Source organism: Equus quagga, chromosome 2, assembly GCF_021613505.1.
Source record: "Equus quagga isolate Etosha38 chromosome 2, UCLA_HA_Equagga_1.0, whole genome shotgun sequence".
Lineage (NCBI taxonomy): Eukaryota > Metazoa > Chordata > Mammalia > Perissodactyla > Equidae > Equus > Equus quagga.
Window position 1 is genome coordinate 69,238,435 of NC_060268.1, and position 144,179 is coordinate 69,382,613.

The window sequence follows — 144,179 nt, forward strand, 5'->3', positions numbered from 1 at the left end:
TGTCCATCAGCTGATGAGTGGACAGATAAAATGTGGTATAGCCACAGAATAGAATGTTATTCGACCATTAAAAGGAATGAAGTACTGACACAACGTGAATGAACTTTGAAAACATTATGCTAAGTGAAAGAAGTCAGTCACAAAAGACCACAAATTACATGATTTCATTTATATGAAATGTGCAGAATAGGCAAATCTATAGACAGAAAGTAGATTAGTAGTTGCCTAGGGCTGGGGAGATGGCTGATAGGGGTGTGATAGCTAAAGAGTATGAGTTTCTTTTTGAGGTGATAAAAATATTCTAAAATTGACTATAGTGATGGTTGTACAACTCTGTGAAATACTAAAAATAATTTATTTGAATTATATGGTACATAAATTATATCTCAATAAAGCTGTTGTTAAAAACAAAACGTAAACAGCAAAGGCTGAACAGAAGAGAGAGTCCAGAATTAAATCCTGGCAAATACCATCAACTAGTATTCAACGAGGAAGCCAAAAACACCCAATGGGGAAGAGATAGTCTCTTCAACAAATGGTGCTGAGAAGACTAGAGAAATACATGCACAACAATGAAATTGGACCCCTATCTCACACGATTCACAAAAATTAACTCAGAATGGATCAAAGACTTAAATGTAAAACCTAACAAAACTAGAAGAAAACATAGGGAAGAAACTCCTCAGCATTGACCTTGGCAATGATTTTTTGGACTCAAAATCTAATAGTAGTAAATAAGTTAACTTTCTTTGGACACATTTTGTCAGCAGCTGCTGCAATCGAGCCCAATTTAATTAACTCACCATCAGTAAATGGCTTTCCTTGTTTGGCTAACAAATGAGCCACTCAGAAACTTACTTCAGTTGCAGCTTCATTTTAATTCTTTACATTCGTGAAGAAATTCTGATGTAATGAGACATTGAGATATTCTGTTTTAAATATCTCAGATAGGTGATACATTCTGTTTTAAATTTTCTACTTTTTCTGATGGTTGCTCTTCTGTGAGTTGAGAATATTATGGTGAATGTTTAGTCTGTTGATGTCGATATATACTGTATTCTTTTAGTATGGTTATAGTGTTATTGCATAATAAAAACATAATAAAAGCCAGCCCTGTGGCATAGTGGATGACTTTGGCATGCTCTGTTTTGGTGGCCCAGGTTTGCAGTTCATATTTCAGGTGTGGACCTACACCCCACCTTGTCAGCCATGCTGTGGTGGCGACCCACATATAAAGTGGAGGAAGACTGGCACAGATATTAGCTCAGGGCTAATCTTCCTCAGCAAACAAACAAACAAACAAAACACTGCTTTGTCATCTGATCCAATAACAGAATAATTCACATTCCAGTGGATATCCTGCGTATGGTCAGGGCTGCATATCCACCTGGCTTCTCCTTCTGCCAAATTCTGCTTTGTCTCATCTTTTACACCAGTGTGGATCCTAAGGGCACCCTCTAATAATCATCATGTACTTTAAACGTCTCAGTGCCTGCTTCCAATAAAAGCAGGAACGATCTGAGACAGCAGGTGGTAAGATGGAGTTTGGGAGCTATAATACTCTTTGCTAGACTAGCACTGAGGACCACATCACTGCTGGTAGCTGGAACACAGATAGCCCTTAGCATAAAGTGGTGGTCCAATTGTTAAAACTTTCACTGGTGGTGAATTGAGATGGTACACTTGTGGAAGGGAATGTGCTGGGCAGTTGAGAAACATGGGGAAATAGTAACTACAAGATAATGGCATTGGATGGCAGTTGCTAAGCTCCATTGATATCTTAGAAAAAAAAATTATGAAAGACTAGGAGTGATTAACAGGCAACTGAAAATCATGTACAAAAGCTAGAGGGCCTGTTTGTCAACATACAATGAAGCAACCTTCAAGGATCTAAAGGATCACCATCATTTTCTCATTTAATTCACAAGTATTGTCCCTGCAGAAACCAGACCAAACCTAAGGATGACAGTAGACTGCTACAAACTCACCTAAGTAGTAGCCCTATTGCTGTCACCACACCAGTTTTGATATCTTTGCTGGAGCAAATTAACAGCACCAAGTACATTTTGTGTGGACATTGATTTGGTGAATGGGTTCTTTTTTATTTCTATGAGAAAAGTAGATCAGAAACAGTATGCATTCACATGGAACAGACAACAGTACGTATCTACAGTTTTGCCCCAGAGCTATGTTAACTTTTAGCTTCTGTCATAATATAGCCTGAAGAGATCAGGACCATTTGGACATCCTGCAGAAAATCACACTGATCTGTTACATCAGTGACATAATATGGATTCAGTCGGATGGACAAAAAGTGACTAGCATAATAGAGGACTTGGTCTGACTCATGTACTCCCAAGGGTAGGAGATAAATTCTATAAAGATGCAGGGGCCTCTTGCATCACTAAGATGTTTAGGGGTCCAGAGTCAGGGGAATGCCACACACCCCATCCAAAGAAAAAGATACATTATTGCACCTCCCACAGTGAAGAAGGAAGCATAATGTCTGGTAGGCCTCTTTGGGTTCTGGACATAGTATATTTCCCACCTGGGAGTATTGCTCTGGCCCATATACCAGGTGACACAAAAGGCTTCCAGCTTTAAGTGGAGTTCAGGGCAGAAAAAAGTTATACAGCAGGTTAAGGCTGTAGTGCAAGCAGTCCTGCTACTTGGCCATGATCACAAGATTAGATCACACGACAGGAACACATGGATCCAGCAATCAGGGGTGGAAGGAGGAGAGACCTACTTTACCATTTTTCTCAGTGAGCACTTAGGGAATTTGGGCTTCCAGACCTCATAACTCTGAGCTCTGCAGGGTTAAAGGTCTTTGACCTCAAGGGGGAATCTTCCACCAGAGGACACGGCAAGAGTCCCATTGAACTATTAGCAACAGATGCTACCTGGACACTTTGGGCACCTGGTATGTAGGGACCAGCAGGCAAGAAGAGGAGTCATCATCTTGGCCAAGAGTGATCCACTTGGGTGCTTCAGTACTCTCTGGCCCTATTGTGATGATAAACGGACAAGCGCAGCAACCCTAGCCTAAGAAGGGCATGGTGGTCAAGGGCTCAGATCCTCAGATAAGCCACTGAGACCAGAGAAGATGCTAGCTGAGGGTGAGGGGAAGTTAGAGTGGGTAATGAAGAAGGAGACAATGAGTATCAAGTGTGGTCCCCAGAAAGTTGCAGCAGCTGGGGCTGCAGTTCATCCCATTAGCCTTCCTCTTTTAAGTTTCCACTAGGAATCCTGGAGGAGCTGTTCCTGAAACTGGCCAGTGAAGAGGAAAGAGGACAGTGAGGTGCTTTTCCAAATAGACTGGAGTAAGTCTTCAAGAGTTGGCTGTGGCAACTCCTCCCTCCATCCCCCCAACCATCTCTTCCTTCCTTTTCTCTTTGGACAAACATTTCTACACTCACTCACTAAATATCCATAAACATGAAGCAGATAATAAACACCATGGGTCTCCACCAAAGCAGCTCATAACTTGGGTGGGAAAAACAGACACCCAAGTATCTGTAGGGAAAAATCCTCGAATACAAAGGTTTTAGTACACATATTTCCGTGGTACTTGACCCCCACATAAATAAAGAACTCCCCACCACTCCCTCACAAAGTCCCTAAGGGGTGCCTCAGGTGTGCTCGTGAGCAGGTCTGGTCAGTTATCACATACTTTTCCATTTTCTGCCTCTTTCTCAGCTCTGGTTCTGCTCTGCCAGGAACCACCCTGTCCCAGGGGCATCATGCTTCTGCGGGGCACAGCTGCTGCTGATTCACTAGAGCCTGGGAGGTGCCAAAGCTCTCCCAGAGTTGGGGGTAGGGGAAGCTTCTCTCTCCTTTGTGTTTTGCTTTGTCATGGGAGGGAAGGCAAGGAAGGAGGATAGTGTGTGTACCAATTTTTTACATGGTTTTTAGTAAAGTATTCCTTTCAGTTTTTACTGAAAGAACCCTTCCCTCTTCCTTCCACTTCTATAGTACTCAAAAATGAGTCCAGTGTGGGACTGGGTTGGGAGGCAAAGGCAGTGATAAACAGAACACTAAGTTGCCCTTCCCACACACAGCTTCGCCGAGGGGCATCCATAGCTCTGGTCTACCACACGGGCACAGACATGTTCTAAGTGGATGCAACTTATGTTCAAGTTGGGTCCTATCTTCTGTGTTCACAGAACTAGTAGAAGGAAGAAGAGGAAAGCATTCATTCATCCTGGAGGATCAGGGAAGACCTTACAGTAGAAATGTCACTCGAGCTGAGTGTTAAAGGTGGAACAGAGGTCTCTCAGGTGAGGAAGGGAATTTCAGACAGAGGGAAGAGCAAAAGCTGAGCATAAGGCCCTTAGAATGTGTTTTTATTTTTTTAATTAATTTATGTTTTAAAGATTGGCACCTGAGCTAACATCTGTTGCCAATCTTCTTTTTTTCCTTCTTCTCCCTAAAGCACCGCCCCCGACTCCTGTACGTAGTTGTATATTCTAGTTGCAGGGCCTTCTGGTTGTGCTATGTGGGACACCACCACAGCATGGCTTGATGAGTGGTGCCATGTCTGTGCCGAGGATCTGAACCAGCAAAACCCTGGGCCCACTGAAGGTGAGTGCGCAGACTTAACTACTCAGCCACAGGGTGGCCCCCCGCAGAATGTTTGTTGGCTCAAAGTTCTTGCTCCAGGGAACTTACATCCTCATGCAGGTAGAATAGCAATAAAGAAATGAACAAAAACGTGCACAGATGGTCCCTGATTTACAATTTTTCGACTTTACGATAGTAAGAAACCAATATGCATTCAGTAGAAACTGTACTTCGAATTTTGACCATTTCCCAGGCTAGCAATACGCAGTATGATACTCTCTTGTGATGCTGGGCAGGAGCAGCAGCCACGGCTCCCAATCAGCCATGTGATCACAAGGGTGAACAACTGATACACTTGCAACCATTCTGTACCCACACAACCGTTGTTTCACACTTTCAGTCCAGCAGGCAATAAATTAATGAGATATTCATGAGATATTCAACACTTTATAAAATATGTTTTGTGTTAGATGATTTTGCCCAACTGAAGGCTAATGTGAGTGTTCTGAGCTCATTTCAGGTAGGCTAGGCTAAGCTATGACGTTCAGTAGGTTAGGTGTCTTAAATGCGTTTTTGACAATGATATTTTCAACTTACAATGAATTTATCTGGATGTAACCCTATCTATGGTGAGGAAGAGCTGTATCTTCTTATATGGTGATAAATGCCAAGAAGAAAAATCAAACAAGATGATACAGAGTGCAGAGGGAGGGAGGGTGTTTTATGTAGGGTGGCCAAGGTCAGCCTTTCTGAAAATGTGGCTTATGAGAAGAGTGAGGAAAAGAGTGTGGATCCCCAAGAAAGAACATTTCAGGCAGAGGGAACAAGTGGAGTGCAAAGCCCTGAGATGGGAGCAGCTTGGCATGTTCAAGGAGCAGCCAGAAGGCCTGTGTCTGGGGCAGTAATAGAGGGGGACAGTGGTAGAAGAAGGCTTTGAGCAGAGGACACGATCAGTCTGCTGTTTGGAGAAGAGACTTCAGGAGGCACGTGTATAAACAGAAAGACCAGTTAGGAGGCTCTTGCAGTGATCCAGGAGAGAGACGATAGGGGCCTGTGGGCAGGTGGTAGTGGTGGAGGAATAAAGAAGTGTTGGTGGAAGTTGTTGGATTCTGGATATCTTTTGAAGGTAGAGCCAATGGGATTTGTTGGTGGACTTCATTGACAAGGTTGGAAAGATAGGTTGTTGCTAAATTGGGAATTGTGATAATTTCCAAACATACCACTCTCCTGCTTAAAAATTTCATGGTAAAGTCCAGGCTATTTAGCAAGTCATTTATTAACTTGGTGATTCATCCAACAAATAACATCATGTTAAGGGGTTTGCATTTCATCCTAAAAGCAATGGGGAGCCATTGAAGTGTATTCATCAGGAGAGTAACCTCACCAGTTTACCCTTTTCAAAGAGCCCTTTGGTTGCAGTGGGAGATGGATTGGAGGGTGGAGAAGACTGGAACAGTAAAACTGCAGCAATCTAAACACAGAGCGGGGTAGAAGAGAGTCCTAGGTGGATTTAGGAGCTGTTTCAGGAGCGGAATGGCTAAAACTTAGTGACAGGCAATAAAGGAGAGAAAGGAGTCAAGTATGACCTCAGGTTTCTGGCTTGAGCAGCTGCCTGGAGATGGAAAGTGTTCCCTGAGAAAGGCAAAACAGGAGGAGAATTAAATCTAGAAGAGAATGCTGTCAGTTGTGCACATATGGGTTTGAGGTATTGAGGGACATCCTGAGGAGATACCCAGCAGGCAGGTGGATATGTGGATCCAAAAGTCAGGAGAGATTTGTTAGTCAATGAGATTGAAGACAGGGTGTTAGTGGGACTGTGTGGGGATAGGTAGAATGGGGATTCCCAATAAGCTGTTGCAGCTGCAACTCCAGCCATTCTGCCTCCTTCTGCAGGCAGCACACAGGGTCCTACCCCTTGTCCTTGAACCTTCCTGTCATGTTCCTTACCTGTTGGTGCCCATGTGGTTCCTTCTACCGGAACCCAGCTCAAATATCACCAATTCAGTGAATCCCTCCATATCATAGCAATGATATGTTTACTTGTATGTTTCCTCCAGTCTCGTGAAGTCAACATCTTATACATCCTTTTATTATATTTCCTTGATCTGGAAAACGTGTTTAGCACATTGCAGATGTAGCGTTGAGGTCTGTGAATAAAAGAGTGAGCAAAAGAACAACTGGAGTGAGAGGGGTGGACTTCATCCAAAGAGCTGGCAATAGCGACGTTAGCAGCTCAGTGGGAACGTTCACTCTAACAACGTTGCCCACTGTGGGGCTGGGAGGCGGCCTAGGGCACTGTCACCAGCAGCTCGCCTGCTTTGCCCCAGCATTCCTGCACCTCGCTTCCCCGGAGACCTCCTAGAGAACAGCCTCACCTTGGCCCCACTCCCCAGTCCAGCCCTTAACTTTCCGCTGTCCTCATTGGCTGCGCGACCATCCAATGGCCAGGCAGGAACCGTGAGCTCGCTCTCCTCGCCTGGGGCGTCAGCTCTCGTTCTCGTGTCTCGCGAGCGTTACTGTGACTGGCGGAGGCGGCGCAGCTTGGTCCGGCTCAGGGGTGTTGTGAAGCCGAAGGTGCCGCGAGGCGGGAGGGAGCAGAGACCATGTTCCGAGTGGCGGCTCCTGGGCAGCTCCGGCTGGCGGTGAGTAGAGGCGGGGAGGGCCGAACTCGGCGACGGTCCAGCCTCAACCTGTCGTCCCTGTGAGTGTCTTCGCGAAGGTCACCGGCTCCCACAGACCTGACTGGCCCTCGCGAAGGCAGACTCCGGCTGGCCTCGGGCCCGGGCCAAAGTTCTGGGGCCTGCCCTTGACTCCTTCCAGGCCGCCAGCTGGGGAGCGAGGTCAGAGGTCGGGGGTCAGGGTGACCCAGAGTAAGGACCCTGCGCTTCCACTGCCTGTCCTCCTCTCCGCCGTCTCCCCAGCTCCTCTCCAACCCTCCAGGTTTACTCTTCGCGCTTGGCAGGGAGCGAGCAGCTACGCCCCAGGGAAATCTTTACCTGAGGGAGGAAAATGTCGCTTCTGGAATACCCTCTTGGAACGAGTTTTAAACCTGAATTCAGCGTGGAAGCCGACTTTTCTGGAAGAGTTAAACATTTTCACTGGGGGCGTTGTGGCTGCTCGAATGCTCTCAGTCATGGGCTGGGTGTAAAGGGCGGTGTGGCTATGGAAACTTGCTCTGTTCTGGCTAATGGGGCAGTGCTCAGTTAGGTGATTGTATGAAGTGTGTCATCCAGTTTGACAGCTTTAGCCAATTTTGAAAGGCAGCCGTCTTTTTGTACTGCATGCTGACTTGCTTTTAAATCAGCAGATTGTTGGTTAAATAGCCAGGGATGTGTTGGTAGTAGTAAGTTTTTGATGCTTTCGTTAGTGATAAATCATAAGTTTACCACGTTTCTCTCTTCTATTGTGAGAAAGACTGGTAGAAAATATATTTTTGTCTTAATACTATGGGACAACGATATTTGGAGGTTGACCGATTACAAGTCAATAACAGTTTATATTGTGGATTTTGTAGATTTTCTAATTTACAGTTAGGTTAAGTGAGAAGACTGCTTGCTAAACTTGGGTGAGAAACTTTCCTAGTGGTTTGTAATGTTTTTGCAATTTTTTTGTGCGTGCATGTTTTCCCATCCACCACTGGGATTTTCGCCCTGAGATATAGGTGGCAATCTTTCTAGATGCCTGTAGGATGTTTTCTTCTGTGTTCCTTGTTCCATTAAAAAATCCTGCCCCCCAAAAAAGTTCACACTCACATCTTTCAGGTCAGTGTTTATTCTTTCCCCATGAGATTATTTTCCTCAGAAGATCTAGACAGAAACAAGTTAAAGTCATGTATTTGGAAAAATTCTAGGTATCAAAGCCAGACTAGCAGAAAAATACTTCTCTGTGCAGTAATTGGAAGGAAGTTTTGTGGACAGGTTAGAAGTATGGCGTAAGTGAAATAATTGGGGTGGGGAGAATTTAGGACTCAGTTATTTTGTAGAGCTAACAGAAAAAAGTGGAATGATTAGCTTAAATAATTATTATGAACACAGTTTGCCAATATACATAGACAGTATTTCCAAATCTTTACTGTGGTTTGCCAAAGACTTTGACCTCGATTTATTTATAAAATTTGAAGTCAAGCTAAGTAGAGTGGCTGCTCTAAAGTCATTAAGAACGTTTGAGAGATTTGAATTTCAAGTGTATAAGAAAATGGCAGGAACGCTTCTAAAATGGATACATAAATACACATACCTATTTAACTTTTTTAAGTTTTGAAATTTCAAACTTACAGAAAAGTTTCAAGAATAATATGAAGAAATCTCACAACCCTTTGCTGAATTTCACCAGCTGTTAACAGTTTGGGACATTTGCTTTATGTCTCTTCCTATATACGTATTATTTTTTTTTTAACCATTTGAGAATATGTTGCAGACATGATGTTTACTCCTAAATAATTCATTGTATTTTCTAAGAACAAGGAGGTTTACCTTTCATAACCGCGATATAATTGGCAAAATCAGCAAGTTTAACAATGATATAATACTATTATCTAATCTACAGACATTATTCAAATATTGCCAATTGTCTTATTAATATCATAGCAGTTTTTCTTGTTGTGGCCTAGGATAGTCCAGGATCATGCCTTGTATTTAGTTTTCATGTCTATTTAGTCTTGGTTCAAAAAGTTCCTCAGCCTTTCTTTGGCTTTGATGGCATTGACATTTTTGAAGAGTACAGGCCTTCTATTTTGTTGACTGTCCCCCAATTTAGGTTTGTCTGCTGTTTTTCCTCATAATTAGATTCAGGTTATGTATTTTTGGCAGGAGTATCACAGGAGTGATACTGTGTTCTCAGCGCATCATATAAGGAGGCTCATAGTGTTGGTTTATCCCATTGTTGGTAGTGGTAACTTTAATTACTTGGCTGAAGTGTTGTTCACCTGGTTTCTCCACTATCAAGTTACTACTCCTCCCTTTGTGATTTTTAACTAATTTGTGGGGAGATACCTTGAGACTATGTAACTCTCCTGTTTCTCATCAAATTTTCACCCACTAGTCTTAACATCTGTTGATGATTCTTGCCTGAGTAATGGTTAGTGTGATGTAAAATAGTGATTTTTCTAATTCTATCATCCATTCTGCTTTTATTAGCATTCTGTTTCTGTTATAAGGAAGAACATTATCTTCTTGCTTATTTATGTTTTTATTTATGGAGTCATGGATCCTTATTTTATTTAGTGGGTTATAATCCATTACTACTCTTAAATTTTTTGATGCTCAAGTTGTCCCATATTTCTAAAGTGGGAGTCCCTTCAGTCTGGCTCCTGTTTACTTATATTTGTGATCTCATAAAGTCAGAATAGCTTATCTAAAATCTCCACTCTTGAAATTTTAAAAAATTGTTCTGTAGCTAACCATGAGTAAATTTAGGAAGATAGATTTTCACAAAACCATATTTTTAATAATGGATTAATCTATTAAAAGATTTAAAAGATTACCTTAAACTGTTAACACAACACTGAATATAGCTAACACTACTAAACTGTACACTTAAAAATGGTTAAGATGGTAAATTTTATGATATGTCTTTTACTGCAATTAATGAGAAAAAAAAGAGATACCTTAAACTGTTAGAATGTTAGTTAAATGACTTGCATTTGGTATCTTAAGTTCCGTTTCCAGTTTTGATTGATTTATGCCCTTGAGCAAAATCCTTCATCTTTGGGGCCTTCTCAATGCCGTCTGTTAATGAAGTGGTATTTTACATCTACAATAAAGAGCTAGAGAACACGCTAAGAGGACAATAGGTAGTCATTTGCAGTTGGTTAGCATTCTTGTGGGGATATTAATCTGATTTATTAGCATTTTATTCATTTGCATTTGAAATTGATTTGTTGACTAATAAGATACCAAAGAAATATTTTATATGGAGAGTAAAGCAATACTTTTCAAGATTGCTCAAGTGTTCCTGTTACTGTGTTCATTGCCAGACAGGAAGGCATATCCATCATGATTCAGAAGCTGTGAAACTGGTATGAAAGAACACGACATTTTTCAGAGTCCATAGTCTAGCATTGATGAATGAGACTGAACTCTGTAATTTGCATGTAAATTTTAATTTCTTTTGAAAGAAGACAGCCAATTTCCATCTGGTTCTAAAAGATTTATTGCATAAGGTGAATTCCATAAAATTGTGCTGCCTACCGATGTGTCTGCTAAGGGTCTTCTCTGTTTTTAAAGTGAAGTAGATCGACTGTTTTTAATATTGTAATCAATGTTATATGACATTTCCAGACATGATTAAAAGCTACCATATTGCTAAAGAGGTTAAAGTCGGTTATTTAAGTACAGAAATGTAATACACATTTTATTATTGCAAAATGTATGTTAAAATAGGGATAGGTGACTTTGTATGTTATTTATCTGTTTCAGTAGAACTTGGAAAGATTTTATAGCTTATTCCTGCTTTTTTATTTTGGAGTTAAGAAGCAAAGACCCTCAAAAGAAAGGGTTAGAGACCCTCACACTTCCCCTCCCTTACACTTACCCCACTTAGCTTTCAAAGATGGTTGGGAGAAGTAGGTGAAAATTATTCTTACTACTTTAGGTTTTAAACTGGTTTGTAAGGGTAAAGTAGGGAGTTGGAGTCCAGCTGTTTTTTTCCCCCCTAACATCTGTGGTAGTTTACTATATGGACATAGAGTTAAAGTCACAGCAGGAACTCCTTAGTTCAAAATCAGTGTCAAAACTGTTAAGGTTGAATAAGAGAAGGACCAAAGCATGTTCATTGGACTTAGCTGTAACAAGGTTATTGGTGACTTTGACGAGATTGGGTTCAGTGTTGTAGTGGAAGTGAAAGCCGTTTTGCTGTGAGTAAGGGAGAAAGAGAGAGGTGAGGCAATAAAGTGGAGTGTACAGGCATTATTTTCAAGAAATTTGGCTCTGAAAGGGTGGAGAGAAGATGATAACCCCTTTCAACTCGGCCCTCAAGAAGTACACCATCTCATAAAGGTCAATCAACTTAATAAGCGTATGTGGCTGGTAGGTGAAAGAAAACTTCACATTTTACTATTTGGACATAAGTCTAGTCAGTAGTCTAGATAAGTTCCCTAAAAGCATGATGAGGTATCTGTCTTAGTAATTTAACAAGTTTTTGTACTGTTCTTGGGGGGTACACGTGTAAGTGCTTAGATAATTATCAATGAGATAGAAACAGTTGCTTTTTAGTTTTTGATCCTTTGAGGGAAGCTTTTCATTTATGTGCTAAACATTCATTGAATGCCAGCTATGTGCCAGGCACAAATGTAGGTGCTGAGCTCACAGTGGAGAACAAGACACACCTAATCCCTTCCCACGTGGTAAGAATAGACTGGGGAAGACAGACATTGAACATGTTATTTTAAGTGTAATCATTGTAACAGAAAAGTGTATAGACTTTTTGGGGAAATGTAATGAGGGAGAGGATTAATCTAGTTAGGGGCCTAGAAAAACTCTGAAAAGATAGGTGTGAAATTACTTTGTAAACTAAGGTGCTCTGCAACTATTGTTATTGGGTGATGAAGTAATAGTAAGGGTGAAGGATTTTCTTTAGATGAAAATGTCACTTTGTTTTTGAGTTTTGTGTGTCTTAAATCATCTGTTTATCATTGTTTTAATTCTGTTCATATTGTATGTGTTATTAGATACATATCTTTTTTAATGTGGCATTATTTCTAGAGTTGAATTAGAAACAAGAGAAAGCATCAGTCGCATTTGATTATTAAAAAAAAACAAAACTAAAAGTCCATGTGAATCTGTCTAAGGTAAGGTGGATCAAGCTGAAAGGACCCTGGAAATTAAGAAAAGATAGTCCTGGAGTAATGACACAGTGTGAAAAGCAAGATTTACATCCCCCTTGCTTCAGTTCTGCACCACTCTGAAGGGCCATCCTAGCTCCAGGGCTCCTTGTGGGATCAGCTGAGATCTTTGTTGTGACTGCATTGCAGTTTTGCAGTTCAACTTCTTCCACTGCCCAGTCCTGTTTCCTTGATGCCTCATGGATGTTGTTCCCAAGAGTACTTCCCAATAAACATATTGCACACCCACACACACCAAAGGAAGAGGCAAGTGTAAGGTGGAAACAAGCTTTTATAATCTTAAAGCATCCACTGAATGTAATGAATTAACTTCTCACCTGTGTGTCTAGAATGGTCCTAGCTGTGTTCATTCTTGGGAGAATTAAGAAAATAGTCATTTACATCATTTTCTGTGCCTCAGATGAGCAACATTGGAGAATGGCTGATCTAGAGTCTTAAAATAGCTTTTTATAGTTCAATGTATAAAGTAGAAGTACTAAAAGGATGTTTTTAAAGCAACAAGATTAAAAAAAAGGTAGACTTTATTTTCTGGAGCAGTTTTAGATTCACAGCAAAATTGAGCAGAAAGTGCAGAGTGTTCCCATATCCTCCTTGCCTCCTACCCACGCAGCCTCCTTCACTATCAATAGCTTCCACTAGAGTGGTACATTTGTTACAATTGATGAACCTACCTTGACACATCATTAGCACCCAAGATTCATAGTTTACATTAGGGTTCACTCTTGGTGTTACACATTCTGTGGATTTTGACAAATGTACAGTGACGTGTATCCACTGTTGTAGTATCATACTGCCCTAAAATCCTCTGTGTTCTGTCTATTCATCCCTGCCCTCCCCCCCAACCCTGGCCGGCAACTACTGATCTTTTTATTGTCTGCATAGCTTTGCCTTTCCAGCATGTCATTTGGGGGAACCATACAGTATGTAGCCTTTTCAGACTATCTTTTCACTTAGTAATATGCATTTAAGTTTCCTCCATGCCTTTTCATGGCCTGATAGCTCTTTTTTTAATTTTTTTTAGCACTGAATTATATTCCATTTGCTGAAAGTACCACAGTTTATTCATTCATCTGCTGAAGGACACTTTGGTTGCTACTAAGTTTTGGCAATTATGAATAAAGGTGCTGTAGACATCTGTGGGCAGGTTTTTGTGTGGACATAAACTCATAAAATGAGTTTTCAGCTTATTTGGGTAAATGTTAAGGAGCACGACTGCTGGATCGTATGGCAAGAGATATTTAATTTTGTGAGAAAGTGCCAAACTGTCTTCCAAAGTGGCTATATCATTTTGAATTTCCACCAGAGTTTCTATTGCTCCACATCCTCACCAACATTTGGTGTTGTCAGTGTTTTGGATTTTCACCATTCTAATAGGTGTGTAGTGGTATCTCATTCTTGTTTTAATTTGCAGTTCCCTAATGACATATGATATTTAGCATCTTTACATGTGTTTATTTACCATCTATATATCTTCTTTAGTGAGGTATCTGTTCAGATCTTTAGCCCATTTCTAAATCAATTTGTTCATTTCTTTTTGTTTTTGTTTTTTTTTGTTTTTTTTGAGGAAGACCAGCCCTGAGCTGACATTTGCCACCAATCCTCCTCTTTTTGCTGAGGAAGGCTGGCCCAGAGCTAACATCCATGCCCATCCTCTTCCACTTTATATGTGGGTCGCCTGCCACAGCATGGCTTGCCAAGCAATGCCATGTCCACACCCGGGATCTGAACCAGCGATCCCCGTGCTGCCAAAGCAGAACGTGCACACTTAACTGCTGTGCCACCGGGCCGGGCCCAATTTGTTCACTTCTTGTTGTTGAGTTTTAAGAGTTCTTTGCATATTTCAGGTAACAGTCCTTTATCAGAAAGATGTTTTTTGCAAATATTTTCTCCCAGTCTGTTGCTTGTCATCTCATTCTTTTGATGAAGAGGTTTTTAAAGAGAATGCTCAGTTTATTTACTGGATGTATACTCTGTGCTAGACACTGAAGTAGAGGCTAGGGTTATAGTGGTAAGAAAATCAGATATGGCCCCTGTAATCAAAATCAAGTGGGGAAGACAAGTTAATCAGGTGAATATAGTCAAGTGTGGATAAGTGCTATAATAAAGGCAAGGTAAAGCCTGAAAAGTATCTCTTGGTAATTTTGGTGAGAGCAGAAGCCAGAATGCAAGTAGTTGAGGCATGAGTGGGAGATGAGGAATTAGAAAGCTGGAGTGGAAGGTGGAGTAGTGGGTTTTTAATTTTGGGGTCCTTTAAAGTTGGGAGAGCCTCATACTTGTGAAAATGTTGATGGGAGGAAGCCTGGGAAAAGGGAGGGGTTGGAGACATTACTTAGAGGAGATTACAGAAAGAAGTCTGACTAGATTTGAAAGGATGAAGGAGGGGCGCCAGCTTGGTGACACAGCAGTTAACTGGGCACATTCCGCGTCGGCAGCCCGGGGTTCGCCGGTTTGGATCCCGGGTGAGGACATGGCACCGCTTGGCACGCCATGCTGTGGTAGTCGTCCCATGTATAACGTAGAGTAAGATGGGCATGGATGCGAGCTCAGGGCCAGTCTTCCTCAGCAAAAAGAGGAGGATTGGCAGCAGATGTTAGCGCAGGGCTAATCTTCCTCAGAAAAAGAAAAAGAGAGGATGAAGGGATCAGATCCAGGAGGAAGGACCTGCAGCAGCTTCCACTGTGATAGGCAGGGGCAGAAATTTCTGTGTTGGATATCAGGAAGGGGAAGGAGGTTCATTCTGATGGCTTCAGTTTTCATTTTGAAGTAGGAAGTAAGGCTCTCTTCTGAGAGCAGGGAGCAGATTGTGTTCGCAGTTTGAGAAACATCAGAAGGAGATAATTGAAATAGTTGCTATGGAGAGTAAGTGAGTGCCAACAAGGATATCGTAGTAACATTGCCAGGGAGTTTTGAGGGTCCAGATAAAGGTGATGACCAAGAGTTATGGTGGCAGCAGTCTGCGTTAATTAATTTTAATTTAAGTAGCGTTGTTTTGAAGAGACTGAGATTTCTTTCTGGGCAGTTACCTTATTATTTCAATAGTTATTTTTAAATGTTTAAGAATTGGGCTCCTTTTTTCCCCATAAAAAAGAGGGCCCTAAAGTATACCAATGCAGTGGGTCATAAGATAATAAAATGACTTTTGTTTAAAAACCTTTTCAGTAATGGACCTGTACTTTTTGAATCTTTAATGATATTCTATGCCTCTCTGTTACTTAAGATAGGATTTTAGTGTTATAGAATTTTTAGAGCTGGAAGAGGCCTTTGATGTCACCTTTTTTTGTTTCTTTTTGACCAGGGCTGTTTTTTAAAAAATCAGGAGAATATTTGCTAGGTGAAATCTTATACGAATGACCCATATATACAACAGCTAAAAATGATGGTGCTTTGATGTGAGCTGGTAATTAAAAAACCCAATTTCTGAAGTCTGACTACTTGGACTTTTAACATGGCTCTACTTCCTAGCTATGTAGCTTCTAAGCTCCAGTGTCCTCATCTGTAAAGTCAGGGTAATAATAGTACCTACATCATAGAAGTTTTATGAGTTTTAAATAAGGTGTTTTTTCTATATATGCTTAGTACAGTGCTCTGTAAATGTTAGTTTGGTTAATTTGGTTAAAGCAAAGCTATGGGCCGTTCTGGCAGCCCTACCTGCCTGGTTCCTACTTTATCCTTTGTGGTGGTTCATTCCTTAGCTGCCTCCCTGAAAACCTTAGCTGCCTCCCTGAAAACCTTAGCTTTTTGTGGAGTGTAGTTTGAAAACATCTGATCTAGTTTGTTTCCCTCAATTCACAGATGAAGAAACTGGGCTGTAGGTTGAGGAGTAACATCTTGAAGGTCACAGACCAATTTCTCCTGCTCTAGGCTACACACAGCTATTATTGCTGAATTAAGCCCCATAACTGTTTAGATGATGGAGCTTCTCTTTAGGTAGTGTCTAAGAAATAGAAGGTAGAACGTTGAGTTAGAAGGAAACTTAGTATTAAAAAATGCTTTTATGCTTAGTAAAGATTGATCAGACAGATGGACTGAGTGTGTTCTTATATATTTTCTTTTGTTTACCCTCATAAATCTAACTTTGAACAGTGAACTGTCTTTTGAAAAGAATATACAGTGTCCCTCTGGAAGTTCTAGAAAACTTGATGATTCCTTAGGAGAACTACCTAAATTATCTTATGATAGAACTATAATTTACAGCAAATATGGGCTTTCTGCCACCAAATCTTGGATTTATTCTTCAAATGGTGATGGAAATCTCCTAATTTTTATGGTAAACGATGTGTGAAACATCAGAAATATGATGTCTGATATTTATTGGTAATAAATAGTTTGTTACTGGCAATTCTTGTGAAATGTGATTTAAATCATAAATTGTTCCATTGAGTCCTAATTACAAAGTTCTTTACGAGATATTATGCTCTTCTGGTTAAAAAAGAAAAAGTACCATGTAATTCTTTTTTTTCCTTTTTTTTTTTTTGAGGAAGATTAGCCCTGAGCTAACTACTGCCAATCCTCCTGTTTTTGCTGAGGAAGACTGGTCCTGAGCTAACATCCATGCCCATCTTCCTCCACTTTTTTTTATACGTGGGACGCCTGCCACAGCATGGCTTGCCAAGTGGTTCCATGTCCGCACCTGGGATCCGAACTGGTGAACCCTGGGCCGCTGAGAAGGGCACTTGACTGCTGCATCACCAGGCCGGCCCCCACCATGTAATTCTACAGATATATATTTGTGTTAGACTCTGGGGATAAAAAAATGAACAGGTACGGGGCCGGCCTGGTGGCGCAGCGGTTAAGTTCACACATTCTGCTTTGGCGGCCAGGGTTCGCCGGTTTAGATCCCAGGTGTGGACCTATGCATGGCTTGTCAAGCCACGCTGTGGTAGGCGTCCCACATATAAAGTAGAGGAAGATGGGCACAGATGTTAGCTTATGGCCAGTCTTCCTCAACAAAAAGAGAATTGGCAGCAGATGTTAGCTCGGGGCTAATCTTCCTCAAAAAAAAAAAAAAGAACAGGTATGGTATTTGTCTTCTAAAAACTTTCATTCCCTCCCAAGGATTGTGAATTGTTGTGAATTGCTATAACTTTTATGGAGAATGGTTTGTGTCAGTCAGTGTTAAAAAGCCTTAAAAGTGTGCCTACCTCTTGATCTAACACTTCTAGGAATTTTTCATTAGAAAAGCATCTTAAGATACGCATTAAGATTTCTAATGTTAATTTAAACCAGCTTGTGTAAGAAGGTAATTTTTTATTGTAAAAAAGAAAAAGATATACAGACAGGTACTTGATTTGACAACAACAAAAGTCTCATTTTCTCCCCTTTCCTTGCTTCAACTAAACAAAAAGGGAGGAAAAAGACAAAAAATGTCACCTATTGATACACAGTGCAGTGATTCCTTCCTCTGGCATGTCCTGCTGTGCTCATCTCTTCCTCTTCCCACCCTCAGGTTGGTGTGGCTCAGGAAGCATTTCTACTCCAGGGATGCTTACGCTAGAGTCTCTGGTCCCCAGCTCTGTGATTGAGTTCATCAAGGATAGAGGACGTTTAGAGGGCTGAGGAGAAGGTTAGGGATGAACTGGTAGTGTAGGAGGTAGGTAGGTGTGTAGGTATGTAGAGTAGAGGGGTAGGAGGGTTCCTATCTTCTTGAAGGTTGCACAGAATCTGGCTTAGTCTTCTGTGGAAGCAGAATAGCTAGAGTAGAGTCTGGCCGGCTTCCAGACAGAAAACTCTTTCTAGGAAAATAAGGGAACTGTCATCTGTTGAGCATCAGTGCAAAGATTTAGCTCTGAGGATGGTCTTCTCTGCATTGTTTATAATAATAAAAAATTACTGATAACCCAGATGGCTGCAGAGACTGGTTAACTGGTATGCTTATATACTATATTAATGAAAAGGTGAAAAATATTAAAATGTAACCATTGATATTTACAATATATAAATGAAAACAGGTATTTTGTAAATTTAGTTGTGTAACCAGCATTATGGTTTCCTGTCTGGCTTCCCTTCATTCATACCCTCCTTGTAAATTTCCAGCTCTGGGTAAATTTTATACTATGCTTTCTTCACTCCAACTCCAGGTCTGAAGATTATTGCTGAGTTAAGCCACACAATCGTCAGTGCCTCTTTTTCTCATTGCCATTTCCCACAAGGATAGTTCCAGAGTTTTCTTCTTTCCTCATGCCTGTGGTGCCCGTCCTCCTCTTTTCGCATGACAGGAACACCTGAACTTCGTTCCTTTCTTCCTCATGATTCTCTACTTCATGCTTTGCAGCCTCCAACATTTTGGATCTCTTCATTAACTGAAAAACTGTTCTGACTTATAATTGTGTGTGAGCAAGTCTTATTTCCCTTCAAATCTTTGAGCACAGGGTCCATTTTTGTCCATCTATGTGTTCCTGGTGTTTGGAATTATTCCAGGTGAGCATGAACTATTGGTGATCTCTTGATAATCCACAGTAGATATGAGTGGATATTGGTTGGTTCCAAGATACTGTCTACAAGCTTCTTTTTTGAATTTGGAAGCATATTTGAACAGTTGAAACTTCAGCAAAATTGCTATGTAGTGTTGTATTTTCAAAGACAGATTTACATTATCTTTTATTTTGGTATTGAATGCATTTTGCCTGAAGCAATAAAATCAACTCTAGTAACTGATTTCAGATCCATTATTTCTGGATATACTGTACTCTTTAGCAGTATTGCTGCAGGTGAATGTAATTGGTAATAGTTTGATTCTTAGTTTGACGGTTAATATGTTCTAAGGATTTTAAATGTAGATATATTTGGCAGTTTCTAATTGAACATAGATTAGTGGGAAGGTTTTTTTTGAAATAATTAAAAATTTTTTCTAACAGTAAAACTAATTTGCATGTTTCATGTTAGGGAAAAATATTAGTAATAGAGTGATAGATACAAATAACTCAATTTTTGCTAGTGAACAAATACTTTATAAATACATTTATAGAACTGAGTATTATGTATAGTTTTCTTTAAAGTACATGTGCTTAACAATTAGAGTAAAAAAAACCCTACTTGTGTGACAACATTCTTTTCCCTTTTTTTTCCCTCTTTTTAGGCCTCATTGCTACGATTTCAGAGTACCCTGGTAATAGCTGAACATGCAAATAATACCCTAGCACCTATTACATTAAATACCATCACTGCAGCCAAACATCTTGGAGGTGAGGTGTCCTGCTTAGTAGCTGGAACCAAATGTGACAAGGTGAGAAATTTTTAAGGTCAACCATAGCAAATACAATCTCTATCAAGAGACCGGGAACGATGCGACAGAGAATTATACTGAGGACTTTAGCCCAGACTGGGCTCTAATTCTCATTAAATGGCCAATATCACAACCATTACTAAGTGTGAAAAAGGAGCTAAAAGGTTTGCTCACTAAGCATTTTGTCTTTTGAAATGAGCATACTTGATTTAGTTTCACTGGCACCATTATGTGCCATCAGGTACCAAGTAGAATGATAATGTTTGAGTCCCCTTTGAGGGCCAATCCTTTTTTTGTATTGATGAATATACTTGCTAATCGCTTGTAATTCCTGAAAGTGGTAAATCTGGACAAAGTGTCATGGGTGTTAATTTTTAATTGGTATGAGAATTCAAATGTAGGTATTATACTTTCCAAACTATAGCTGGAACTAAAAGATGTTCTTTGTTTTTTTTGTTGTTGTTGTTAAGACAATGATAGCCTTGTAAACTAACCCCCTGGAAAGGTGCTATAATATGGTTTGCAGAGTATTGTACCACTGGGCTGCAGTGTAGTTGAAATTGTACTCCAATTAAGCTTACCCAGCTTCAGCCACCACTTCCCTCTCAGACCACACGGTAGCTGCTGAGTGTGTGTAGTTGGGGGCTTGGACCTCAGAGGAGGAAGTGTGGAGAGAACATGTTTCTTTGTAGAGGAGTTTACGTATTTTTTATTAAATGTCATTGATGCAGAGCATGTGATAAAATATGCAGGTTCAGAATGCTAGTGTCACTTCTCTCTGATATCTTACATGAAATTGGTATCTTAAGAGAAGGTATTCTAACAGGTTTGGGGTTCAGTTGTGTGAATTTCTTTACCTAAATCCTGCTAACAACTATTGAATCTTATGTAGTTGATATTAACCACAATGGATGATGACATGGCTAAGCTATCTTTTTTGATTGCCCTGCTTTCAGATATGTAAGTTCTGGGTTTGAGCACTTATTTTGCTGTGAGTTTAAATAACTATTTTAATATTACTTTAAAAATATTTGAAGTGCTATTTTATTTACACTATTTTGAGAAAAATCAAAACAAGTCATCTTCTCTTCAATTATAATCTCATTATCATGTCATATTCTAATCTTAAAGAAAAATAATCAGTACCTGTATAAAGAGATTCTGTTAATAGCCTAGGCAGATTTCAGTTTTATTCTGTTTTCTTTAGCTGTTTATTGTAAACAGCAAGTGATTCTTCTGTGTAGTGCCTAAAGTTTTTGCTGGTAAAAAAAGATAGTTTTTATAGTACAAGATAGTCTGCCAGTGAATACTTGATTCAACACAGGTTTTTTTGTGCTGCATCCTTTCTTCAGTGAATATTGTTGCAACCTTACAGTCCATTGAGGGGGGCAGAAGGCACAGCCTTTTATGACTACTCATCAGTGAATCAGCGTGAAGGTAAACAAGAAGACAGAAGACCATAATATGATTTTCATGTCTCTGCTAAAGCAGAAACCAGTCATGCTGTAGTTAAAGAGACTTTAAAGGGGGAATTCTAATTGCCTTTTGTATAAAGGAAATCTCAGTGGTCAGAAAGCTTTCCCAGAACACCATCCTGATGCCAAACAGGAAAAATGAGGAGTTAAAATATTTTGCTTCATCATAAATAAATATATGTAGATGGACAGGAACTCAGTGACTGACAATGGACTATTATATAAGATTTTCTCTATGGCCCAGATTCACTAGTTTTGATATTGGCAGAAATTATTGCCAAATAAAGTGCAGTGGCCTGTATACCAGTGTGGTTAGGTCTTATTCTTTACCTCCAGGAAACCCTAAGTCTGGAATGTATTGGCTGTGTTATTAGTTTGTGTGTGTGTGTGTGTGTGTGTGTGTGTGTGTGAGAGAGAGAGAGAGAGAGAGAGAGAGAACCTAATCATTGCCTTATTTTCACCATTTCTAAAATGATGGCTTACACTTGCATTGAACAAAAGGTAAAGAGCTCAGTTTATAGTTAAATTTGAATAAAGAGCTGTGTTGATTTTAGTTTATTGATTAGTACTTTTCTTTTTTGGGGCAGGAATTTTTGTTTAAGGTCAATTGATAGCAAGATCAATTGGCATTATATTTTCTTTGTTAAAGAATTTTTTTTTATTCCTAAGTAGCCCCTTTTCTAATAAGAATGATTTTTGCAAGTGGCCTTTAAGGTTTTATGCTCTGTTGATATTTATAGTGGGTGGCTCTATTTGTGTCTTTCTGTTAGGTGGATAATTAAAAAGTCTCTTAATCGTAGGTGGCACAAGATCTCTGCAAAGTAGCTGGTGTAGCAAAAGTTCTGGTGGCTCAACATGATGCATACAAAGGCCTCCTTCCAGGTAACGTTTTCCAGTGGAAAAAATGTAATGTCTAAATTACGCTTGAATATATGAATATGAAAATATTATGAAATGTGTCTATCAAATGTGTTTAATTCTCAGAGGAACTGACACCATTGATTTTGGCAACTCAGAAGCAGTTCAGTTACACACACATCTGTGCTGGAGCATCTGCTTTTGGAAAGGTAAGAAGATTGAGAATATGGCATCTGATGTCACTACTCAGAAGGGGTCGATTTCATTGTGCTGACAATGTACAACAGTCTTTGTTTAGATAGCTAATCATGGCTTTCTGAATGAATGTTGTAATTTTGCTAAAATTTATTCTTTCGAGATTTTATTGTAATTTTTGTTTAAAATGCTATCCCCATGTTTTGAAATTTTGTCACAGAGACAACTCTGTTCTTTAAAAATTTTGTCGTAATTTATTAGAATGCCTCTTTCCAATTTTCAAATTTTGTCATGGAGAAAACTCTATTTAGGCTATTTAAAAAATTATTTTTCTTTAAAAACAATGTTGGACTGTCTCTGTGTGTGAATGTCATTTGTATTAGAAACCCATCTTAAGTGGTAGTTTGTGTGGCTGATGGATATTTATCAAGGCCAAATCCTGTCTACTTGAGGGGTTTGGGCAGGGCTGTGTGGTGGTTGAAAACATTGTTAGGGTAAAGCAAGCTGTAATCTGATCTTGTGCATTGTGATATGTCTGAAGAAAGAATGTGCTATCAGATGGATAGTGGTCTGCATGAAGTTTTTTAAAAAGGGAGGAGAGGGAGGTAGGGGGAGCCCAAGAGAAGGAATTTGTCACTGGGTCTTGCTCTCTCTGTGGCCATGGGTATCGTCTTCGCTCCCTTTTCTTGTATCCCATTCTTAATCTACAGTTTTTAGTTTTTATTTTTGCTTTTAAAGATTATAAATCAAGTTGTACAAAAATACATTCTTCTTATAAAGGATGCATACAGTACAGCAGTATGCACAGCAAGGTATCAGAGTCTCCTTTCTTATTCCCAACTCTCTCTTCCATCTTCAGAAGTACAGATGTTAACAATTTTACATTCTTTTAGGCTTCTTTCTGTGTTGATTTTCAGATTGTAATACACACACAATTTTTTTTCTTTTAACTCTAAAATGGGATAATATTTTATGAATTGTTTAGCAACTAGTGGTTTTTACTTAAGAGTATGTCTGGAAAATATTTGCTCATAGCATGTCTGTCTCCTTTTTCTTATAACTGCATAATAATCTGTATTTAGCCAAGGATGGACAGTTAGGTTGTTTCTAATTTTTTTGTATTTATGAACTTTGCTGCAAGGAAATGTCCCTGTATGTACCTCTTTGTATACATATGCTGGCATTTATTTAAAATGGCGTCCAGGAAGTGAAATAGCTGGGTAAAGATTATGTGTTTTAAAATTTTGATATATATTGCTAAGTTACTCTTAAAAGAATGCCTCAGGGGCAATCCCCTGGGTTTAATGGTTGAGTTCGGTGTGTTCTGCTTTGGTGGCCCGGGTTCACAGCTTCAGGGCCTGAGTGGGGATCTATACCACTCATCAGCCATGCTGTGGCAGTGACCCACATACAAAATAGAGGAAGACTGGCAAAGATGTTAGCTCAGGGCTAATCTTCCTCAAGCAAAAAGAGAGGAAAATTGGCAACAGATGTCAGTTCAGGGTGACTCTTCCTTGGCCAAAAAAAAAAAAGAAGGATGCCTCAGTTTATACTCCATCAGTGCATATGAGAATAGCTTGCCAATACTTTGTATTCTACATTTTAACATTTTTTCCCCTAATCTGACGGGTGAAGACTATATCTTTTTAAGTTTTGTATTTCTGTAATTGATATTGAGATCAAATATCTTTTCATATAATTATTGGTTATTTTTATTTCTTCTTTGAATTGTCTTAATTTGACTTTTTTCCCCTTTACATTTGCAGTTCTGTTATGATTGACTTTTAAATATGAGTTTGGGGAGTAAGATATAAGCTGTTTCATCAAATAACCATGTTGAGTGACATTAACAGTGAGTTCCCAATACATTGATCTCTCTCTCTTTTTTTTTTAAGGTATACTTTTTGGTGAGGAAGATTGGCACCGAGCTAACATCTGGTGTCAATCTTCCTCTTTTTTTTCCCTCCACAAAGCTCCAGCACATACTTGCATATCCTAGTTGTAAGTCATTCTTGTTCTTTTATGTGGGATGCCGCCACAGCATGGCTTAATGAGTGGTGTGTAGGCACATGCTCAGGATCCGAACTGGTGAACCCTGGGCTGCTGATGTGGAGTGTGCAGACTTAACCACTTGGCCACAGGGCCATCCCCTGATCCGTTTTCTTGCAAAATGTGTGTTTGTGAATATTTATCTGTGGTACAGTATTGCTTCTAGACATGAATCACCGCAAACTGTGTAGGGACCTTGCACAGTCCCTAAACACGTAAATCATTCTAGTTTGTTTTTAACTTCTAGAAGTATCAATTTGAACTCATTAAAATTTTTCTTTGAAAGTTAGTAGAATTCCTAGGCAATAACAGAATTTTCAGTGTACAATGTAAATACTGAGTTTAATGAACAATTGTTCTTTTTTTTAGGTTGTCACATTGCAGACTATCATAACTTTTTCAGTTTTTATATGAGGTTCAGTAATTGACAAGTAAGATGGTTCCACAGACATATCTGACCTTGGGCTATCATTTACCTTCCTGTAGTCTGTTTTTCTTACATGAAATGGTGCAGTTTGAACAATCGATGTTTTAAGATCTATCAACTAGAGAAGTTAAAAAATGGAGTGGGTTTCCTCTACAATAGGTTTTCTTTTCCCTGAGGATGATTAACTCAGAGGCTTGGCATCCAACTACTGTATTTTGGCATGTTAGAGATGAGCACTGAAATAAAAAATTTCCTCTCTGAGAGTTTTGATCCTGTTTTGTGTGATTTACACAATTTCATGCATCTTGAGTTCCTGTGATGGCAGTTCACCTAAAAGATTGTTAAACCAAGGAAGGGTGTTTGTTGTATCTAATTAGCTAGATTTTAATACTCTGGACTTAATTACTATGTTGTGACATATTGGAGTTTTGAGGACAAGGGTCACATAATAGTAGCTGGTGCTGCAGCCTCTGAAAAGAACACTCTGGCAGTTATTGCCTCTCCTTCCCTGAAACCAGGTGGTCAAGCCTGTTGGATAACATAGAGATAGATCTTTTACCATCCACCCTCTCAGGACATTTAGATGGAAGATCAGACCTGGAAAAACATGCCTTTAAGTACGGTGGTAAATTTACTTTCAAGAATTCCCCAGAGAAGCCATCTGGTCCTGAACTTTTATTTTTTGGGAGAGTTTCGATTATTGTTTGATTACTTGTGATTGGTCTATTCAGATTCTCTGTTTCTTCTTGATTCAGTTTTGGGACGTTGTATGAGTCTAAAAATTTATCCAATTCTTCTAGGTTATCCAATTTGTTGGCATATAGTTTTTCATAGTATTCTCTTATAATCCTGTGTATTTCTGTGGTATTCATTGTAATTTCTCCTCTTTCATTTCTAATTTTATTTGGGCCTTCTCTCTTTTTACTTAGTAGGTCTCGGTAAGGGTTTGTCAATTTTGTTTATCTTCTCAAAGAACCAACTTTTAATTTCCTTGATTTTTTCTATTGTTTTTTTTAGTCCCTATTTCATTTATTTCTGCTCTAATTTTTATTAGTTTCCTCCTCCTGCTGACTTTGGGCTTCATTTGCTCTTCTTTTTCTAGTTCTGTTAGATATAGTTTAAGATTACTTATTTGAAATTTTCCTTGTTTGTTAAGGTGGGCCTATATCGCGATAAATTTCCTTCTTAGCACCACTTCTGCTGCATCTCATAAGAGTTGGTATGTTGTATTTTCATTTGTCTCCAGGTGTTCTTTGATTTCTTCATTGACCCAATAGTTGTTCAGTTAGTTTCATGTTGTGTAGTCTCCACATATTTGTGACTTTCCCAGCTTTTTTCTTTTAGTTGATTTCTAGTTTCATAACTTGTGGTCAGAAAAGATGCTTGATATGATTTGAATCTTCTTAAATTTATTGAGGCTTGCCTTGTTTCCCAACGTATGGTCCATCTTTGAGAATGTTCCTTGTGCACTTGAGCAGAATATGCATTCTTCTGTTTTTGGATAGACTGTTTTATATATATCTGTTAAGTCCATCTGGTCTACTGTTTCATTTAAGGCCACTGTTTCCTTGTTGACTTTCTGTCTGGATGATCTATGCATTGGTGTAAGTGGGATGTTGAGGTCTCCTACTATTGTTGTATTGCTGTCAATTTCTCCCTTTAGCTCTATTAATAGTTGCTTTATATTCTTTGGTGCTGCTGTGTTAGGTGCATATATATTTGTAAGTGTTATGTTCTCTTGGTGGAATGTCCCTTTTATCATTATATACTGCTCCTCTTTGTCTCTTTTTTTTTTTTTTTTGAGGAAGATTAGCCCTGAACTAACATCTGTGCCCATCTTCCTCTACTTTATATGTGGGATGCCTGCCATAGCATGGCTCGACAAGCAGTGCGTAGGTCCACACTAAGAACCTGAACTGGCAAACCCTGGGCTGCTGAAGCAGAACATGTGAACTTAACTGCTGCACCACTGGGCTGGCCCCTCTCATTGTCTTTTTTTATGTCAAAGTCTGCTTTGTCTGATAAGTATAAGCATGACAACACCTGCTTTCTTTTGCTTGTCATTTGCCCTGGAGTATCATCCCTTCACTCTGAGCTTTTGTCTGTATTTAGAGCTTAGATGTGTTTCCTGGAGGCAGCATATTGTTGGATCTTGTTTTTTAATCCACCCAGCCACTCTGTGTAATTTGATTGGAGAATTCAATCCCTTTACATTTAGAGTGATTACTGATTTACGGGGGCTTAATACTGCCATTTTATCTCTTGTTTTCCGGTTGTTCTGTGTTCCCCTTGTTTCTCTTCCCTCATATTTCTAACTGCCGTTTCAGTTTGGTGATTTTCTGTGATGGTTTTCTCTTTATTTATGATTTGTGTCTGTGTTCTGATTTTTTGTTTAGTGGTTAACATGAGGTTTGTATAAAAAATGTCATGGGTGAAATAGTCCATTTTCTGATAGCCTCCTATGTTCTGTAGCCTAAGCAGGTTCCATCCCTTTCCTCTTCCATTTCTGAGTTAATGTTGTCACAAATTATTATTTTTTGTGTTGTGAAATTGAACTGTTTATGGTTATTTTTGATGCTTTTTTCCTTTCATCATTTATGTTATAATTGTTTGCTAACCTGTTAGATAGAGAGCTGCAATTTTCTGATTTTTGTCTACGTATGTATCTCCTTGCTCAGAGCTTTGTAAACCTTTGCCTTTGTGTTTCAGGTAAGAGGGCTTACTTCATCATTTCTTGTAAGGGGGATCTAGTGTCAAGGAACTCCCTCAGCTTTAGTTTATCTGGGAAAACTTTTATTTCTCCATGATACCTGAAGGATAGTTCCACTGGATAGAATATTCTTGGCTGAAAGTTTTTGTCTTTCAGTATTTAAATATATCATTCCATTCTCTCCTAGCCTGTAATATTTTTGCTGAGAAATCTGCTGAAAGCCTGATAGCAGTTCCTTTGTAGGTTATTTTCTTCTGTCTTGCCCTTAATATTTTTTCTTCATTATTGACTTTTGCCAGTTTTAATATTATATGCCTTGGAGAAGGTCTTTTTTGCATCGATGTAATTAGGAGTTCTATTGGTTTCATGTATTTGTAAGTCCAGTTCCTTCCCCAGTTTTGGAAAGCTCTCACTTGTTATTATTTTGAACAAGCTGTCTACTCCTTTCTCCCCCACTTCTCCCTCTGGAGTACCTACAATCCTTATGTTGCTTCTCCTAATTGAGTCAGATATTTCTTGAAGAATTTTTTCACTTTTTAAAAATCTTATTTCTTTCTCCTCTACCTGAAGCATTTCTATCCTGTCATTCCCTAATTCTGTCCTCCGTAATGTCAGCTGTATTTTTTATGGCTTCTAGTTTATTTTTTATCTCACTAATTGTGTTCTTCATATCCAGAGTTTCTGTATAGTTTTTTTTAAGGGCTTCAGTCACTTTGGTGAAGTATTTCTTCTGCTCGTTAATTTTATTCCTGAGATCATTGAATTGCCTGAGTTTTCTTGTAACTCATTGAGTTTCCTTATGACAACTATTTTAAATTCTCTGTCATTGAGATTGTAAATTTCTGTGACTTCAGGAATGGTTTCTAGAGACTTGTCATTTTCCTTCTGCCCTGAAGTGTTACTGTAGTTCTTCATGATGTTTTGGTTTTTTTTCCTTCTTCTTCTCCCCAAAGCCCCCTAGTACATAGTTGTATATTCTAGTTGTAGGTCCTTCTAGTTCTACTATGTGGGATGCTGCGTCAGCCTGGCTTGATGAATGGTGCTAGATCCGCACCCAGGAACCAAACCAGTGAAACCCTGGGCTGCTGAAGCAAAGCGCGCAAACTTAACCACTTGGCTATGGGGCTGGCCCCCATCATGGTGTTTGATGAATTGATCCTTTGCCTCTGCATTTGTGGTAGCATCAGGTCGCAGATTCCACCTGTCACTGCTGGGGTGGAACAGGAGCTTTGTTTCTGATGCTGCCCCATCTGCTGGAAGTTGTGTGGGTAAGGCTGCTCTGTGCTTGGGTGGGCTCTTGGTGGGTCACTCTAGTGTTGGTAGGGCCTCTGTGCTCAGTGGGTGGGTTGCACAAGCATGGACCTGCACTGCGCTCATGGGTGGTTTAGCTGAGCTGCTGTGTTTGGTGGGTGGGGCACCTTCACAAGGGCTGAGCTGCTGCTGCTGGGGGGAGCATTCCCATGGGCAGGGCCACCATGGCACAGTGGGTGCTCCTGCAGGTGTGACTACCACTCCAAAAGTGTTCATGCCCCCAGACTCAGCTGTTCCCACCTCCTCTTACAGTGTTGCCGGGCTGCTGTGTGAGGCTCTGTGACCTTGCTTACTGCTGCTGGGAAGAGGGAGGGGTGTGCTCACCTGATTCCACTGCTTTCTGGGGATCCAGTCCACTCACTTTCAGATGTACGGCTGTGTGGATCTCTCAGGCGTCCTGTTGTGCTGTGTAGGGAATCTTCTGTTGGTTAATGAATGTCTGTTTTGTTGTAACTTAGAGGGGAGAGGCAAAGGGAATAGCTCACTCCACCATGATGCTGACATCACCCTGACCAAACCCTTTATTTTCTACGAGATCTTAATTTTTTCTAAACTATGGAACTTTTAAGTAGCTTTTCTATCATGGTTGAAAGAGCATTTCTATATATATGTAGGTAGCAAACTGAAAATTAGAAAATCTTTCCTGTTGGAGATATGACAGGAGGAAATTGATTTAGGCCGTCAACACTTGTTAGCATCAATTTATATAGACCACTTGTTAGATAAGGGGTAAGGACATAAGATAAATAGAAGACACAAAATCTCTGCCCTCAGGGTGCTTATAAATTTAGTTGAAGGTCATATAGTATGTATATTAAAAATTATTTCTAAACAAAATACATGCTAGTGCCAATTAGATATTGTACATTCATGTAAGAGGATGCAGAATAAAGGACTAATTAGAGGATAATCCTGGGAGAATTCTTAGAGAACAGAGAGGGTTTGGGGATAGAATGAGGGGAGGAACATGGATACTGTTATAGTGAAAGTTTACCTGCCAGAAGTGGTATCATTTATCAAGTTCAAGAGATGCCGTCTATTTGTATGATAAAAGCAACACTTCACTTTTTTTATTCCACTTAGATAATGTCATCATCTGAGAGACCTTTGAGTCTAGAAAGTATGGAAATTCAGTCTTCACTAACTGACACTCTCTGTTTAAGAGCTCTGGAGTCATAGAATTTTAGTCTAGAGGTATAGGGATTCTCTTCTTTTCATCGTGAGGTGAGGTAACTGAAACCTGGAAATATTGTGAGATCCCTGCTAGAGAGAGCAAAGTTATCACATGTATCTATTCCAGAGATGTTACATGCATATATGAGGAGAAGTGTATACATTAATTTTTGTTGCTCTTTTTATACATACTATACATGCTGTGCTTCACCTTTGTCATATGTATTTTTTTTTTTGGTGAGAAAGGTTGGCCCTGAGCTAACATCTGTTGCCAATATTCCTTTTTTTGCTTGAGGAAGATTGTCACTGAGCTAACATCTGTGCCAGTCTTCCTCTACCTTATGTGGGATGCTGCAATAGCATGGCCTGATGAGCAGTGCTAGGTCCGTGCCAGGGATGCAAACCTGTGAACCCTGGGCCACTGAAGTGGAGCGTGCAAACTTAACCAAACTATGCCACCGGGCCAGCTCCTTTTTCATTGTTTTTTATGATTATATAGGATTCCATTATATGGATAAACTATAATTTATAAACCTATCCCCTGTTGATGGACATTTAGGTTAGTTTTGATCTTTTTTTATGCTATCGATTTTTTAAAAGGTGAAAATGTCTTTGAAATTTTTCTTTCATACACTTTAAGTAAATATGTACAAGTATTTTCTTTTTCAGTATTTGAGAATTTTACTGCTCTTCTGAGTATTTTTTTATCTCTTCTTATCTAAATTCAGTAATCTGTAACTGTCACACTCTGTAAGTGATGTTTGTTAAAGCAAATATCATATCTCATAATTCAACATACTGAATGAAGGTGGTTTATTACTATAAAACTGATAAAACTCTTAATGTAGTTAAAGTAATGGTTGGCTCTTACTTAGTCTTAAAGGCTGTCCAAAAAGTTGTACTTAAAGTTGCAGTATGTCTAAAGATGCATGTAAAGTATATTTGAATTAAAATTTCTACAGAATATGCATTTAGAGAATGTTATTGCTGATAGTTTATAGCCATGCATTAGCACGTATGTGTGTAACTCACTGTTTATTTTACTTTTAGAACCTTTTGCCCAGAATAGCAGCCAAACTTGATGTAGCCCCAATTTCTGACATCACTGTGATCAAGTCACCCGACACATTTGTAAGAACTATTTATGCAGGTGAGTACGCAAGGAAAATAATTAATAAACATGTTAAATTTTTATAAATTTTAAAAGCAGAAATTAATTCTTGAAGTAGGATTTTCTGTCTGTCTTTATTTCTTTTTTTGTTTGAGGAAGATTAGCCCTGAGCTAACATCTGCTGCCAATCCTCCTCTTTTTGTTGAGGAAGACTGGCCCTGAGATAACATCTGTGCCCATCTTCCTCTACTTTGTATATGGACGCCTGCCACAGCATGGCTTGACAAGCAGTGCATAGGTCCACACCTGGGATCTGAACTGGTGAGCCCCAGGCCGCCGAAGCAGAATGTGCGAACTTAACCACCACGCCACCAGGCCAGCCCCTTGAAGATAGGATTTTGAAACAAGTCATACACTTGCTGTAAATGGTCTATCTTAAAGGTTTCTGAGAAAAATCTTAGAGTTGCTACTAGACCATGACATGACATTCTCTCTGATAGATTCAAAGCACAGTTCTTTCCTTCTTGTCTTTCAGTTTACAGAATGAGATTTTTCCAGTGATCAATAAAAATTAGATTCACTATTCAATATATTTTGTAAGTGGCACCTGGAAAAGCAGACTTTTTATTTTTATTTTAATTTTTAAAATTTTTCAAATTTTATTGAAGTCATAATAGTTTATAACATTGTGAAATTTTAGTTGTACATTATTATTTGTCAGTCACCATATACTCATCCGCCAACCCCCTTGCCCTCTGGTAACCACTGATCAGTTCTCTTTGTCCATGTGTTTGTTTATCTTCCACGTATGAGTGAAATCATATGGTGTTTGTCTTTCTCTGTCTGGCTTATTTTGTTTAACATAATACCCTCAAAGTCTACCCCTGTTGTTGCAAATGGGATGATTTTTTCTTTTTTATGGCTGAGTAGTATTCCATTATATATATACACCATGTCTTCTTTATCCACTCATTGGTTGATGGGCACTTGGGTTGGTTCCACATCTTGGCTATTGTGAATAATGCTGCAGTGAACATAGGGATGCATAAGTCTCTTTGAATTGTTGATTTCAAGTTTTTTGGATAAATACCCAGTAGTTGGGTAGCTGGATTGTATGGTATTTCATTTTTAATTTTTTGAGAAATCTCCATACTGTTTTCCGTAGTGGCGGCACTATGTTTGCATTTCCACCAGCAGTGGATGAAGGTTCCTTTTTCTCCTCCACATCCTCTGCAGCATTTGTTGTTTTTTGTCTCGGTAATTATAGACATTCTAACAGGTGTAAGGTGATATCTCATTGTAGTTTTGATTTGTATTTCCCTGATGATTAGTGATGGTGAACATCTTTTCATGTGCCTGTTGGCCATCTATATGTCTTCTTTGGAGAAATGTCGGTTCATATCGTCTGCCCATTTTTTGATCAGGTTGTTTTTTTGTTGTTGTTTTATGAGTTCTTTGTATATTGTGGTGATTAACTCCTTGTTGTATATATTATTTGCAATGTTTTCTCCCAGTTGGTGGGTTGTTGCTTTGTTTTGATCCTAGTTTCTTTTGCATTGCAGAAGCTCTTTAGTCTGATTAATTCCCACTTGTTTATTTTTTCTTCTGTTTCCCTTGTCTGAGAGGACATAGTATTTGAAAAGATCCTTTTTAGTTCGATGTCAAAGAGTGTACTGCTAATATTATCTTCCAGGAGTTTTATAGTTTCAGGTCGTATCTTCAAGTCTTTGATCCATTTTGAGTTTATTTTTGTGTACGGTGTGAGATAGTGGTCTACCTTCATTCTTTTGCATGTGACTGTCCAGTTTTCCCAGCACCATTTACTGAAGAGACTTTCCTTTCTCCATTGTATGTTCTTAGCTCCTTCGTCAAAGATTAGCTGTCCATAGATGTGTGGTTTTACTTCTGGGCTTTCAGTTCTGTTCCATTGATCTGTGTGCCTGTTTTTGTACCAGTACCTTGCTGTATTGATTACCATAGCTTTGTAGTATATTTTGAAGTGAGGCATTGTGATTCCTCCAACTTTGTTCTTTTTTCTCCGTGTAATCAAACTTTTTTTTTAAAACAGTATTCTCAATCTTCTTTGCTGCTTCTACTCCATTTCCATCTACATTAAGAAATTTATTTCAGTGTCTCTTTAGTTGATTGCTGTTTTGCTAAGCACACTGGTCCCTAGAGAGGCCGGAGGAGGTAGTGAACTCTTTGTTCTTCCTGATTGAAGTTGTGTCCTTTAGTATAAATGGTCAGTTCTCAAGTCTTTCATCTTTAGTAGTGTTTGAGGAGAAATAGTTGATCATAGTTTAGGTCACTCTTAATGTGATTGCTAATCCATAAGAAATGTCTCAAATCCTTTTTGAGTCTTGGAATATCATAATTCTTATTCTTTGTGCCCTGTTATGTTTTCACTTTCTTTCCTCCCTTAGCATGCATAGTAGCTTCATTCTTATTAAGTTGTTGCAACTCATATTGTTTAGTTACCGATGGCGTTGTTTTTGGAGAAAGAAGCTTTTATTTATATTCCTTCTTTGGAATAGTGTACCTTATTAGTGTGGCTGCCTATTCCAGTTTCTTGCTTTCAGGCTGGTCAGCACTTGTCCTATTTTTAAAGACATTCGAGGTTATACAGATATCCACTGATATGTTTCTTCATGTTATGGGTACTTTTCCTATAGTCTGTAGAGGTGGTACAACTGGTCCACAGTTACTTCTTCCTTGTCTTTGTGAAGTAAATCCTGAATCTCAAAGAAATACTTGTTTTGTTGCCTTTCCTCTTTTTTAAAAATAAATTGTGTATTTTCTTAAAAGGATCTTTTCAAATACCATGTCTTCTTGGACAAGGGAAACAAAAGAAAAAATAAACAAATGGGACTTCATTAGACTAAAGAGCTTCTGCAAGGCAAAGGAAACCAGGATCAAAATGAAAAAACAACCCAACAACTGGGGGAAAATATTTGCAAAGCATGTATCTGATAAGGAGTTAATCTCCATAATATATAAAGAGCTCACACAACTGAAGTACAAAAAAAGAAACAAGCCAATCAAAAAGTGGGTAGAGGATATGAACAGACATTTTCTACATGATCTACAGATGGCCAATAGGCACATGAAAAGATGCTCCACATCACTAATCATCAGGGAAATGCAAATCAAAACTACACTTAGATATCAGCTTATGGCAATTAGAGTTGCTATAATCACCAAGACAAAAAATAAATGTTGGAGAGGTTGTGGAGAAAAGGGAACCCTGATACGCTGCTGGTGGGAATGCAAACTGGTGCAGCCACTGTGGAAAACAGTGTGGAGGTTTCTCAGAAAATTAAAAATAGAAATACCATATGACCCGGCTATCCTACTACTGGGTGTTTATCTGAAGAGCTTGAAGTCAATAATACAAAGAGACTTATGCACCCCTATGTTCATTGCATCATTATTCACAATAGCCAAGACATGGAAGCAACCTAAGTGCCCATTGACTGATGATTTGATAAAGAAGATGTGGTATATGTATACAATGGAATACTACTCATCCATAAAAAAATACAAACTGTCCCATTTGCAGCCACATGGATGGACTGTGAGGGTATTATGTCAAGTGATATAAGCCAGACAGAGAAAGACAAACACCATATGATTTCACTCATTTGTGGAAGATAAACAAACTTATGGACAAAGAGAACAGTTCAGTGGTTACCCGGGGGAAAGGACCCGGGGCTGGGCAGAAGAGTCAAGGGGCACATTTATATGGTGTCTGAAAAATAATAATGTACAACTGAAATTTCACAATGTTATAAACTATTATGACCACAATAAAAAAAATAATAAATACAAAATAAAGAAATTGTGTATTTCAGGAAATGCTTTATGTACGGTGAAGTGTGACGAGAAAGTGAAGGTATTTACTGTCAGAGGAACATCTTTTGAAGCTGCAGCAACAAGTGGAGGTAGTGCTAGTTTGGAACAGGGTGAGTGTTCAGTTGGAGTTTGTATGTGTTTCTTGTTTTTTAGTTTACAGATTATATTAGGGTTAGAGATGGCCTCTGGTTAAATTTGTAATGCAGAGTATTTGAGAGCTGAATCTCAGTGATACTCCCAAGCTTATACAAAAATAAGAAATATTCATAACTATCTTTTTCCTGTCATTTTTGGTACTAGGATAGTCGCTTTGGTGGAACAAAAGAAGTGGTGGAGAGAGGGTCCATTAAGATTAATCTGTTATATTGATGTTAACATTTTTTACTCTCACTGTTCCTATTATACTTGGGAGATTTGATATAATGGAAGAATGTAGTAATAGCAAATGTATAGAGGGTGCTACACTTTAACATATATAGTATCTTATTTGAACCCCATGGAGAGAGAATTATTCCAGTTTTACAGGTAGACTCAGAGAATTAAGTAATTTCTCAAAAGTCATATAGCTGATGAGGTGAAGTCTGGAATCTAGTCTCTTTAAGTCTTTCCAAAAATCAGAGGAAATGAAGTTAGGAGGACAAAAATTCACAGTAACTAACTTAAATTTCATGGAATTAATTCTTTGTGTGTTTCTCCTAAAAATTATTATTATTATAGAACTTGAACTCATAGTCATTGTTTTGTGATATGTATGTCAATGTATGCAGCATCAAGTACTTCCCCAGTGGGGATATCAGAATGGCTTGATCAGAAATTAACAAAAAGTGATCGACCAGAGCTAACTGGTGCCAAAGTGGTAGTATCTGGTGGTAAGTGGAATATTAAAATGTATTAATTTAAAAAGATGATGTAAACTTAAAATACTTTGATTTTATTAATAGTTATTTTAGAGAGGTACAGATCTTTTTTCAAATGTAAGAAGTATGCAAGTATTATTGGCATTTTACCAATTAGGAAAATGAAATCATGACCTTAATACACAATTTGGGCTTTTTGTTGTAAATCTGTTTCAGTGGCACTAGGGGGAGCATGGTACAAATCATCCCCATAGCTTTGCATCTTGGTATCTTTGTCTTGTTGACTGACTTCCATATTATCTTGAAGAGTATGGTTGGCTTCTGAATCATAGAAAGGACTGGTGGGAATCTCAGGATCATGTTGTATGATCCCCACCCTTTACTTTGAAAGACTTCCAGAGTTGTCTAGGTCTCTATGAATAACTCTTTGAAAGTTTTTTCACATTTAATATCAAAGCTGTTAATACTGCACAAGACTTGCTTCTTTTTTGTATATCATGCTCCTTATTAAAAAAAACTTTTTATAGCTTGCTGACTTTTTGAAAAAATAATTACTGCTATGATTTAAAAATCTTTCCAGACTAAACATCAGATAAAATAATTAAGTTTCCAAATAGCCTTGTATTACAAGCAACATCGAGAGGAAGTCATTTAATATTTCAGAAAGATATATCTGACTCATTTATTCACTTATTTACTCAAGAAATGTTTCTTGGGTATCTATTCTATGCAAGGCCCATTGTAAAGTGCTGGAGAAACAGAGGAAAAGGCAGGGTATTCTTACTCTTAAGGAATTTAAAGACTAGTGAAATGACTTCCCTTCAAATAATTTCATTCAGTCAGTTAATGAAGTTTTGCTAAATACTGTGGATATAGCCGTGACCAAAATAGCTATGCATCCTGCAGTTAAAGAGTTTTTGTTCTAATGGGGAAGACTGATTTTTAAGACTCATTATACAATTAGTTAACTGGTTAGTTAATTACAGTAGTGTTGAATGCTTTATAGGAGAAGTACAGGAATATAATTGGAGAAGTCAGGAAAGACTTTATAGAGGAGATGGCATGCTTAATATGGCAGATGTGTAATATGAAGATTCACTCTATACAAAATTTTTATAGAAGCAAGTTTATATTTGCTTAATTTGTTTTTTTTCATCTTTTTTAATGAGGTCGGGGTTTGAAAAGTGGAGAGAACTTTAAGTTGTTATATGACTTGGCGGATCAACTACATGCTGCAGGTAAAGTTATTTTCCTTAGTAGAAAAATGTTCCCTTTTCGGTGAAATATTTTTCTTCATTATTTCAATTATATATAAGTCACTCAAGGCTGCAAATTATTTTGCTTTTTCTAGTTTTCAACTTTTCTGTCTTAAACAGTTTTTCCTAGTCTCCAAGTAACGTTAGTTACTTATTCAGTGAGAGGGTGTCTTTGTTCTTTTTTATTATTTATGTGATACTCTTACAGTTGCTGAGTCTTAGTAGTCTTTTTCATTTAAAAATAATTTAAATGGTAGCTTTGGTGCCTACTTCAGATTCAGGAATGCTTTTGTTTTTCTCTTTATTGGTGGTCTAATATAAATCTCATACAAATAGAAGTTAACATTTAACATTATTTTAAAATTATAGTTTACAATTTATAGGAAAGATCGAACTTATTAAAGGTCTATCAGTGAGAATGGAATGATGTTTTTTGAAAAATCAGAAAACTAAAAATATTTTAGTTTTTAATTATACACTATTAAATGAATATATTCTGCTTTTTACAAAAAAGTCTCAATCCTGTCCTCCCCCTTTTAAGAGTTTTGTGTATAACTTTCTAGGTTTTTCCTGTGCTTTTATATTGCTATCTGTACCCATGGAAACAGTAATGGTTTTGTCTGAATAAAGGCATGATATTGACTCTTTATAATCAGATGGTTGCATTTCACTGAGGATGTTTATTTCACTCATTGTTTAATTGAACAAATATCTATGGAGTGTCTGCCATATGTAAGACACTATTTTAGGAGCTAGGGAAATAGCAGTGAACAAAATAAGCAAAAAGTCTCTCTGCTCTTGTGGAAGTTACATTTCTGCTTCGGTGAGATTAGACTTTGTATTAGTTTCAAATGGCTACTATAATAAATTAGCATAAAAATGGTGGCTTAAAACAACAGAAAATTATTCTCTTACAGTTCTAGAGGCAAGAAGTGTGTTGAAATCAAGGTGTTGGCAGAGCCACACGCACTCTGGGGGCAAATCTGTTCTTTTCCTCTTCCAGGGTCTAGTGGCTGCCCTGGCACTCATGGGCTTGTGGCTGTGTCACTTCAATCTCTGCCTCTGTCTTCATATCACCTTCTCCTCTGTATCTGCATCATCTCCCTCTGCATCCTTATAAGGATACGTGTGATGACATTTAGGGCCCACCTAGATAATCCAGGATAAGCACCTTCTCCCAAGATTCTTAACTTTGTATCATTTATGCTGCCATAGGTAATGTTCACAGGTTTTGGGGATTAAAATGAATATATCTTTGGAGGAGCCATTTTTCTGCCTACTGCAGACACTAAACATAATAAATTAGTAAATAAATAGTATATTAAATGCTGTTGGACAACAGGAAAAGGAGAAGGAATGTCGGAGAGGGAGGATTGCAGTTTAAATAAGATGGTCAGAGTAGGCCGTAATAAGAAGGAGACACCCAAACAAAGGTTTGAAGGAGCTGAGGAATGAAGCCATGAGCAGATCTGAGAGAGAGGTTTGAGGTAGAGGGACCAGTAAAGTGCAAAGGGCTTGGCTAAGGCAGGCGCATGTCTGGTCTGTGTGATTAATAGCAAGCAGGCCAGTGTGGCTGGAATGAAAAGTGCAAAAAGGGAGAGTAATAAGAGATAAGATTGGGAATAATAGACCAGATCACATAGGGCTTGTAGGCCTTTGTGAGGAGTTTGCTTTTTTATGACTGAAATGGGGAACTATTGAAAAGTTTGAGCAGAAGAGTCACATGATCTGACACAAAGTAAAAGGATCACTCTGGCTACAATTTTGAGAATAGACTAGGTGGTTAAGTGCAGGATCAAGGAGATCAATTAGGAGGCTGTTTCAATCATTTGAGTGAGAGATGCTTGTGGTTTGGACCAGGTTAGTAGCGATAGATGTGGGGAGAAATAGTTTTGGGACATATATTTGATGGGAGAACCATTGGGATTTCCTGACAGATTGGATATAAATTCTGAGAGAAAATTTTTATTTGGCAACTCGTAGGATGGAGTTGCCATTAGCTAAGTGGGAAAGACCCCAAGTGGTATGGTTTCCAAGAAGAGATCAGGAGTTCAGTTTTGGGCATATTAAGTTTTGAGATGTCTAATAATGGACATCCAAGTAGAGATGTTGATTAAGCAGTTGGTATAGGAAGTCTGGAGTTCACTGGAGAAGGTTGGGCTGGAGATATAAATTTCGGAGTCAGTTTCATTTAGATGATGATTGAAGCCATGAGACTGGATGAAATTACCAAGGGGAATTGAATGTAGATAAAAAAAGAGGTCCCAGGACTAAGCCCTAGACACTGTAAGGTTGAGAGGTAGGAAAGAAGGGGAGAAGACAACCAAAACGGGAATGGTAAGTAAGGCAGGAAAACCAGGGCAGAGAGTATGACATTTTGGAATCCAAATGAAGTGTTTGAGTAAGGAAAAGAGTGGTCAACTATGTCAAAAGCTGTTGCTAGGAAGGTCAAGGAAGATGAGGATTGAAAAGTGACTAATGGATTAAGCCACTTAGAGGTCATTGGTGACTTTGACCTGTTTTAGTGGAGTAGTAGGGGTGAAAACCTGATTGGAGTGGGTTTAAAAGAATCGTCTTAGGGACCGGCCCGGTGGTGCAGCGGTTAAGTTCGCACGTTCTGCTTCGGCAGCCTGGGGTTCACCGGTTTGGATCCCGGGCGCGGACATGGCACCGCTTGGCAAGCCATGCTGTGGTAGGCGTCCATGCTGTGGAGGAAGATGGGCACGGATGTTAGCTCAGGGCCAGTCTTCCTCAGCAAAAAGAGGAGGATTGGCAGCAGCATGTTAGCTCAGGGCTAATCTTCCTCAAAAAAAAAAAAATCATTCTGGGTAGTGGTTACATGGCTGTAGTCACTTTATGATGAGCCATTGAGCAGTACATTTGTGATTTATGTGCTTTTTTGTATGTGTGTTAAATTTTAGTAGAAAAGGTTTTAGAAATAGAATAGGAGGACTGGAAGGGAAACAGTGAATACAGATGACTCTTTAGAGGGATTTTGCTATATAGGAGAGCAGAGAAATGGACAGTAGCTAGAGGAGGAGTGGGACCAGCAGAGGGACTTTTTAAAGATGGGACAAATAATAGCATGCGTATATGCTAATGGGAATGCTTCAATTGAGAGGGAAAAATTAATCATATAGGAGAGAGGGGAGAGTTGCTTGAACAATGTCCTTGACTAGACAAGAGAGAATATGGACACAGCTGCAGGTTGATGGGTGAATGTGTTAGTTGGAGCACGAGCAAGTTCTCTTCGGATTGTTACAGTTTTTCAACGAAATAGGAAGCAAGGTCCTCAGCTGAGAGTGAAGATGTTAGGGAGTACTGGAAGTTTGAGGAGTGAAGAAAAGATGAAATTATAGTTTAGGAAAGAGTGAGAGAATTAAGCCTATTTTTTTTTTTTAAGTTAAACTCAGTAAACATGGCTGAGTATCGGTCTTTTCCTCCAGTCATGCTGAACGACAGGAGGACAGGTATGGAAAAGGTGGAGAGATTGCTTAATCAGTTAACCAGAGATGGAGGTTTTTCCAAATGAGTGTGATGATGTAAGAGGAGGGCAAGGAAATTGAAGGCAAATGCAAGGAGTGATTAGAGTCATTGATCATAGAATTTAAGCTGGATAAAGAAAGAAGAAAGAACATGAGGAAAGAGAGGGATAGTGAATAGAATTTCACTGTTCTATTCACTATCCCTCTGGGGTATATAATCCCAGTGGGGTCAGTGGATTGTTGGAGTTTGGTACTAAAGGAGGTCAACTGTAAAGAGGAGATCACGGAGAGACGTTGGAAATTGAGATTATTGAGGGATATTGGTAATGGAAAGGTTGGGGATATGACCATGGGTATGGCTGAGGTAGGGTGGAGGACAAGATGACTGGAGAAGAGTTGTTCAAGGAGCTGAGAAGCCAGAGTGCTGAAATCTCCAAGAATTAAGACGAGAGCAGTATTGGAGAAAGTGACAATGACCCAGAAGCTAAAAATCATGGAGAAATGAAGGGGATTGATCTAGGGAGGTGATAGATGACACAGCAATAGACGGTTGATATAATCTGATGACATGAGAAGCAAAACTGAGGCCTTTTAATTTTAAGGAGGAAGGAGGGGAAACTTTCTGAGAGTGGCAGTGAGGAGTCCCATCTCCAGGCCCAGTGGTATGACTATGGTGGCAGACAAAGCAACATTTGCTGGAGCGGGTTGCAGGGGAATTGTCCTCAGGGAACATCTAGACAAATAGATGGAATATATAGAGAATCTGTGAGTTCCAGAAATCATATCTTAAGTGTTCAAGAATTGAGGAGGAGTGTGAGATGGGTGCAGATTAGGGAGCATGCAGGGCATTATGGGGATCAGTGTATGGGTTATGAAGGATAACCTTTGAGTCTGGGACTTGTTATAGTGACTGATGTAAGTAAAAGGCAGAATGTGATCAGTCCTGACTGACTCAAGATGGGTAGTGGTGTTGAGACTGTGAGTTTTAGGAGGTAGTGAGTATTGTCTGTGGCTTCTTCTGTCCTCTCCAGTTGGAGGTGAAGAGGATGTGAGGCTCATTCACACCTGCTGCGAGTGAGGTGGCTTTACTCCAAGAACGGGGCTGCCTGTTGATTCCTGCTGAATGAGGATAGAAGTTTAGTTAAATTCTAATTTATTTTTTTTAAAGCAAATATTGGTTAAACCTTTATCTTGTGTTATATGTTGCTTTTTTCTTTATCTGGTCAAAAGAGGCAATGGTGTTATAGTACCTGTCTTTAAAAGTTGTGAAGTTATTACATAAAAGAAGTATTATATAATGACATCCCAAACAGATTATAACATGTTTTGTGAATGTCTGAATGCCTTTTGATAAAGCAAACAGGGGAGTTAGGCCAAATTTAAAATCTTAAATCCTTGGTTATAAGTAGAGGGCAGTTCTTGAAGCTTTGTGTATAAAATGTGCTAGTACTTAGTTTTAGAATTCTTGATCAGAGACAAGGGATTTTTTTTTAAAGTAAGGCCTTTATGAAATAAATTTTTCTTTCTTTTTTTTTTTTGAGGAAGATTAGCCCTGAGCTAACTACTGCCAATCCTCCTCTTTTTTGCTGAGGAAGACTGGCCCTGAGCTAACATCCATGCCCATCTTCCTCTACTTTATACCTGGGACACCTACCACAGCATGGCTTTTGTCAAGCAGTGCTGTGTCCGCACCCGGGATCTAAATCGGCGAACCCCGGGCTTCCGAGAAGCGGAACGTGCAAACTTAACCGCTGTGCCACTGGGCTGGCCCCATGAAATAAATTTCTTACTGTACTATATCAGTGTCTTTTTCTTTTTTTTTTTTAGTTATCAGTGAATATCCCAACTAGCTGAATAAAAGAGCTTAAAAAAATGCCAAATATTTGTTTCCCTTAGTTGGTGCTTCTCGTGCTGCTGTTGATGCTGGCTTTGTTCCCAACGACATGCAAGTTGGACAGACAGGAAAAATAGTAGCACCAGTAAGTATTGCAATAAAATATGCCATGCAAAATTCTATGGGGTACGAACTGTATATATTTGTTAAACAATCATCTCTGTGATTCATGTCCTATTCAGTGTACGTAAGGAGTTAGCCATTACCGTGGTGAATCTGTCCTCCTCCTCACAATGTCTGTGGTTTTCTTGGTTTCAGTAAAATGCTTAGCAGTTCTTAAATCCAGCATTGTTTTTCAAATTTTTTAAAACAGTGGAAAACTTTGTCAAATTTGTATCACAACACCAAATATAAAATTGATAAAAGCAGCATTTTATTATTAAATGGATTTTATAAGTTTACATTAACGTTTATTACCATTAACCTATATAAAATCAATCTGTAAAAACAAGAATCTGTATTAATGAACACAGAATCTCAAAATCAAGAGCCGTGAATGACAATTATAGCTTTCTGAACATCTAGTTTATATCTGTATTTTGTCTAGTTATACGAAATTCAGAAAATTCTGATCTATATAGATAAATTATACTAAAATATTCTTCAGTAAAACCTATCCAAAACTTAGAAAATGAATACTTTAGTGTCAAAGTTGAATCACTAACAATATCTAATGATAGTTTACATTTCTTAGATGATAAAAGTTTTCACTGAATAGGATTCTCAGCCTGTTTAAATCTTTATTGTGTGGAGGAAAATGAGTTCTTTTATGTATTTCAAAACAAAAGGTATTTTTTATGTATTTCAAAACAAGATATTAAGTCATATCTATTAAAAAAATCTCATATCTCAATTCCCTGTTCTATCAGATGTTCATTCAAAATTTCAAAATAGTCAAAATTTTTAACTCGTCTTTGAATTTTGTTTTGAAGTGTCTGTTCAGTCTTTTCCCATTTTAAAATTAGGTGTCTTATCTTTTTATTGTCTCTTTGTAGGACATCTTTATATAACCTGCATACAAATTCTTTGTCAGATACATGTACTGTGGGTATTTTTGCCCATCTCTATTGATTTTCTTTTGATGAGCAGAAATTTTTAATTTTTATGAGATCTAATATATTGGTCTTTCCTCTTATGATTAATACTTTTTGTGTTATTCAGCTTGTTTGAAGTAAGATAAGATCTCAAAACCTAAAATAGGTACTAATACTGTTTATGAATGAAGTCACAAAATGATGTAACCTGTTTGCTTGTGATACTACGTTAGTCAGGCTATGAGAGAGCATTTATTGAGCAGATGAGCTCAAGCCTTCCACGGCATTTAATTAGGAGTGGCACACATGTATTTTTTGTGGAAGTCTTGTTTGTCCAAGTTTCCATGAGTCACTTCTTCAGGCTTGAATTTACAGAAGATCACATTTACAACCTTCCTAATCAATAATACCACAAGAAATCCAGAGATAAGCACTGAGATGGCAGACAAACTTTTATTTATTTTGATTGAAAGGAAGCACTTGTTATTAAGCAGAATAGCAGAATGACAGGGAATGACCCGTGGCATCTTTACATGTATTGAAAATAAATGTCATGCAATCAGCATCCTTTAACATGACTGTTATGAAGATAGAATTATTGAATTGTTTTTCATAAGGAATTTAAATATGTTAAATGCTTTGAAGACTTTCTTTAACATAAATCATATAATCCCCAGAGATTCTGATTCCTTAACTCTGAGTTAGGCCTGGGCATGTATAAATGTATGTATTTGCGTGTGTGTGTGTGTATTTTTCTTTAAGACGTTAAAACTTTTTTTGAAACCACCTCGAGTTTACAGAAAACTTACAAGTACAGAGCAAAAACCTTTATCTTTGTGGACCACTTGAGAGTAAGTTGCTGAGATGATGCCCCATCATCCCCAAATATGTAGGACATTCTCCTACATAACCACAGTACAACCTTTAAAATCAAGACATTAACACTATCTAATCATCAGAACCCATTCAGGCTTTGCCACTTGTCCCAGTAATGTCCTTCATAGCAAAAGGATATATTTCAGAATCGCGTGTTGCACGTGTTGTCATGAATCCTTCCATCTTAAACAGTTCCTGTCTTGCCTTGACTTTCATGACTTTGACACTTTTGAAGATTATAGGACAGCTATTTTGTAGAATAGAATATGCCTCAATTTAGGTTTGTCTGATGTTTTCTGACAATTCCATTTAGGTTATACATCTTTGACAGGAGTATCACAAAAGTAATATTTCATCCTATCAGGTGCTACACAATTTCATTTTGTCTTATTACTGATAATTTTGACTTTGATCATTTGTTTAAGGTGAGATCTGTCAAACTTCTTCCTTTGTAATTAATAAATGTTTTATGAGATATACTTTGAAATGATGTGAATATTCTAATTCAAACTTTCAGTTTATTCATTTATTTATATCAGTAGGGACTTAGGGGTCCTGTTTTATTCAGTGAGTGAATATCTGTTATTTTTATTATTGTTGATATACAAATTGTCCCACATTTGGCCAGTGAGAAACCCCTTCAGGGTGGCTTTTGTGTCTGTTTGACATGTTTCCACCATTCTTTGAGCCCTTTTTTAGATGTTCCAGGCTCATTTTGTGCTTTTCCTATACCAGCCTTGGGATCAGCCTTTTCTCCAAGGAGTCCTGGCTCCTTTTAGAGAAGAATGGTATTTAGAAGGCAACATCTGGATGTTAATTGTGCTCATTGCTATTGGGATGTTGCTCTTCCCAGGACCTCTCGAAAAAAAAAAAGCTTGTGTACATTTATGTATGTATACAAACACATTTACATCTTTATTTCTCTATCAGTCTATATATATTGAAAACCATGAGTTCACAGTGAGACTCCCAATCCAAGTCCAGTACCACAGGGTCAGTTCTAGTTCTCTCCCTTTCCCTGTTTGTAATGCCCTTCCCCTGCAGTGAAAAACCTGGGCTCTGCCAATACCCTACCCTGCACAGGTTGCCCCACTCAGGCTCTGACACCCTTCACTGAGCAGCCCTTCTACATAGATACCCTGTCCACCTTGCTTGGACTCTGACACCCCTGTCTGGATTATTTCCTCCCAAAGTAGTTGTATGATTTTATATTTCTACCAACTATGTATTTGAGTTTCAGTTGCTCATTTTCACCAACATTTGGTGTTTTAGCTGTTCAGGTGCATGTGTAGTGGTACCTTATTGTGGTTTTAATTTACATTTCCCTGACATCTAATGATAGTGAACACTGTTCTGTTATTGGCCATTCAGATGTCTTCTTTGTGAAGCATGTGTTCATATCTTTGGCTCTTTTTTATTGAATTGCTTATCTTTTTGTTGAGTTGTAATAGTTTTTTATATATTCCAGATATGAGTTTCTTGTCAGATATATGTTTTACAAATATTTTCTCCCAATCTATGGTTTTCCTATTTATTTTCTTAATGGTATCAAATTGAGGAACTTCCCTTCTGTTCCCAATTTGCTGAGAGTTGTTACTATGAATGATTGTTGAGTTTTGTCAAATGTTTTTCTGCATCTATTGAAAGGATCATATGGTTTCTCTCCTTTATTCTGTTAATATGGTGAATTACATTGTTTGATTTTTGAATGTTAAACTACCTTGAATTACTGTGATAAACCCTACTTGATCATGGTATGTTATCCTTTTAATATATTGCTGATTTTGATTGACTAATATTTGTTAAGGATTTGTGAATCTTTTTTCATCAAAATAATCTGTAATTTTCTTTCTTTTTTTTTAAACTTCTTTATCTAATTTTGGTATCAACATTATGCTGACTTTATAAGATGAGTTGAATGATGTTCCCTCCTGCTCCATTTTCTGAATGAGTTTGTGTAAGATTGATGTTTTTTTTCCCTTGTGTTTGAGAGAATTCACCAGTGAAGCCATCTGGGCCTGGGGTTTTCTTTGTTGGAGTGTTTGACAGTTAACTCAATTTCTTTAATAGATTTAGAGCTATTCATATTTTCTGTTTTATTTTTGAGTCTGTTTCAGAAGTGGTATGTTTCAAGGAATTGGTCCAATTCTTCTGAGTTGTCAAATATATTGGATAAAGTTATTTATGAAATTGCCCTATTTTCTTTTTATTGTCTGTAAGATCTGGAGTGGTAGCTCTTTAATTTCTGAAATTGGTAATTTGTGTCTTCTCTTTTTTGTTCTCCTTCTCTTCATCAGTCTAGCCAGAAGTTTATAAAAAATTTTTAAAAAAGCTTTTCTATGATCCAATGTTTTACAATAATAGCTTTATTAGATATAATTTATATACCGTATTAAGTGTTTAATTCAATGCATTTAGTATATTCAGAGTTGTGCAACCATCACCTCACTCAGTTTTAGAACATTTTCATCACCCCAAAAAGAAACTGCATACCTATTTTCTTCTCAACTTCCCCAGCCCTAGGCAACTACCAATCTATTTTCTGTTTATACAGATTTGCCCATTCTGGACATTTCATGTAAATATAGTCATATAATATGTGGTCTTTTATGAGTGGCTTTTTTCATTTAGCATAATATTGTCAAGGTTTGTCCATGTCATAGTATTCCTTTTCATTGCCAAAAAGTATTTCATTATATGAATATACCACAATTTATTTATCCATCCATCATCTGATATACGTTTGGGTTGTTTCGCTTTTTGGCTATTATGAATAATGCAGATATGAACATTCATTTACAAGTTTTTGTGTGGACATATATTTTCATTTCTCTTGGATATATACCTAGGAGTGGAATTGCTGGATCATATGGTAAGTCTGTGTTTAACCTTTTGAGGGAATGTCAAATTGTTTTCCAATGCAGCTACACTGACAATGAACTTTTAGCTTTGTTAATATTTTTCATTGTTTTCTTTTTATTGATTTTTCTTCTTAATTTCCTTCCTTGTAATTACTTTGGATTTACCTTGTTCTTAAGGTAGAACTTTACTTCATTAATTTTGTATTTTTCCTGTCTTTAAATGTAAATATTAGAGGTATACATTTCCCTGTAAGCACTGCTTTAGCTGCATCCCACAAATTTTGAAATATTGTATTTTTATCATTTCTTAAAAATATTTTCTAATTTAGAAAATTAGAAATGTTTATTTCTAGAGATTTGTGTTTTTTTCCTAGATAGTTTTCCATTATTGATTTCTAATTTAATTTTGGAGAACATCTCTTTAATATTTGTCTTAAAATTTGTTGAGCCTTATTTTATGGCCTAGCAAATGCTCTGTCTTGGTGAACATACCATGTGCACTTGAGAAGAATATATATTCTGCCAGTAGACATTGCAGGAAAAAAGATTAGTGAACTTGAAGATGTGGCAGCAGAAACTCTCCAAAATGAGACAGAGAAAAACAAGAAAAAAACAGGAAAAAAATGGACAGTGCATTGGTGAGCTGTAGGACAACTTGAGGAGGCCTAATGTATGTGTGATTGGAGCAGCAAAACTATTTGAAGAAATAATGGCCAGAAAATTTCCAAATTTGGTGAAAACTAGAAACCCACAGATCTCAGAAACTCAACAAACCCTAAGAATAGAAACGTGAAGGAAACTACAAGGCACATCATAATTAAATTGTTTAACAAATGATAAAAAGAAATTCTTAAAAGCAGTCAGAGCAAAATATAAATGAAGTTAATGCTCCACTCAAAAAGAAGAGACTGACCGAGGTGGCGCTCTGCTTCAGTGACCTGGGATTCGCTGGTTCGGATCCCAGGCACAGACCTACGCACTGCTTATCAAGCCATGCTGTGGTAGGCGTACCACATATAGAATAGAAGATGGGGACAGATGTTAACTCAGGGCCAGTTTTCCTGAGCAAAAAGAGGAGGATTGGTGGTAGATATTAAGGCTAATCTTCCTCAAAAAGAAAAAAAAATCAGAGATTGTCAGAATGTATAAAAGCAAGACTCAAGTATATGTCACCTATAAGGAATACATTTTGGGGGCTGGCCCCATGGCCAAGTGGTTAAGTTTGCACGCTCTGCTTCAGCGGCCCAGGGTTTTGCTAGTTCAGATCCTGGGTGCGGACATGGCACCGCTCATCAGGCCACGCTGAGGCATCATCCCACATAGCACAACCAGAAGGACCTACAACTAGGATATGCAACTATGTACTGGGGGGCTCTGGGGAGAATAAAAAAAAGAAAAAAAAAAGAAAAGAATAAGAAATACATTTTAGATATAAAAAAAGATATACATTGAAAGGGAAAGGATAGAAAAAGATACAGCATACAAACAGTAAGCACAAGAAACCTGGAGTGTCTTTATTGATACCAAATCAAGTAGACTTCATGACTGTGAGTACTGCCAAAGATACAGAGGGAATGTTACATAATGATAAAAGGATCAATTTATCAGGAAGACAGAATAATCATGAATGTATAAGTGTGCAAAACGGAGTTTCAGGATACATCAAGCAAAAACTGACAACTCAAGTGAGAAATAGACAAATCCATAATGATAATTTGAGATTTTAACACGTTTTCCCTGTAATTGATAGAATGACTAGACCAAAAAGTTCAGTAAGGACATAAAAGGTCTAGACCAGGGGTCTGCAAGCTTTGTAGAGTCAGATAGCAAATATTTTTGGTTTTATGGGCCATAGAATCTGTGTTGTAGCTACTTAACTCTTCTGTATAGAGCAAAAGCAACCACAGACAAACAAGTAAATGAATGAGCATGGCTCATTGGAGCTTTGCTGTATTACAGTAAAACTTTATATACAAAAATAGATAGCAGTCTGGATTTGGCCTGTTGACCTCACATTTATAGAACATTATGCCATATTTTTTTTCTCTACTTTTATTCCAGGATTCTAGTTACACATATTTTAGATATCTTTATATTCTTCCACAGATTACTGAAGTTCTGTTCATTCTTTTTCATCTTTTTTTCCCATCTGTTCTTTATGTTGGATAATTTCTATTGGTCTACCTTCAAGGTCACTGATTCTTCTATAATTTCAACTATGTTGTTAAACCCATCTAGGGAATTCCTTATTTAAGATTTTGTATTTTTCAGTTCTAGATTTGCCTTTGGTTTTTTTTATAGTTTTCTTTTCTCTGCTGAGTTTTTTTTATCTTTTCGGTCATTGCAGATATCTTTTCCTTTGCATCCTTGACCCTACTTACAATAGCCACTTTTAAATCCTTATGTACTAATTCCAAAATGTGGGTTATTTCAAGGTTGTATTTTCTTATTTTCCTGTTTCTTTGTGAGTGTAGTATGATGGTTCTCAATTTTTTTGTCTTAGGACTCCTTACTTTTAAAAATTATTGAGGGCTTTCAAAGAACTTTTGTTTATGTGGGTCGTCTGTTGATAATTATTGTATTAGAAATTCAAACAGAAAAATTAAAAATATTTATTCATTTGAAAATAACAATAATAAAACCCTTTATCTTAGTTTTCATTAAAATGTTATTTATATTATCTTCCAAAACAAAAAGAAGTTCAATGAGAATAGTAATATTATTTTACATTTTTGGTTTCATATCTGGCTTAATAGAAAATGGCTAAACCTTCATTTCTGCTTCCCGTATGTTGTTTTATATTGGTTTGATTGAAGTAAATGAAGAAAATCCAGCATCACAATATGTGTCATTGGAAAAGAAAGGAGAATTTTAATAGCCTTTTCAGAAAATCGAGGATATTCTTCTTTTACACTACAGCAAAACTTGATAAGTAGTAATTTCTTAACAGTTATTTGCAGTGTGGAATCTGAAACAGTATCAATGAACTTTTTATACTCTTAAGTTAAAATCACTTGCTCTGTATTGCACTTTGAATAGATCTTTTACTATCTTGTAACATCGTGCATTATTTATTTAGAAAATAATGGTGTACTGAGTTTTGCAGATCTTCCAAATGTTGACATATTTTATCAATATCAAAAAATCACATCTATTAATATCACCACTCATCTTGTTAGAAGAGTCTTTAAAGCTTATATTCATGGATACAAGTTTTTTGGAATTCTAATTATCATTTAAAAGCTCAGATTTTGTCCTTGGAAACAAAAACTTTCAGTTTTTTCCTCAGAATTGATAAACTCATTTCATTCATTTTGAATAAAACATCTGCCAAAAGACCCAAATATCTGTCAGTTGTTCTTTGAAGTAAAAATGGTGTTCCATGAAAAAAGTGATTGGTTCAACTTATAACGGAAACCGTTGTCCAAGTGATTTTCTTCAAGATATTCATTGTGGTTTGGTATGCAGTGGAAGTACTTTATGCATACTTTACAGTTTGTCACAGAATACTAAAAAGGTGTGCAATCAAAGGTCAAGATTTAATAAAACTAATAATTTTTATTGCTTCATCAAGGATATTCTTAAGTGAAATCAGCTTTTTCTTTTTTTCTTTTTTTGCACTGTGAGTGTGTGGTAATGAGAATGCAGTGACAGCTAGTACAGTTTGGTGCAACTGTCTTGATTAATGCTAAGGCAGCAATATTTTTATCTACTATTGTTTTTACATTATCCATGCAAAAGTCAATACAGTTTTTCCAGGCTACATCATGAGATTCAAAAAAATTATTTAACACTTTGAGTATTTCAGCACCACTTTTGTTTGTTGCCAAGCATTCAAATAAAGGAATTCTTTGATGATTAGTTGGTATTGATACTGGGCAAATACAACTAAAACACAAAGCCCAACTATATAGGTTTTTTAGGCAAAAGTACAATTTTGCGGATAAATTAACTTAGTATTCATGTTTACAATTAAGTTTTTATTCAGCAAGTTACTGTGTCTTTGGAATGTGGCAGTGCCTTAGTTTCTTTTACTGATTTTTCATCGAGCAGTCATTCAGCAATGTCATCTTTATTAGTCTTTCAGCAACTGTGCTTCTTTAGCCAATGAAATATGATAACCCATAAGATGCTGCAGTGACTTTTTCCTTTCTGATTTGAAAAGCTTACAATAAACAATTTTTGGCTTTTAACCTTCATCACATCTATGTTTAAAAATAAAATGTTCAATTTTTCTCATTTTCAAAATGGCTATCGTTTCCATTGCATAAGATACAGTGATGTAGATTAACATCTGTAAAGCCAAGAGAAAGATAACTTTCATCATGTTTTCACTTATTTTTAATTTTTCTCAATATTTTTTAGAATAGATTGCTCTTTTCTATAAATTAGAGAACTCATCAGTTTCATCTTTTTCAGCATTTGTAGATGTAGACGTTGCAGCTCTGGGTTGAGAAAGTAAGACTTCTGTAGTTTAGTATAAATATTAGCAAAATCTAAAATAATAGTTTTAGGTAAATTTTGAAATGTATAAAAGTTTTCAAAAATTTTTAAGTGTTATTGCCATACCAGACAACAAAGTGTACTTTTTGTAGTGTTTTCTTTTTGGCACAAGGAAATCTTTGGGATTTCAATATCAATTTATTGAATGATAATGAGGTTACAGGTCTTATAACAGTTATAACAGTAAGAGCACAAACTACTATACTGTACTGAGAACAAACTGAGTTAATCTCTCTAAACATACATATTTATACTTAAAACCCACTACCTTAAAAAATTTCTAGGAAACACAAAAATACAGATGCGTACATTCTAGTAATTTATCAGAGTATGATTTCCTCAACAGTCATGTAGTTACTGGAAAACTCCACTATACAATTGTGATAGAATAAGAGAGAAAAGGGCAAATAACGTTTTAGTATTACTGTGAAAATAGTTTTTACCTTGTAGATCCCTAGAAGGGTCCTGGGGCTTCTAGTGATGTGCAAACCATATTTTGAGAATCACTGGCCTAGTGCTTTGGATTATATTATAGATATTGAATAATATCTGTAGAGATTATGGATTCTGTTATATTTCAATTAAGAATATTAATTTTTTGTTTTAGTAAGCAGTTAACTTAGCTGAGCTCAAACTCCAAGCTATGTCTTCCCTTTTAGTCCTAGCCAGGCGTCTTAGAGGCAGCCTCACACACATCAAGTACAGGGATCAGCCAGAGGTTTAAGCAGAAGATATATGCAGTTTGTCGTTCTCCCTCTGGAAATTTTTCTTATTTTCCAGCTGATGTGGCAGGCACAAATACTGTCTTCCGTGTGTTTCCTTAACTAATATGATTGCATGTTTCCATCCAAAATGGCTGCTTTCTAATTGGCTTTTATTCCCCTTGTGGGAAATTCACAAATACCCCAGGGGAAAAAGTTGAGGTACATGGTGGGCTCATCTTATTGTGCTTCCCTTCCCTGCAGAATTCTGGCTTCTCAAATGCTGCCTGTCCTGGTTGATCTCAAATGTATTTAAACAGTTGCTGTCTGTATTTTAACCAGATTTCCTAGTGTTTCTCCACAGGAGAGTTAGTCTGATACAAGCTATTCCCTCAGGGCCATAAGCAGGAGTCCTGAGGCCCGGAATTGAATGCGTTACTTCACATTGTGTTCTGACTAGTACAGATTTGGATTATCTTCCTAAATAATATGTTAATTAATGCTACTTAATATTGCATTAGATTCTTGGCAGCCATATCCCACTGCTGGCATGTATTACGCTTAGGGACGTCCAAAATCTCTGTCTTCTCCTCCCGCCATGTTGTATTGCCTGCTATTAAACCATGTCTCCCTTGTATAGTAATAATGCAGTGTTTCTTTGTGTTTAAAGCTGAACACAGTACTTTCACTTACTTTTATTAAATTTAGATCTGTGTTCTCTACCATGGAAGCCTCTTGAATCTTTTAAAGCTTGATTTTTTCCGTTCACATTTCCTTTAACTTTATATTATTTGAAGATCCTGTGTTATGTTTTATTGTCATTTTATAATAGCTATGGAAAGCATCACTGTGGTTCTGTCTGATGATAAATAGTAAGAAGTTGTGTATTTCTTCAAGTAAGGGAACATCTAAAGGAAAATTTTGTTATCCTCACAAAATAATTTTACTTTTATGATCAGCTTTTATGAGAAAACACGTAATAACCAAAAGATGCTGTGAATTTAGTTGTACTTTTAAATACATTTTTACCATTTGCAGCAGTTTACACATAAATATGGAAGATTATTAAATGTATATATATAAAACAATTCCTGGGGCCATCCTGGTGGCACAGCAGTTAAGTGTCCACGTTCCGCTTCTCGGCAGCCCAGGGTTCACTGGTTCAGATCCCAGGTGCGGACATGGCACTGCTTGGCATGTTATGCAGTGGTAGGCATCCCACATATAAAGTAGAGGAAGATGGGCAGGGATGTTAGCATAGGGCAAGGCTTCCTCAACAAAAAGAGGAAGACTGAAGGGGCTGGCCCCGTGGCCGAGTGGTTAAGTTCGTGCGCTCCGCTGCAGGCGGCCCAGTGTTTCGTTGGTTCGAATCCTGGGCGCAGACATGGCACTGCTCATCAGACCATGCTGAGGCAGCGTCCCACATGCCACAACTAGAAGGACCCACAACGAAGAATATACAACTATGTACCGGGGGGCTTTGGGGAGAAAAAGGAAAAAATAAAATCTTTAAAAAAAAATAAAAAAAAAAAAGAGGAAGACTGAAGTAGTTAGCTCAGGGCTAATCTTCCTGAAAAACAAAAAACAAAAAAACAAAACTAACAATTCCTGATAAGTTTATGGATTCATGCTCCCTGCAAGAATTTAGACTGAGTGATGGGGAACCACTACTATATAGCTTACTGTTGCAACAAAGACTTCTGTTCCTCTTTATTTTTTAATTAATTTTTTTATATTAATTTAGTTTTTATTGTGTTCATGATAGGTTACAATCTTGTGAAACTTCACTTGTACATTATTGTCTGCCAGTCGTGTTGTAGGTGCACCCCTTCACCCTTTGTGCCCACCCCCAACCCCACCTTTCCCCTGGTAGCCACTAATCTGTTCTCTTTGTCTACATTTTTAACTTCCTCATATGAGTGGAGTCATACAGAGATTGTCCGTCTCTATCTGGCTTATTTCACTTAACATAATTCCATCATGGTCCATCCATGTTGTTGCAAATGGGACGATTTTGTTCTTTTTTATGGCTGAGTAGTATTCCATTGTTTATATATATCTATTAAGTCCATCTGGTCTAATTTTTCATTTAATTCTATTATTTCCTTGTTGATTTTCTGTCTGGATGTTCTGTCCATTGGTGTTAATGGTGTGTTGAGGTCCCCTACTATTATCGTATTGTTGTTGATGTCTTCTTTTAGTTCTATTAAGAGTTGCTTTACAAATTTTGGTGCTCCTGTGTTGGGTGCGTATATATTTATAAGTGTTATGTCTTCTTGGTGGAGAGTCCCTTTTATCATTATATACTGTCCCTCTTTATCTTTCTTTATCTGTTTTGCTTTGAAATCTACCTTGTCTGATATTAGTATAGTGACACCTGCTTTCTTTTGTTCATTATTAGCTTGGAGTATTGTTCTCCATCCCTTCACTCTGAGTCTGTGTTTGTCTTTGGGGCTGAGGTGTGTTTCCTGGAGGCAGCATATTGTTGGATCTTGTTCTTTGATCCATCCTGCCACTCTGTGTCTTTTGATTGGGGAGTTCAATCCATTTACATTTAGAGTGATTATTGAGATGTGGGGGCCTACCACTACCATTTTGAGTCTTGTTTTCCGGTTTTCTTCAATTTCCTTTGTTTCTCGTCCCATGGTTTAATCTGTTCTGATGTAGAGCTGCTACTCTCTGTTGTTGTCCTTCTACTTATCTCCTCTGCTCTTGGTTTTGTAGCCCCTTTCCTTTTTTGGATTTTTCAGGAATGAGGGTTTTCCTGAGGATTTCCTGTAGAGGAGGTTTTGTGGCAATGAACTCCCTTAATTTTTGTTTATCTTGGAAAGTTTTTATTTCTCCATCGTATTTGAAGGATATTTTCGCTGGGTAGAGAATTCTCGGCTGTAGATTTTTGTCCTTCAGATTTTTGAATATATCATTCCACTCTCTTCTAGCCTGTAAAGTTTCTGCTGAGAAATCTGCTGATAGCCTGATGGGGGTTCCTTTGTAGGTTAGTTTCTTTTGCCTGGCTGTCCTTAGTATTTTCTCCTTGTCATTGACTTTTGCTAGCTTCACTACTATATGCCGTGGAGTTGGTCTTCTTGCATTGATAAAGTTTGGAGATCTGTTGGCTTCTGTCACCTGAAGATCCATCTCTCTCACCAGATTTGGGAAGTTCTCAGCCATTATTTCTTTGAATAGGCTTTCTGCCCCTTTCTCCTTCTCTTCTCCCTCTGGTATACCTATAATCCTTACGTTGCATCTCCTAATCGTGTCTGATAATTCTCGGAGAGTTTCTTCATTTCTTTTTAGTCTTGCTTCTCTCTCCTCCTCTGCCTGCAGCAATTCTATATTGCCGTCTTCCAAACTGCTAATTCTTTCCTCCATATTATCGGCCCTACTGTTCAGAGCATCTAGATTTTTCTTAATCTCCTCTATTGTGTTCTTCATTTCCAATATTTCTGTTTGGTTCTTCTTTATCGTATCAAACTCTTTTGTGACATAGCTCCTGAACTCGTTGAGTTGTCGGTCAGAATTCTCTCTTAACTCATTGAGTATTTTAATGATGGCTGTTTTGAAGTCATCATCATTTAGGTTATATATCTCATTTTCTTTGGGATTGTTTTCTGTGTATTTGTTACTTTCTTTCTGTTGTGGAGATTTAATGTATTTTTTCATATTGCTTGATGTTGTTGATTTGTGCCTCCGCATGGAGATAGAGTTTAGTTGCTCCTTTCACTTGTTTCAGCTGCTGCGGTGGGGGAGCAGCTGTTTATACTGCACCAACCAGGAACCCTGTCCGCAGTTGCTAACTGGGCCTGGGCCCCTCCTCGTAGCCACAGTGGTCCTTTGGAATCCCTCCTCTGCCGTGGGGGCCGTCACAGGGGGGCTTCAGGCTGCTGGTGGTGCCTACTGTTGCAGCCCACCTAGATGTGCTCCTTCCTTGGGGTCTGCAACGGTGTTATGGGCTTTTCCAGCGGCCAGGGGTGGGATCACTTATATTTGTCGCTCCGTTGCTATCAGCACCCACAAAATCTCACTTGTCCTCTATGGGTCGCAGGAGAGCTATTGGCATCTTCTACAGTCTGTGGTTAGTTCACCTAGCTATGCTGCTTTTGCCCTGGGGTCTTCCAGCCTTGTGGCTGGCGGCTGGGTGCCTTCTACTGGTGCTGTGCAGAGGCTTTCCCTAAGGCTGCTGTGAGCCTGTAGGGTTTCCCCCTAGGCTACGGAGCTGGGTCTCTGGAACTCCCCCCAGCCCCAGTCCTCTCCGAGATCTCCGGCTATCCCTAGTCCCACGGGGCGGGCAACGGCAGCTGGGGGTCGCCCCGCCCTCTGGGATTCTCTCCAGGACTCTCCCGGAGCCGTGAATGCTGGGCGTGGCCCCTCTGCTAATGGCAGACAGAGAGTTTTGTCTGCTGCCCGGGCGGAACTCCGGCGCTTCCCCTCCGGGTCGCAGAGCCAGCCTTTGAAACTTCCCCCAGCCCCAGTCCTCTCCGAGATCTCCGGCAATCCCTACTCCCACGGGGCGGGCAACGGCAGCTGGGAGACCTCCGTACCCTCAGCGACTCTCTCTGGGACCCTCCGGGCGCCATGAACACCAGGCGGGGTCTCCCCGCCAATGGCGGGGAGAGACTCTCCCCACGGGCTCAGGTGTGCAACTCCAAAGTTTCCCTCTGCGTTTAGGAATAATTGCGGGGGGTTTAGGTAGGGTTCTGGTCACCTGTTTCCACGGTCGCTCCTCTGTTGTGTCCTCGCTCCTGCCCTAGATGTGTGTAGATCCTCTGGGAGCGTCCGTTGGAAGAAAGCCACTTGCGGGTACTAGGCTGCTCGGTCGGGGTCAGAGAGTTTTCACCTATTTCCACATCCTCCCAGAGGAAAGTCCGTCTGCCTTCCGATGTATAGTCGCGTGGGTATCTCAGACGTCCTGAGATGCTGTCTGGATATCCTTTGTCAAGCGATAAGTGTACAAATAATTGTAGACTCGAAGGGGGAGAGACAAAGAGGACTACTCACGGCACCATCTTGGATCTCTCCATTGTTTATATATACCGCATCTTCTTTATCCAGTCGTCTGTTGATGGGCACTTAGGTTGCTTCCACATCTTGGCTATTGTAAATAATGCTGCAATGAACATTGGGGTGCGTGGGACTTTTGGAATTGCTGACTTCAAGCTCTTTGGATAGATACCCAGTAGTGGGATGGCTGGATCGTATGGTAGTTCTATTTTTAATTTTTTGAGGAATCTCCATACTGTTTTCTGTAGTGGCTGCACCACTTTGCATTCCCACCAGCAGTGGATGAGGGTTCCTTTTTCTCCACAACCTCTCCAACATTTGTTACTGTTTGTTTTAGTTATTTTTGTCCTTCTAATGGGTGTAAGGTGATATCTTAGTGTAGTTTTGATTTGCATTTCCCTGATGCACAGCGATGATGAGCATCTTTTCATGTGCCTGTTGGCCATCCATATATCTTCTTTGGAGAAATGTCTGTTCATGTCTCCTGCCCGTTTTTTTTTAATTATTAAGATTATGATAGTTTACAACCTTGTGAAATTTCAGTTGTCCTTTATTGTTAGTCATGTTGTAGGTGCACCCTTCACCCTTTGTGCCCTCCCCTCAACCCCCTTTCCCCTGGTAACCACCAACCAGTTCTCTTTGCCTAAATGTTAACTTCCACCTATGAGTGGAGTCATACAGAGTTCGTCTTTCTCTACGTGGCTTATTTCACTTAACAGAATACCCTCAAGGTCCATGCATGCCCTGCCCATTTTTTGATCAGGTTGTTTGATTTTTTTGTTGTTGAGTTGTGTGAGTTCTTTATATATTATGCACGTTAACCCTTTGTCGGATGTATGACTTGCAAATATTTTTCCCAGTTAGTGGGTTGTTTTCTTGTTTCAATCCTGATTTCCTTTGCCTTGAAGAAGCTCTTTAGTCTGATGAAGTCCTATTCGTTTATTCTTTCTATTGTTTCCCTTGTCTGAGAAGACATGGTGTCTGAGAAGATCCTTTTAATACTGATGTCAAAGAGTGTACTGCCTACATTTTCTTCTAGAAGCCTTAGGGTTTCAGGTCTCACCTTTAGGTCTTTGATCCATTTTGAGTTTATTTTGGTGAATGGTGAAGAAGAATGGTCAGTTTTCATTCTTTGACATGTGGCTTTCCAGTTTTCCCAGCACCATTTGTTGAAAAGACTTTCTTTTCTCCATTGTATGCTGTCAGCTCCTTTGTCAAAGATTAGCTGTCCATAGATGTGTGGTTTTATTTCTGGGCTTTCAATTCTGTTCCATTGATCTGTGCACCTGTTTTTGTACCAGTACCATGCTGTTTTGATCACTATAGCTTTGTAGTATGTTTTGAAGTCAGGGATTCTGGTGCCTCCGGCTGTGTTCTTTTTTCTCAGGATTGCTTTAGCAATTCGGGGTCTTTTGTTGCCTCATATGAATTTTAGGATTCTTTGTTCTATTTCTGTAAAGAATGTTATTGGGATTCTGATTAGGATGTCATTGAATCTGTAGATTGCTTTAGGTAGAATGGACATTTTAACAATGTTTATTCTTCCAGTCCATGTGCATGGAATATCTTTCCATCTCTTTATGCCGTCATCTATTTCTTTCAGAAAAGCCATGTAATTTTCGTTGTATAGGTCTTCTACTTCCTTAGTTAAGTTCAACCCCAGGTATTTTATTCTTTTTGTTGCGATTGTGAATGGTATTGTGTTCTTGAGTTCTTTTTCTGTTAGTTTGTTATTAGAGTATAGAAATGCTACTGATTTTTGCAAATTGATTTTGTACCCTGCAACTTTGCTGTAGTTGTTGATTACATCTAAGAGTTTTCCAATGGATTCTTTGGGGTTTTCTATATATGAGATCATGTTGTCTGCAAACAGGGAAACTTTCACTTCTTCCCTCCCTATTTGAATTCCTTTTATTCCTTTTTCTTGCCTAATTGCTCTTGCCAAAACCTCCAGTACTATGTTGAATAAGAGTGGTGATAGAGGGCATCCTCATCTTGTTCCTGTTTTCAGGGGGATGGAGAGTTTTTGCCCATTGAGTATGATGTTCGCTTGGGTTTGCCATATCTGGCCTTTATTATGTTGAGGTAGTTCCCTTCTGTCCCCATTTTATTCAGAGTTTTTATCATAAATGTTGGTTGGATCTTGTCAAATGCTTTCTCTGCATCTATTGAGATGATCTTGTGGTTTTTATTCCTCAGTTTGTTGATGTGGTGGATCACATTGTTTGATTTGCGGATGTTGAACCATCCCTGTGTCCCTGGTATGAATCCCACTTAATCATGATGTAGGATCCTTTTGATGAATTGCTGAATTCAGGTTGCCAAAATTTTGTTGAGAATTTTTGCATCTATGTTCATCAGCAATATCAGCCTATAGTTCTCCTTTTTTGTGCTGTCCTTGTCAGGCTTTGGTATCAGTGTGACGTTGGCCTTGTAGAATGTGTTAGGAAGTGTTCCATCCTCGCTAATGTTTTGGAACAGCTTGAAAAGGATAGGTATTAAATCCTCTCTGAAAGTTTGGTAGAATTCCCCAGGAAAGCCATCTGCTCCTAGGGTTTCATTCTTTGGGATGCTTTTGATTGCTGTTTCAGTCTCTTTACTTGTGATTGGTCTGTTCAAATTGTTTGCTTCTTCTTGACTAAACTTTGAGAGATTGTAGTCCAAGAATTTATCCATTTCCTCTAGGTTAGCCATTTTGTTGGCATATAGTTTTTCATAGTGTTGTCTTATAATCCGTCATATTTCTGCAGAGTCTGTTGTTATTTCTCCTGTTTCATTTCTGATTCTGTTTATTTGAGCGTTCTTCCTTTTTTTCTTTGTAAGTCTGGCTAGGGGTTTGTCAATTTTGTTTATCTTCTCAAAGAACCAGCTCTTTGTTTCATTGATCCTTTCTACTACCTTTCTTGTTTCAATAGCATTTATTTCTGCTCTGATTTTTACTATTTCTCACCTTCTGCTAACTTTCGGCTTTGTTTGTTCTTCTTTCTCTAGTTCAGTTAGGTGTAGTTTAAGGTTGCTTATTTGGGATTTTTCTTGTTTGTTAAGATGTGCTTGTATTGTGATGAATTTTCCTCTTAATACAGCTTTTGCTCTATCCCATATGAGTTGGTACGACACGTACTCATTTTCATTTGTCTCCAAGTATTTTTTGATTTCTTCTTTAATTTCTTCAATGATCCATTGCTTTTTCAATAGCCTATTGCTTAGTCTCCACATCTTTATGCCTTTCTCAGCTTTTTTCTTGTAATTAATTTCTAGCATCATAGCATTATGATTAGAGAAGATGCTTGTTATTATTTCAATTTTTTAAAATTTGTAGAGGCTTGCCTTGTTTCCCAGCATATGGTCTATCCTTGAGAATGTTCCATGTGCACTGGAGAAGAATGTGTATTCTGCTGTTTTTGGATGGAGTGTTCTGTATATGTGTGTTAAGTCCAACTCTTTTAGCTTTTCGTTTAACTCCACTGTTTCTTTGTTGATTTTCTGTCTGGATGATCTGTCCATTGATGTGAGTGGAGTGTTGAGCTCCCCTACTATTATTGTGTTATTTTTGCTATCTTCTTTCAGGTTTGTTAATAGTTGCTTAATGAACTTTGGTGCTCCTGTGTTGGGTGCATAGATATTTAGAAGCGTTATTTCTTCTTGATGAAGTGTCCCTTTGATCATTATATATTGGCCCTCTGTGTCTCTCTTTACCTGTCTTATCTTGAAGTCTGTTTTGTCTGATATAAGTATTGCACCACCTGCTTTCTTTTGTTTGGTATTAGCTTGGAGTATTGTCTTCCACCCCTTCACTCTGAGCCTGTGTTTGTCCTTGGAGCTGAGGTGTGTTTCCTGGAGGCAACAAATTGTTGGATCTTGTTCTTTAATCCATTTTGCCACCCTGTGTCTTTTTATTGGAGAGTTCAATCCATTTACATTGAGGGTGAGCATTGATGCATGAGGGCTTAATGCTGTTATTCTGTTGCTCATTTTCCAGTTTTCCTGTGTTTCCTTTGTTTCTTGTCCTGTGTGTTTCGTCCTACCTATTGACTTCTGCAATATCTTATGCTGGGTTTCTTAGATTATTCCTTATTTATGTTTTGTGTCTGTGTTTGTTTTTTAGTTCAGTGGCCACCCTTAAGTTTGTATTCAGACCTTCGTGTATAACATAGTCCATTTCCTGTTGGTCTCTTACTTGCTTAGCTTAGACTGATTCAATCCCTTTCCTCCTCCCCTACTAAATTATTATTTTCATTTCTTACTCCAATTTGTGTTGTGAGTTTGTGGTTAGAGTGATAAGACTGTCTTGGCTTTGATGATTTCCTTCCTTTTATCCTAATGCTATAGTTGAATATTTGCTATCCTATTCAGATTCTATTTGTCTCCCTACTGTGAGTTTTGTGACCCCGTACTCCCTTTTTTTCTTTTTTCAGGTATGAGAGCCTTCTTGAGGATTTCTTGTAGTGGAAGTCTTGTGACTACAAAGTCCCTTAGCTTTTGTTTGTCTAGAAAAGATGTAATTTCTCCCTCATATCTGAAGGATATTTTTGCTGGATAGAGTGTTCTTGGCTGAAGATTTTTATCCTTTAAAGTTTTGAATATGTCACTCCAATCTCTCCTACCTTGTAAGGTTTTTGTAGAGAAATCTGCTGAAAGTCTGATGGCGTTCCTTTGTGGCTTATTCTGCCTTGCTGCCCTGAGTATTCTTTCTTTGTCATTCATTTTTGCCATTTTTACTACTGTATGCCTTGCAGTAGGTCTTTTTACATTGACAAGTCTAGGAGAGCTGAAAGCTTCCTCCACACACATTCCTCTCTCAATCCCTAGATTTGGGAAGTTCTCTTCTATTATTTCGTTGAGCACGCTTTCTGCTCCATTTTCCTTTTCCACGCACTCAGGAATTCCGATGATTCTTAAGTTGTATTTTCTCATTGAATCTGCTAATTCTCAGAGATTTTTTTCAGTGTTTTTAATTCTTAGTTCTCTTTCTTCCTCTGTCTGGAGCCATTCAGCCTGTCTGTCTTCGGTTATGCCAATTTCCTCCTCTACGGTGTCTACATGGGCATTTGGGGAATCTGTATTTTGTTTTATCTGATCCATTGTATTTTTCATCTCTAGTATTTCTGATTCGTTCTTTTTTATAGTTTCAATCTCTTTTGTGAAGTAACTCCAGAACTCGTTGACTTGTTTCTGTATATTTGCCTTTACCTCATTGGGTCTTTGATGATAGCTATTCTGAATTCATTTTCACTTAGTTTACCTATTTCCAAGTCCTCAGGACATACTTGTGTGTTTTCATTGTTTTCCTTGTGGTCTGGAGCTTTTATAAATTCCTGGATGGTAGAGGAGCGGTTTTTGCACATAATGCTATTATTCGATTGCAGTTACAGCCTTTTGCCACTAGATGAGGGTCGAGAACCACACGTTCTGAGCTCTCTGCCTTCAGCCGCGATGGCGGGTGCGCAGGTTGGGGGAGCAGGGCCACTTTTTCTCACGTGCAGACTGGGATTCCGTTCAGCTGTCACTGTCTGATTTCCTGGGGCCCTGGCTTGTTGGCGTCCCCCCATGTGAAAGCTTTCCCCCGTTAGAGGGCTTCCGCTGCATGGTCTGTGGGAGTCCTGGATGATCCTGCGGATGCGCGGCCCCTCCTCTGCTCCTTCCCTCACCCGCGGTAGCGATCCCAGTCTCTACGGGAGGGAGTGAAGTTCTCTCTTACCCCATTGCAGCTCCTCCAAGGGCGCTTCAGCCTCTCCACCCTCCGTCTTTTGGCTGCTGTGGGTCTCTGACGATGTCTGTGTTATTAGGAGTTTTTGGTTGAAAAGCAATTGCTCCTTTTGATTGTAATTTGGAGGGGAGAGAGTCCAGGGCAAGCTCACTCCGCCATGTCACTGACGTCACTCTTTAGTTAACTTTTATTTGGAAATAATTTAAAACTTACAAAAAGTTGAAAATTAAAAATAGTACAGTGTGCATGTGTGTAGACACATAGATACACAAATTTTTTAAAAACTGTTTGACAGTAGCAACATGACCCCTAAATACTTCAGTGTGTATTTCCTCAGAATGGAAATATTCTCTTACATAACTGAGGAACAGTTATATTCCATATTTGGATTTTGTCAGTTTATATTCTTATTTAAATTTTCCATATTTTAATGGAACATTTCAATTTTATCATTTAGCCTAGTAATGTTCATCATAATATTTTCCCTTCTCAGTACAGAATCCAGTTTAGGGTCAAGTATTACATGTGGTTGTCATATTTCTTTAGCTTTTAGTCGCATGTTTGTGCTAAGGGGTGGTTCTGAGGTCTTTTTTAGCCTCAGTCTTAGACCAGCCTTCAGCACCTGGGCCTCAGGGCTGGCGCTTTCTTAGTGTTTCTGCACCTACTTCCCACCCCCTTACCGGTAGCAGCCAAACTGCTTTGTATGTCTTGTGGGGGCTGGATGGTGGTTTGAGTGGTCTTGAGAAAATTCAGGTGGAGGGTAAACAATTGTTGGAGGTATATGTTGAAACTAGGAGAGAGATTTTAAAGGAAATAAATTTTCTGTAGTCCTGTACTTTTGCTAGATTTGGGCTGCAAATTTGGCACTAGGTTTTCTAGAAGCAAATTCATATTGGAAAACAAGATCAGTGTCCTGATTTACAGGGTCTCTAGGGTAAAGACAAACTAATTGCACATGGGATGCCTGGTATCAAGATCAGAAAGAGATATTTATCTCTTGAGCCCTTATGAAGAGGACATTATTGATTAACATCCTCAGCAATATCTTTACTATAAATACAACAGTGGTTTCAATCCCGCTTTTTAAATAATGTCCCTCAGTTTGAGCCAACTGTCTAATATTTAAGTGCATTTCCATAAGGAGCCAAAATTATTTGGTTTGGGGCCTGCTGGTCTGGCTTACTCTAGGGTTAAATTTCAGACTTGTGATTTAGTTGTAGAACCAACCCTTCTTCAAATGAAATCTTATCAGGAAGCCCCATTCATAACAGAAAAAAAGTGGAGTTGAAGTGGGGTGATGTACCTAGAGTGCTACTAACTCAGCTCTCTCCCTCTCTCGTTTTTCTGAGTCTCTGTGGCACCTCTGCAGAATGATGAACCTTGAGCACATTTTGAAAACCATTTGTCCAGAAAAAAATGGTGGATTGCATAGCCTCAGACAGTTCTCCACAAATATATCTACCCGAACTGAATTTTTATTTTATCCTCTTATTGTATATCAACTGTATTATTTTAAATTTGTACCAATTTTTTAAATCCCTTATTTAGTATATTTCTCTTATTATCGGGCACTGACCTTTCCTTCTACTTCAAAAGTCAACTTATTGTTCTCTCTATAAAAGCAAAGCAGCGCAAAACAAAAACCTAACTTATCCAGGTGCGTCCAAGAAAGAGGTGACTGTTTTCTTATTTAATGCTAATATCTCTACCTGTCCTTAGATCCCATCACTTCCTACCTCTTTGGGGACAGTATTCCATTAGTTACCCCCATCCTTTGAGTCCAGAGCCTATCCCTCTCTATTGGCTCCTTTTCTGTAACCTTAAAAAAGAAAATTCTTTGTCCCAGCAGCCTCTTTTCCCCACTAGCTACTGTGGCTTTCATCTCTCTTGCTAGACTAAGCCTGAAAAAGTAGCTTACATTTGCTAAATTCACTTTGCTTCCCATTCTTTTCTTTTTTTACTTAAATAATTTATGTATAAATTATATATAAAAGTAATACAGTAAGCACCTATGTTTTTACCACCAAATTTAAGAAAAAATATTACAATACAGTTGAAAGCCCCTGTGTACTCTTCCTTTAATGCATCTTTTCCTCCCCTCAAAAGTACCCATTATCCTAAATTTGATGATTATTTCAATACATTTCATTTTTACTTTTACTATATGTCCACAGATTCCTAAACAGTACATAGCTGAACTTTTCAGCTGGAGTACTGTGAATGATTTATAAGTGTCCCAAGATGTTGATCCTCTCAGTCTTTGGAACAGGAAACATTATGACTTGCCTTGTTCATTTAGCCCAGTGTACCATACAAATATTACCATTTTGTGTGTGCCATAATATAAAAAAGTTGGGGAGCACTGACATATAATACTGTCTTGTATATAGTTTTAAAACTTTGTCAATAATAGCATACTATATGTGTTGTGTTTTTTTTAAGTTAACATCACCATATAGTTACAAAATTTTTTTTCTTGTCATGAGGACTTTTAAGATTTACTGTCTTGGCAACTTTCAGATATGCAATACAATATTAGACTGTAGTTGCCATGCTGTATATTATGTCTCCAAAACTTAATTGTTTTATAACTTGAAGTTTGTACCTTTTAACTCCCTTTACCCATTTTGCCCACTGGCAATCAGTTCTCTGTATCTATGAGCTTGGGTTCGGTTTTTCTTAGGTTCCACATATAGGTGAGATTGTATGGTATTTGTCTTTCTCTATCTGACTGGTTTCATTTATCGTAATGCCTGTTGCAAATGACAAGATTTCATTCTTTTTTATGGCTGAAAAATATTCCATCATATATATATATATACACACACAACATTTGTTTATCCATCTGTCGATGGACATTTAAGTTATTTCCATATCTTGGCTGTTGTAAATAATGCTGCAGTGAACATGGGAGTGCATATATCTTTTCAAATTAGTGTTTTCGTTTTTCTTTGAATAAATACCCAGAAGTGGAATTCCTGGATCATATGATAGTTCTATTTTTAATTAATTTTTTTTTGAGGAAGGTTAGCCCTGAGCTAACATCTGGCGCCAATCTTCCTCTTTTTGCTGAGGAATGTTGGCCCTGAACGAACATCTGTGCCCATCTTCCTCTATTTTATATGTGGGACACCTGCCACAGCATGGCTTGATAAGTGGTGCATAAGTCTGTGCCTGGGATCCGAACTGGCGAACCCCTGGCTGCCAAAGCAGAATGCGCAAACTTAACCACTGTGCCACTGGGCCAGCCCCTATTTTTAATTTTTTGAGGACCTGCCATACTGTTTTCCATACTGGCTGCACCAGTTTACATTCCCACCAAGAGTGCACAAGGGTTCCCTTTTCTTCACATCCTCACCAGCATTTATTATCTCTTCTCTCTTTGATAATAGCCATTCTAACAAGTGTGAGGTGATATCTCCTTGTGGTTTTGGTTTGCATTTTCCAGATGATTAGTGATGTTGAGCATGTACCTGTTGACCATCTGTATGTCTTGGAAAAATGTCTATTTAGATCCTCTGCCTATTTTTTAGTTTGATGTAGTCCCACTTGTTTATTTTTGCTTTTGTTGTCAAGTCCAAAAAATCATCACCAAGACCAGTGTCAAGGAGTTTACCACCTATGTTTTCTTCTAGGAGTTTATGGTTTCAGGTCTTATATTCAAGCCTTTAGTACATTTTGAATTAATTTTTATTTATGGTGTAAGATAGTGGTCCAGTTTCATTCTTTTACATGTGCTGTCCAGTTTTCTCAATACCATTTATTGAAGAGACTATCCTTTCCCCATTGTATATTCTTGGCTCCTTTGTCATAAATTAATTGACCACATATGCATGGGTTTATTTCTACGCTCTCTATTCTGTTCCATTGATCTATGTGTCTCTTTTTATGCCGGTACTCTACTGTTTTGATTACTATAGCTTTGTAATATAGTTTGAAATCAAGAAGCCTTCACAGCTTTGTTCTTCTTTCTCAAGATTGCTTTGGCTATATGGGGTCTTTTGTGGTTTCATACAAATTTTAGATTTGTTCTATTCTGTGAAAAATGCTATCAGAATTTTAATAGGGATTGCATTGAATCTATAGATTGCTTTTAGTATGGACATTTTAACAATGTTAATTATTCCAATCCTTGAGCACAGAATATCTTTTTATTTGTGTATTCTTCAGTTTCTTTCATCAGTGTCTGATAGTTTTTGGTGTACAGGTCTTTCATTTCCTTTGTTAAATTTATTCCTCAGTATTTTATTGTTTTTGATGCAACTGTAGATGGGATTTTTCTTAATTTCTCTTTCTGATAGTTGCTAGGATATAGAAACGCAACAGATTTCTATATATCGATTTTATATCTCGCAACTTTACTGAATCATTTATTAATCCTAACAGTTTTTTTGTGGAGTCTTTAGGGTTTTCTATGTATAATATCATGTGATCTGCAAATAGAGTTTTATGTCTTCCTTTCCAATTTGGATGCCTTTTATTTGTTTTTCTTGCCTAATTGCTCTGGCTGGGACTTTCAATTCTATGTTGAATAAAAGTGGTGAGAGTGAGTGTCCTTGTCTTGTTCCTGATCTTAGAGGAAAAGCTTTCAGCTTTTCACCCTTGAGTATGATATCAGCTGTGGGCTTGTCCTATATGGCTTTTATTATGTTGACATATATTCCCTCTATACCCACTTTGTTCACTGTATGTATTCTTTATCCTTTTTTTAGTCAGTCTTATGTTTGTGAGATTCATCCATTTTAATGCAGGTAGCATTTTTTCATTTGTGTTTCATCGATGTGTATGGTATTCTATTATATAAACATGTCACACTTTACCCATTTTCCTATTAATGGATGTTTATTTAGGTAGTCTATAAATTTCTTGCTATTACAAGTAAAGTTGCTATGAAGATTCTTATATGTCTTCTTGTATATTAGTGTTTCCCTAGAAAAGTATGCCTGAGTGAAATTGCTTAGTTATAGAAAATGTTTAGCTTTACCAGATATTGACAAATTGTTTTCCGAAGTGATTATTTACGGTTACCAACAGTTTATGAAAGTTACCTTTACTCCCATCCTTTCTGAAGTTTGGTATTTTCAGTTTTTTGAAGTTTTGCAGTTCCAGAGGTAGATCGTGGTGAAGGTTGCACAACAAGGCGAATATACTTAATGCCACAGAGCTATACTTAACAATGATTAAAATGGTAAATTTTATATTATGTATATTTTAACACAATTTGAAAAGAAGTTTTGCTAGTTTGATGGTTATGAAATCTCACTGTTTTTTATTTGCTTTTTCCTGATTACTAGCGAGTTATCTTTTCATATGCTAAATGTCCATTCGTGGTTTTTTTTTTATTTTTGGAAGTTCTTTTATATATTCTGGATAGTAATCTTTTGTTGATTATGTGTGTTGCATGCATTTTCTCTGTTTATGTCTGTCTTTTCCACTTTTTTAATCATATCTTTTGATAAACAGAAGCTTTTAATTTTAATGTAGTTGAACTTATTTTTTTCCTTTTCAATAGATATTTTGTGTTTTGTTTAAGAAATCTTCCCTAAGACAGTGTCATAACAGTATTCACTTGCATTGTCTTCTAAGAGTTTTAAAGTTTTGCTTTTCACATTTTGGCTTATAGTCTGTTTGATTTGATTTTTATGTTTGGAGTGAAGTAGGTATTCAGTTTTTTCCTCATATGGCTAATGATTTATTACACATTCCTTTTCTTCCCCACTGATCTACCGTGTCGTCACTTACATAGCAAGTTAACATATTTGCTCAAGTCTATTTCTAGGCTATCTGTTCTGTCCTATTGGTCAAATGTTTAGCATTGTATCAGTACTACACTTAAAGCTTTATTATAATAAAGTTATTTAGTTACACAATACCTCCTCCCCCATTCTTCTCCAAAATTGTCTTAGCTATTCTTGGCTCTCTGCCCTTCTCTGCAGTTTTAGAATTAGTTTGTGAAGCTCCACAGTTGGGCTTTTGATTAGAAATGTAGTTATATCTTATCCAAATATAGTCCATTCCTGAAATTGCGTAGATACTGAAGCTTAAGAGAACCTAAGTCTATATTTTATTATTTTAAAAGAGAGAATTAATAAATAGTTCCCAATCCATCAAAAACCTTAAGTAATTTCCCTCCAATTATAAAGTCTTCTGTAAACATCTAGAAGAATCCACCAGGGGCCAGCCCAGTGGCATAGTGTTTAAGTTCACACACTCCATTTCGGCAGCCCAGGGCTCGCAGGGTCGGATCCCAGGTGCAGACCTACACACCACTTATCAAGCCATGCTGTGGTGGCATCCTGCATACAAACCAGAGGAAGATTGGCTACGGGTGTCAGGTCAGGGACAATCTTCCTTGAGCAAAAAAAAGAGAATCCACCAAGATTTTCTGCATAATATAAAGCATTTAAAACACTAGTTACTTAGTCATTTCACACTTACTATACTCATTAGTTGGTATGCTTCTGGACAGAATGCAGTCATACTGGAAAGTATCAGATATTTCTTCTAACGGCTCCAATCATGTACCGTGATGTGAATAAACAATGAGAAAATATGCTAAAGATGCATGATGCATGCAGATCATTCTTAGTTAATAACCACGGCCATTTAAAAATGATAATTTACTGATTGAAGCCTTGCCTAGGTGAGATTTGGTGGTGAGGGATGGAAGAAACACTACTGTTTAGTGGTGGGTCGGGATTTGTGGGAGGGAACTGGTGAAGGGGCTCACATTTGTATCTCAAGAGATGTTTTCTTTTGGGCTTCTGAGACTCCAGAAATAGATGCTGTGGATCATTGTCCAAAGCCTTAGATTAACCAATGAAATGAAAAAAATCTCAAAATGGATGTCTCTTTGTGTTCCCGTTGTGGTTATACAATGTAAACATAAAATATGATCCTGTCAGGAAAATAGCTGAGATACAACTGCTGAGTGGACAGGACAGTCTCTCAGATTCATAAGCACCTTAAATGTGCACTTATGCAAATTCATTATAGTTGTGTTTTTCTTTTTCAATAGTGACTTCTGGGTTAAAAAATGTACAAGTTGTAATAAATATTCAGATAGCAAAAATTCTTCAAGTGAGGAACATTGGATATATAGATTAATTTGGAGAGAGTTGACATCTTTGCAATATTTAGTCTTCTATCCCTGACCATGATTTTATTTCTCTATTTGTTTAGATAGTTTTATACTTTTCTTATAAAGGTATATAGATAAAGAAGAATACTATATATATATATATATATATATATATATATATATATATATCTTATTTATCTGTAGATTCTCTTGGGTGTTGTATATACACAGTCATATTTTCTGAGAATAATGAAATTTTGTTTAATTTTCTTTTCTTACCATGTCAGCTATGGCTCCCTGGACATTGTTAAATAGAAATGGTGATGATAAACATCCTTATTCCTTATTTTAGGTATGATGTTTGCTATGTGTTTTTGGTAGATATCCTTTATCAGATTAAAGAAGTTTCCTACAATAGACAGTGTTGTATAATGGTTAAAAATGGTCGAGTCCAGACTTTCTAGCCAAGTTGCCTGAATTCAGCTCTTAGCATTACCACTTGCTTGCTGTGTGACCTTGGACAAATCACTTAACTTCTCTGTACCACAGTTTGGTCAGCTGTATAATAGTGATAATAATAATCTGTACTTCATTTGGTAGTTGTAAAGACTTAATGAGTTAATATATGTAAAACACTTAAAACTGTGCCTGGCATAAAGTGTAAGTGTTATGTGTTAGCCATTTTTACAGTTACTATAACAAATCCTCTTTTGCTAAGAGATTTTTTGTTTTCAAATCATGAACAGGTATTGAATTCTTATTTATTTAACTGTGTGATAGTCTCATTGGATTTTCTTAAGCACATTAATTAATATTTGTTAAGCTTATTAGAGTGTCAGATTTATGCTATGACTAGAATTTAATTTGTATGGCTTTTTAAGCCTTGGCGTATTTAGTGGTAGTTCTCATTTTGCACTTTTTTCTGGATGGCCTTTTAAGAAGCTTGGTTAGTGACTTTGCCTTCCTGACTATTCACACTTATATAAACCTATTGTAATCATGAAACAATCTGTTACCTACTGTCAGGGAAATGTGTTTTTATACTTAGCGCAATTTCTTGATGGAAGTAGATTACCTTGTCTCTATTTTGGTATTTTACTAACAGATTAGTAGTCTATTTATAATTCTGAGACAAGGTGAAGAGTTATTAGATGAAGAAGCAGTTTTGGGAGAATTTACCAAGACAAGAAATTTTGTTTCTTTGGTCCTCTTTTGAAAATTCACTAATGTTGAAAAGTCTGTGTGGGAACAAACTTTATAGAGTTATTTGTATACAGCTGGGACTGAATTTATGAACTGCTTTTCCAACTTGCTAAAAAGCTAAAGATTGACAACCCCTTTCATACTGCATTATCCAGCTTGGCTTTTAACTCCAAGAGAACTGTGTTCACAAATTGATGCTCTGTTCCTTTGGGGTTGGTATAGAAGCATTAAATTGTACTAAAATATTCATATGTGAGTGCATTAGCTGAAAGCAATTGATGTTCTATTCCCAAGAGGACAAAGAGAAATGCTGTATGGACCTGTAGTCCAGAAAACACCCTGAGCATGCTTCTTAAAGGTAATTACGTGGCCTGGATGATCAAAGCCCTTACAGTGAAGCTTAAAATGACAAAGGAGAAGTTGTAGAATTTATAAACTGTGGTTTGAATTATAAATTGTTTGGTCGTGCAATAGGTAAAAACTTATTGGCTAAAAATTAGTTCTGACTGTATCTTTGAATTCTAATTATCTTTGATTTATTTCTTAGCTAATTTTTATCAGACTGATTTTGCTAAAGCATTTATTCCAGAGGACCAATATCAGTGGTTTTTTATCTATTACCATTTTACATATAAAGTTGAAATTTTTAAGTTTTGGAGAGAGTCTATTGAATTCTTTTACATATATAACTGTTTAAAAGCATGCCACTGATATGATAAATTGACATGTCTTGTAGATAGTCTAATTTAACAGCTGGCATGAAAATCAATAAGAGTAGACAGCAAATCTTTGTTGTAGCTATCTTGGTGTGGTAACTTGAAAGGAATAAGACTATTCTAAATTTCTATTCTTATTCTAACCGCATTTTTGGCTCTTTTATATAAAAGCTAATTTATTTTCTCATGTATAGTTTTAGATATGGTAAACATGCATGTGAATGTCAGAGAACGTAAGACACTGTACTAAAAGGAAATGTTTATTCAGTGGATAATTGATCACTTAGCATAGGTAATTCAATCCTTATCTTCACTTAGGGCCGAAGATATAAGTACTAAGATCTGGTACAAAAGAACATTTTAATAACTTGATTTAATATTATTATATATTAACATTAACCAAACAGTCCAAAAAGGAATTTGGGAAATTGCATTTGGGGCAGGGGGATGTATTCCATTTCCTTAAAGTGAGATTATTTAGAGGGTCTCTAGTTAGGTTGGATGAATGGCAAATTTATTATTTTCTTACAGGCATTATTTTCTGCCTTGCTTTCCATGTTATTTTTGGCAGTATTTCCATATTCCACAATACCTACTCAAATTTTTGTAACTTTGGAAGGTGCTTCAAGGAGTCTTTGTGTAACTTGGGCTGAACTTCACAACTCTGGTTGCTTTTTTTAAAAAATAAACTTGATTTTTTAGAACAGTTTTAGATTTTTACACAAAAATTGCAAAGATAGTACAGAGAATTCCCATAAATCCTGTACCTGGTTTTCCCTATTATTGTTACTTTTTTAATGTTATGCTTTTGTAATTGTCAAAACCACAAGATTTTAGAATTAAATTTTTGAAGATGGAGAATTGGGTGAAGGTTTCTGTCGAGGTGATAACTTTCTAATGAATTTTTATTGTGGTAAAATCTAGCAAAATTTGTCATTTTAACCATTTTTAAGTGTATAATTCAGTGGCATTAATTATATTCACAATATTGTGCAACTGTCACCATTATCTATATCTCAAATTTTTCATCACCCTAAACTAAGAAACTCTATATCCATTAAGCAATAACTCTCATTCCCTCCCACCCCAGCCCCTGGTAATTCGCTAATCTACTTTGCCTCTGTGATTTTGCCTATGCTGGATATTTCATAAAAGTGAACTCACACAATATTTGTCCTTTTGTGACTGTCTTATTTCATTTAGCATGTTTTCAGATTTTATCCATGTTGTTGCGTGTATCAGAACTTCATTGCATTTTATGGCTGAAAAAATATTCCAATAATATTCCATAAACAGTTTGTTTATCTATTTATCTGTTAATAGATACTTGTGTTGCTTTGTTTTCACCTTTTGGCTCTTGTGAATAATGCCGCTACAAACATTCACATACAAGTATCTGAGTCCGTGTTTTCAATTCTTTTACGTATATACCTAGCAGTAGGATTGCGGGGTCATGTGGTAATTCTATGTTTAGCTTTTTGAGGAACCTCAGAACTGTTTTCCAATGGTTACTTTGTAGCTCTCATGAACTCCTTGGCCTGGAAGTTATCTTAATTTTAGATTAAACATCAAGAAAGGCTGTGCGTAAACAATGGCCTAACTCGTATTAATTTTGGGAAAGAGGCACCTGGTGAGTGAAAAGAATAGTACTTGGAAGTCAGGTTCTAGTGCCAGCTCTGTTTCCTGGGACCTTGATTTTTTTATTGATAAAGAGTTGCATAGATAATCTTAGAGGTTCCTTACTGCTCCAAAATTCTACATAGCTATGTGTAATTTAGCGTGTTCTAACTATTTGGATCAATTAAAGAACCTTACTGATAAAAAATTTGACAGTGAAACTTTTTATTTGACCTGCTAAAATGCAAAGCTTTGTAATAGACTGATCATATATCTATTTTAATGTCGTATACCCAACTATTTCAATGTAAATTAATCTGAGTAATTTTAGCAAAGTATATGATATACTTGGCTTTCTATCATTCCAGGTATACTTGAGGAATATTTTTCCACGGTGGAAAATCTGTGAGTTAGTATAGAAGCTAATTGGGTAAATACTAAGCATTTAATTGCAAAATAGTAAAAAAATTATATTTTATTGTAAAAATATTTTCCTAAGAAAAAACTTATTTCAGGTCCTATGCATCTATGTAATCAAAACCTGCAATTAAAAAGTACTACTAAAAGGTCAAGAGCTGAAATTTCACTTTTTCTGGTTTACATTTTAACATTTGCATTGCAAGTCACAGTATATTAGTTAATGTCCTTGTTTTTTAAAAAAAAATCTTTAACTTTATATTTGAGCAACTGAGTTATTAAATTTACATTTTGAACAAAAATAGTGAAATACGTAATGAAGCATATGCTACTGATATAAATTGCCATCTGCTTTGGGCATATTATAACTAGGCTGGTTGTGAAGAAGACATTTGGCTTCTCCTGGCAAAAAAGGTGGGCCAGTAGAAAGAATATTGAGGAACTAATATCTAATGAGTTGGATGTCTAATGAATTTAGGGTTTCAAAGAATCTTTGACTAAAAAGTCCAAGCTTCATATTCTCTGCCCAATAAGCACCAAGTCCATCTACTGAGCCATGGAATGTCCATTCATGTGAGAAACCTTCAAAGGCTAGATGAGGACTGCTGCTTTTTCTTCTAAGTGAGTTTCCTGGCTTTGCTTCTACATCTTTCCCATTAATAGTTATTTGAAACAAGATATTGACTTCATTGAAAGCCAGGTCAAAGTTTGTATCCAAAAGTGTTATCTGTCAGTACAGGTTACATAAATTAAAACAAACATACATCAAGAACAAACGAAATAATTTCCGAATCTTACCTCTTCTGTGAGTCAGTCTCTTTGATGGCCTTGTAGCTAGTACATGTGTGTGGAGGGCCTGCGTTAGAGGTACTCCGGCTGTGACATGCAAGTGGGTGGTAGAGAGAGAAATCTAAAGAGTGTAGCTTATGTCCCTATTCAGGATAAGGAACCCAGAGCTAATGGACCAACTGATACTTCTAGTAACGTGGGATAAAAACTATGCTAGCTAAAATTGATATTTTTTAATACATAAACTTAAGTTAGCTGTTCATCTCATCTCGTTTTAGTGATTTTTCTCTAAGATAAATATATTTACTGAAGTTTTAATAGACTAGTGACTTCAGTTAAAGCATATTACCAGTACTGTCACAATACTGAGTTATTTGTGGTGTAGTAGAAAAAGTACTGAATTTGAAATCAGTGGACTTGGGTTAAGAAGCCTGCCTTTTACTAGGTGTGTATAACCTTGGACAACTCACCAAGCCTACCCGAGCCTGTGCTTTCTCTTCTCTAAAATGGGAATAACTTCTTACCCCTTAGAGTTATTGTCATAGTTAAGTGAGATAGTGTATATCAAGTACAGCATGATTACTAGCATATATACAATTCATCTAACTGTGATGATTAATATGCCATCTTGAATCCTGATAACCTGAGCTAGTCCTAGTATAAGATCATTGTCTGATGGGTAGGACATACTTTGAGCTTCAAACCAAGAGTATGGGTAAAGTCCTCCATTCATGAAAACTCAGTTTAGCCATAATCCTGCCTGAGAATTTCATATACAGATAGCTGGTTGCGAAAGAGCCACAGTTATGCTTTGCATTTTGGGGCCTCTTCCAAAAAGAGCAGAGACTTAAACACAATTTGACAAAGAGAGGAAACAGTTTGGCCTTTTAAATGAGCAGCAGAAAGATATATAGCAATATTAATGCACAGGAGACTTGCAGTAGTTAGAAAATATAGTTTGGTTAATCTACTTCTCAAAGAGACATTCATTATTTGCTGTGATTAATTCCATTTAACTCCTCACCTGGCATTTGGCCTGTGTATGTGTATTCTGTTTTAGCTGTAACAGTTGCTGTTTAAGGTTATGCCTCTGTAGCCTTCTGAGTAAAGAAGGTTGAGAGAGCATTTGCTTTTTTGTAGAACTGTTGTCCTGAGGCAGTCATAGGGGTTTTGTTTTTGAGCACATAACATTGCATCTCTGAACTCTAGTTAGAACTACTTATAAATTTTTAAATTTCTTAAAAAAAATTTTTTTTTAAAGATTGGCATCTGAGCTAACCTCTGTTACCAATCTTTTTTTTTTCTTCTTCTCCTTCTCCCCAAAGCCCCCCAGTACATAGTTATATATTCTAGTTGTAGGTCCTTCTGGTTGTGCTATGTGGGACGCCACCTCAGCATAGCCTGACGAGTGGTGCCATGTCTGCGCCCAGGATCCGAACTGGCAAAACCCTGGGCCACCGAAGCAGAGCATGTGAACTTAACCACTCGGCCACGGGGCCAGCCCCTCTTAAAGAAATTTGTTTTTAAGATTTTATTTTTCCTTTTTCTCCCCAAAGCCCCCGGTACATAGTTGTATAAATTTTTTAGTTGTGGGTCCTTCTAGTTGTGGCATGTGGAATGCTGCCTCAGTATGGCTTGATGAGTGGTGCCATGTTGGCGCCCAGGATCTGAACCAGCGAAACCCTGGGCCGACGAAGCAGAACGTGCAAACTTAACCATGCAGCCATGGGGCTGGCCCCTAAAATTTTTATCTTTGAAGAAATGTAGTTTTTTATGTTCCTTCCCCAACTCTATCTAGAAAGGGAGATGGTTGATAGAAAAGAAATTTTAAACCTGATTTTTAAAGAGATGGAGCAATATTGGCTTGGTTTTTCTGCTCTGAAAGCTCCAGGTTTAACCACTCTGCTCATATTCACATTTCATATAAACAAAAGAGTAAATGTTTAAATCTTTCCTTTCTACTTTGTTTAAAGAAAAGCAGATCTGAAGTTGCTGCAAGCAGAAAACTGTTCCAATTCCAGAAAAAAGTGAATGTGTGAGTTTATATCATAAACTCATGTAATTTCAACTTCATATATATATATATATATATATATATATTTTTATATGACCCATTTGATGTCTTGGTACTTGTATCTGGGATATATATCCCTGTACGAATATTGTGTTAGAATTTTGTAAAGAAATTCACTCCAGCATCCTAGGCCAGCCAGCACTGTCTAGGAAGTTGGGCAGAAATTCTAACTTTATAGCTAGCACTAAATGCAAAAAGGAAATTACCAAGTATCAGTGAAAAGAAATTTTCCCAGTACATTATCCCAGAAGAATTGTATCAGTTAATAACAACTTTCCTTGATATAGTAATAGTTACTATTACTGAACTATAGTAATAGTTTAAACTGCTCAAGTTTAAACTTTTATGATACTTGGTTGTCTTATGCCTTCTAGTTTAAAGATTTAATGATCATTTAACAATAATAATAATAGTATTAATAGTAATATCTAACATATTTTGAGCACTTCATATGTTATTTAATAATCACAACAATCCTATTAACTGTAGGTGTTTATCTCCATTTTACATATGAGAAGAGTGAGCCTTTGAGAGGTTAAAAGTAACTTACCTGAAAACACAGGTGGTAAGTGGAAGAGTCAGGATCTGAATCCATCTCTCTCTGATCTTATTTATTTAGTTATAATAGTGATTAAATAAATGTAGTAATTTCTTGTACTTGCTCACTTTCAACTTTTTGAGATCTAAGTCATTAATTTTCTAGCATCTTATTTCCTAATATATTTTTAAGGTTATAAATATTTTTCTAAGTACCACTTTAGCTACATCTCACAGGTTCTCATATCCTCTGCCTTTTTTTGGTGTTCCAAGTATTTTTTAATTTCCTCTCTAATTTTTTTTAACTCAGATGAGTTAAATAATCTTTTTTGAGAAGTGAGTTTTTAAAGATAGATTTTTTGGGTTCTTCTAGAGTTTTAAAAATATATATAACTTACTAGAGAACAAAATTTGATAGTTTCTTTTCAGAGCATAAATTTGCTATATTAAACCAATAGTTTTCATCTGCTTTTGATTTTCCTTTTGGTCCACACTACCTGAAATTTGATGGATTTTTGTCATCTATTTGTGACTCTCTGTTGGCTGCTCTCTTATTTAATCTTGCTGCCTCTCATGCTGGTCTTCAGCTTTTTCACACTGTGGACTTTCCTTTTTGGTTCTCTTCCCACAGAGTTTAAAACAACCTATCATTGATCTTGTGAGCCAATATAAGCAAAACAGACACATGAGACTAATATTCTATCTCCAGATCTACTATCAGACCATGCTCCACAGTACCCTTATAGAGCTTGTAAGAAGGCTCTTCTTTAGCTTGTCCTAAAATTATTTTGGATCTGTGCTGTCCAACACTGTAACCACTAAGCCACACATGGCTGTTGGGCACTTGAAATGTGGCTAGTCTGAATTGAAATTATATTATCCAAGTTAGTTTCGCCTGTTTGTTTTTACTTTATTTAATGTGGCTAATAGAAAATTTAAAATTAAATATGTGGCTCACAATATATTTTTATTTTATATTTCTTTTTGATTTCACAACAGTGTTAGGCAAAAGTCACAATGCGTGAGTAAGAGGGAACCTTGTCCTTAGATTCAGCACTGAAATCCTCTGGAGAGCAGGACTCAGATAGTACCTCTTGGAATTCCAGGTTTCTTGCACAAGGTTTGGGTAAAGCAGGAGTGATGTTAGTACATACTTCCTTCTGAAAAAGGCAGCCAAAACCCAAATCATCCACCAGAGAATACTCTGGTCATGTTGATTCCACAGATTGGTTAGATTTCTGTAAAAGAATTAAGATTTCATTCCAGTCATCTTTCTGTTTCTTAGACATGCAGGTTTGTCATCAAGCTAGGACCAATAAAACCTGCTTTTAAAAGCTTGTTCTGTCTGAGGGACTAAGGGAGCAGGAACAGATGGGGTGGGCTGCAAAAGTGGGCTCCTGTTTGGCGGAGGGTAGAGATGACTACAGAGGAATATCGTCCCCTGATCTGCTTCCTGCTTCTAAAAGCCTTTCCACTTCCCCGTGGCAGGTACAGAAAGTGAGGGGTTGCACGAGAGATTAGAGCTCTATCACACTTTGATTTTTTTCCTATATTGGATTACAGATTTTTATGATCTTACCCTGTTGTTAGGCTGTAGCTTCTTGAGAACATGGACAAAGAATTAGTTGTCTTTATATTACCTTTAAGGTACAACAACATCAACATCAGAAAAATCATAGTTAACCAATGCCTCTCAACTTTTTACTGCTATGGCACACTTAGAAGATTACGGTATTTGTACCACGGGAGCTTCTGACTGTCCTGCACTCCTTCTAGTCCATATAACTCTTTTGTATGAATTAGGAAAAAAGTACCTCTTTCTCAAGTTACTTTACTGCCACCTGTTGGAAAATTATTGTAATAAAAATGCAGATCTATAATGACTGTGATATGAATGATGCCTCCCTCCAGAGTTGTTCAGTGTACAGCCTGCTCAGCTGTACCTGGTAGCCCTAAGACCGTGCCAGGAGCCCATCTGGTCACCCAGTGGGCTGAGAGAATCAATATTTGAGTAAATTTCAGCTCATGAGTGGCACACCACTGTCTTTGGGAAAACATACTGTGCTAAGGACTGAGGCCTCGCAGTAACCCTATGATTTAAGGTTTCTTCTAAGCCCGGTTTTTCAGATGAGCAAGCTGAGGCATAGGTAACATAGATAACTGGCCCACAGTCACAACTGTACAAGTCTGAGCTGGCATTTAACCCTAGGCAGTGACACTTCAGAGCCTAGGTTCTTAACTGCAGTAATAGACTCCTCTTGCAAACCTCTGTTAAACCGCACTGGATGCATCAGTTTCCAAGCCCTATTCCTGATTCCATCTCAGCCCATTGTAAAGTAGTTTAGACCTCTGCCCCTGAGTTCCTTGGATGAGTCTATAGCTAGAGTCTTTTTTTAGATTTTGGCAAAAGAAGAGGGATTTGTACTTTGTTCTACTGGTCCTTGTTTATATTGAAGTAAGTGCTATTCCTTCTTTATATTTCAGAATAACCTTTGGTCGTTTTACCACCCTGTTGCTTGACTTCTTCCCACCAGTCCCCATTCCTGATTCCAAACTGCTACCAGCTGTGTAGGTTGATCTAGTCTCTTGTTCTTATAGCTTTGTTCAGGCTGCTAGGATTTTATCTCCAGGACTACCCCTCCTTCTTTCTGTGTCTGTTACTTTCTTTAATCCCACCTCTTTTTGAACTCTTAATTGCTGTTGCCTCCAACATTGCCTGTCCTTTTCTCTCCAAATGATCTTTCTTGCTTTCTATCTGATTTAGAAGGAAAGTGCCTCAGGGCAGGGATTGCCTTGTTCGTTGTGAGGCAATGTCTTAAGTGCTCCATAAATTAGCATCTGTGGAGAATTTTGTACATAGTAATTATTATTATTGAAATACAAAAATGCTTTCTAAACCATGAGGAAGCATCCTATGATATTAGTCTAATTGTGTGTATATGTTTTTTAAAAAAGAAGAAAAAGCCTCTCTTCCTGCCTGAGAGAGCTATCAGACCTCAGAACAGCAGCCAAAATACCAGGACTTGTTCTGGGCTATTATTTCAATGTTTTTTTATTTATTCAGAGAACTGTGTTTGCAAGACAGTAAAATAAGGTCCTGCTGGTCATGTGGACGTACTGGGACTATTTATTCTGGTCAGAAAGGCAGGAAAGGGCCTGGAACTATCTGCTTTGGCCCAGTCTGTGTGACTTAGTGACATTTAAGGTTGAAGTCAAGGCTGTTCATCTCTTGGGGGGTTTAAAGTAAATTTCATTTATATAAATGTCTATTTCCAGAGTGAATCAACATTTTTATTAGCATTTTTATGATGCAAGTGGAGACTTGTTGAATTTTAATGTAGACATATATGTCAGAAGGACTCATTTACAGAACTATTGATCCTTTCCAATGCTGACTGAAAATATACTTAGAAGAGAAGTTAGTGAGTCGGTTTCGGTCTATCTGAATAACTTGCTTTAAAAATCTTTACCACTGTTCACCTGGTTTTCCTGAATGTGAGATTTAGTAAGTACATTTGGATTAACAATTTAAGGAATATCTTTTTATGAAAGAAATACTAGTCAGAATAAACTGAAATGGGGGTCGGCCTGGTGGCGCAGCAGTTACATGCGCACAGTCCGCTTCAGCAGCCCAGGGTTCGACTGTTCCCTGTGTGGACATGGCACCACTTGGCAAGCCATGCTGTGGTAGGTGCCCCACATATAAAGTAGAAGAAGATGGGCCTGCATGTTAGCTCAGGGCCAGTCTTCCCCAGCGAAAAGAGGAGGATTGGCAGCAGTTAGCTCAGGGCTAATCTTCCTCAAAAAAAAAAAAAAAAAAAAAAAGAATAAACAAATGATGTTAAAATTATCAATTGAAGTTACCTGTAAATCTCCAATAGAAAATAGTGGTGCTTTTTCAAAGAAAAGCCTGTTTATCACTTGTATGAATGTCCATGTCTGATGAGACAGTATAATGACAAGGCCTCATTGCATTGTCCAACTCTGTATGGTCATAATTGACGCATTGGATAGGTTTAAGATAGTATCATGGAGCAGGGATTGCTTTTTATCCTCACCCATACGTTTTACTTTCCACAGTATACTTTTCCACCCTAAGACACAGTCTCTTTAGGCCAAATTGCTCTTACTTATCTTCAAGCTTTTGATGATAACTATAGAGCAAGTTGAATTGGAAAACAAGCCCAGCTCATTTTCAGATGATTAACTTACTTTGGGGACTAGGTTGTTTCCTTTTCCAGGGTACACAGTGGTATCTTGTGCTCTAGAAGCAGGTGGACACTTTATGCCTTTAAAGATAAGGCCCAGGGATATACCATCAATGTGCTGGATAGAGTTACAGGTTTCAGGCTGCAGGGATCATCTATTCTAGTGGTTCTCAGCTCTCACTGCACATTAGAGTATCCTGGGGAGCTTTTTTAAAAAGCTCCAATGCCAGGGCTATGCCTCCGCTGTTTACAATTGGGAAAACCGAGAGAGGGGGAAATTGACTTGTATACAGCCTAACACACTTAGGTGTTATGAAAAATCATAGTATTAGGTGGCAACGACATTATTCCCAGATCCTAGTTGAAATGCTCTCTTATTTTGGAGTGAGCAGTGGTTAAATTAGATCATGAGCAGTGCAGAAACAAGGTGGGACCATCTGACTTTCTCATTGACTTTGAAGTATCTGCCCTGTAGTAAAACTGAATGTGGCAGAGCCACCTTCAATGCCGTCCATGTTATTGATATTGAGGGGAGACTTTTTTGTCAGTTGCGACAAATTTGTAGTGTCAGTTTTGGTTACATGGTAGGTGCACCCTCTACCCAAGCCAGGACTTGTTAGTTCAGTTTACATGTGGGAAAAACTTTTCAGTTGAAGCTTTAATTATACTTAGTAGACGGAATGAAGCAGTTAAGCTCTTCTAATTAGGCACTTATTAATTGGTTTTTCATGATGATAGTTTTAATTTTCAAACATGGATACTTGAAGATTTTTAGATAAGGGGACAGAGAGAAGCAGTCAGTTGTCATTCCCTTGGTAATTATTGGGGGCAGAGAGGTAGGAAGAAGTGCAAATATCACCAAAATTTATTTAGAAACTACAGTGTGGGGGCCGTTTTGTTAGATGCTGGAAATTAAAAGGTTCAGCCTATGCTTTCAAGAAGTTTGTTGTTTTTTACTTAGGGATATTGTGTGTGTGTGTGTGTGTGTGTGTGTGTGTGTGTATGTACTTAGAATCTCTTGAGACTGATTTGTATTTTTGGTTTTTCTAAATACAAAGTTTAATAAATATATCCTAATTACCGTTTTAACAAATATCCTTTTATGAGAAGGCAAACAACTAAGTCAAAATATATTCTAATACATGTGAGTATAAGTGTTGTATGTTAATATACAATGTGTGTATATTGTGAATGGGTATATACTGTGGTGAGTTGAAGTATGATATCCAAATGAGCAGCATAGACAAAAAGTGCTACCTCACAGGAACCTGTGAGATAAAGTCCAACAATTGATGTAAAATGCTTTGCACAGTGGTTGACACATAGTTAATGCTCAACAATTCTCATTATCCATGTATTTATTATTATACCACCACTACTATAGGAATTCAGAGGAAAAAGAGGACTGTAGGTTAGGGAGATCAGGGAAGGAGGAAAGTATAATTTAAGTAATATCCATTGCATCTATTTTATTTAAAATAGCTTTTGCCTACGACTTGAATTACTAATAGCAAATACTTTGGAAGGTATTATATAATATAATATAAACACATGTTAATTATATGGTCTCTTTTGTTTCAGGAACTTTACATTGCTGTAGGAATATCTGGAGCCATCCAACATTTAGCTGGGATGAAAGACAGCAAGGTGACTACACAACAGTAATGATGCTAAGAGAAAAACGTTTTGTATTCTAAAATTTGAGTTTCACTGTATGTTTCCATGTAGTACAGTGTGTGTAGTTGAACCGTTCACATTAACACAGATGTAGGAACTGAAAGAAATATAAGCTACTATTCACTGCCTGAAAATACACCATTGGTAGGAGACGCAATGCTTTGTCATAGAAAAAGACCTAAACCTGAGTCCCCGCTCCATGCTAGCTTACCACATGACACATCCTGTCTGTACTTCAGTTCTTTGTCTACCAAATGCAGGTGTTGGATGATGATCTCTAAGGTCCCTTTCAACTCTGACAGTCTATGGATCGAAATTGTGGGGCAAAAACAACATAATGAGGTTCTGAGCATCTAACAAATTTTATGAGGTTCTGATCCCTGGTTCTTTATCTGCTTCACTCTAGTCCCCGAACATTCCCACCCTCATACGTCAGCAAGGCCCCTCTTCTTGGGTTGTTACTAAAGTGTAGCTGATACATTTTGGGTTGGAGCATCTTAATTCCTCAGTAATTGTCAAAAATACAGTGTATAGAGCAAACACTTGGTTTTATCTTGCTCCATGGTCTGTATCTGGAAGTCCTGTGTAATTACTCTGTGAACATACATTTCAGAATATGACACATTAATTCATGCATAACAATGTACAGTTTGAATTATGAACTCAGTCTTTCATGAAGTCACAGATGCCTCTGACACTCCTGCTTTTATCCATTCAGATGGAAGTTTGATATAAAAGGTAATAAAACTTTTAATAGGTTTAACTTCTAGCTTGAAAAAAATGCATGCACTACCTCCTTGTAACCTCTAAATGAATTGGCCCCAAACCAGTCAGATTTCACAGTTGGATGGCAGGTTTCTTTATCGAGCTATGAAAACAGCAGTGCCAATGGGGAAAATGTTGTTGCTGCATTAAAGAAAAAATACCACTCCAACACCAGCAACCTTAAAACATATTTTTAGCCAGACCAGTTCAGACATATCTAGAATTCTGCTTCTCTAAATTAAAGATTCTGCCTGCCAAGAAGATCCTGGTGAAAATTCTCATTCCATGCCAACAGGGATTTGGATTAGGGGAGAGATGGACTAGATAGTATATGTCAAAGCAAAAAGGGAACAAAGCATAAGAATAAACTTGAGCCAAGACTTTGTCTCTCCATCCAGTCAACAAATATTTATTAAGCATGTACCTTGTACTAGACACTGGGGATGCTTAAATGAAAAAGACATAGTCCCTGTCATCACTGTCTTGTGTGGGAGACACAGCAATCTCTGGTTGTAATTTGGTTAAGCTCTAAAATAGGATATTAGAGTGACTGGTTTAAATCTGATAGTTGTATTGCATACAAGCTGCAGTTTTAATTAGCATTGTGGTATAGTTGAAAGAATATGAGATTTGATTGTTCTATCAAATGAGTCCATGTAATGAAAGCAGTTTTCGAACTATGTACATATTAATATGGTTGAATACAGTCTGTGCTTTAAATGCTCTGTAAGGAAGAAGAGCATGAATTTATAAGGACATATTAAGAGAGCTCTAGGGCGCAAGGAATATTTTATCACAGTTATTTACTGTTGATAATTTAAGAGTATTCTTCTAATAATCTGAAAAACTGTAGCCAACCCAAATCTTTTTCTTACATACTTTAGTGGTTCCTTGCCCACAGTTATATGCTCTTTAAAAATAACTATATAGTGGGATGGAAAAGCTTTTATATGATTAAACTGTCAGATGTTTGACTAGGTGGCTTCTAGGAAAATCATTAACCATTGTTAAATAAATCTCTGCTAGTAGCTGTGAAGCAGGCTGCCCATTCCCAGAAGTGAAACACCTCAATACAAATCAATGCCTGTGACTTAAAATGTTTATTCTTGTGACTTTGGATTTGAGTCTCATATTGAAACCATCATTTATTGTCTCTGACCACACATCTTTTAATATATATGGCATATTTCTCTGGATTGGTAGAGACCTAAACTACACTATGCTCCAAACTCAGATATTCTGGATTATTCTGCCCATCTTTTTGAGGGGCTCCTAAGAGGCCCATCTTTTTGAGGGCCTCCTGAGGGGCCCCTCTAGAGGAATTAAACATATGTTGTATAGCCTATATTTTAAGTCAGACTATATCAAAATACTTTTTAAATGTGTTTCAGCTGTTTTCATGAGATAGAGTAATAGGCAGGTAGAAAGTTAATTTTACTTCTAGAGATTTGAATTATTATAATCTACCATCTATTAAAATAATACCACTTAGAGTCAAAACTCTAATTTTACTTTAATTGCAATGGTGTTAGAAGCATCTGCGGGCTGGCCCCGTGGCCCAGTGATTAAATTTACATGCTTTGCTTCGGCGGCCTGAGGTTCGCCCATTTGGATCCTGGGTGAAGAGCAGCACACCGCTCATCAAGCCATGCTGTGATGGCATCCCATGTAGAAGAACTAGAATGGCTTACAACTAGGATATACAGCTATGTACTAGAGCTTTAGGGAGGAAGAAAAAAAAAGAGAGAAACATTGGCAACAGATGTTCGCTCAGGACCAATCGTCCTCACGAAAAAAGGAAACAGTATCTATGGGCGAATACCCATATATAAATAAATTTGTTAATAAAAGAATAATTGGTAAACACGGCACCTTTTTGACAAAGTGACTATTATTCATTAATCTTACTAATCTGTCATTATAATCTTTTACATTTAAATCTTTTATAGGACATGAGAGGAACTTTTAACAGTTTTTGTAGGAGATGTAGTAATTTACTTGTTTTATTACATTTATTTACTACATACATAAGGACTTAAGCTTTTTTGTTTTAAAGCTCTCTTTTACTAACAGGTTGACTAAATAGTTAACTTTTATATTCCCACAGTAGACCCAGTATGATAATTTTAAAATACTAAATAGAATATATGGGAGATTAATAGTTTGAGCTACAAAGGATATGAATTAGGGTGTGGATTTCTTACTCTTCTTTTTTTTAAGTTGAAATCTAACATTTACAATCACAAATTTAAATTTATATGTTACTAATAGGAGATGGAAATAATTTTATAAGTGAGATAAGCTGAGAATTGACTCATATAATCATAATGAATATCTCATGATTTGATAAAGTAGACTTCTAACTTATTGAATAAGAGCACAACAAATATAAAGTAAGTTACTTAATTTTTCATCCATGGATTTTATTCACTATATCTAAAAGTTTTCAATGACCTCAAAACTTTCCAATTATATTTTGTTTTTTTATTTTAAGTCAAATTATTGAGGTATAATATACATACAGAAAAATTTTTAGTATACTCCACTTCAAAAAAATTTTTTTGTGGTGAGATATACATAAAATTTGTCATCTTAACTATTTTATTTTTATTTTTTTATTGAGTTCATAATAGTTTACTTCAGTGTGAGATTTCAGTTTTATATTATTTCTGGACTATCACAACAGAGGTGCTCCTCTTCACCTCCTGTGCCCACTCCCCACCCCTCTTCCCCTGGTAACCGCTGAACTGTTTTCTTTGCCATGTGTTTGTTCGTATTCCACATATGAGTGAAATCATCTGATGTTTGTCTTTCTCAGTCTGGCTTATTTTGCTTAGCATAATTCCCTCCGGGTCCTTCCATGTTGTTGCAAAAGGTAGGATTTTAGCTTTTTTTATGACTGAGTAGTAGTCCATTGTATATATATATCCCACATCTTCTTTATCCAGTCATCAGTCGATGACCACGTGGATAGTTTCCATGTCTTGGCTATTGTGAATAGGGCTGCAGTGAACTTAGGGGTGCATATGTTACTTTAGATTGTTGATTTCAAGTTCTTTGGGTAGGTACCCAGTAGTGGGATAGCTGGGTCATATGGTCATTCTACTTTCAGTTTTTTGAAGAATCTCCATACCGTTTTCCATAGTGGCTGCACCAGTTTGCATTCCCACCAGCAGTGGATGAGGGTTCCCTTCTCTCCACACCCTCTCCAACATTTGTTATTTTCAGACTTACTGATTATAGCCATTTTAACAGGAGTCAGGTGGCATCTTAGCGTAGTTTTGCTTTGTATTTCCTGGATGATTAGTGACGTTGAACACCTTTTCATGTGTTTATTGGCCATCTGTCTATCTCCTTTGGAAAAATGTCTGTTCATATCCTCTGCCCATTTTTTGATCGGGCTGTTTTTCTCTTGTTCAGTTGTGTGAGTTCCTTATATAGTATGGAGATTAACCCCTTGTCGGATATATGATTTGCAAATATTTTCTCCCAATTGGTGGGTTGTCTCTTTTCGAATACCATGTCTTCTCAGACAAGGGAAACAAAAGAAAAAAGAAAGAAGTGGGAGTTCATTACACTAAAGCGCTTCTGCAAGGCAAAAGAAACTAGGATCAAAACAAAGATCCTTTTAAGTTCGATGTCAAAGAGTATATTACCTATATTATCTTCCAGGAGTTTTACGGTTTCAGGACTTATCTTCAAGTGTTTGCGCCATTTTGAGTTTATTTTTGTGTATGGTGTGAGATAATGGTCTACTTTCATTCTTTTGCATGTGGCTGTCCAGATTTCCCAACACCATTTACTGAAGAGACTATCTTTTCTCCATTGTATGTTCTTGGCACCTTTGTTGAAGATCAGCTGTCCGGAGATGTGCAGTTTTATTTCTGGGCTTTCAGTTCTGTTCCATTGATCTGTGCACCGGTTTTTGTACCAGTACCATGCTGTTTTGATCACTACGGCTTTGCAGTACATTTTGAAGTCAGGGATTGTGATGTCTCCAGCTTTGTTCTTTGTTCTTGGGATTGCTTTAGCAATTCAGGGTCTTTTGTTGCCCCATATGAATTTTAGGATTCCTTGTTCTGTGTCCATGGAGAATGTCACTGGGATTCTGATTGGAATTGCATTGAATCTGTAGATTGCTTTGGGTAGTATGGACATTCTAACTATGTTTCTCCTTCCAATCCGTGTGTGTGGAATCTCTTTCCATCTCTTTATGTCATTATCAATTTCTTTCAGTAATGTCTTATAGTTTTCATTCTATAAGTCCTTCACCTCCTTGGTTAAATTTATTCCTAGGTACTTTATTCTTTTAGTTGCAATTGTAAATGGAATTGTATTCTTGAGTTCTCTTTCTGTAAGTTTGTTATTAGAGTATAGAAATGCAACTGATTTTTTTAAGTTGATTTTGTAGCCCACAACTTTACTGTAGTTGTTAATTATTTCTAATAGTGTTCTGATGGATTCTTTAGGGTTTTCTATATATAAGATCACGTTGTCTGCAAACAGGGAGACTTTTACTTCTTCACTCCCTATTTGGATTCCTTTTATTCCTTTCTCTTGCCTAATTGCTCTGGCCAAAACCTCCAGTACTACGTTGAATAAGAGTGGTGATAGTGGGCATCCTTGTCTTGTTCGTGTTCTCAGAGGGGTGGCGTTCAGTTTTTCCCTATTGAGTATGATGTTAGCTGTGGGTTTGTCATATATGGCTTTTATTACGTTGAGGTAATTTCCTTCTATCCTCAGTTTGTTAAGAGTTTGTATCATAAATGGCTGTTGGTTCTTGTCAAATGCTTTCTCTGCATCTATTGAGATGGTCATATGGTTTTTATTCCTCATTTTGTTAATGTGGTGTATCTCATCAATTGATTTGTGGATGTTGAACCATCCCTGTGCCCCTGGTGTAAATCCCATTTGATCATGATGTATGATCTTTTGGATGTATTGCTGTATTCGGGTTGCCAATGTTTTGTTGAGGATTTTTGCATCTGTGTTCATCAGTGACAGTGGCCTGTAGTTTTCCTTTTTTGTGTTGTCCTTGTCAGGCTTTGGCATCAGAGTGATGTTGGCCTCGTAGAATGTGTTAGGAAGCATTACGTCTTCCCTAATGTTTTGGAACAGCTTGAGAAGGATAGGTATTAAATCCTCTCTGAAAGTTTGGTAGAATTCCCCAGGGAAGCCATCTGGTCCTGTGCTTTTACTCTTTGGGATGCTTTTGATTGTTGTTTCAATCTCTTTCCTTGTGATTGATCTATTCAGATTATCTGTTTCTTCTTGATTCAGCTTTGGGAGATTGTAAGAGTCTAAGAATTTATCCATTTCCTCTAGATTATCCATTTTTCTGGCATATAGCTTTTCATAGTATTCTCTTATAAGCCGTTGTATTTCTGTGGTAATCTGTCGTTATTTCTCCTCTTTCATTTCTACTTTTGTTTATCTGAGCTTTCTCTCTTTTTTTCTTTGTAAGTCTGGCTAGGGGTTTGTCAATTTTGTTCATCTTTTCAAAGAACCAGCTCTTTGTTTCATTGATCCCTTCTGCTGCCTTTTTTTGTTTCAATAGCATTTATTTCTGCTCTGATTTCTATTATTACTTCCCTTCTGTGACTTTGGGCTTTGTTCTTCTTTTTCTAATTCAGTTAGCTGTAGTTTGAGATTGCTTATTTGGGATTTTTCTTATTTGCTAAGGTGAGCCTGTATTGTGATGAATTTCCCTCTAAGGACCACTTTTGCTGTATCCTATATGAGTTGGTATGGTATGTTATCATTTTCATTTGTCTCCAGATATTTTTTGATTTCTCCTTTAATTTCTTCCATGATCCATTGCTCGTTCAAATAGCACGTTGTTTAGTCTACACATCTTTGTCCCTTTCTCTGCTTTTTTCTTGTAATTAATTTCTAGCTTTTATAGCATTGTGATTGGAAAAGATGCTTGTTATTATTTCAATCTTCTTAAATTTATCGAGGCTTGCCTTGTTTCTCAATGTATGGTTTATCCTTGAGAATGTTCCTTGTGCACTTGAGAAGAATGTGTATTCTGTTGTTTTTGAATGGAGTGTTTTATATGTGTCTATTAAGTCCAACTGGTATAGCTTTTCATTTAATTCCACTGTTTCCTTGTTGATTTTCTGTCTGGAAGATCTATCTATTGATGTGAGTGGGGTGTTCAGGTCCCCTATTATTACTGTTTGTATAACTGTATTTTTAAATGTTGTTATATCTTTAAATATTTGATTTTTAAAAGACAGAGGGTGGCACCAAGGTGTATATTCACTAAACCACTTTGTCCAATCTTCTGTCAGAATTACTATAATATTCATCTATGTTACACTCATTCTGATTTCAACTGAGAAAACAGTTTGATGGGTACTGTCTACATTCCTATAATCTGTCAAAGATGTGATCCTTTTTACTACAGCTTATTTAGGGTACAGGAGTAGTGGTGAACCATCCAGCTTTAGTACCTGATGAGCTGGGAAGGCAGAGTAATCACAGAAAGAATAGAATCAGGAGCCTGACTTAGCCGTGCCAATAACTTGTTGAGTAACTTCCCCAAATTACATCTCTCTGGGACACAGACAACTTAAAAAGAATGCACCTCACTTGTGCTGTTCATGTAGTAACAAATGGGAGGCCGCAACTTGAGCAGTATTTTTAATATTTGCATAATCTTTAACTAGTTCTTTCACAGACTGCATTTTTAAGGACTGATTAACTTCTCTTCCTTTGTATTAATCAAAGACATATATAACTGCTTCAGAACTTCTGAGCTGCATGAGATAGTCACTATCTTAATATAATTCTAGCTAAAAGCAAATAAACATTATGTCTTAGTCCAGTCTCTCTGTAATCAAATGTGGGCTTCCTAAAACATCAAAAATAGTTGAGAATCTTGGGTTGGAAATCAGCTGACTGGATGATTACTGAGGTCCCTTTCCACTTCTACTGTCCTAGGACTCTGATCAAGATACGTCTTTGAGCATGTGTAAACAGACACAAAACACAACAGAGACACACTCTCTCTTATGTCAAATTTGGGAGCTGACCTTAATGCAAGAGGCACAGTGTGTGTGACACCATTCCATCAATTATTGCTACAAAGATGCTCCTGCCCTAAGGCAGGTGTCCACTGTATGAACATCACAAATTTCCAACTGTTTAACACTTTATCCTTTCATCAAGTAAGCCCCACATGTGAGGTACGATACACAAGCAGACAGAAAAACATACCTTAAAATAAACCAAATTACTTATAAACTTATTAAAATATTCTTTTGAGGGAAAATAAAAGGCAACTACAGTAGATGTTTGCAAACGTCAACATGATACATGGTTAGGGTTTAGAAAGTGTTTAATTTCATTTTTAAATTAAAAGGTCTTTACCCCTTTATTCGTATCTCACTGCAAATAAATGCTTGCTACTTGAACAAGGTTATCCTAGTACAGAAAAAATTTCTTTTTCATACTAACTTTTCCTCCCACTAGAATATCTTAGTGGTCAAATGACTGCTATTACTGTTTGTTCTTACACATCTGGGCCATGTAACTGGAGCAGCTAACCGACCTTAACCCTAAATTTCAGACACAAGACCCCAGAGTTTCTGAAGAGAGGTTGTATTCTTCCCAGGGCAAGATATAGGCTCTTGGGTGGGGAGTAGTGGTGTTGTGGGGGAACAGTGATTCCTGAGGGGAAGGATGCCCTATGCTGACCCAGGGCAACAGCCCCATTCTAGTCTCTGCATGCAGTCTGGGCCATTACTGAGTAATTACTGAGCAGTTGAAAGTCCATCCTTCACTGAGCATGAACATGTACTTTAAAGTACAGATGTGCTCTTAAAGTGCACTCATTAGTTCATCTGGATCATATATAGTGCTGGTGAAGCCATGATAATGTGCCAGTCCTCTTGCTGGGGGGACCACCCCTGGCTCTGTTCTCAGACTGCAACCTCTCCATTAAGGCCTACAGTAGCTCGATGTAGTTCTATGTGAGGGGTTCCTCACTCCAGCAAACCCACTTCTCCTGGGGTTGGACACTACTTTCAGAGTCTCAATTCCTGCATGAGTGATTTCTGCACAAGGTAACCTAGAAGCTTGTAGGCAAGTCCTGAGGGACAAAAAGAAGCCAGGCCATGCATAAGCTATGACCTCTAAGTGTGGTCAAGTGAAAATCGGGTGCTCATCAATATCACTAAAGTAATTTCTGTCATGGGGAAGGCAAATATGGGGGGTGGTAGGGCAGAAAGAACACTCAAAAAAGTGAAGAGTGTGAGGTGTGGGAACTAAGTGTTCTCCCCTACACCTGTCACGTTAGGAAGGCCTTTAACTCTCCAACTCAGCAAGCAGAGCATACTTATTGAGTCAGATAAGCTGGACTTGAGTGGCCACTCTTCCCCTGAAAAGCTATAGCATCGCTAGCAAATCTCTGAATGAGGGGACTTGATGTGAATTTCTTTAAGGTACCTGCCAAATATGATTCTAGGTGATAATTACTTGAGTCACTTCACAATGTGTAGTAACTTATTAGCACATGAGATGCCAAGAGCCATGTGGATATTTTAAACACAATATGGATTCCTTCTTAAAGGGAAGGTTATAATGCTCTATATAAACATCATGTGTTTATTAGAACAACTTCACTTTAGGCAGTTCAAAATCGTGTACATATATTAATATATACCTACACAGAAAGACACACAGATAGACACACACACAAGGTTTTCCTATAATATCTTCCTCCCTGACCAACTCTAAGAGGTTCTTGGATGACAATCTAGATAATAGGCATCATTCTCAAGGCCAGCTTACCTTAAATAAATCTGCAACTATTCCATAATCTGCCACTTGAAAAATTGGAGCTTCTGGGTCTTTGTTAATAGCCACAATTGTCTGTGAAACAAAAACAAAGAGTTTGGCCTTTATCAAGAAAACATACCACAGAGACTGATGGTTCTATTTTAACTTCCGTAACAACAAATTTATATTCTTAAAAATGTTTACCAAAAAGATTAATTTGATTCATTTGTACTAACATCATAAATTTAGAAATTTCTGGGTTGGAACATAACAAAATGATCTCTCACCCCCAACCTTAGCCCATCAGAGTATTCAAAAAGGTTTCTAATCATTAAATTTTTAAAATTCTTTTTGACTTATGAGAAAAGTACTTAATTTAATTTTATTATTATTATTATTTTTAAAGATTGGCACCTGAGCTAACAACCGTCACCAATCTTTTTTTTTTTCTGCTTTTTTCTCCCTGAATCCCCCCAGTATATAGTTGTATATTTTAGTTGTGGGTCCTTCTAGTCGTGGCACGTGGGATGCCACCTCAACATGGCCTGATGAGCAGCATCATGTCCGCGACCAGGATCCGAACCGGCGAAACCTTGGGCTGCCAAAGCACAGCACGCGAACTTAACCACTCGGCCACGGGGCCAGCCCCAAAAGTATTTAATTTTAGATAAGTAACAAATCATAGGAGAGGATTCTGGGAAGATGGCAGACTAGGAAGCATCAGGAATCTGTCTCCCAGCTTGACAACAACTGCACTGGCAGAATCTAACATAACCATTTTGGAACTCTGGAGTCTATTGAATGCTTGCAACTTCCAGGGCAAGGCTTGCATGGTAAACTGCAGCTCTTAGTGCAATAGTAGGTATCCATTTCTCAACCCTAGTCATGGTGGCAGGAAGCTGTGCACATGTTTCTGTAGCAGCTTGCACACAGCTTGCAGGAGTAAGAATGGGTACAAAGGACCCTGTACTCCAAATATTTGGAGTCTGTGCTTTGATCACTGACTGCTGCTTCTGATCACACAGGTACAGACAAAGAGGAGGGCAGCCATTGCTGTTGTACCTCTCCCACTGTTGCAAGTCCCACCAGCTAAAGTTACTTCCATGGAATTTAAAGGGTCAGTGCACTTTTTCTAGCCCTTTTCATTTTTCTCTTTTTCCCCCTTTGGGAGCCAGATATGAAAGTCCAGGACATTTAAAACAGAAAATTACAGAGTGATCACACATGCTCAGGAAAAGGCACAGGCTCAGAAAAGACACAAGAAGCCCTTAGGTTTACACCTCAGGCTAACCCTCAGCACAGAGACATCCTACAACAAACCAAAAAAAACCAAAAACAATAAACAAAAACAATAACAAAACACAGCAAATCCTAGGGAAGGAGGAGAATCTGATTTCCAGAGTTACCTAGATTATTAATTCAAATATCCAGGTTTTAACAAAAAAATCACAAGACGTAGGAAAAACACAAGAAAGTATGGCCCATTCAAAGGACAAAAAAATCAATACAAAGTGTCCCTGAAAATGACCTGATGGGAGAACTACTACACAGAGATTTAAAAAGAGCCATGTTACAGATGCTCAAAGAACTAAACGAAGACGTGAAGAGAGTCAGGAAAATGGTGTGTGAACAAAATGGAAATATCAGTAAAGACAGAAAACCTATAAAGAAACCAAAAAGAAATTCTGGAGCTGAAAAGTACAATAATTGAAATGAAAAATTCACAAGAGGGATTCAAAGGCAGATTTAAGCAGATGGAAGAATGAATCAGCAAACTTGAAGACAGGACAATGGAAATTATTGAGTATGAAGAACAGGAAGAAAAAAAGATTAAAGAAAAGTGAACAGAGCATAAGGGACCTGCAGGCCATGATCAGGTGGACCAAGTTATATACCAAAAGACATAATCCCAGAAGAAAAAGAGAGAGAGAAAGGGGCAGAGAAAATATCTGAAGAAATAATGGCTGAAATTTGATGAAAGACATGAATATAAACATCCAAGGAGCTCAACAAACTCCAAGTAAGATGAACTCAAAGAGACACACACCAAGACACATTATAATCAAACATTTGAAACCCTAAAAACAAAGAGAATCTTGAAAACAGAAAAAGTGATTAATTACATACAAGGGATCCTCAATAAGATTATGAGCAGATTTTTCATCAGAAACTTTGGAGGCCAGAAGGCAGTGGGCTGATATATTCAAAGTACTAAAAGAAAAAAACTGTTGACCAAGAATCCTAAATCCATCAAAACTGTCCTCCTAACAGTTTTTGCAGAAATTGAAAAATCTATCCTAAAATTCATATACCCCAAACAGCTAAAACAATCTAGAAAAAGGAGAACAAAGTTGGAGGAATCACTTTTTCTTTTTCTTTTTGGGTGAGGAAGACAGGCTCTGAGCTAACATCCGCTGCCAATCTTCCTCTTTTTACTTGAGGAAGACTGTCACTGACCTAACATCTGTACCAATCTTCCTCTATTTTCTATAACGGATGCTGCCTCAGAATGACTTGATGAGCGGTACTAGGTCCGCACTTGGGATCCAAACCTGTGAAGCCTGGTCCACTGACATGGAGTGCATGAATGGGGCTGGCCCCCTGGGGAATCACATTTTTTATTTCAAACCTTACTACAAAGATACAGTAATTAGGGGCTGGCCTGGTGCTGCAGCAATTAAGTTTGCATGTTCCACTTTGGCGGCCAAGGGTTTGCTGGTTCGGATCCCCAGTGTGGGGCATGGCAGCACTTGGCAAGCCATGATGTGGCAGGCGTTCCACATATAAAGTAGAGGAAGATGGGCATGGATGTTAGCTCAGGGCCAGGGCCAGGTTTTGGCTGGTTCGGATCCGGGGTGCGGACATGGCACTGCTCATCAGGCCATGCTGAGGCGGCATCCCACGTGCCACAACAAGAAGGAGCCACAATTAAAAATATACAACTATGTACTGGGGGGCTTTGGAGAAAAAAAGGAAAAATAAAATCTTTAAAAAAAAAAAAGCTTCATAATTCAATGGGTGGATCAAAACACACAGGACAAGAAACAAAGGAAATGCAGTAGAACTGGAAAACGAGTGATAAAATGACAGCATTAAATGCTCACATATCGATAATGACCCTAAACGTAAATGGAATGAATTCTCCAATAAAAGGATACAGAGTGGCAAGATGGATTAAAGAACAAGACCCAACAATATGTTGCCTCCAGGAAACACATCTCAGCTCCAATGACAAACACAGGCTCAGAGTGAAGGGATGGAAGATGATACTCCAAGTTAATGGCAAGCAAAAGAAAGCAAGGGTCAGAATACTTCAATCAGACAGAGTACACTTCAAGATAAGACTGGTAAAGAGAGACAAAGAGGGGCCGTATATAATGATCAAAGGGATACTCCATCAAGAAGAAATAACACTTACAAATATCCATGCACCCAACACAGGAGCAGCAAAGTTCACAAAGCAACTATTAACAAACCTAAAAGGAGATATTAAAAATAACACAATGATAGTAGGGGACCTCAAGATTCCTCTCACATCAATGGATAGATCATAAAGACAGAACATCACCAAGGGAACAGTGGAATTAAATGAAAAGCTATACCAATTGGACTTAACACTAATATCAGAAAATTCCACCCCAAAACAGCAGAATGCACATTCTTCTCAAGTGCACAAGGAACACTCTCAAGGACACATCATGTGTTGGGAAACAAGGCAAGCCTCGATAAATTTAAGAAGATTAAAGTAATAACAAGCATCTTTTCCAATCACAATGCTATAAAAGCTAGAAATTAATTACAAGAAAAAAGCGGGGAAAAGGACAAAGAAGTGGAGACTAAACAGCATGCTATTGAACAACCAATGGATCAGTGAAGAAATTAGAGGAGAAATCAAAAAATATCTGGAGACAAATGAAAATGATAACATACCATACCAACTCATATAGGATGCAGCAACAGTGGTCCTAAGAGGGAAATTCATTGCGATACAGGCTCACCTTAGCAAATAAGAAAAATCCCAAATAAGCAATCTCAAACTACAGCTAACTGAATTAGAAAAAGAAGAACAAAGCCCAAAGTCACAGAAGGGAAGTAATAATAGAAATCAGAGCAGAAATAAATGCTATTGAAACAAAAAAAGGCAGCAGAAGGGATCAATGAAACAAAGAGCTGGTTCTTTGAAAAGATGAACAAAATTGACAAACCCCTAGCCAGACTTACAAAGAAAAAAAGAGAGAAAGCTCAGATAAACAAAAGTAGAAATGAAAGAGGAGAAATAACGACAGATTACCACAGAAATACAACGGCTTATAAGAGAATACTATGAAAAGCTATATGCCAGAAAAATGGATAATCTAGAGGAAATGGATAAATTCTTAGACTCTTACAATCTCCCAAAGCTGAATCAAGAAGAAACAGATAATCTGAATAGATCAATCACAAGGAAAGAGATTGAAACAACAATCAAAAGCATCCCAAAGAGTAAAAGCACAGGACCAGATGGCTTCCCTGGGGAATTCTACCAAACTTTCAGAGAGGATTTAATACCTATCCTTCTCAAGCTGTTCCAAAACATTAGGGAAGACGTAATGCTTCCTAACACATTCTACGAGGCCAACATCACTCTGATGCCAAAGCCTGACAAGGACAACACAAAAAAGGAAAACTACAGGCCACTGTCACTGATGAACACAGATGCAAAAATCCTCAACAAAACATTGGCAACCCGAATACAGCAATACATCCAAAAGATCATACATCATGATCAAATGGGATTTACACCAGGGGCACAGGGATGGTTCAACATCCACAAATCAATTGATGAGATACACCACATTAACAAAATGAGGAATAAAAACCATATGACCATCTCAATAGATGCAGAGAAAGCATTTGACAAGAACCAACAGCCATTTATGATACAAACTCTTAACAAACTGAGGATAGAAGGAAATTACCTCAACGTAATAAAAGCCATATATGACAAACCCACAGCTAACATCATACTCAATAGGGAAAAACTGAACGCCACCCCTCTGAGAACACGAACAAGACAAGGATGCCCACTATCACCACTCTTATTCAACGTAGTACTGGAGGTTTTGGCCAGAGCAATTAGGCAAGAGAAAGGAATAAAAGGAATCCAAATAGGGAGTGAAGAAGTAAAAGTCTCCCTGTTTGCAGACAACGTGATCTTATATATAGAAAACCCTAAAGAATCCATCAGAACACTATTAGAAATAATTAACAACTACAGTAAAGTTGTGGGCTACAAAATCAACTTAAAAAAATCAGTTGCATTTCTATACTCTAATAACAAACTTACAGAAAGAGAACTCAAGAATACAATTCCATTTACAATTGCAACTAAAAGAATAAAGTACCTAGGAATAAATTTAACCAAGGAGGTGAAGGACTTATAGAATGAAAACTATAAGACATTACTGAAAGAAATTGATAATGACATAAAGAGATGGAAAGAGATTCCACACACACGGATTGGAAGGAGAAACATAGTTAGAATGTCCATACTACCCAAAGCAATCTACAGATTCAATGCAATTCCAATCAGAATCCCAGTGACATTCTCCATGGACACAGAACAAGGAATCCTAAAATTCATATGGGGCAACAAAAGACCCTGAATTGCTAAAGCAATCCCAAGAACAAAGAACAAAGCTGGAGACATCACAATCCCTGACTTCAAAATGTACTGCAAAGCCGTAGTGATCAAAACAGCATGGTACTGGTACAAAAACCGGTGCACAGATCAATGGAACAGAACTGAAAGCCCAGAAATAAAACTGCACATCTCCGGACAGCTGATCTTCAACAAAGGTGCCAAGAACATACAATGGAGAAAAGATAGTCTCTTCAGTAAATGGTGTTGGGAAATCTGGACAGCCACATGCAAAAGAATGAAAGTAGACCATTATCTCACACCATACACAAAAATAAACTCAAAATGGCGCAAACACTTGAAGATAAGTCCTGAAACCGTAAAACTCCTGGAAGATAATATAGGTAATATACTCTTTGACATCGAACTTAAAAGGATCTTTGTTTTGATCCTAGTTTCTTTTGCCTTGCAGAAGCGCTTTAGTGTAATGAACTCCCACTTCTTTCTTTTTTCTTTTGTTTCCCTTGTCTGAGAAGACATGGTATTCGAAAAGAGACAACCCACCAATTGGGAGAAAATATTTGCAAATCATATATCCGACAAGGGGTTAATCTCCATACTATATAAGGAACTCACACAACTGAACAAGAGAAAAACAGCCCGATCAAAAAATGGGCAGAGGATATGAACAGACATTTTTCCAAAGGAGATAGACAGATGGCCAATAAACACATGAAAAGGTGTTCAACGTCACTAATCATCCAGGAAATACAAAGCAAAACTACGCTAAGATGCCACCTGACTCCTGTTAAAATGGCTATAATCAGTAAGTCTGAAAATAACAAATGTTGGAGAGGGTGTGGAGAGAAGGGAACCCTCATCCACTGCTGGTGGGAATGCAAACTGGTGCAGCCACTATGGAAAACGGTATGGAGATTCTTCAAAAAACTGAAAGTAGAATGACCATATGACCCAGCTATCCCACTACTGGGTACCTACCCAAAGAACTTGAAATCAACAATCTAAAGTAACATATGCACCCCTAAGTTCACTGCAGCCCTATTCACAATAGCCAAGACATGGGAAAAATCCAAGTGCCTATTGACTGATAATTGGATAAAGAAGATGTGGTGTGTATATATACAGTGAAATACTACTAAGCCATAAAAAAGACAAAATCATCTCCTTTGCAACAACATAGATGGACCTGGAGGGTATTATGTTAAGCAAAAGAAGCCAGACAGGGGCTGGCCCCATGGCCGAGTAGTTAAGTTCACGCGCTCTGCTGCAGGCGGCCCAGTGTTTCTTTGGTTCAAATCCTGGGCGCAGACATGGCACTGTTCATCAGACCACGCTGACACAGCGTCCCACATGCCACAACTAGAAGGACCCACAACGAAGAATATACAACTATGTACTGGGGGGCTTTGGGTAGAAAAAGGAAAAAGATTAAAACATCTTAAAAAAAAAAAAAAAGAAGCCAGATAGACAAAGACAAACACGATATGATTTCACTCATATGTGGAATATAAACAAACACATGGACTAAGAAAAGAGTTCAGTGGTTACCAGGGGAAGGGGGGTGAGGGTGGGCACAGGTGGTGAAGGGGAGTACTTATGTGGTGATGGACAAGAAATAACGTACGAATGAAATTTCACAATGATGTAAACTTTTATGAACTTACTTTAAAAAATGCAACAAAAATACAGTTAGACAAATTATGAATGAGAATTAGCATTATCTATTTTAGATTAAGATCTTAACATATAAGTCAAATAATAGCTATGTATAAGCATTTTTTAGTCTAAATGTTTGTGTAAAATTTTTAAATTTCAATCTGTATCACACATCACAAGTATATATAGCTATTAGACTAATAATTTTATAAGGCATATTGTGCCCACCAAATTTTTTCATATCTAGAGTAAGAATATATCTGCATAACATTTTATTCTCTTACATTTATTGTTTCACTTCACCCTTCACAATCATATGAGTTAGGACAAATTTTTTTTTTCTTCATATAACAGAAATAATATGGTATAGTAATTAAGAGCTTTATTTCATATACTGTCTTGGACACATACTAGTTAAATTATCTTGGCCAAGTTATTTAATCTCTCTGAATGTAAGTTTCCTCATAAGTAATATAAATATTGCACTACCTTCCTTACAAGGTTGTAATGAAGATTAAATGACATTATACTCACCTAGTACAGTCTGTGTTAAATATTAGCCTACCTGTTTGTGTTTCCCTCCATACAGGTGTATAGTAGGTGCTTAATATGTCATAAATATTATCATCGGAGTTAGAATGACAGAGCATAGGGCACCACCTTACTGGTTTTTTTTTTTTTTGAGGAAGATTAGCCCCGAGCTAACATCTGCTGCCAATCCTCCTCTTTTTGCTGAGGAAGACTGGCCCTGAGCCAACATCCATGCCCATCTTTCTCCACTTTATACGTGGGACGCCTACCACAGCATGGCTTGCCAAGCAGTGCCATGTCCGCACCCAGGATCCAAAGTGGCAGACCCTGGGCCACCGAAGCGGAATGTGCGAACTTAACCACTGCACCACCGGGCCAGCCCCTGTTTTGTTTTTTATCTTTTTGGTTTTGTTAGTATGATAGCTTCACATACCATAAAATTCACCCATTTAAAATATACAATTCAATGGTTTTTAGTATATTCACAGAGTTATGCAACCTTCACCATTATCTAATTTCAGAACATTTTTATCACACCGAGAAGAAACCCCATACCCGTTAGCAGTCACTCACCATTCCACACTCTCCCCAGGCCCTAGAAACAACTAATCGACTTTGTGTCTCTAGATTTGCCAGTCCTGGACATTTCATCTAAATAGAATTATGAAATTTATCTTTTGTGGCTGGCTTCTTAGCATAATGTTTTCAAGGTTCATCCATGTTGTAGCATGTGTCAGCACTTTATTCCTTTTTATTGCCTAATAATATCCATTGTATGAATAAGCCGCATTTTTTTTATCCATTCATCAATTAATGGACATTTGAGTTTCCACTTTTTGGCTATTATAAATAATGCTACTATGAGCATTCATCTGTAAATTTTTGTGCAGACATGTTTTCGTTTTGTTTGGGTATATGTCTAGAAATGGAATTGCTGGATCACTTGATAACGCTATGTTTAACATTTTGAAGAACTGCCAGACTGTTTTCCAAAGTAGTGGTGCCATTTTATATTCCCAGTAATAATATACGAGGGCCCCAATTTCTCCATACACTCACTAACACTTTTTATTATAGCCATCCTAATGGTTGTGAAGTGGTATCTCATTGTGGTTTTAATTTGTATTTCCCTGATGGCTAATGATGTTGAGCCTCTCTTCATGTGCTTATTGGCCATTTGTATATTTTCTTTGGAGAAATATCTATTCAGATCCTTTGTCGTTTTTAAAATTGCATTATTTGTCTTTTTGTTGAGGTGTAAGAGTTTTTTTTATATTCTGGGTACAAGTCCTTTATCAAATATATGATTTGCAAATATTTTCTCCCATTCTGTGAGTTTTCTTTTCATTTTCTTGACAATGTCCTTTGATGCACAGAAGTTTTACATTTTGATGAAGTCCAATTTATCTGTTTTTTCTTTTATCATTTGTGCTTTAGGCATCATATATATGAAAAGTTTTGTCTAATCCAGTACAGTGAATATTGGCCTACAAGTATCTGTTCAAGTTCCTGCTTTTAGTTCCTTTGGGTATATACCTAGGAGTGGAATTGCTGGGTAATATGGTAATTCTATGTTTAGCTTTTTGAAGAACCTCCAAACTGCTTTCTCTACTGACTGCACCATTTTATATTCCCATCAACAGTACACAAGTGTTCCAGTTTCTCCACATCTTCTCCAAAACTTATCTTCCATCTTTTAAATCATAGCCATGCTAGTAGGTGTGAAATGGTATCTCATTGTGGTTTTGATTTGCATTTCCCTAAGGACTAACGATATTGAGCATCTTTTCATGTACTTATTGGCCATTTGTATATCTTCTTTGGAGAAATGTTTATCCAAGTCCTTTGTCCACTTTTTAATTGAATTGTTTGTTTTTTTATTGTTGAGTTGTAGGAGTTCTTCATATATTCTGGATGTTAAACCCTTAATCAGAAATATGAATTCCAAATATTTTCTCCCATTTTGTAGGTTGTCCTTTCACTTTATTGATAATATCCTTTGATGCACAAAAGTTTTTGATTTTGATGAAGTCCAATTCATCTATTTTTTCTTCTGTTGCTTATGTTTTTGGTGTCATATCTAAGAATCCATTGCCAAATCCAAGGTCATGAAGATTTACTCCACTGTTTTCTTCTAAGAGTTTTATGGTTTTAGCTCTCATGGTTAGGTCGTTGATCCATTTTGAATTAATTTTTTTGTGTGTTGTGTCAGGTGAGGGACCCACTTCATTCTTTCGCATGTGGATAGCACCATCTCTGTTAGAGAGACTGTTCTCTTCCCATTGATTGGACTTGGCATATACCCATATTTTCGAACCTTTTTCACCTCTCCCTAGCATAGCTCTTCACTAGAGTCATTCTAATGCCTTTACCATATCTGGAACCTGCAGTGTTTATCTCTGTCTGCCTCTTCATTTTTTGCCCAGAATCCTTTTCTTCTTGTTAATGTGCTGATTTTTCCTAGTCCACACTAATCTCTCCTTCTTCAGAACTCCTAAATTTGGAGCATTTAGTGCCATTCTTCTCATCCTCTTAGATAATAGTATAAGATAAGCACATTTCTGATTGGGTGGTTCGTAGGCCTCTGTCTGTTCTCCCCAGCTAGCGAATAGAACTCTGTGGGCGGGAATCAGGCCTGAACTTCTTTATCTCCCATAGTGTTACCCTGAGGAAGTACTAAGTAAATGAGTGAAACGTAGTTTTATGTGATTTATATCAGTAGATTGTCTTATTTTAAATGTAAATTCACTCTCATTTGGTCTTACTAAGTAGGGAGCTGCCTCTGCAGTATCTAAAATAGAATAAAAATAAGAATCCAGGTCTTTCAGTATGCTGAGGTCATCAGACACTCAGTGAACCTGACTTGGCATTTTGTTTTCCCTAGCTCTAAGGCATTGTGTGGTATGTTTGGAAAGTCTGAGGTTGGTCTAATAAAAAAACATATAGATGATGGAAAGAGAAAATCCCTTCAACCCTTTTTTGGGGAGTGTGACGGGAACATTTGATAAGGTCTTTAAAAACTGTATTTGCTAAACCAAATTAATGTTTCATTTAAAAGAAGTTGAGCTTTAGCCTATTTTTCATGAAACATGTAGGTCCCCACATGAGGCTTGTTTAGCATGTCATCTGTGTGACTGGCATAAGCTCATAGTCTCTCCACTGAGGAAAGCTGGGAGAAGTAGTCCCAGCACTTAATGGTGCCCCTGAGCTAATCCTGCTGGCTCCATGGTAAACATGGGCCTTTTAATAGACTGGAGACAAAGTGACATTCGGAAGAAACAACATGTCGACAATTTCCTTAATAAATTTTGTACGAACACATTATTTCCACCTAATGGAAATGTAGCTCTCTTAAATAATTGAGAGGCTGTATTCATCAGTGGTGAGTTCAGCTGGGATCTTTGTGAGCTAGGGCAGCCAACAACCCCTTGGAAAACAGGGTAATTGATATTTTACATAAGTGGCTTGACTAGTTTTCAGGTGGGCTCTGTGTGACATTCCCCTGCAGTCCCCATGCACAGCTCTCTTCTGTTGTCCAGGCTGTCACAAAGCAGCTCCACACTGAAGGTTCCAGTTGCAGCCACCGAACTGCCAAGACTAAGGGTTAGTAATTAATCCTTTTTAAAATGGGAGCCAGCTCGCTTGGTTTCCCCTTACTGTGTCTGCTGACCAGCCACTGCATTAGCATAGGCCTTGATTTGAATGAAGAGAGATCATACTGAATGTTTAGCATGCAGCTCATTTTTATGTGCCAAAAGATAATAACGTGCTGAGAAAGCAACTACAGTGTTTGTAAAATGAATGATGAATGAATGAACGAGCAATGAGGAAACAAGTCCTACAGGGGGTTGACAGGAGTCATGACTAAGCAAGAGACTTTGGTGTGGACTTGGAAGGAAAGGCAGGAATGCAATAAGGGAAAGAAGAATGCCGGGAAAACATGAAGGTAAAAAGTACACGTTACTCTCAGCACAGACAAGAAAATTGGACTTCCTATTTTTTGTGGTACCTTTCTGAGTTTTGTGGTTGTGTCAGAAGGCTTCTAGGCAATGAGTAGGCTCTTGGCCCTGCCAGCTATGTATCCAGGGTCGTCTCTCCCTCCTGAAGATTTTATAGTCTCCCCATGGATGGGAGGAGAGACTAGGAAAGCAAGGAGTTCCTGGTTGGGGAGAGGGGGCACTTTGTGCCTCATAGCAATTCACATTCTTTCCTTTGGCCTTGGTGTACTTCTTAAGGAACTGTGACCATATCACAGTGAAGGCTGAAGTTGTTTAATTACTTTTTTTTTTTTAATTTGCAGGTAGTTCCTGAAATGACTGAGCTGTTGAAGAAAAAATGAGTCGTGATCATGTCTTAAGAAAGGAAATTATGTCAAAGTATTCAGCTGAAATCATAGAAATTCATGGCTATTAATCATTAGAAAGCATGGAGAGCTACATTTCATAATATGAGGAAAAATTCTAACAGATGCCAGAATGCTTTTTTATGGGGATATTATTATGTTTCTTTCTAATAATTTGTGGTTCCAAACAATTATTTTTTGAAATTTTCTAATTCTGTAATAAAATATATAATAAAGCCTTTCCACAGCTTTATAACTACTACCAGAAATATGCCTAGCTTCATAAAGAGAGAGAGAAAATTGAAGAAAGGGAGTAAAAATTCATTTATTATTTTTTCTTTGCCTGTCTTTTTCATGGAGGACTGTTTTAGGCAAGATTGTAAACATGAATGTTCCCACCAGCCTAATCGACCTAATGTAGTTGTTGAGAGAAGAAGGGAAATAGATTGGCAAATTCAGAGTTAAAAAAGCATGGCTATAAAGCATTAATATTACCTTAAATATACTCCAGTCTTCAGAAAACCAAAGCTAAAGTGACAAAAGCAGCCCTGACTTAAACCTGAGCCTGCCAAATATATTTAGTTGGTTTAGGTTAAATTTAATTTTCCATTTTAAGGTTTTGTCTTACAGGACTTTGTGTCTATGAAGGAGAGAGGAGTAGAGAAGGAGGGGGCTGCTTTGAGACAGTGTGGCCTCTTATGTAAAAGATAGTTTGATATTATTATAAATGTTTAAAACCCTTCTCAGAGAATGCCCTGGCTTTTCTTTTGCCCTCCTGATGGCTTCCTTTGGGCTGTCTTAGCGAACAGCCAGACATGTGAGTCAGCCATACGTGTAGCAGGTCTAGGACTCTCACTGCTTCCCCAGGGCCCAGCTGAGGTCCAGAGTCTAACAGGCACTGGAAGCTGATGTGAGTGCAGGCACAAGCACAGAGGCTGGTAAGGCTGTGGCCAGGCCTTCAGGAAGGTGTGGGCAGGTATTGAGATTATAGAAAGACCAGGAGTCAGAGGTGAGTGAATGAAGAGAACTGCCACCCTGGAGCAGATTTGCAGAAGTTATAGTGGGTAACGGGACAAGGAAAACAGCAAGGAAGAGATGGGGAATGACCAGTGATATAAAAGGGGATGGGGTAGAAGGGCCAGCCAGTCCCTTTGTGTGGCCAGCCTGGGGCTGCCTAGTTGAACCCTTTTTGATTTGTGTCATAATCACTTGCTCTGAAACACTTTTAGAAGTTAAATGCCTCTGACATTTCAACCTTTTTTTTTTTTAAAGATTGGCACCTGCGCTAACAACTGTTGCAAATCTTTTTTTTTTTAATTTTTCTCCCCAAAGCCCCCCAGTACATAGTTGTAGATTCTAGTTGTGAGTACCTCTGGTTCTGCGATATGGGACACCGCCTCATTGTGGCCTGATGAGCGGTGCCATGTCCATGCCCGGGATCCGAACCGGCAAAACTCCGGACTGCCGAAGCAGAGTGCACAAACTTAACCACTTGGCCACAGGGCCAGCCCCTCAACCTTCTTTAAATAAGGTGAGAAGAGAGCAGTAAAATGATGGTCTGTATTAGAACTATAGAATTCTAGAATGTCAGAGCTGAGTGATCATCTGGTTCAGCCCCCTTGCACAGATATGAATACTGAGGCACAGAGAAGAAGTGAAGAAGGTAAAGTGACTTGTTCAAGGCCACGTGGTTTGAATCACCCTTGTGAAAATAATTCCCATATCTTGTTGCTTACTTTGAGGTTCTTCCCAAGGGAGCTAACCTTGCTTAGGGCCTTCTGCATTTACCTCTTATCCCTGTTGGACACTGTAACTGGGGGACAAGAGAGACAGCAAAGTGACAGCTGCAGAGGTGCCCCCAGGATAGGGTGTGCTGGCTCAAGGAGGACCATCTCAGGTGGTACCTTTGCCTGATTCCTTGCCTCAGAGTTGAACTGGTTGGTCTCTTCCTTTTGTTCCCTTCTATCACAACTTCCCTCCCCCAGCTCCAGGCAGCTGGTCACTTAACGTTTACTGGGTACAAGTCCTCATCATTGTAACAGCATACTATATGTCAGGCACCATTCTAACACTTTCCACATATTAAACCCCTTCAGGTCTCACAACACCCTGCTAGATGCTACTATTATCCCTATTTTACAGATGAGGAAGCTGAGGCACAGAGATTATATAATTTGCCCACATTCAGACAGCTTATAAATGAAAGCCAGGATTTGAAACTAGAAAGTCTGGCTTCAGAGTGGTGGCTTCACCAGTATATGCTCCTGCCTCACCTTGGCTCACAGAACAGGGAGACTTGCTGCACAGTTACCTCAGGTGAAGAGCACACATTCAGGATCCTAGTTGAGGAGGAGAGATGGTGTTCTGGGCTTGTCTCTCCAGCAGAATTTTATTCAACTTAAAAGCCCCTCTGAGGGGCCAGCCTGGTGGTGCAGCGGTTAAGTTTGCACGTTCCGCTTCTCGGCGGCCCGGGGTTTGCCAGTTCAGAACCCGGGTGCAGACGTAGCACCGCTTGGCAAGCCATGCTGTGGTAGGCGTCCCACATATAAAGTGGAGGAAGATGGGCACGGATGTTAGCTCAGGGCCAGTCTTCCTCAGCAAAAAGAGGAGGATTGGCAGCAGTTAACTCAGGGCTAATCTTCCTCAAAAAAAAAAAAAAAAAAGCCCCTCTGAGTACCCACTTAGAGTTTACCTTAAAAAGGCAGTTGTGTACAGTTGGGGCAAATTGTTGAAACTATTACTGTATATGCCAGAAGATGCAATATGTGTGCTCTTTTTATCCCTATGTTTTATTGGAAACCAAGCTGGCAGTTCCTAATAACTCTGTCCCTGCATCTCCAGAGCAATAGCTCTGGAAGCAGTGTAGGGGAAAAGTGTTAGGAGTAGCTTTTGTGTGTGTGTATGTCCTGCCTTTCTCCCTAATTTTTTTGAAGTCTTTAGTTAACCTTACACCACCTCTGGGAATTCAGTAAGCTTGGTTACTTTGGCAGAACACAGAGTCCCTGAGAGGACAGAATAAGTATATAGAAAGGCAGCAAGAGCTGAATAGGTCCTTGATGCCATCTAGCTGGAGCACAGGACCTCTGTACTCTATGGACTGAGGCCCAGTGAGGGTCCTGGTCTCAGCTTTTCAGTAGTTGAGAAAGCCCAGAATCCAGCTTTTCTTTCAGCTGGTCCATGCTTTCTCAGTAGCACTGTGGGGAATATTCCCTGCTTGGTTTCCTGGCTCACCAGCTGTTCTGTGAGGGACTCTGGACCAAGTAAAAACCTGGAAGAGTCTGGCCAGCCACTATTCCTATGCAGCCTGTGGTCCTGACAGGGAGAGCAGCATCCTGCTAGGAGGCACAGCCCCAACCCTCAAGATTTTACAGCTACCAGGAAAGATGAGGGGAGACACAAATGATTAGAAAAGCAGACAGCATATACACAGAGGGCTCCCTCAGTTGGCGAGATATGGTCATTCCTTGGGAGTGGAAGCTTTGATATTAGCCTGTGAGGCGGAAGTAGAAACTGAGATCAGGGCTCATGGGGGTCAGGAAAGAGGTTAAGGGTGGTAGGTAGTTGAGGCCAGATTGTGGAGGACATTGACAGACTGAGGAGTTTGACCTTTTTGCTTATAGGTCAGTGGTTCTCAAACTACCCTCAAGGATTGCTGCCACTTCAGGGACTGGACCAGGGTTGGTACTGTGAAAGGTATATCATAGTCTTTCTGATTTGCAGGAAAAATTAACCTATAGAATTTTCCCAATCTTAAGTCTTCCATATTTTTTTCTAAAATCTTGGTGGCTGCTACCCCTTGTCTTAGGAATGTAAGCAGATTCCAAAGTGAATGGACAAGTAGCAAATAAATATTAACTAAGGAGGTCAGCAGCCGCTGACCCTCCACAGCTTTTGTTAAGTGGACATGTGTTGAATACTTAGGCGTAGTCTCTGCTAGTTGGTAATTGTTACTTGTTTGTATGTTAGAATTAAAAATGTCAGTATATCAAGAATTTTCCACAAAGAGCTGCATGACTTCCTGAGGTCCTGCCACCTGAACAAGTCTTAAGTAGCACCATCCTGGCAACAGGAGCCATTGACATTTTTTGAGGAAGGCCCATTAGCTTACCTAGAGGAATAACCTAACCTGGCGATGTATTCATGATGGATGGAGGGAAGAGAAGATGGAAGCGATTAGGAGGCTGTTGCAGGAATCATCTGGCTTTATGCTCCGGCTGGGTTTGGCTGAAAGCTCTTTGGTTACAGAATGGTCCCCAAAGACTGGAAATGGCTCCAGTGCTGTGGGCAAAGCTAGCAGAGAGTGGGACTCTTCCTCAGGTTAGTGTGGGAGCCGTGCTGCTGGCAGAGCCTGGGCGTGTCTGTACTGGGCGGGAGGGCTTGAAACATCAGCCATGAGTGCTGTCTTTCTGAAAGGAATGGTCAGCTTGGTTGCATTTCACACTCTCACGAGAGGTTTTTGTTTTGGTCTACATAAAAGTGGGCTTAAGAGACTGGGAGACCTGGAGAACACTATTGATCATAACAGATGGATTCAGTTAGCTGTTGCTGAGCTAAAGGAGGCTTGACTGATAACCTTTTAAAAAGCCCATACAATGTGATATACTGCCACAATTTCGTATAGCCCTAGGTTTTTAAAAAATATTTTGTGGGGAACCCAAATGAAGAAGGATTGCTGATAATCCTTGGCTTATAAGGCATTTTCATGTAAGTTACCCCATCAGAGGTGGAAAGGGTAGGAACAGTGAAGAAATCAGACCCTCAGGAGAGAAGGTGATTTGCCCCAGGTCATAACACAAATGGTAGAACTGGAACACAAACCAGAATTTTTGGTAAATATTACTTATTAAGAACCTACTAGGTATATTATATGCCCTCTAAGACAACAGTGTCCAAAGTGGGTGTCATTGCCTCTGCTTTCTGGAGGAAGAAAAGGGCTGAGAGGCAACTGACCAGAGGCAGTCATGAGATGTGGAACCTGAAGTGGACTCCAAGTCTGGAGAACTTGGCCTTTCCACTGTACCAGGCTGCCTCCCAGCATCTTCCAGCTTCTTCAGGACTCTATCCTCTGGTTTATATTGCCTCAAAACAGCAAGCTTTTTGAAAGAAGCATGGGACAGTGATGGAGTTAGGAATTTATTGGGAAGTAAGCTGGGGTTTCCTTTCTGTGGTGTCCAGATTGGTGAGCGGTCAGGCATTGGTAAGGCTTTACTTGTCTGGGCTTCACCATCTCTGCCTCCCACAATTGGTCATGTGGTTAAAAGCAGGTTGCCGCTGCCTTTTTATGGACTCACCTCCAGCTTGGAGGGCTGTTTCCCTTCCCAGTATGGGGCTACATGAGGGATATGGCAGTCAAGGACCTGGGGACCACAGGGAGGGCTGAGCACTGAGTGGGCAGGTCACAGGAACAGTTGGGTCTTTGTCCTGGTTCTGTTAATGTCTCAGAGGCACCCTGGTCACATTCCTTCTCCCTTTAGGCTTCATTTTCATCATCTGTAAAATGGTAAATTGAACTCAGTAATCTTTCAAGATATCTTCAAACTTTAACCTGTGACTATGTTGGCAGATCTCAAACAGGGTAGGTAGATGGAGACAATAGTAACCATTTTGAGGGTTTTTTGTACTCAAGATGCTGTGCTGAGCCCTTTGCTCATTTAAGCCTTATAACCCTGCAAGGTCTTACTATTATTCCCCACTCTCCAGATGAGAAAACTGAAGCCTACAGATCTTAAAACACTTGCCCAAGGATTCACAACTAGTCAATGATGACCTTAGGCCAAAGTCTACCCTCAACTACATGCCATATCCTGAGTCCCTCGATGGAAGCACAGAGGACATACCTAATCCAGCCTGGTTGGGGCAGGCTGAAGTGGAGGGGAGCAAGGTGAGCCAGCTGAGCCTAGTTCAGAAGGAGCAGTCAAAATTAACCAGTGAATAAGTGCATCTCAAGCAGAAGGCACAGAAGCACCAAGAACATGACAAACCCTGGACCCCAATCCCTGAGTCCCCTCCTAGCCTGACAACTCCTCCATTCTGAACCACTCTTTGCTCAAGGAAGCAGGGACCTTTGTACTCAAATCTGGATCTGATCTGCACACTGGCTATCTTTTGTGGCATTTAGCAAAGCCCAGGTCCCAGAACTCCATGCCCCTTCTTTCTGCACTGGATGTGGAGGTGAGCCTACCTAGTTAAGAGGCCTAATTGATGTTGAGGAGCTCCTGGAGTGCTTGGTGAAAGATGTCCCGTAAATCTCAGACACTGAAGAATTCTGCCACATTCATCACAGTGTTTAATGTCCTGATTGATCTCCAGGGTAGTCAATTTCATTTGCTTGTTTCAGGATGAATAGGCAGGCTGCTCCCCTATGCTGTAGGCTAGGGCTCTGCATAAAATTATGCCAGCACTGTCTCTTTGGTAGCTTGCAATAAATTTTAGAAGCAAATGTTCCATCATTTTCTTTGGGTAATTAACTATTCACTGGGAGACAATATCAAGCTTTTCAGCACTGGAGCCAAGAAAAAACTCCAAAGTAGTTATGAATTCCTTGGCTTATGCTGGAAAAGGGAGAGGAAGGCAGATAAGGTGCCTGCTATCTGGGGAACAACAGTGTTCTCTTATCTAACTCAAGATGACTCCAGGACATTATTTACAGGGGAACCAATTGGGATATGTGAGCAGGGATGAGGTCACGAGGGACAGTGCCTGGGCTGGCTATTGGGGTTGGAGGCAGGGCACATATCCCCTCAGCTTCTCAGTACCCATATACCCCACTACCACCCTCCCCACACAAAACTATCCGCAGCAGCAAATGAAATAACTGAGCATCTCCTGGGCAGCCTTCCCCAAAAGTGCTGAATGTGGGCAGGCAGTGAAATACCCCAGGCATCTATTATTAATAAGGATGGTTTCTGTTTGTGTCTCCCTTGAAACATTCTCAAAGGGCTTTTCCTTCCATTATGTCATTAGCTAGCTATCTCAGCAACCTTCACGGGGGTGGAGGGTCCAGGAGGTATTATTTCTGTTATGCAGGGGGAGGAAGTGGGTCCAAGGATTAGCAAACCAGAAACGGCTGGGCTGAGAATCCAGGTACCTGGGCTTTGACACACCCTGAGGTGGAGGGTGGAGGTGGCGATTCAGACTTCTCTCCAACCCTGAGTTGTCTATTTAAAACCTGGGTTAGCTCAGGTTGTTGGGTATCCTTGTCAAGCAACTCTACACGAGTGTCCTGATGACTTGTCAGTAAGATGCTCCCCTTGTAAGAAGCCTTCCTTGGACCTTATCTCATTTGAGGCTCTCAACAGCCCCCCTGCTCTCAGTCTTTCTCTTTTGAGTTGAGGAAATCTCACCAGAGAGGAGTGTGGAGGCAGCACCAGGACACGTGCTTCAGTCAAGAGCTGTCTTGGAGTGAGAAAGGAGTTCCTGAGCTGAGGGTCATGAATGGAATGAACACCGGCCACACCAAAGAGAATTCTAAGCCACTAGCCTCTAATCATGCAGGGTCTGTGGAAAAGCCCACAGTCTGTGTGATTTGATCTGAAAAGCCAAGGTTTGGGTTGGAGGTTTTACCCAGGGCTGAATGCAGAGGGGCCAGTTGTGTCATTCAGGGAAGACGTTACAGTCCTAGACAGACTTTGGGTCAGGCCTGCAGAGCTCTGGCCTGGCTCCCCTGTGGGCCGGCTACTAGCACTGCTGGATCTGAGCCTCGTTGTCCTTGCTGCCAGGTTTGGCATGTCAGGGTGGCACCCTGGCCACAGGATTAGCTCCTTTCCAGCTCCAGCAGCAAGGCTGAGCAGGGAGGCTGGCCCTATAGGAGGGGCCTCGGGACTCTGCAGAGAGGATGGGCTGGTCTCTCCAGCCTGAAGGGCTGCATGAGCTGATGGATGGCAACTGCCTGGGGGCTGGAGTCCTGATTTCTCTCTCCGGCTCCTGATAACACCTGGTTTAATTCCAGGCAGCTCATTTCAGCATATCCAGTATGACATCTAACCCAGACAGACCTGGGTTTGAATCCTGCCACTAGTTTACTAGTTAGCTGTGTGCCCTTGGGCAAGTCATTTAATTAGTCATTCTGTGCCTGTTTTCTCCTCCGTAAAGCAGGGAAAATAGCACCCACTTTGCTGGGCTGTAACACAGAAGGAAGATTGCAAAAGGGCACCTGTCACAACAGGAAATGAATAAATGGGAGCCATCACTGTTATCACCCTCTTGTTGGCTTATAGGAGACAGTGACTTGTTACCCAGAGCCTCCTCCCTTCTGGGAGAGCACCAGAGCCAGCTCTCTGAAAGGGTGGACGAGCAAGGAGAAGCCATTTCCCAGAGCCGCAAACCTCCCAGGGAGTACTGGGCTCCATCTCCATCGGCCCCAAGCTGCCCGCCAGCCAGGACTCTGGGTTATGGCACCCAAGGGAGCCCTAAGAGCCAAAGCTTTGGCTCTCTACCTCCTGCACTCCAGGCCTCAGAGCCTCTGCCCCACACCTATCCCAGGCAGGTAAGTGGCTTCCTCTGCGTGTAACCTCTAATGTTGTGACTGTGGACTCTATCCTCGGAGAGGCGAGGACGACCTCTTGATACCTGTCACTAGTCTTAATCTCCTCATGCAGCAGTTCTAACACCTGTTCAAGGATGAAGGCAACAGTGAGTGCGCAGGCAAAATTTCACTTCACAGCAATTTGTAAATACCCTAAGAAATCACCTTTTACAAGTAGAGCTATTCTGTAGACCCCATTTCTAGATGGGGAAACTGAAGCAGAGAGCAGGAGCCTCTTGCCTAGCATCTTACCCCACTGCTCTCCTTTCTGTCCTATGGTTTTCTCTGGAGTAGAAGTCTGCAGCAGAGGCAAGTGCTGGCTAACAGCTGGGTCTCACTTCTGGTGCAGGACAGGCTCATTTACCTGTTGGAGTAGCCACCATTAGCCCAAGAGCAGAGGCGAGGGAAGTTTGGCAAAGAGGGTGTCACAGGGCCTGGCCAAGGACGGTAGCTGTTTCTAGTCCAGCAGATGCAGGCTGCTAATTACAGACCTAGCTGGCACCTGCCCTAGAGATTATAAATCATATTATGCCCTTCAGCCCATCACATGACAAAAGCCAAGAGTGACCACTTTGCCTCCAAAAGCTCTAAAACCTCAGAGCCCCAGCAGCTAGCACACTGCCAAGTGGATTTGGACCCCAATTTCAGTGCTTCTCTTGTCAGTGTTCCACCTCAGGAAAGTTTTTTAAACCTCTCTGAGCCTCAGGTTCTTCATCTGTAAAATGGGGCTAGTGATACCCACCTCACAGAGTTGTCTGAAGGGCTAAAGCACCCCACGTGTGTAGAGGCCTTGGTAGAGTGCTCAGTGATGAGGATTATTTTGGGCTGGTTACTTTTAAAAACTGCAGACGGGAAGGAGCCTCTGAGGAGTGGGATTTGCTTGCCCTTTGACGAGAGACATTTGCATTTGTGAAGGAAGTCTCCACGTGTTGGGGGTGTCTCCCTCTCTGCACCAGGAGGAAGGAGGGACGACCTTATCTCTAGAGACTCTTAATGGGGACGGCAAGGACTTAAGTCTTGTCTATGGTGCTTGTCTGGTAACCTCACGTAGCTGACTCCTCCCCCCACCCCCACCACCAATAGCCTGCCGGGAAGCATAGGACATCCTGACTTAATCCGGTCTGATTCTGACCTAAAGTTATAGGGCCAGCCAATAACCAGACCCCACCTGCACTGATGCCATTTTAACAACTTCTTTTACACCTTCTTTCCTTTGTCTTGGAAAGAGAGAAACTCACATACCTATGCCTTCAACTTAGCCCTACTCTCAACCCATGTTGGTAGCAGCTCTTTACTGCCCATGGGTCCTGTCCCTATGCTATTCTCTAAATAAAAGAGCACTACTGCCAGACCTTGAGAGTCCAAGAAAATCTTTCTTTCGACTCCTCGGCTCACCGAGCCCGCATCACTCAGTAATAGAAGCTGTAATTATGCTGTTGGTGACCCAGAATGCCTCAGATTACATCTCCAAAACAGCTCAGTTAGACACTGCTGCCTTTAACACCTTTTTTGACAACTGCTTATCTCCCCATGAATCAGAAGGGTGCTCTTTGCTGGCATATAATTTCCCTCCCTTTTTCCAATTCAGCCATCTTTCCCAAGTGACCCTGTGCCCAAGCCTGTGGCCTTATGCAGGGTTCTGAGGTTCTAATGGGACCCAGGCCTGATCCCTGTTCCTGCGGACCAATGGGAGGCAGGCAGGGAAGCAGATGGGCTGACCAAGCCATGGGATCACTACTGTCAGGGTGAGTCCACAGGGCCAGGAGCCCTGAGGACATCCTGACCTACTAGTGAGGGACCAGTGAGACACACAGTGAGAACAACCCAGAGAAAGAACAGGTCAGGAGGGCAGCTGGCAGGCAGGCCAGCTCGTGAAGGGGCTGTGACCACACTGAGACGTTTAGTTGAGGCAACAGGAACCCTTAATTAATCGTCTTCTCCCTTTTTTGGACAAAACAAAACATAGTGGTTATAAACACAAAATCCCTTGGAGGCTTTTCAGCAAGGGAGACACAGCAGGCTTAGCAGCCTGGGAGGACACACTCAAGGGTGGAAGCAGAGGCTGGGTCTGGAGCAGGTGATTTGCAGGGCAGAATGGCCAGGATTCATTACTGCTTGTGGGGGATCAGGAGGGAGCCAATGATGTTGATGCCACATACACTCAAAGCTGGGTGGATGCTGGTGCCCCAGCTGGGAACCTGGAGGAAGAGCAGGCTTCAGGCAAGATACTGCGCTCAACTTTGGACCTGCTGAGCTCAAGGTCCCTGACAGATGGAGCCCTGGGTCAGGAAGCTGGGTCTGGGAGTTGTCAGCGAGGAAGGCAGAATTCTGAGCTCCCTTTTGGTGGGGAGCTGAGGGAGGGGAAGGGACTGGTCCACAGTCACAGAGCCAGGCAGTGTGAGAGCTTCCTGCCTGGGGTCCAGGGCTCCTTCTATGCTGCAAGGCCTCAGGTCTGCCAGGGAGGGATTGAAGCTACCCGGGTGGGTTTTCACCACATCATCCCAAACCCCAAAAAGCCACTTGGGGATTCTTCACCTGGGCTAGCAACCAAGGAGAACCTCTGCCAACTGGAAGTCTCAGTGCAGCTGGTTTTTATTATTAAAGCCAAGATTGGAAAATGGCTGTCCCCCCACCCCCATGACCCTCCCACCCACCTCCAGATCCATCCCTTTATGTCCTGTGAAGGTGAAAACTATTTATCTTGAAAAGACTCAGAAAAGCTCATGCTGAAATCAGAGAATGAGAATGAAACAGGCTCAGATGGTGGTCTTTGTGTGGTTGTGTTGGCTCCACCCAGGATTCCTGGAAAAGACAGCTTGGGGGGTGGGGGAAGGCTGGAGCCCCTGCTCACAGTGCTGTTCCCTAGGGTCCGGGGTGGGCGTCAGGAACGAAGGCAACGGAAGAGGCTGAGCTGGCCCCTGCGCTCTACCCTGCTAAAGCTGGGCCACAAGCTGGTTTTTATAAAAATGATTAAAAAACCCCAGCCACGAGCACCACCCTCCCCCGAACAGGGTCAGAGGAGGCACCAGCTCTGGGCTTTGAGGTCTGAGGCATGTGGCCTCTTGGCCTAGTGTCACCTCCCTGGAGGCAGGCAGCACCCTGAGGGAGGCCAGGTGGGCTCCTGGGGCCCAAGTGTGGCCCTTGTTGGCCTCTGGGGCACCGGGAGAGCTTCGAGATGGCTGTCTGCCCTCCTCCTACCCAGCCTGCCTGGAGGCTTTAGGTTTCAGGGACCCTGTGCAACTTCTGCTCTTTGGATTCCAAAGATCTGAATTTCTCCTCCAGCATGGGCACAGCAGGCTGGAAGTGGATGACAGGCTTGATCTGAAAGACAGTAAAGCCCTCCTGATTCTTCTGGTTGAATAGACTTACCCTGTGCTCCAGCTCAGGGCTGGTTTGGGCTGAGCCCACTGGGCTGGGCCAGGAGACAGGGGCTGGGTCCAAGGCCCTCTGGGATGGGCAGGGGTCCTCCGACAGGGAGGATAGCAGGTCCTGGACTGTGGCCTCCACCATCTGCTGCTGGGGTGGTGGCAGCAGTGGCAGGGGAGAGGGGCTGGGCTTGGAGGATGGCTCCTCTCGGGTAGTGCTGCAGTCTGTGGAGGAGCCCAATGTCTGGCTGCTGTCACTCTGGGCCCAGGTGACAGAGCTACAAGTAGAGCGGGAAATGTTTTCAGAGGTGGCACTGGCGCAGGTACCATTGCTGCTGAGCTTCAGGGGCACGTCAACGGAGAAGAGGTCAGAGGAGATGTTGGGCTGGTGAATGTCTATGGCAGCTGTGGTGACCACGCACACCGCTGGCTCTGGGACACCACTGTCTGCAAGAAAGGAGGGGATGCCAGTCACACTTCACCTCTGCTACACCTCTGTGGACCCTCCATGAGGGCGGGTCTGAGCTGAACCTGGTCTAGGAGCAGAGCTGGACAGCAGGCAGTAAGCATGAATGGGTTTTGTTGGGGGGGGGGGGGGGCTGGGGGGGTCCGGGTGCCGGGTTTTCCGGGCCGGGGGGGGGGGGGGGGGGGGAACGACGATGCCTCCCTGTCTTGTTGAATGCAAGTGTGGACGTGTGACATGCCTTGGCCAATCATCTGTGAGAACTGACCCATGCATTTCCCAGTAGAAGCTATATAAAACAGTGATGCTTTGCACCCTGGCAGTCAACAGTGTTCTACAATACATGGTAGCTGTTCTGCTAGAGTAAAGATGACAACCAGGGAGCAGAGCCACGAGCCAATCTGCCATGGGTGTTTGTCGATTCATTTAAAACACTGAGACGTGGGGTTATTTGCCACTGCAGCATAACCTAGTCTGTCCTGACTAACTCAGAAAGCATGGTGTGCTAGGACAAGGAATTTGGGCTTCATGGTCGGAGGGAATCATTCAAACTTTTCAGTGGGACCGATGTGGGAGTGACATGACCAGAGCTGTGCCTTCAGAAGACTGATTAATCTCTGTAGAATGCATTGCAGGGGGAGGATGAAGGACACTTCAGAAGGTCTTTAAGTGAGAAGTATCAAGGGGCCAAGTTACAATGGGTGTAGTAATGGGCAAGGTCTCTCCCCAAAGTTGTGGGGATAGTGGAGTGGAGGAGAGGTCTCAGCTAGAGATGGTAGTCTTTGAAATCAGCAGATTGGATGAGTCTTTGAAACAGGAGAGAGAAGAAGGAAGAGGCCTTTAGGGGGCTAAATTGTGGGGAAAAAAAATTCACATGCATTATACATTTTACACAACACAACACAACACAACATTCTAGCCTTATAATGGAGTATTCAAAGATTTAAGGGCTATGAAATCCTAACTACAAGATGCAAGACATTGGCTAAGGAGAAACAAGACACTGGTATTATTTTAAAACTCAACGTTTCCCATAAGTGAAAACCACTAGGTTCCCTGAGACTTTTTCAAGTGCAAGAATGAAAGAAATCAAGCGAGGACATGCCCAAAGCCTCTTGCATCTCAAGCCCAATTATGCTGTTATCTCAGCTCCATCCTGTTCATCCTGAAAGGTTCTCAGGTTGGGAGGTGCTAAGGTCACATAGATTTCTAAATTTCAGCTCCCTTTTTATTTCAGGGCCCCACATGCAGCCCAGAGCACTCCACCCCAGCATCCACAGCTCCAGCGCTGGAGTTTCCTGGGAGCTAAAGCTCCAGGTATTTGAGCCTTGAATTCTGCCTCCATGTCAGAGGGCACGCCAGGCTGAGCTGTTCCTACTCTCAGTGTTAGGGGTTGCCAGGGTCACATCTGACATGGGGCTGCACAGAGGTTCTGGTACATGCAGAAGAGCCCCCAGCGCAGACTCACCACTGCTGGGCCCATTGTAGTACTGACTGATGTAGCTGTTCATGTCATCTTTAACCACGGCTTCTACAGAGGTGGGGACAGAGAAGGGTGAGTATGATGGCTTGCCAGATAGTCCAAGAGGCAGGGGCCGTGGGCAGTAGGTGCTCCTCCCCCAGTCCTCCTGTCTCCATCCCCATCACCAGGAGAGGAGGCACTTGTCTCCCAGAAGCTCTCTGCTGCTTTCTAATCCTCCACGGGGACCACATGTCTCATTTGCCCCATGGCTGGGCTGGACTGGGTATCAGGGACCCTGGTTCTGATGACGCATCTAGCTTGATATGTGACATGGACAGGGCCCTTTCCTTCTCTGTCCTCAGTTTCCCCATCTCTGAGATGCAGGGTGTAGAAATACTTCCTCAGGGCTTTCTCTACATGAATGGCCTGAGTCTGTGAATCCACTTGAGGTTCTCAGGGTCACCAGAAATGCTGTCCTCAGTGCAAAAAGCCTCAAAGCCCCATTTGCAGACACACACAGCCAGCTGCAGAGGCTGATTGTTGGCTCAGTCCATCTGAGGACTGTCTTCCATGCAGTACAGGAATGACCCGGGCGGCTGGGCATCCCCACCACCTACACAATGCTAGCATACGGTAGGTGCTCAGTAAATAGTTATTGAGTGAATAATGAATGAGAGGGTGTAAAGCTGTCCAGGTCAAGAAAGATGACATGGGAAGAAGGTCTCAAAGAAAAATTGGTTCATTGTCCTCATGGAAGTTGGGAAGGAATGGGAGAAAGGAGAGGTGAGAAATTGAGTGGCCTGAAAATGGGAGAAAAAGCAGATGACAGGAGACCCCAAAAGCCATCCTAAGGAGGTTGGCCTTGTCCCAAGGGCAGTGAGGAACCACAGGAAAGTTTGAACACGGTCAGGTGTGAGTCACTCCCAAGGTTGTGGGGAGAGTGGTTGAGAAGGTGCCAGCCTTTAGGCAGGGAAGCCAGAGACTGCAATGTTCAGGTGAGGGATGACAGGCCCTGGAGGGTGGGTGGTACCTGATGGGACAGAAGGAAGGGATGAGGGTCAAGTGATAATTAGGAGGGACCTGGCAGGCATTGGAGAATGACAGGAGGAGGTCCCTTGGCTCAGTTTGGCAACTTGTCAGACTAGCTCAGGGGTTGCTTCTTCAGCAACTGTGGCATCCCTGAGGTCCTGGGGTCCTGCGGTGGGGGGGGGGGGGGGCGGTATCAGAATCAGACTTGGTTTCAAACCTCAACTCCACCATATATTAGCTAAATGGCCCTCTCTGAGCCTTTGTCCCCTTGTCTGTCAAATGGGTATAATGATACCTACTCTCCAAAGTTGATAAGGAGATGAAACAAGCTAGGGAACGTCAGATTCCTGGAGTGGGGTCAGGCACATGGAGCCCTTTAACGCATGAGCATCTGGGCCTTCTTCTCCTGTGGAAGTTTGAGGGAGCCCACACCCCTGGGGGCGGATCCAAGGAGCCAAGGTCTGCAGGTGACTGGACCCCAGGCTTTCTGTGGTCGCCTTCCCTGGCACATCTGAGATTGCTCATTGCTGGGGAAGTCAATCTGCCCTGACACTGGGAGGCCTGGGAAGCACACACAGAGTACCTGGCTCTGAAAAGGGTTTTTTGGCCTCTTTTGATCTTTAAATGCCTGCTGTCAGAGGTGTGTTTTGCGTTAATGCCTGAGCTGAGGGAGGGTCCCCAGACTGGCTCCAGGATCAGCTGGCAACACTCTCTCAGAATCAGACAGCAACACGTTTCTCCATGGCCTTCATAATTTGTGTTGTAAATGCTGTCTATCCCTGCAGGAAGTGAGAGGTGGCTGGTGTGGCCGCTCCCGGCAAGCAGTGCAAAGTGGTGGGCCACTGGGCCCACTAGGCCACACAGGAGGTTCTGGTCACTTATCTTGGTTTTATCCTGAGGCCAAGACTGCAAGGACCTGTGACATGGCTACAGAGGGCCACATGACATGGGCAGGACTATGAACTCAGGTATCCACAGACTTATGAAACTTTATCCCAAGGGAGCTACTCGCAAGAAGTGGCCTAGGATGAATGAGAAAAACCGAGACCCTGGGTTCTCGTCCTGGTGCTGCCACTGGCCCACCATGGGAGCTTGAGGAGGTCATATCTCCACTCTGGGCTGCAGTTTCTTCATCTGTACCAAGAGGGGCCTGGTGAGGCTCTTAGAGATTGTGACATGGTTGGGCTAGATGGCTCCCAACACTTCTGCCAGCTCTGAAGTTCCAAGAAGTGAGAGCCAGAGCAGAGTGGGAAGGGACCCAAGGCATCTGGACTATCCCCTAACTCCCAGTGCAGGAATCACCTCAACACCTGCCTGATGGGGCCTCTCCCAACCACGGCCTGCACATCTCAGGGAAGGAATCTCCTAGATCTTTGTTGAGCAGCTCTGATAATCAGCTGTGGGCAACTTCTCATTCATTTATGTTCAATAGGATCACAGTGTGCCTGACCCTCTGTGGGGTATTGAGGCCAGAAGTCCCTACCCCTAAGGCACACAGTCAGGGCCTCCCCAGGACATCCATTTCTTGGTCAGGCAGCCAATCTCCATTTAATCAGGAGGCGTCTACTATGTGCAAGCCTTGCAGATCCTGGTTCTGCCTTCCTTAGGTACCAAGGCTAAGCCCATTTCTACTCACAATCTACATGACACACCTTCCAACACTTAAAAAGCCCTCACATCGCTGAGAAGTCGCTTCTCCTGAGAAACCACTGTCCATTTTCCACCTCTCCCCAGTTTTCCAGCCTTTCCACTCTGAAGTGTTCACTATGGGCTCCAGATGTGACCAAAATGTGGGGAGAAGGTGGAGGGAGGGAGCTGGCATTTACTGTGCCCTTCAAAGCTCCAGACCGCAGGTTAGGCATTTCACACATTGATCTCCTTTAATCCTCACCACTGCCCTGCAAGCCTGGGATTATTTAATAGACGGGTCCTTCCCAAGATCTGGCGTGATCACTCCCCTAATGCAGCCTAACATCCATCAAGTGGGTTTAGCAATCGTGCTGCTCTGCTGACTCATGAGCTTGTGGCCAACAGAGACGCCCAGGTCTTCTCTGCAGGAGCTGGGGCCAGGCCAGGCCTTTACCACGCTGTAGTTGTGTAACCCCTATCGGGGACTTCACATTTATCATCCAGGCAAATGACAGCTTGTTGGTCTCAGCCCACAGATGCAGCATACTAAAAGCAATCTGAATCTTGATTCAGTCTACTAAGGTATTAGATCTGTCTCCTAACTCAGTGTTGACTATTTATTTGAGAATGCTCACATCTTCATCTAAGCTGTTGATAAAAATAACCTAGGCCAGATGACCTTTAGACCAAACATCTCTCCTGAGCTGCTGACTGTTTTGGCCAACTGGACAACTTCTCCTGGATGAGCTCCAGCTACTCTGACTCAACATGTCCAAAATAGAACTTGGTTTCTCCCTCTGTCTTGGTGAATGGTTCCCTTGCCCATCTAGGCTGGGACCCTGGTCATTTCTCAGTGCTTCCTCTCTTTCCTTACCAACAACCCGATTCCTACCAAGTCTGTGACCAGCTGAGGGATCCCTGATGCCCTCTGCTTTGGCCCTGTAGTCCAGCCTTAGGTCAGACCTCATGCTTTCCCCTTTGGACTTTTGTTGCGCCTGTGGGTTAAATGAATGGGATTCCTTGCTCCATGGATATGCCTGACACAGAACCTAGGTCCCTAGGTGGCCACTAGAGGTCTGTCCAGTCTGCATTTGCTCCTTCTACTCCAAATCTGTCCTCATACAGGGGCCTCGGAGTGAGCTTTAAGACATAAGTCTGAAAGTAAGGCCTGCTCAGATTTCTCTAGCAGTGCTGACACTGGTTCTTGCCTGCTCTCTGCTTCAGGCAGGCCTTCTTCTCCAGAACTGAGCACTTGGGCTGGGGTTCTGTCTCCACCTACACAGAGGCCTAAGAGCCTTTGAGGGCACATTTTACTCAGAATCTCCCCAGCACTTAGCACGGGACTTGGCATATGCCAACTGCCAATAAACAGGGTGACTGGACAGATGACTATGGCTGGGTCAGAGTCTGTAGGACCTCCCAGACCACTCCACTCACCCTCTGGGATGCTGTTTGCACCATTTAGCAAGCAGCCTCACTCCCCGTCCCTGGTATTTCTTGCCCAGAGACTAGTGACTGTTGGGTGTCTGAGAGCTTGGGAGGAGAGAGAGGAGGCAGGCACAGATGCATGTGGCCAGGAACAGGCCACCAGTCAACCTTGACACAGGGCTGCCCACCTTCCTCCTAAAAATAACTCTCAGGGTTTCTTCTGATTTGGCACCAAGGAGTCCTAGGGCCATGTAGGAGCCACCCCACAGAAAGACAGCTGGCTTACCCTGGAGGGGTAGGAAAGAGGGGTGGGTACAAACACAGGCTCCAGGACAAAACAGCCCCAGATGCCAACCCCAGCTCTGTAGGCACTCGCTATGTCGTTTTAGGCAAATCCTTAGCCACTCTGAGCCTCAGTTTCTTCACCTGTTATATGGGGATAAGAAATACCTACATGCTGGTGAGATAATGAATGTCAAGTCTAGCCCAGGGCTGTCCCTCACCTCCCTGAACTCCTGGCCCATGGTGCTCCCTGCCTACCCCAAAGTCTCAAATCATTTCTAGTGCAGCTGCTGCAGCTGCTCCAGGCTGCCCAGTGCCTTTCTTCCAGGGGTATGAGCACTCTGTAAACCCATCTGACTAATCCTCCTAAAGCCAGTAGAGTCCTGTGATAGCAACGCTCGTTATGTGGGTTTTATCCCTTGCGTGGAGCCCCAACCTGCCCAGCGAGGCAGAGGTGGAGACAAACGGCAGTGAGTCAGCTGGGCCTCCTGGAGGTGGTGCAACGGGCCAAGGAGTGGGGCAGGGGTGTCAGGACCACAGGTCCACAAATCCTGTGCAGAAACAGGCCCCAAAGCCCAGAAGAAGATTCTTGGTTAGGAGCTCCCACTCCCAAACTCCTAAACTCCAACTTGTTGCTCCATGGTTTGGCAACCCTCACTGAGGAAGGACACTAATAGTCACTGAGAGTCTGCAGTGTACCAGGCATGAGAGCTGTGCATACGACTGAACGCCCAGTCCTTCTCAGTGATGATGTGCTCCAGCTGGTATTGCCATTTTGGAGAAACTGGGGCTCAGAGATAGGGCCAGCTGCATAATTGTGGGGCCCCTTGTTCAAAAAGCATTAAGGCCCAGAAATAAATCCATGCATATATGGTCAATTAATTTACAACAAAGGAGCCAAGAATATACAATGGGGAAAGGACAGTCTCTTCAATAAATGGTGTTGGGAAAACTGGACAACCACAGGCAAGAAAATGGAAGTGGACCACTATCTTATACCATACACAAAAATTAACTCAAAATGGATTAAAGACTTGAATGGAAGACCTGAAACCATAAAACTCCTAGAAGAATAGGTGGTAAGTTCCTTGGGATTGGTCTTGGCAATGAATTTTTGGATTTGACACCAAAAGCAAAGGCAACAAAAACAAAAATAAACAAGTGGAACTACATTAAACTAAAAAGTTTCTGCACAGAAAAGAAAACCATCAACAAAATGAAAAGGCAACCTGCTGAATGGGAGAAGATATTTGCAAATCAGATATCTGATAAGGGACTAATATCCAAAATATATAAAGAATTCATACAACTCAATAGCAAAAAAAAAAAAAAATCAGTTAATAAATGGGCAGAGGATCTGAATAGATATTTTTCCAAAGAAGACATCCAGATGGCCAACAGGTATACAAAAAGATACTCAACATCACTAATCATTAAGGAAATGCAAATTGAAACCACAATGAGATATCACCTCACACCTGTTGGAATGGCTAATATCAAAAAAGACAAGATATAACAAGTGTTAATGAGGATGTGGACATAAGAGAACACTTGTGCACTGTTGGTGGGAATGTAAATTGGTATAGCCACTATAGAAAACAGTACAGAGTTTCCTTAAAAAATTAAAAATAGAACCACCATATGATCCGGCAATTCCACTTCTATTTACCCAAAGAAAACAAACACTAATTTGATAAGATATATGCACCCCCATGTTCATTACAGCATTATTTACAATATCCAAGACATGGAAACAACCTAAGTGTCCACCACAGATGAAAGGATAAAGAAAATGTGGTATATACATATACACAATGGAACATTATTCAGCCATCAAAAAGAATGAAGTCTTGCCATTTACAACAATGTGGATGGACCTTGAAGGCATTATGCTAAGTGAAATAAGTCAGACACAGAAAGACAAATATCATATGATCTCACTTATATGTGGAATCTAAAACAAAAACAAAAAAACCCCAAGCTCAGAGATACAGAGAACAGATCAGTGGTTGCCAGAGGTGGGGGGTGGAGCATGGGCAAAATGGGTGAAGTGGGTCAAAAGGTACAAATTTCTGGTAATAAAATAAATAAGTTGTGGGGATATAATGTACAGCATGGTGACTATATTTATTGATACTGTATTGCATATTTGAAGTTGCTAGGAGAGTAGATTTTAAAAGTTCTCATCACACACAAAAAGATTTTATAACTATGTACAGTGATAAATGTTAACTAGACTTACCGTGGTGATCATTTCGCAATAATATACAAATATCGAACCATTACATTGTACACCTGAAACTAATATAATGTTATATGTCAATTATATCTCAATTTTAAAAAAAGCATTAAGAATTTCAAGAGGGTGATAGCAGAGCACTGAACCAAGTGTGACTGACCTAATGGGTCAACCTGCCATGAAGCCAGCCCTGCTCAGAAAGGTTAAGTAACTTGTTCAAGGCCAAGTTGATATTCAGACCCAGCCCTGAGTCTAAAACCCATGTCCCTGCCTCAGTACCACCTATCCCTCTACCCTGTTGGCCGCCTCCCTACCTTGTATGAGGCCATCCCCGGTCTAGTCTTACAGCTCTGGGGCTCCCTGGGGTCCCCAGTGTCCCCCATCAGGCACACACACACTAGGAGGCAGCAGTGGCAGAAATCCTGACTTGCCTCCATTAGCACACAGGCCTCTCCTCTCCCAAAGGTAAACACAGGTGCCAGCTCTGCTTGGCAGAGGGAAAGCTCAGAACAGCTGGTCTGGTGTACCTCTGTGGGGTTTCTCTGAGCTCTAGTGCTGTGCGGGGTGGACACCGAGGTCCACTGTGATATATGGTGAAAACCGTGGCACTCCCACCAGGGCCTGTAATTCATAAGTTATGGGTGAGCTTCAAGACTAATAAATTTGGGAGGGAAGTATTAATGACTACACAGGGGCACTGTGAACTTGGCAGGCCCCGAAGCCTAGAACTTTGCAGCCTGGGTTTTAAAAATGATTTGTGCCAGAGCAAGTCTAAACAGAAGCTGGTTGGCGTTAGTCTGACTGTGACCCACTGGCAACTGCTGAGACTGCAGGAGCCACTTCCTCCTGCTGAGGCTGGCACTCCTGCCCTCCTGGGCTGCCCCCTCCCAAAGCTCCTGTGACTTACTGCTCGTGTCTGCAGGTTAATCCCTGGATTGTCTGTGTACTGCTGTGACACAGTGGGCCTCAGAGCTCTCACTGGCCTGAAGGTCATTGTTACCAACAAACACTGCCCTTTCTCCACCTCCAGAGTGGCCCAGAGCGCCCCTAGCTTGTGCAGCCATAATTTCTAATGTCATGCAAATCCCTCCCTGGACACAGCTCCTGATCAAAGAGAGATCAGCTGGGGGATGCCCTGTCTCCCTGGCCCATTCAAGGCTGTGAATCATGCATGCCACTTGCTGGCCCCCCATGCTTCTGCCCTCTGCCTCGGAAGTGTTGGTTTTGCTATTGATGGCTCTGGGGTTGGCTGTGAAGTTGTGGATGGGGGAATGCACTATGAATGTCTGTGTAGGCTGGGGCAGGTGCAGGGGAGGTGTGCATCTAAGAGCTGGGAAGTACCAAAGGGATGACACAGAGGGAAAAAAGGAGAGCAAGGGTGGGGTTCCAGGGCTGGATGGGAGGGGCATTTACAACTGCTCCCAGGGGTGCACATCTCCCCTTTGGGAGGCTTGAGTGCCTTGTTTAGACACCCCTCTAGTTTCCAGAAGGGTCAGCACAGACCCCACGACACCCTGGCTGGTGACACATGGCCAACCAAATTTACCCTGAGTGGGTTTCAAGTCTGACCACGCTTTCTCCCTTCTTATTCTACGTCCTCCTTTTCCTCCTGGAAGTTGCCCACTATGGGGACTGGAGAGAGAGGAGGAGCAGGCACTCAAAGCTACATAGCACTCCTGTGGGATTATTTTAAAGGCTTGGTTTGTTTGCAGATTCTCCAAGCCCAGATCTTGACCCCCTGTGGGCCCAAATGTGGCATCAGGTGTTCAGGGTACAGGGTTCTGTACAGAACACATGTCTGCACTGGAAGTGCTTTCCTGAGCTCAGGTGTTTAAAGGTGGGCACATCTAAAGAGAGAAAAACATGGAGCTTCCCACTGCCATGGGCAGAGCGAGAAGGCTGTCCAGCAGGGAGAGCAAGGAAGCGGTTCCTCTGGTCCTCTGGAGCTCACTCTGCTCCATCAAGGAGTAAGATCCTGGGATGGGCTAGGAGATTGTAAACCTGCTCCTCCCATCCTTGGGAAGCAAGACAAAGTGGGCAAAAGTTGCTGCTGATTTCCAGAAGAGCTTTCTGAAAGAATATTCTTATATTCCAGATTCCACAAGCACCAGCCTGAGGAGCTGAAAGCCAAGAGTGGAGGTTTCCGGAGTGGACTATTGCCAAAGGGCCTCTGTGCTCTGAGAGAAGACACAGGAATGCAGGGACTCAAAGGGAACAAGTGATGTCCTCGAGCCTCGTTTTGTTCTTTGATCAGTTATGGGCTTGCAGATTACATTCCATGCAACAAACTGTATGGTGAGCCTGCTGAGGGCCAGGCATGGGCGTTCCCTGGAGATAAACAAGTCAGGAGGTCACACACATAAACGTTCATGGCAACTCAGCACAAGTAGGCCTAGTGGGAATTCACGTAAGGTCTAGAGGGAAGGGCATGGTGACTGGGAGCTCACTCTGAGATGAGTTTTAAGGATGAAGAGAAGTCTGGCAGGCAGGTCTTGCCCGCCAGTGAACAGCATGTGGAAAGGCTCAGGAACATACAGCTGCACAGAACACCTACAGAACTAAAAGATGGGTTTTTTCATTCGACTAGAGTGAAAGTGAAGATGGAATGGAAGGAGATGAGGCTGGGGAAGCAGCCACGGACAAGATCATCAAGGGTCTTATATGCCATCTGTTATGGGTTGGATGATTGTATCCCCTTGCAAATGCATATGGTGAAGTCCTCAGTTGTAACCCTCAGTAGCTCAGAATGTGACCTTATTTGGAAATCAGATTGTTGCAGACGTAATTAGTTAAGATGAGGTCATCCTGGAGTAGGGTGGGCCCCTAACCCAATATGACTTGGGTCCTTACAAAGGGGGAAATTCGGACACAGTCACACACACAGGGGAAACACCATGTGAAGAGGAAGGCAGAGATCATGGTGTTGCTTCTGCAAGTCAAGGAACACCAAGGATTACCAGCAAACCACCAGCAGCTAGGGGAGAGGCCTAGAGCACATTCTCCCCCACAGCCCTCAGAAGGAACCAACCCTACCAAGACCGTGATCTCAGACTTCCAGCCTCCAGAACTGGGAGATAATAAACTTCTATTTTTGAAGCTGTCCGGTTTACAGTACTTTGTTTCAGCAGCGCTACCAAATACGAGCCAAGGGGTTAAGTCAGGGAGTGACATAGAAGATTTTGGAAAGATCACTGTGTGTGTGTGTGCGCGCGTGTGTGTGTGTGTGTGCACAGGACTGCAGAGGGCACCTATGGGGGCAATGCTGAGATCAAGGAGCCGGGCAAGGTCCAGAGATGAGAAAGGCTGAACAATAAAGATGAAGAAGGGGAATGTTTCAAGATACACACAGACAGTAAAACCAGCAAGAATTGGTGATGGGTTGTGAGTCAGGATCAGCCCAAGAAACCCAGAGTATAAGCAGGAATCGAATGAGCTGCAGCTGAACCCAGATGAATGTAAAATTCTGTATGGGGTACAAAAGCCACTGCCCAAGGATGGGCTTTGGGGACACAGGACTCAACAGAGCCAAGTGGGGAACACATGGGCCTGGGTCAGCTGTGAGCTCAAGCCAGGCAGCTACCACAAGGCTGGGGAGCCTTCCAGTCACATCACAGGGGTCTTGGGTTCAGCACAAAAAAAAAACAGGGGTGGCCCCTCAGCACCCAACCCTGGTCTTGCAGCTCCCCAGGAACTGCATTTAGTTCTGGATGTCACTCTGAGAGGGACCAAAACAATGGAATGCTCAGGGAGGGGCAGTGCAGCAAGAACTTGGACAGCTTGTTCCCTCAGGACTGGCTGTAGGAAAGCAGGTGACGGTCTCTAAAAGTCTGCCTCAGCTGGGAGGGCACCTACCAGACCTATGCATAAAAACTGCGGCCAAGTGGAGAGGGCAGGTGCCAAGGGGCAGACCTCAGTTCAGCCAGAGGAAGAATTTTCTAATAGGCAGAGCCTTTTGAAGTTGGGTTGGCATGGGCTTCCCTGAGAGTTTCAGAGTGCCTTTTCTTAAAGGAAGGTAAACTAAGGCTGCACAGCCTCTTGGTAGGGGTTACAGGTGGGATTCATGCATCAGCTGAAGGGTTGGACTCAGAAGTCCCTCCTAAGCCCCCAGATTCTGTAGTTCTAAGATCTAAAGGTCTCTCAAAAGATCATAAGAGCAACCATCCCACTCCCCAAAACCTGTAAGTGCCTTACAGCCTGCAGGGCTTTCTCACCTCTATCAGCTCCTCATAGGTCCTGTGAGGCAGACAGCTGGAGTTAAGAGTCCACTTTACAGAAGGGAACACAAGCCTTGAGTCATAGAGCTGGGGAGTAGCAGAGTCTGGAGCTCTGGCCTCTCACCCTGCCCCGCCCTGCCTGGCTGTCCTCCTGGCCCTGGCAAGCGGAACACGGTGTGCCAAGGTGCAGGGGGCCCTAGATCAAGCTGGGGTTAGGGTCCCAAGGTTCCAAGCCTAGCACCACCATTTCCTATGTGTGACCCTCTGAAATTATCTTGGCCACTCTGGGTCTGAGCTTCCTTCTCCATATGAGAGAAGGAAGGTGTGAGGATGAAATGAGATCACACTGTGAAAAGCTTCCCTCGGAGCAGTCTGATGAATCTTGGTTCCCTCACCTTTAGGTTAAAAATGTGAACCTGGAAATGTATTCTGAATTATTAGAGGAAGTCAATATTTAAAAGAATTTCTTGGTAAAGAGACCCCTTAACCATCATTTTAGCGATAACATTTCTAGGTGCAAGTAAGAGCAGGGAGGACTCCGATGTGAGCAGGAAAGGTGGCTTGGCAGAAGGACCTGCATCGAGGCTCCCAGGATCCCCTCTGGGCTCTCCACCCCCTGAGGCCTGATCCCTGGCCTGAGCCCATCAGAATACAGGCTTCTCACACGCTGAGAAGGCCCAAATCTGACACTTGCTGAGGACATTTTCACCCCTGCTCACAAAACAATACCACCTACATTTGCAGGACTGTTTTGCAGCTCTGGAGGCCACGTGCACCCACTTCCCTGAGCCTCACGACAACCCTGTGAAGAAGGCTCAGCATTGTTCCCATTTGATGATAGCTAGCAAAACCAAGGCCCAGAAAGCTAAAGTAGAAGGTGACACAGCTGGCCTTCTATTCAGTACTCTGCCTGGGTTATGGCCCTTGCTCCCATCTCCACCAACATCACGTGCCCACCAATTCCCTACCATTTCCAATGTTTAGGTTCTGGGCTGTTCTGACCCCAGTCCCGGACTTATGATCAGGGTCCTAGTAGGCCAGGCAGTCCAGTAGGATAGTCCCAGGCACCCAGCTTGAAGCCTAGCTCTGTCATTTATTAATGATGCGCCTTTAGACAACTTTCCTAGGTCTCAGGTTTTTCATCCATACAACAGGAAAGTCATAAGGCAGTGGTTGCTGTGAGGACTGGGGAGATGATACATGCAAGCACGCCTGGGGCCCACAGGCATGAAACGAGTACAACTCACTAAGATCATTTCGAGGTAAGGTGTGGTCAAGATAGCTTGACTAAATGCTTTCTCCTGGCCTCAGAAAGGTAGTCCTGGGGGGCACTGATCTGAGGGTGTCCCCCCCTCTCCCCGCAATCATGGGCCCAGGAGGGGGCGCATCCCTGCAAGGAGACAAGCTCCGCCTCTGGGAGCGGGCCATGGGGCAGGGGAAGGAGGGGGCTCTGCAGGAAGGGACTGTCGGGGCCACGGGGCGGGCTCACCTTGCGAAGGCTGCAGCTCCTCCACGACGCTCTCGGCCGCCGTCTCCTCTGCCCACGTGCCGGCCTCCAGCACCTTGTAGCGGCTGCGTGGCTGGCTGAGCACGTGAGGGACCTGCAGCGCTGCCTCACGCTCCGCTGCCAGGTCCAGGTCCTGCTGTGCCAGGTGCGCCCGCAGCTGTCGGATCTCAAACTGCAAGACCGAGATGGGTGGTAGGCTGCGCCAGGCAGGTGGGCGGGGGCCTGGACTCGCCCCGGCCCGACATCTGGGGCGCTTTGCTCATGGAAGGAGATGGGCTGAAGGAATGAGCTGAGTGTCCAAAGGCTGGATGCAGTGTTCCTTACACGTCTCCTAACACTAATCCTAAGAGCCTCTGACATTTATGGAGCTTTTTCCAAGTAATAATGTGTGTTCCTGTGTCTCATTTCTGATACTGTGTAGTATGGCCCCATTTTGAGGACAAGATGGCCGGGAGAAGAAATACAACTGTGGTTCGTGGGAAGAGCACTGGAGGAGGAACCAGGAAAACCAGGTTTGAATCCAGCTCTCACTACTTGCCTAAATGTGAGACCCAAATGGTTCTTGTCAAAGTGAGAGCCTTATTCAGGTGTCTTACACTGATGATGGATGGAACACAGGAAACGCTAAACATGAGGGCCACCCAGCCTTGGGGGCCCATTTTGGACTTTCCTGCTGGACTTTCCGTTGGTTCATTTGTCTTCCAGAAATACCCACTTCCCTCTTCTAGGAGGTGTTCTGAGGGCAGTGGATGACTCCCAGTCAGACAGGACTGGGCTCTAGCCCCAGCCCTGTGGCTTACTGGCCATATGACCTTGGTTTCCTTATCAGTAAAATGGGGGTTTTCATCCCGTAGAGCTCTCTGGAGGACTTGGGTGCTTCATAAGGGCTTTGTAAAAAGCTGCACACATTTGGATTTTGGTTTACTTTTTTGTTGGGGAAAGCTTCTTGGAGAAGCTTCCAGATGCCTCTTGGGTTTGTCGCTGAGACGGCTATTCACACCCTGGGCCATCTGGGGGAGGCAAAGTTTGGGTCTGACATTGCAGGAAGCACTGCGGGCTCAGCTAGAAGGAGAGCCTTCACTGCCACCTAGTGTTCCAAGCACACTGCATCATTTCTGCACAACTTCCTGTCAAAGCTCCAAAGACCTGCAGCAGGTGGGAGGGAGAGGGTCCCAGGGAGGCCCAGGGCCTGGGCTCCCCAGCTAGGAGATTACCTAGTTGCACATGAAGCCCAATCTCTGGCCCTGACTCCTCCCTGCAAATGTCAGACTCACACCTCCAACTACCTACCTGACAGCAACAAGGAATTAGGTCACAGGAGTCACACACTCAACCTAGTCAAAACAGGACTCTTCACTGTGTCCCCAAACTTGCTCCTCAGGTGTTTTCATCTTATTTTCGCCAGAGCCAGGAATGGAGTCACCTCCCTGCTTCTTTGCTTTCCCTCACCCCACCATCCAATCTGCCCCCAAGTCCAGCTCCACCTCCCAGTGCTACCCTAAGGCTGCCCACCTCCCTGCACCTCCACTGCCAGCTCTCACCTGCAGCTTCTACAGCCCTCTACCAGCCGTTCTCCAACAGGAGTCAGAGGGATTCTCTCAAACCTAGATCAGATCATGTCACCCCCTTGTCCATAAACCTCAGTTGGGAGAAAACCCAAACTCCTTCCCCTTAGCTTACAAAGCAGGTGCACGATCTGGCCCTGCCTACCTTGCCCACTTCATCTCATCCTTTCTCCCTTTACCTCCCCCTGTGACATGGCCCTTCTCGTAGTTCCTTAAATACACCAAGTGTGTGTTGGTTGCAGGGCCATTTCCCCAGCTGTGCCTTCTGCTCCCAGATCACATGGCCGGTTCACCCTCAGAGGGGCCTCCCCTAACCCTCCACTAAGGCAGCCACCCAGGCACTCCATCACATCAGTCTGTTTGAATTCTCTGCATCTCACTTAGCACCTTCTGATATTTTTGCTTATTTATATGTTTTATTATTTTTCTTTTGATGAAAGTGAAACACACAGTTAAAACATTCACTAACATTGGGGTGGCTGGGCAGCAAACTGGCATCGGGGCATTCACAGGTTTTATCTCTGGGACCACTCAGTTTTTCAGAGAGTTTGTCAGCCTCCTGCCTGAGGACGCACCTCTGGCTGCCTCTGTGCTGGGAGCAGGGCAGGGGAATGGGCAGAGGGTCCCGCCGTTAGATGGAAGGACTTCCACTTAATCCTCGTTTTCAGCCCTGCATCTCTCCCCGGGCCCCTGCCTAATCCAGTTCCCAGCTTTCTAGTTCAATTTCTCCAGAGGACAAACCTCTTGACTCTTGTAGGGTTGGGGAGTCTGGTCTCCTGGCTGTGTAGGATTTGGGAGGAGGCCCAGGGAGTTCAAATATTATGTGTACAGACTTTTAGCCAACCCCCTGTGGTCACTTTCACACTCACCCACTTCCACTCAAACTCTCAGGAGTTCTGAGGGAAGAATTAACCCATTTCCCTCACTGTCCTCCTCTGTGGGCACTTTAGTTATAAATTCTCCACTCTGCTAGATCAGTTACCCCTTTCTCATCCACTCTCCATTTTCCCCAAATCCACTGAAATCTTTATGTTCTTTGTCCTGATGGACAGGACTTAAAGAGACAATTTGCTAATTCTTATGTGTTTACAATTTTTTTTTCTTTACTATCATTTTAGTGGAGTTTTGGGAAGGAGATCAGATAAACACGTCACTCCACCATTTTCTTTAAAGTCTGCCTATTGGTTTTCCTCTCTCACACCTGCAGTGGTATGCTGGCAGAAAAAAAAAAGAGGCCTGATTTGTAGTGTGTGCTAATCTCTGTGGTGTAAATACTCCCACTATGGCTGATTTCAAATTACCAAGATGATGCCATGCAGATTTTGGAAGAAATGTACACAGTTGGCTCTCATGAGCCAGTGAGAGCTCCAGCACGCCACTGCCACCTTCACCCCCTGATAGAATACGTCTGGAAGAGCAGGGATCTTATCTGTTTTGTTGCATGGTACACAGGAGGCACTCAATAAATATTGTTGAACAAATGAATAAATGAATGAAACTAGTCAGCTTTACTAAATTCCATGGTTTCAGACTGAGCCCTAACTCCAGCCACAAACTGAGCCCCAGCCCTAGCCCAACTCTGAGACAAAGCCTGAGCTCCAATGCTGAGCCCTGATCCTGGTCACACACAGAATCCTGATCCTAGTCACACACTGAGCCCTGACTCTGGCCTCTGACTAGGCTCAGACTCTGGACCTCAACAACCCAGTACTCAAATGGGGCTGTTGGTCTCAGAGGGTGAGAAAGCGAAACTAGCTCATTAAAGGATGGCCTGTGCAGAGGGAGAGGGTCCGAGCTGCCCCTCTGGCAGCAAGGTCACAGAGGGCCCATGAGGCGACCCTCCTGAGCTCTGCTGGGGCTGAGTGCCCCTCCTGCCCAGGCTGATCTGAACTTCCCATGGGCACACCGAGCCTACTTTCTCCAATGCTGCTCATCAGGGCCGGTAGGCCCAGATAATGGCCTCCTAGGCCACTCTGAACAGATGCATTATTGATAACTAGTAATTGATACAGAGCTGCCCATGAGTGTCCCACTGGAATTTAGGCCAGACAGCCAGAGGCCAGAGCTTGCCCAGCCCCAAGCCCACATGTGTAGACACAGGCGCATACACTGAAACAAGTTTTGGGCTAGAGATATGAACCCCAAGTGTGTGGTAGCTTTCCCATGCATGCATACATTCATTCATTCATTCACTAAGAAGTCAGGTAAAGTGTGGTGAGGGCTATGTTAAAATTCTGTTATATGTTTTGGAATGAAAATGCCTCTTTCAGCTTGGAAATGAGTCCTGGCTGGCCCAGTGGGGGGGGCTGTCTGCTGTACTTCAGGGAACAAATCTCCTGCGAGAATCCCAAGGGCTGGCTCTGGATAGCACTTGTGGCTGAGGAGGCATGGTGTGTCCAAGAGACAGAGGACTGGTAGTTAAAAAGGGCTGGGAAGTTCGGCAGGGGCCACGCCAGGCAGAGCCTTGTAGCCACACTAAGATATTTTAAGGACTTCAGCTTTTATCTAAAGAGCTACAAGAAATCATTGAAATCTTTTGAACAGACAGGCAGACAGGTGGATGTGCTGGTGTGGTGAGTCAGATAAGCATTTTGAAAGGAACTTGCTGACAGCAGAATAGAGAATGGATTTGATGGGGATGGGCCACAATGGGTATGGAAATACCAGCTGGGCGGCAACTGCAGGAGTCCAGGCCAGAGGTGGCCAGAATTTGGACTAGGGTGGAGAAAGTGGAGATGGAAATGAGAGAATTATTTAGGAGGTAAAAGAGTCGGCATGGGGGGGCTGGCCCCGTGGCCGAGTGGTTGAGTTCGCGCGTTCCGCTGCGGACGGCCCAGTGTTTCGTTGGTTCGAATCCTGGGCGCGGACATGGCACTGCTCATCAAACCACGCTGAGGCGGCGTCCCGCGTGCCACAACTAGAAGGACCCACCACGAAGAGTGTACAACTATGTACCGGGGGGCTTTGGGGAGAAAAAGGAAAAAAAAATAAAATAAAATCTTTAAAAAAAAAAAAAAGAGTCGGCATGGGCATGGACTGGAATGGGGATGAGAGAGAGGCAACCTGGTGTGGGGACAAAGTTTTACAAGCTTCATGCCCAGGGGATGTAGGGTGGCTAGATGCTCTCAGCCCTTGCCCTAAGGAGGAATGACTGACTCCTTACAGGGGAACTGCAGATGGGCTAATGGCTCTCAGCTCTGGTCATTGGCTGTGACAGCCTGGGGGCTGTCAGGAGGAACTAGCTGGGACCCGCAGAGCCTGGCTCCTGATTCTCCTATACTAAACATGGCCACATATGCTTCCAGTTGTCTGAAGGGTTGTCAAGGGGTGCTAGGATATCAGGGCCTCATTAGTCAGATGGGCAAACTGAGGCCGTAAGGTGGAAAGGAGGCTTCTGTGCTGGGGGATAAAGTGGATGAAAGCTTAGGACCACTTGGTACATCAGAAGCAAAGTTGGGTCCAGAATCCATGCCTCTGGCTTCCAGCCCCACAGAGCTTGCGTCAGGGAACTTGCAGTCTTATGGGCGAGATGGAAGGAACTCAGCTCAAACAGTATGCAGGGGAGCTTGATGGTAGCAGGGGCCAGGAAAGAGCAGGAGGCCCCTACATGGAAAAGAAGCAAGGGTTGGGGGCAGGAGCCTGAGCTCTTAGCCCATCACTGTTCCCTCACTCTGACTTTGGGTAAGTCTCTTTTCCTCTTTGGGCCTTGGTTTCACTGTGTGTTCAATAAGGCAAATGGACTCGCTGAATTCTGAGTCTATGACAAGCTCTGTACTGGCTCTGGGACCCTACCTGGGAGGGAATAAGGTACAAGTGCCAGTTAACTCTTGATGCTGTCTTGAGGGCCATCCCTTGCTCCCTGCTAAAATGCCCCATTCCCAGAGGGACGGCTCTTTAGAGAAAGATAACATAATCCAGAACCTGTAAAATGCAGCATCAACAATGTGTAACACTCAATAAGAATTACTATTCATGCAAATAAGCAAGAAAAAGTGATCAGTTATCAAGACATAAAGCAGTTAAGAAGCTGCTTAGAATTTTCATAGTAGCTGATCTATGTAAATATTTGAGTTAATAGACAAGGACTTCAGAACAACTATGATTAATATGTTAAAGGAAGTAGGGGAAAGAAAGGATGGACAGAGTGGATGTAGCATTTCAGTGGAGAAATAGAACCTATAAAGGGAATCAAATGAAACTTTTAGAACCTTAATATACAATATTTGAAATTGAGTACTCAGTTAGATGGGCTTAACAGCAGACTGGAAATTATATAAGATAGGGATTTTGAATTTGAGGATACGTCTATAGAAAAATATCAAAACTTATGGCCAGAAAAAGAGAGAGAAAGAGGGAACAGAATAGGGTGTGAGACATGATCAAAAGGTCTAACATATGCAATTAGAGCTCTAGAAGGAGAAGAATGAAAGGTTGGGACGGAAGCAATAAAGAAAGAAATCATGGCCAAGAACTTTCTAAATCTAATGAAAACATCAGCCCACAAATTCAAGAAACTCAGAGTCCTAAGCAGGATAAATACAAAAACCCTGCACCTAGACACCCCGTAGTCAAACTGCTAAAAACAGATAAGGAGAAACACCCATAGTACCAAGGCTCTTCAGGGCTCATTGGGACTGGGCCTCTGGGAGGGAAAGGGTAGGGTGGCTTTGAAGAGAAAATGAAGCAAATTTTCTAGTGGCAAACCGGCCCAGTGGGGGGAAAAAAAAAGATCGTTCTGTGACTTGGGAAGAATGAAAATGCAGGCACAGCCCTACTTAATGCACATCATTAGCTAAGTATTTCTAATCAGATAACCTACCCAGATAAGCTGGGATCCATAGGGAAGCCCTGGTGCATTACTGGAGTGAGTCAGGCCCCTTCCATTGGGCTGGGTTTTTAATGCATGCCCAGGTGGGGCGGACCCCCTGGGGCGGCAAGGCGGGCACACCCAGGCATCTCTGCCTTTAATGGTCTGGTTTGTGGAGTACAATTGACATGGCCTTGGCCTGATCAATGCACACTTTGGCCAGAAGCTTGATGGTATCTAATGCAATAGCAGTAATTTTCTTCCATCCTATTAGTGTTGTCTGCACAGCTTGCCCTGCCTTCAAACCCATCTGTTATTGGGATGGCATCCAATGTTTATTTCCATTAGTTTCACCATTGTTGGTAACAATAAAAATCAGGAGACAGTTGCAAACTAATGATTTAGGAGTAGAGTGGAGCTGAATTCAACCTTGGCCTCTTTCCATCTACTGTAAAGATGGCTGGTAGTTGACCATAAATTTAAATTATGGCAAAAGGATAACATAAGTTATTCTTCTGATGGCTAATTTTATCAGCTAAATAGGCTTGTCATTAAAGCTATCGGCTGTTTTACAAATCACCTGCCATGTTGGGAAAAAAAAAACACTTGACTTCCCACAGTGGAGATCTTGAATAACCCAGGTAACAAAGGCTACTGTGTGGAGCTGAGGGCTTGTGGCCTCTGCAGGAAAAGAAGGGGCTCTCTGGAATGAGCCACCATCAAGTGTCACCCCCAGAGCCAGGGCAGAACCCCTCTCCTGTTGTTCCTGCCCGACAGAAGGGGCTGTTGGCTCTCAGGGCCATGGAAGCCCTGCTCTGAGCTGCCGGCTCAGCCTCAAAGGCAAGCAATTTGTGCAGAGCCATCGGCATTCCCTCAGGGGTGCTGAGCACCGGGGAGTCATGGGATCCAGAGCAAGGCCCACACAGGGGAGGTGGGCCCAGGTTCCCAATCAGGCCCCTCACCACCTGACAAGTGGGCCAGGACCCCTGCACATGAAAGACAGAGGAGTGGATGGAGGGGGAGACAGGTGGTGGGGGGAGGGGCGGTGGGGTCCTGCCTCTCCCTCCACCACCTGCCTCCCCCAGAAATGCCTACAGCTTGGGGTCAAGGTTATCATCTTGTTTCTTCAGGAAACAGGCCAGGGAGACTTGCATTCATCCAGTGAGGTTTAATAAATGGGATTGTGCCTCTGCTATTGAAAAGGGGGAAAAAGGGTAGGAACACTGTGAGCCCCTTGGCCTCGTTTCACGGATAAGGTGACTGTGCAGGTGACTTTTCTTGTGCACAAGACCACTTTTGTCAGCATCTGGTGCCTTAGGTGTGACTGTGTAACTGAGTCCCTCCTATGAAATGGGGGAAGAAGTGAGGTCACTGCTTGCAGGGCTGGCCAATAAAAACATTCTGTGCACAATTCTCCACTCTCCCTTTCTTATCCCCTGGCTGTAAGGAAGAAACTCCAAGGACTTAGAATAAGAAGCCACAAAATGGGAGGAGCCAGGAGGCCAGAGTGACTAGAACGGAGTATCCCTTCACCTGCCTGCCGGCTGCAGCCCGCAGCGGGCTGTGGTGTGAGTGACAAATACTCTTCCTGTGTTAAGCCACTGAGATTTTTGCTTTATTTGATGTAGCAGCTTGTGTTACTCATCCTAACAGTGACTTGTAGAGATGCCCTATTTGTGGCATCAGAAAATGGACACTGAAGCCCTGGGTTCCACTCCCAGCCCTTCCATGACAAAGTGTGAGGCACTGGGCAAGAGCCTCCCTCAGCCTCAGTCTTTCCTTCTATAAAAGGGATTAATAATATCGAGCTGACCAACTTTGGCTATCAAAGTCAAAATGAGCTAAAATACATGACAGGGCATTTGTAAATGGTTACTATTATGCAAATGATTTAGTATTATTTTTATTCTCTTTTTTACATTTACTGAGAGACTCCAGTGGACCAGACTTATATATAAATATATATATAACTTGATTTAATCGGATCCTCATAGCATCCTTGTGATGTAAACCTCGTTTCCTCCATTTTCCAATGAGGAACCTGAGGCCTAGGGATTAAGGGGGAGACAACTAGTTGCTGGTGGAGCTGAGGTTACAGTCCTGTCTGCCAGCTCCCGGTGTAGGAGGACGCCCTCCACCCCTCCCAGCTGCTCCCACACAGGACGCCTCTTTCAGGGACTGACCCTTGCCCAAGGTCTAAGGCTGCCCTAAGAGGCTCACAGAGTTCCACTGGCCTCCTTGCAGGCTGGGCCTCAAGTTACCCAGTTTGAGCCCCACACCCCTCTGTCTTTTGCCAATGGTCTCAGAGTAAATGGTGCTGAGGAAGAAGAACTTAACTTCCCTCCATCTTTCCCAGAGGACCCACCAGAGAAGAGAAACAAACTTCAACCGTGAGCCAGGTTGGATCATATTACTTTGGGCCAAAAGCTGTTGCAAGGTTTACAAGGCAAAGGGCAGGTACAATGCGGACTTCAGAATGTTTCAGAATTAGAGCAAGATCTTGGGCACAGATGTACATAGAACCTCAGAAGTGGTTTTGTAAGATGAGTCAGAAGAATATATCATTGCATTGATTTAACTATTGTATCTAAAATAGCATTGATTGCTGAAGCAACCAGTACACAGAGAGACAAAAAGTTTGCACCATCTTTCTGAAGGACAGTAACTAGCATTCTGCTTCTGGAATCCATCTGTGTACCAGTGAGATTAACTCCTAAGAAAATTCTGGCTGGGATCCAGATGGAGAGAAAAACAAAGGTGAATGGGAAAGGACTTCCATGTGAAGGACTGTTGGACTTGAGGGTCTGAGGCTATATGCTTCCATCACAGGAGTGAGTAGTCTGGAAGCAGGCCTCAGAAGGCCAGCCAGGACTTAGGAAAGGTAAGACCAACCAACAGAATGTCCTCCTCCCCTACTGGCTCCTCTAGGCACCCCTTTCCAGAAGGAATCTGTTAAGGATGAGGTGTGCCCAATGGTCAGAAGAGATGATGGGAATGAAGGAAGCACTGAATCCCGTCTCCCTGTAAAGACCAGAAGGCCAGTGTGGTCCAGGCCTGGAAAGTACAGGAATGGGCCATAAGAGACCCCTGATTCCATCCTAATCTCTTAACTGCTGTGTGATGTTGGGCACACCTCTCCCCTTCTCTGGGCCTCGATACCCCCATCTGCCAAATCCAGGATTGTGCCAGATGCCCTCCAAGGGCATCTTTCATCTGCAACTTAAGGTGGTTCTGGGGCATCTTAGGTGTGGGCTGTGCTAAGAAATGAGCTGCCACGTGGCACAGAAAATGACATGTACATGATATTCCTGCAAGAAGCTGGCAAAGCATGTCACCTGAGACTCTCCACAGGGTTCCAGTAAGAAGCCATTTAACCTTGCTAAAAAGCCAAAGATGAATTAAAAAAGAGTAAGTCTCCAGTGGAGAGATCTGACAACCACTACCTCAGCCAGGTGATCAAGGTCAACATAAACAGTGATAAGTCATGTATGTGCCCTTGATATGACGTGATGAGAATGGCACTTTACCTCTGTGGTCTTCCTCCCAAAAACCCATAATGCAGTATAACCAGGAGAAAAGCATCAGATAAATCCCAATAGAGGGAATCCTACAAACTGCCAGTACTCCTCAAAACTGTCAAGGTCATCAAAAACAAGGCAAGTCTGAGGAACTTTTATAGCCACGAGGAGCCTAAGGAGACATGATGACTGAATGTGGCGTCCCAGATGGGACCTTGCAACAGAGACAGCAAACCTGAACAGTGTATGGACTTTAATAATAACACATCAAGGGGCTGGCCCCGTGGCCGAGTGGTTAAGTTCGCGCACTCCGCTGTAGGCGGCTCAGTGTTTTGTTGGTTCGAATCCCGGGCGCGGACATGGCACTGCTCATCAAACCACGCTGAGGCAGCGTCCCACATGCCACAACTGGAAGGACCCACAACGAAGAATACACAACTATGTACTGGCGGGCTTTGGGGAGAAAAAGGAAAAAAATAAAATCTTAAAAAAAAATAATAACATCAATATTGGTTCATTAATTCTAACAAATGCATGATACTAATGTAAGATGTTAATAATAGGGGAAGTTGGGTGCGGAGGGTATGGGAACTCTGTGTTATCTTCACAATTTTTCTATAAATCTAAAACTGTTCTAAAAAACGGTTTATTTTATTTTATTTATTTTTTTTGAGGAAGATTAGCCCTGAGCTAACTGCTGCCAGTCCTCCTCTTTTTGCTGAGGAAGACTGGCCCTGAGCTAACATCCATGCCCATCTTCCTCCACATTATATGTGGGACGCCTACCACAGCATAGCTTGTCAAGTGGTGCCATGTCTGCACCCGGGATCCGAACCGCCGAACCCCGGGCTGCCGAGAAGCGGAAAGTATGCACTTAACCGCTGTGGCACCGGGCCAGTCCCCCCCCGCCAAAATGGTTTATTTTAAAAAAGAGCTAAGATGAGTGAAGTCTTGGCAAATATTTATACAAATACATCCCAGGGAGAGAGCAAGGAGAATGCAAAGTGGGTATTTCATTTAAACTGAGATTCTACACATTTCATTGGAACTTTGGCAAGTTTCAATTTTTTAGGTAGCATATATGAATTCAGTTTGGATATTGCTTCATTAAACTGAGAATTCCAGCAGAAAGAGAGAGAGCAAGAGTTTGTGACAAAGATGACTAGAATGACCCGGAATGGGGGTGGTGGAGGGTGGAGAGCAGCAAGTGACTCTGCCGTTGGGTCAGCTGAGTGGAGCTGGGTCTTTGCCCGTGACAGAGAACTGCACCGAGGCTGTGGCTTAAAGATACCCCGGTGCGTTCAGTGTTTTCACTGAGTGCTGAGAAATGACATGGGTAGAAAAATGACATAGAACATGACTCTAAACAAGGTGTCCTGGGAAAGAACAGGTTCACAGTTAGGACACCAGGACCTGTTCCTGGCTCTAAAAGCCCTCAATTAGCTGTGTGCTCTTGGGGAAGTCATCACTGCTCAGTTTTCTCATCTGTAAAGTGGGTGTTTGTGGGGGTGTGGGGGCGCACTGGCTAGGGTTAGCTCCCATGTAGTCAGCATTTATCACGGGCCAGGCTTTAGGCTAAGCAATCTCAAGCCACCCTTCAAGGATTTTATTAGTATCCCCATTTTTCAGATTAGGAAAACAGAAGCCCACAGAGGCCCCATCAGTGCCAAAAGCCTCGAGTCCAGTACGTGGCCGAGCTGCCTTTGCACTCAGGTCTGCCCCTAAAGTCTATTCTTCACCATTCCCGGTGCTCTTCTCTCAAAGGGTCTGGCCATCCCTGACACTGCATGAGTTGGCACTCTCATTTCATTAAGGGTATATGTTGCTCAGTCAAGTCTCAAACCTGGTCTTAAAATACAGCTGAAAATAGGGTGTCTCTTGCTCTGGCCTGCAGAGAGGGCATAACTGAGCTCTGGGAGAGCAGCATTCCTGGTTTCTCCGCAGAAGCCAGAGAGGGCTGCTCTGACCAGGCCCGCTCCCACCTCCCTGGTGGCCCCGCTGGGATCCCAGCTCATCTGGCCCTGTTTGCTGCCTTAACCAAGATGATAGGCTTCAGGTGTTTTTTAAATTAAAACCGTTTTTTTCTGTTCATCTCTTTTCCAGATGTCACTAACTCGAGGGAACCTGTCTTTATTTATTGGCTCTTTCCCGTGCAGAATCCAAGAGAGTCTCCCTCCGGCTGAGACCCCCAGGAAGGAGGTCACACGTGGGGGTGATTTGCACCAGGACGGCGGGAATGTGTGTTCCCCAGGGGCTCAGGTCAGGGGTCACGGTGGAAACCATGGGAAATGGGGTTGCCATTAGGGTTTTCTCCTGGCCACGTGGCACATGTGCTGCTGATGTGAGGCCTGCCATAGGGTCACCTTGTTGTGACTTTATGAAGGGCAGATGTGTCACTGGGTCTGTGCCTTTCGCATGGTAAGTGCAGTGGAGCGGAGCGTTCGCCATTCGCTTTCCTACTAGACAGGAGATGGAGAGCTGCCTGACCAAGAACCAGCCGGGTCCTGGATGACACCCAGAACTGTTCTCTCCCCCGTGCCCCTACACCTCCCTCTGCCCAAACCTAAGCCTCTCTCCCCTTAGTGGTTGCCGCAGCCTCTCCACCCAGGATTCCCATCTCCACCCCTGCTCTCTCCCAGCATCCTCCAATGGCAGCCAGAAAGATCCATCAAAAACTCAAATCTGACCAGATCCCCCACCCCGGCTTCTAACACTCCAGGCTGCCTCTTTCCCAGCAGGATGAAGTCCAAACTCCCTGGTCAGCCACACAGGCCCTTCCCAAATCTGTCTCCAAATCCTCCTGCTTCCTCCCTCTGCTCACAGCGGGAATGGCCTTGAGCTCCCCCAGAACAACACCCCCTCTCATGCCTCACCTTCCCCTCTGCCTGGCACCCTTCTCCAAGGGGCCCTCCTCAATGTCAGTACCTCTTGGAACCCGTCCACCCCCTGCTCCTCTCAGACATGCAGAGCCCCAGCACACATCCCTGCTGAAGCATGCATTGCACCAGACCGCCGCTGTCTACTTATGGTCCTGGCAAACTCCCTGAGTCACCCAAAGCCTCTTGAAGGCAGGGGCCTAATCCCATCCATGATGGTATCCTCAGTGCCCAGCACAGGCTAGGCTCAGAGCAGGCACTTGATGGTG

At 40.8% G+C, this 144,179-nt stretch overlaps 2 protein-coding genes and 1 long non-coding RNA gene across 5 annotated transcripts in view; 2 read left to right on the plus strand and 1 right to left on the minus strand.

Annotated features, from left to right (window-relative positions):
• The first annotated feature begins 7,066 nt into the window (after positions 1-7,066).
• On the plus strand, positions 7,067-83,313 carry ETFA (electron transfer flavoprotein subunit alpha). The gene is made up of 10 exons (XM_046650770.1): positions 7,067-7,205; positions 19,479-19,625; positions 21,901-21,982; positions 22,085-22,167; positions 30,874-30,973; positions 34,786-34,896; positions 35,554-35,655; positions 36,813-36,881; positions 42,281-42,363; positions 83,185-83,313. The coding sequence occupies exons 1-10, from the start codon at positions 7,167-7,169 to the stop codon at positions 83,266-83,268; spliced, it is 900 nt and encodes a 299-aa protein (XP_046506726.1). The 5' UTR covers positions 7,067-7,166; the 3' UTR covers positions 83,269-83,313.
• Positions 83,314-102,829: 19,516 nt separating this feature from the next.
• LOC124234687 (uncharacterized) lies at positions 102,830-105,243 on the plus strand. Its single transcript, XR_006887377.1, has 2 exons — positions 102,830-104,263; positions 104,961-105,243. It is a non-coding gene; the product is annotated as an uncharacterized LOC124234687 (long non-coding RNA).
• A 10,956-nt stretch (positions 105,244-116,199) lies between these two features.
• LOC124234793 (transmembrane protein 266) overlaps positions 116,200-144,179 on the minus strand; it is a 129,009-nt gene continuing 101,029 nt past the window's right edge. For 2 of the 3 annotated variants that reach the window (XM_046652211.1, XM_046652209.1), the window contains 3 exons: positions 131,127-131,316; positions 118,823-118,885; positions 116,200-117,338 (listed from right to left, as the gene is read on the minus strand). In XM_046652211.1, coding sequence (XP_046508167.1) covers positions 116,743-117,338; positions 118,823-118,885; positions 131,127-131,316 — 849 coding nt within the window. In that variant the 3' untranslated portion in view covers positions 116,200-116,742. The remainder of the gene's footprint in view (positions 117,339-118,822; positions 118,886-131,126; positions 131,317-144,179) is intronic. The other variant, XM_046652210.1, reaches the window with a different exon arrangement.

Coding starts and splice junctions, on each gene's coding strand:
- ETFA (XM_046650770.1), top strand. CDS start 7,167: ATGTTCCGAGTGGCGGCTCCTGGGCAGCTCCGGCTGGCG. Junction 7,206..19,478: donor CTGGGCAGCTCCGGCTGGCG/GTGAGTAGAGGC, acceptor CCCTCTTTTTAG/GCCTCATTGCTACGATTTCA. Junction 19,626..21,900: donor CTGGAACCAAATGTGACAAG/GTGAGAAATTTT, acceptor TCTTAATCGTAG/GTGGCACAAGATCTCTGCAA.